This window comes from Candoia aspera, chromosome 1 (genome assembly GCF_035149785.1).
Source record: "Candoia aspera isolate rCanAsp1 chromosome 1, rCanAsp1.hap2, whole genome shotgun sequence".
NCBI lineage: Eukaryota > Metazoa > Chordata > Lepidosauria > Squamata > Boidae > Candoia > Candoia aspera.
The window spans coordinates 159,665,653-159,775,706 of NC_086153.1; the positions used below are offsets into that span (position 1 = coordinate 159,665,653).

General features: G+C 38.7%; 3 protein-coding genes and 1 long non-coding RNA gene across 4 annotated transcripts; 2 read left to right on the forward strand and 2 right to left on the reverse strand.

Annotated features, from left to right (window-relative positions):
• Positions 1 to 1,883: 1,883 nt before the first annotated feature.
• ACTR2 (actin related protein 2) lies at positions 1,884 to 35,886 on the reverse strand. Its single transcript, XM_063316651.1, has 9 exons — positions 35,718 to 35,886; positions 29,874 to 29,984; positions 23,561 to 23,776; positions 13,437 to 13,509; positions 12,208 to 12,344; positions 11,108 to 11,257; positions 5,698 to 5,843; positions 4,758 to 4,890; positions 1,884 to 3,267 (listed from the first exon to the last, which is right to left on the reverse strand). Exons 1-9 carry the CDS (start codon positions 35,763 to 35,765, stop codon positions 3,097 to 3,099), a joined length of 1,185 nt encoding a protein of 394 aa, XP_063172721.1. The 5' UTR covers positions 35,766 to 35,886; the 3' UTR covers positions 1,884 to 3,096.
• A 159-nt stretch (positions 35,887 to 36,045) lies between these two features.
• LOC134489015 (uncharacterized) lies at positions 36,046 to 50,050 on the forward strand. Its single transcript, XR_010067070.1, has 3 exons — positions 36,046 to 36,203; positions 46,324 to 46,412; positions 49,934 to 50,050. It is a non-coding gene; the product is annotated as an uncharacterized LOC134489015 (long non-coding RNA).
• A 4,327-nt stretch (positions 50,051 to 54,377) lies between these two features.
• Positions 54,378 to 69,030, forward strand: RAB1A (RAB1A, member RAS oncogene family). The gene is made up of 6 exons (XM_063316674.1): positions 54,378 to 54,645; positions 64,761 to 64,833; positions 65,675 to 65,770; positions 66,481 to 66,576; positions 66,983 to 67,114; positions 67,557 to 69,030. The coding sequence occupies exons 1-6, from the start codon at positions 54,623 to 54,625 to the stop codon at positions 67,752 to 67,754; spliced, it is 618 nt and encodes a 205-aa protein (XP_063172744.1). The 5' UTR covers positions 54,378 to 54,622; the 3' UTR covers positions 67,755 to 69,030.
• Positions 69,031 to 71,512: 2,482 nt separating this feature from the next.
• Positions 71,513 to 94,637, reverse strand: CEP68 (centrosomal protein 68). The gene is made up of 6 exons (XM_063316662.1): positions 94,501 to 94,637; positions 86,329 to 86,443; positions 82,914 to 84,350; positions 81,316 to 81,438; positions 74,805 to 74,901; positions 71,513 to 73,474 (listed from the first exon to the last, which is right to left on the reverse strand). The coding sequence occupies exons 2-6, from the start codon at positions 86,371 to 86,373 to the stop codon at positions 73,308 to 73,310; spliced, it is 1,869 nt and encodes a 622-aa protein (XP_063172732.1). The 5' UTR covers positions 86,374 to 86,443; positions 94,501 to 94,637; the 3' UTR covers positions 71,513 to 73,307.
• Positions 94,638 to 110,054: the final 15,417 nt, after the last annotated feature.

Consider the following 110,054-nt stretch of genomic DNA (forward strand, 5'->3'; position numbering starts at 1 on the left):
CTTTATTGCAAGAGATCTGCATCTATGTGAAATAATACAGGTAAATAACCTCCATGTGTAAGAGGTAACCTTATTTTACATCTCTAAAAGGCATTTTTCCCTATTGTAAATGCTATTGATTGGAAATTTTTATACTTGTTCAATTCTCTCCACTTAAGGCAAAAGAACTGCCAGGTTTGGAGGTATGTTTATGACAAAGTCTAGGCTCCAATCTGTACCCTAAGTCATTTAAAGCAGTTTCTTATCTTGAAAAGAGTACAAATCAGTGGCTAAATGTCTTAGATTGGAGTCTGGGAAACTGCATGTTAATCTGCGTGCAATTAGCTTCATTCACCTTTAACAGATCCTGGGAAAATCACAGCCAGTTTTCAGCTGATTTTTCACCCCTTTATCCCCTCTTGGAACTCCTTAACTTTGGAATTGTACTTTATTTTCTATGTACTTTGTCTGTGGCCACAACCCAGCATAAAGGCCATTGATTTCTGCAGCCTTCAGTACACAAAAAAATGACACAGTATCATTTTTACAGCTTTCTGAACATAATTTTAGAGATTGATCTGGTTTTTAATTTAAATTTGTTCCTGAAATCTTGGGGTGTAATTTATTTCATTTAAATCTAAAACTCTTTTTTTTCCATTCCTGATAGAAACTTCTATCCACAATAGAGTTTCTATTGCAAATGCAGATTTTTGGAAAGCTCCTTCTGAATTGTCATGGCAGGAAAGCTGTGTTAGTCTGTGGTACAGTCTTTCACTTTAACTCAGCCCAATTTGTTTGCCTCCATTTTAGTAAGATACACTCTTTCCAAAATGGTGAAACTAGTGAGAGTTTGATTTCCTCTGACAAATGCAACTGTCAAATGAGATGAAAGATACTTTAATTGCTTTGGTTGTCATGCAATTAGTATTTTCCAAAGTTGGCTGTCTTTTTTTTTTTTACACCTTTATACACATTTCTATTTATGCTTTTTGAAGGTATGTTTTGCTTTAAAGTTGACTATTGTCTAATTTCAATAGCATGCCCTATTTTCAGAGAGCTTCCTCTAGATTCTTTAAAAACTTTAGATCATATATATTTCAGGCGAAGTACTTAAGATGTACTTTATCCATTTCACTGTGCCACCTTCTAGTGCCATCTTGTTAAAAATTACACTGACCAGTTAACAAACACTTCTGTCTTTGGATTGCAGCAAACAGAAACAAGGAGAAAAGAGTAAAAGCTTGTAAGTTAAGCAAGAATGAAAAACAGAATAAGTGTTATAAATTATAAAATACTCACTATTATGCTGTTTCCTGGATCCCAACCCACTGCGGAGCACATTTGCAGATTTATGTTTGTTTGTAACAAGTATCTTTACAACATTATGTTAAGGCCATGTATGTATGTTAAGCTTATCACTCCTGCATCAAAAAAGGACAGTACTAGCAGAAATAAATATTTGGAGCCATTAATTTTCACGTGACAGCTTCCTTCAATTGTCTATCTGCTATTTATGCTGCCTGAAGCTACTCCAGCCAAATTTTTGAGAGGCTTATATTTTATAGCCATTTTTATTTTATTTTTTATCCCGCTTTTATTATTTTTATAAATACCTCAAGGCGGTGAACATACCTAATCCTCCTTCCTCCTATTTTCCCCTGAACCACCACCCTGCGAGGTGAGTTGGGCCGAGGGAGAGGGACTGGCCCAAGGTCACCCAGCTGGCTTTCAGGCCTAAGGCGGTATTAGAACTCACAGGCTCCTATATGTTGAAAGAACACATAGTGACCAGAAAAGGCTTTGTGAAAAGCAGTGTTCTTGTTTTCTGATAGATCTCATACTAGCGGGCGATAATAGTCACCATATCTTTTTTCAATAGTATGTTTGCCTGTAATGACACAGCATTTCAAATACTTGCTTTATTTTTCTTCTTCCCGGTCAAGATTAAGCTGAATATTTACCAGATAAACAGAAGGCCTACATTCCAAGATTTTTTTTCACTGCTACAAATTCAAGGTTACTTTTTTACAACCTATGGACATTTCCATATATAAATATTTGGATGATTTTAAATAACATTTAACAGTCATATAATTTTTTTGCAATAATTACTTGGCACTGTTTTACTGTGTTCAAAATTTAATACAATTCAATTTTTTTGTCATGTACCAATAATTCAAGTTTACAGACTTTTTTTTTTAAAACATATTACTTATAATAGATAATATCCAGGAAATCCAGTCCCAGATAACATTCTAATGTTGCCCATTTAAAAAAACAACAACCACCCTTTATGCCCAATAGCAAAGAAAGAAGAAATGGTACCAAAACAACTGGGGAGGTACTTGGGGGAGGGGGGGAGAACCTAACTATATGTATTCAAGAGGACAAAAAGATTTCCTACTGCCCAGTCAAAGTAGGAAAATACACTTTTGAGAGAGAAATGTAAGAAGTTTAGATAATTTTTAGCAACAGCCAAGCAAATTACTGGCTGTTTTAGAAAGAGTAATATTGAGTTTTCTCCTTAATCTTTACTGCCTGATTCAACTGTTCATAGCCAGTTATCATGGTATTTAAGCCTTATGTTCTAAAAATATTCTGGGATAATATTTTTAAAAAAAGGTATGCTGGTAGTTTGACCTGATTTCAGAGTTCCTATGCAAGAAATAATGTCACTAAACAGCAAATAGGATGAAGGCAGAAGAATCAAAAATAAATCACTATAATCACATGACAGTCAAGAACTACTGTTCTTTGAGTCTTCTCATGCTAACGAAAGTATTTGATCCATGATGAGCTTATGGACAAAAGCTGATAGCATTACAGCAATAAAGCAAAGGAAAAAAAGCTTATTGGAATTACCCCACTGCCTACTGGGAAGGAAACAATGCATTACACAGGCCGGTCTTGCCCTTGTTTTGTTTGCAGAGAAGTGGTCCAATTAAGTAGTTAAATATAGCCACATTATCAAATATCTAACAAAAAGGAGCGGAACAAAACCTAGCCTTTGAGTCTAAGGATAGTGACAGGCCTTTCCATGTCATGTAGCTGAATGACTTCAAAGATTGGTAATAAAGGAATGACAGCATCAAAGCAGTGATGGGAAAAAGCCTGAGTTTATCGAACAGTCACACCGAGTTTCTCAAGCACACGCACTCCCTTCTCTTGATATTCTTGTCTGGTCATCCAGAAGTTGTCTTTGTCCTTCATGATGTCTGCAAGAACCGCACCACCTAAGAACACCATGTGCTTTCGACGAGGTGGATCTTCAATTCGAATCTTAAATTTCTTACAGGAAAAAAAGGTAAGTAATATTACTGAAGTTTGTGGGGCAACATTGCCAAGCTATAACGATGATGATGAAAGAAAGATAGATACATTTAAATGACTAACTTTTTTGGTAAGTGGGTAATGACTTCACGTATTTAAACATTAATAAAAACATTTATAAAAGACATCTTAATTCAGGGAATTACATGCAAGTACATTGTTAAAGTATGGAACTTTAATTACAGATTAGTGTAAGCGCTATGGGACAAAGTGGAGTTTTAAGCTCCTGTTTCCAGTTTTAGATTAATTCTGATCAATGTGTACTTGATATGCACATTCTCTTAACAACAGGAATATAATGGACCTATTAAGTCCACCATATATTAAACCATGTAAATAAATAAATACTGGAATGTTCTTTTATTAGTATATAAATTACTTGGAGTTTTTAAAATCATTAAGCCACTGTATTTGAGGAATTTTAATTAAAGTTTTCTCTTTAGGTAAAGAGAACTATCTAATGTTGTGCAAGCTGATTTCTACTTATGCAACAGGTTTTTCTATCCTTTGCTCCCTCTGCAGCACCTACAATTTATTCCTGATGATTCCACGACTCTGTGGAAGAGAACTGGGGAGCTGAAACGGCAGAAGACATCCACACCTCTGATGGTTGCTGTTTCACCAGTTTTGGACACCAACTGGATCTCATCCCAAAGATTTAGTACATTAAATATATAGATCAAAAGATACCTATCTCTATCTCTACATCTGTATCTATCTCTATTTATTTTATACACACATACACACACACTTCTTCCCAAGAATCATCCTTTAAATGAGGCCATCTCCCATGTCATGGTTCATGGGTGCAACAGACAACTGGTTCCAACTCTCTCAGTAACTGTGAGAAGGCTGGAACTGTGTGGGGTGCTAATAAAGAAATGAAAGTAGATCCTATAAGGTAGAAGTATACTGCCTATGTTATGGCAAGTAAAATGTTAGATGTTTTTTAATTGTGTAGCATTTAATAAGCTACAGGATATTAGAACAAAGAGCTTCGTCTAAAATGAAAGACACCTATGTTCTGATCAGTCTGTAAAGGCAACATTGTTCCAAAGTCCAAAAGGAAATTATTAATGATAATAAGTTGAAATGTTATTTTAAGACACACAGTTTTGTCCTATGAACTGTTAAAGAGATTCATGAAAATAAATGTCAAATGATGCTATGAAGAGGAGAGCAAGAATAAACCAGTTCCTCCTCATTCTAATAAAATGGTGGCTTTTAAAGATCATACTAAACAGATCTTCAAAATCCAGTATAATCCAAAGTAGCTAACAGTGTATAATACTCTGATGTAGAATTTTAATAATCTCTATTCAAAGCTAACTATTCAACACTCGCAAACTTAATTCAGGCTGTCCACTATATTATTGACCATCTTGCTCCCTCTAGTGACCACCTTGTGTATGTTGTAATCAAGAATTACTTGATGGGTGAGTACTTACTGAAAGCTTTTCCACATCGCCTTTCAGAACTCGCTCCAGATAAAGCTGCTTAAGTTCACGTTCTAGGCGTGAAGGTAAACCAGGGTACATTGTGGAACCTCCAGATAATACAATGTGCTTATAAAACTCAGATCTAGAGATAGAACATACACCCCACAATGTAAACAATCAAGATTTATGTGGAAATTCTAGTATATAAAGGTATATACAGTAAACCTCAATTTAAGGGACCTCAGTTTAGGATACCTCAGATTTAACAGACAAAATGTGCTTTCTCCGCAGGGTTGCCACAGTTGGCACCAACTGGTGTCTATGCCTACTATTCAGCTCTGCTGCTTTAACTTGCTGAAGAAGCTAATCCGGCTCCAGGATTTGCCCAGTTTATAAGGCTGGGTGTTATTCTGGCTCCCTGCTTCCAGTCAGGCACTCTCAGCCTTCACATGGCCTCTTGGCTCCAGCTTGTCTTCAGCACACCAATATGTCACACTTACGGTTGACAGAGTTATTTTCACAAGGCTAGTGCTCAAATGTCTGTGGCTTGTACTGCCTTTTGCTCCTAAGCTACAGTATGAAATCTTTCTTTCTTTTTTGGTTCTCAGCCCATTCACCATTTAACAAACTTTCAGTTTTAGCAGGCAGCCCTCTCCCCCACTGGTTAAATCAAGTATTGCACTTCCATAAAAAGAAAGATAATCTACTAAAACATACGCAAACACTGTAATAGCCATATCCTTCCCACTTCCATTCAGTATCCTCTCTGTAACAATGGCAAATACCACACGTATTACCATTTTCTTATAATCCTTGATTTTTTTTCTTTTCAAAGTATTTCCATATGCAAGTAGAGCTACAATCAGAACATGTCTCTTCTCCCCATAAAGGGTGTGTGTGTTTAAAAACCCTTGATATAGCGTAAGAACCACAGATTTCCAACTCATACCTGGTATCAATATCAGCAGCTTGGATGGTGTTGAACAGCAGCTCAGCAACACCAACTCCTTCCACATTGATTAAGTGAGGCTGGAACAGGGCCTCAGGTGCCTCAAATCGCTCACCTCCAACTTTAATAATTCTGCCATCTGGGAGCTGTAAAATAGGGGCAGTCTGATATAGTCCTGTTACCACTGTACACTCTTTCTCCCAGACTAGGTCAAAAGCTTGCTGGGAAATTTCCACATTCCTCAGTCTAACTACCTGTATAACTTGGATCTTGCTCCCTTTGCTACCATGTTGGTTTTAGTTATGTCAAAGCCCATTTTTTTAAAATATAACTTTAAGAATGTTTAATAACAATTGTAACAAAAAATGCTCCTTCCATTACTGGAGCCTTTTCCTGTTTGCCAATAAAATTTTAAAAACTGAGAAAAATAAAGAATGTTTCAGTCTTCAGCCTTTTCTTTACTGATCTATATACAGTCAGGATCAGAAATATTGGAACAAGGATAACTGTTTTGGCATTTGGCCTCTGTACACCACCACATTGAAGTTGAAAGGAAACACATCCAGATGGGAGCGAAGTCAGGACTTTCAGCTGTAATTCAAGGGGTTTGACAAAAGTGGGGCACTAACCATTCAGGAAGTACAGCCAGTGGCATGCACACACCACCATCATTGGTGGCTCATAAGTAATGGAACAAACCAACATCATTACAAACATAAGGATCACCTTTAATACCTGGATGAAAATCCTTCACAGTCAATGACTGCCTGAAGTCTGGAACCCATGGACATGACCAAATGCTGAGTTTCCTCCCTCAAGATGCTTTGCCAGGCCTTTACTGCAACTGCCTTCAGCTGCTGCTTGTTTGTGGGTCTTTCTGCCTTCAGTCTTGTCTTCAGTAAGTGAACAGCATGCTCTGTTGGGTTGAGATCAGGTGACTGACTTGGCCATTGAAGAACATCCCACTTCTTTGCCTTGAGAAACTCTTGGGTAGCTTTTGCTGTATGTTTTGGGTCATTATCAATCTGCAATATGAAGTGGCATCCTATCAGTTTGGCAGCATGTGGCTGAATCTGAGCAGAAAATATAGCCCTATAGACTTCAGAATTCATCCTGCTGCTTTTATCAGCAGTCAGGTCATCAAGAAACACCAGTGACCCGGTTCCATTGGCAGCCATACATGCTCATGCCATAACACTGCCATGTTTGACAGATGATGTGGTATGTTTTGGATCATCAGCTGTTCCTTTCCTTCTCCATACTTTTCTCTTCCCATCATTCTGGTGCAAGTTAATCTTGGTTTCATCAGTCCAAAGAAACTTATTCCAGAACTGGGCAGGCTTTTTTAGATGTTTGCTGGAAAAGTCTAATCTGGCCTTTCTGTTCTTGAGCATTACTAGTGGTTTGCACCTTGTTGTGAAGCCTCTGTATTTACATTCATAAAGCCGTCTCTTGACTGTAGATGTTGACAGTGACATGCCTACCTCCCCAAGAGCGTTCTTGACCTCACTAGATGTTGTGAAAGGGTTCCTCTTCACCATGAGCAGAATTCTGTGGTCATCCACTTTAATTGTCTTCCGTGGTCTTCCAGGCCTTTTGCTGTTGCTGAGCTTGCCAGTTAATTCCTACTTTTTCAGGATGTTCCAAACTGTTATATTGGCCACTCCCAATGTTTTTGCTATCTCTCTGATGTTTTCTCAGCCTAATGATGGCCTCCTTCACTTGCATGGACACCTCTTTGGACCTCATGTTGAGAGTTCCAGTGAACAGCTACCAAATGCAAATGTGACACTCAGAACCACCTCCAGGCCTTTTATCTGCTTGATTGGTCATGGGGTACCCAGGAAACAGGCCACACCTGGCCATGCAGCTGCTTGTCAGCCATTTGTTCCACTACTTATGAGCCACCAACGATGGGGGGGGGGTGTATGCCACTGGCTGTACTTCCTGAATGGTTAGTGCCCCACTTTTGTCAAACCCCTTGAATTACAGCTGAAAGTCCTGACTTGGCTCCCACTGGGTGTGTGTCCTTTCAACTTCAGTGTGGTGGTATACAGAGGCCAAATGGCAAAACAGTTATCCTTGTTCCAATATTTCTGGTCCTGACTATATTTAAATCTTAGACCAGTTCCATTTTTTTAAATTACATTAACAGATAACCTATGCAAGATGTCTGCACTATCCTCTGCAGTGTTAATTGTCACTGTCAAAATAGTTACCGTTGGTACTATTTCACTTATTCCCACCTTACAAACATACATACACATGGGTGGGTGGGTGGGTGGGTGGGTAGGAGTGGTTTGCCATTGCCTGCTCCTTCCTAGGGCTGAGAGATGACTGGCCCAAGGTCACCCAGCTGGCTTTGTACCTGAGGCAGGACTAGAATTCAGTCTCCCAGTTTCTAGCCTGATGCACCAAACTGGCTCACTCACTCACTCTATCTATCTATCGAAAATGTACAGAAGAGGGTAGGCAAAATGAGCAGGAGGCTCAAAAAAACCTTCTCTACTAGAAAAGGCTATAAAGTTTGGGACTCTTTAGATTAAGAAAAAGGCAAACAAATGGGGACATAACAGAGGGGTGTAAAACCGTACATGGTATAGAGAATATGAACAGGGAGGGAAGCTGCACAGAAGACTTAAACCAGATAAAGGAACCACTTCTTCACATAGCAACAAGTTAACCTGTGGAATTGAATATAAGATGTGATGAAGGCTATTAATTTGGAAGGCTTTAAGTGGATTGGATAAATTCATGGAGGACAGGTCTAGCAAAAATTATTAGTTACTTCTGGATTGGAGACAGCATGCTTCCAAATAGCAGGTGCAGGGGAATAATGGTGGTAGAAGGTACATCTCTAACCTCTTTCTAGAACATCTTAGAAGCACCTGGTCTTGGTCACTCAAGAAACAAAATGCTAGGTTAAGATGGGCCTTGGCCTGACCCAGCAGGACTGTTCTTATGTTCTTACAGAGTAAATCCAGTCCACAAAATCTTGCATTATAACAAAGGAACTGGGGGATGCAACCTCAGAACCACTGACTATAATCTCTGAGAACTACTGGAGTACAGGGGAAGTTCCAGGAGACTGGAGAAGAGCTACTCTTGTTCTCATCTTTAAAAAAGGGCGAAAAAGTGGACCAACAAAACCACAGCCCAGTCAGTTTGACATCAGTACCACGGAAATCTTAGAAAAGATAATCAAGCAGTGGGTTTGCAAGCATTTAGGAAGCATTATTAGAAGCCAGCAAGGGTCTGTTAAAAACTGGTTGTGCCAGGCAAATTATATTGCTTTCCTTGACAAAATGGTTAGTAGACTGAGGGAATGCTGTGAATGTACCATATTTAGATTTCAGTAAGGCATTTCACAAAGTTGACTATAGCCTCCTTATTGATAAAATGGTACAACCAGATAGATTCACAGTTGCTTGAACAACTGTATCTAATATGTGGGCCTTAATGGTACGGTATCAACATGGAGAAAGGCATCTTTCTGGACTGGCTCAATCCCAGTCATGTTGGCCTTCTAGATAGTGTTAAAGATAAGATGCTTCTCTCAAGAATTGGGCTGGGTTGTTAGATGTGCCATGTTGGTTAGCCTATTGTCTATTTGTTATTGATCAGTAAGGTGGAAAGGATAAGTTTAGACTTCTGGCACACTGTATATTGACGGTTGTGTAATTGTTTCTATTTTGGATTGTTGGTTTTTATTTTATTTACTGTTAGCTGCCCAGGGTTACTGCAGTGAGATGGGTGGCTGCATAAACTAACTAAATCAATTCACCTGTCTGTCTATTCTGTGGGGTACCTGAGGGTTCTGTTCTGGGACCAGTGGTCTGCAATATTTTCATAAATGACTTAGAGGAGAGGATAGAAATTTGCAGATGCCACAAGGGGTGGGGATGGCAGGGAACTGCTAACACCACAGAAAACAGACTCAAGGTTCAATAGTATCTTAATAGACTTGAACATTGGGCCATATCCAAGAAAAGCAGCTCAAGGATTCTGCACTTAGGTAAGAAAAACCAGATGTACAGGTACAAGTTAAGCGGTACCTGACTTGGCAATAATACTTGTAAGAAGGATGGGCATCCTGATAGACCACAGATTAAGCATTAGCCAGCACTGAAATCATGGGAAGTGATAGTTCTGCTCTATGCTGCACTGGTCAGACCACACCTGGAATACTGTGTCAAGTTCTGATCACCACAATACAAGGACACTGAAGAACTGGAAAGAGTGCAGAGAGTAATGTGTAAGATGGTAAGGGACCTGGAGGTTAAATCTTATGAAGGACACTTAGAGGGACTGGGTAAGTTTTAGCCGAAAGAGGAGAAAGCCAAGGGGACACATGTTAGCAGTTTTCAAATACTTGAAGGGTTATCGCGAGGAAGAGAGAGTGGATTTATTTTCCATAGCTCCAAAGTGTAGAGCAAGAACCAATGGGTGGAAACTTTACAGAGTGAGATCTAAACTTGAAATAAGGAAGAATTTCCTGACCATGAGAACTATTAAGCAGCAGGACATCCTGCCTCCTGTAGTTGTGGGTACCCCATTGCTAGAAGTTTTCAAACAAAGGTTCAATAGCCATTTGTCTGAGATAAGATGAGGATTTTTGCCCTTGGACTAGAAGACTTCCAATTCCCTTTCAATCCTATAATTCTATTAAAGGACATACTAGTTGCTAGTAATGATGGGCAATTACCACTTTTTAAGTACCTATTGCTTACCTAAAGTAGTAATTACCCTTCATTACTAGCAACTACCTATCATTTTTCAATGAAGTAAACATTTCTATTAAGACTCATAAAATTTAATTGAGTGTGGTCATAGCTGTCACACCATAAAGCAGCCAATCTGATTAATGTTTAAGAACAGAAAGGAAATGAAAGAAACAACACATTCATATTTTTGTATTTGCCATCCATTAAAGCAATCAACCTGAAGAACATTTAAAATAAGACTGGGGGAACAAACATTTTCTGAATACGGGGTGTAGCCTGATACTGATAACACCAATTACCAGTGATAACATTCAACTTACAATATCTACTTTGAGGACAATTCTGAATGGCAGACCTTGTGGCTCAATCATCTGGCCCAATTTTTGGACTTTCTTGCTTCTTCTCCTGCCCCGTTTTTGTCTAATGAAGCATTCTAGAAATCTCAAAAGTTTGGGTGACCTTCTGTACCATTTTGTGTTATTCTGCTTACTCCTAATACAGCATTAATGTCTGAAGTGTTTTAGCAGGGGCAAATACTCTTAAGCACTCTCCAGATGTCTTGGACTACAATTCATGTAATCCCTGACTATGTCAGCTAGGGTTTATTAGAGCTGAAAAATAACAGGCTATCTACTTTTGCATTATAACGGAAAATTGCAAATGCACACTGTTTAAGAGATACTCACCGTGTAGGACTCAACTAACACAGTAGTTTCCAAGGCCAATTTCTGCTCCTGTTCAATATTGTAACCCACATAGCAGAGCTTTTCTTTAATCATGCGAACAGTCTCAAAATCCGCAGAATGATTGAAGGCATAACCTCGTAGTAAAAGCAGCTAGTATTGAAATAAGATAGTTAATGGCAGACCTGAAAACAGCTTTCAGGCTTGTGTAAGACAGATCAGTTGCTACAGGAATCACATTATGGTTAACAAAACGAGGCTTTCAGATTGAGACATTTTATCTTCTATAGCAAAAATGCCAAAGGTATATCATATCTTGATTGACGGCTGCTGCTCACATTTTATTTTGAACTCAAACATATCAGTTGAATTTCTGATCAGACATTAACAGAATAAATGCAAGTTTATCTATAAATACTTCAAAATTGCTTACAGAATATACCCCTGCTCTTGAAGAGAGTCCCTAGATTCTTTCTTGCACAAAACTCTACTATCCACCTCCCAAGGAGGCTAGTTGCGAGGAGCATTTACCACTGCTCATTTGCTTGGCCCAGTTTTAAAACCCAAAATAATCAGGACCTTGCATGTGTCTCTCTGAATGCCCCCCTAAATAAACAAATAAATGTTTTCTGCAACAGACAACTGGACCCTCAAGACAAGGTAAGGAGGCCTTGCTCTATGGCCTCCTAATGGTATCCAAGGCACAGTGTTTACTGATAATGGAAGTAGTTCCTTGAATAGCTTATCAAGATTGAAGCCTCCTTGAGTGGAACTCTTGGAAGTATTCTTTCATTTATTTCTTCATTGCTGCTACACTATTTTGCAAGACAATTTTTCATTTACATAATTGCCTGAATATTGCAGTAAATCAAAGCTGCAGAGGTAGCTTGGAATCAGCAAGCTGTAGACAAGTAAACGCCTTCTGGTATTCTGAAGAAATGTTCAGTGCCCATTCCTTCCTAAGGAATAATATTAAACTTTTGCAAGAAATAGCCCATTGTCTGGCTTTCTGATCTTCCCCATTGTAGGCTTGTGAAAAAATGAGCTCAAGACATACTAAAATTGGCAATATTATCTTTTCATATTTAACATCTCCAACTTACTTTGATGAGATATCTGGTAATATCTCTACCAGCAATATCTAATCTCCTGGTGAGATGAGGAAGAGAAAAACCTTCATAGACTGGACAGATGTGAGTAACACCATCTCCAGAATCCACAACCACGCCAGTTAGTAAACCTGAAGAAAAATAACAAAACAACAACAACACATGAGAATATTTTAATCTGATTGCAGACTTGGTTTGGGAACCCAACACTGCCTTGGCCTTCCAGAAGATCACTTACGTATGCCGAAAGTGACTCCGATAATTTTCTTGGAATTCTTAGTGTTTGATTATATTACCTATAAAATCCTGCTGGAAAAAATCATCTGTTATACTGGATACTTTATTTCACTGGTTCCACTTCTACTGGCATAATCAATTCTAGAAAGTGATGCTGTTCATAGATGTTTTTCATATGGAATGTTAGATTATGTAGTTATAGTTTGTCCTGAAAAGATTTGGGAAGTCATTGTCTCTCTCAGGCTTCAGTGTTAACATCTGCAGTATAATCTAGAGCAAGATGCCAATAGCCCGTTAATGACATGGAGCTATAGTTGTTATTAGATTCAGGTGAAGTGGTGGAAGTGATGAATTAATGTTTGGAATCAGTAATAAACTGGATGAGAGGCAGTAAAATCAAATTCAGTCCAGACAAGAAAAATGTTCTGTCTAAACCAGAAAGGACGTTTTTTTTAAAATGGATTTTTATTTGCCTAAATTTTTCACCATGTAATACCATCTGGTTCTGAGTTTACTACCTTATTGTACTGATGTGTTTTCTCACTCTGCTGCACTTGTTCCTTTCTGTGAACAGGGTACAATGCTAAAATATTTTTTTTCAGATACTTTTGTTTACATATGTGTATCCGCTTAGGATTTTATAAAGCATATCTTAAAACAGGCCAATAATACAACACCCATGATAACCAGATACTCATTAAAAACAATAATAATAAACACCAGAAACAATAAAAACAGCAACTAAAAATAATAATGAAGTCATTAAAAAAAACTCTAAAGATACATTTATGCAAGAATGCATTTTTATTTAACTTGCACTTTCAAAAACTTTAAATTTTACTAGACCAAGCAAAATAATATCCTTAGGCAAAAATACTACCAGAAAGGCTGAGTCTGGCCTAAGGAATTTTTGTAACTAAAGACTGGGTTTGGTTCAAATATATTTCTTTATGATACATATAATCCAAAGTAGTACTTATTCCTACCTTGTGCATATAGAGTGAGGACTGCCTGAATGGCTACGTAAACCCCAGAAAACTGGTATGTTTCAAACATCACCTGAAAGATAAGAATTGCCTTTTGTCTGCAAAACTGAAAATTTCATAGATACAAAACATGGAAGATAATTACAACTATTTCCTGAACGATATGGAACATAAATTGCTGTGTAAATCTCTTTTTTCCTAAGAGCAACGTAAGAAAAAGCATAATACTTGTGTATGAAAAGTACAATATGAATTAATCTAGTTTTGCAAGAAGTGAGTTGAATTTATTACTCAAACAGAAAGGTGAAAACTTTGCTTGATTGATCCAGCCAGTATATGTTTGAAAGTGGATGCTTAGGTACTTAAAGGTTGTGACTTGCTCTATAGGTCTATTGTTGATCTTCCAACCAACTGGAACACAATGAAGAAAGAGAAGGAAGATCTTGTTCAATGTGCAGAGGTCTACTTATGCAATGTGGGGTATCACCTATACAAAAACCAATGAAACACTGAGTAAGCAATTACCCTTCTGTGCAATCTTATAGCATCCAAGTTACATTCTTCACTACCTAATAAACAAAGATGCACATATAGAATTTATTCTTTCACAGTGCATGCAAAGACACACTCATGCTTTTCAGTTATATAAGCAGTTTACAGACTTCATTTGATGTGTTTCAATTTCCTAATTTAGAAGACCTATTCATTTGCAAGTATTCATTACTATAAATTTTGGAATAAATCTACCCATATTTATTTTGAAAGAAATTTTAAATTAAGTCCTATTAGACTTATGGCTAAAGCATGCCTCAGCTTAAAAGAATGCAATGAAAAAATATTTCTTATATTTTAAATAGAATAACAACAGGGGTTGCCATTGCTCATAACCCGTAATATTAACCACTTTGTTCTCTTGATAGATTTTTTTGTAAATCTACCAAGAAAATGATGGATAAATCCCTTATTCACTAATTTGACTGCAAATTTTGGTACCTCCAAAAAGTTTAAATATGAAAGTTACAGACAACCTAATTAAGAAGTTGGCTATTAACTTCTAGTGTAACGGACTACAAATGTTTCAAAGTGTTTGCCTTCTAATTAAGATTAGTAAAATAATCTAATGCAAATATTAAAATTATCCAATTATCCAATGACATAACAAAATGGATACTGTAATATAGAAGGTATTTATCAGTAAGTATGACTTAAAGAAATCTTCTAATTTATTTATTTATTATTCTCATTTATATAGCTGCCCACCCCATATATATGACTCTGGGCAGCTTACCAAGTTAAAACAATAAAAACAACCAAACAATACAACCATTTAAAATAATAAAAGCCCAAGGTCACCCAGCTGGCTTCATGCCTAAGGTGGGACTAGAATTCCCGGTCTCCTGGTTTCTAGCCCAGTGCCTTAACCACTGCACCAAACAACTGGCTCTCACATTACATTTAGTTACATTAAAAAAACTAATTCTTAAGTTTTAGGCTCCTAATATAACTAAACATTAGGAAATAAATTAAGCTTGCAACACACAAAAGTGTTTTTCCTATTAGCCTCTAGTTAAACCAACACCCTGCTGCTGACATCAAGAATTATGCTTGATCTCCTGGAAATGTAATAAGAGGACAGCAAGGGGTTGTGAAGAATGCTACAAAAGTGTATCAAAATTGAACTGGGTGGAAGGAAAGAAAAAGATGGGAATTATTAGTGTATCAGTCCGTGAATGTTACAGATTAAAAACTAATATCTTTATTTCCCCAAATTGGAAGTATTAGCGGTGTTTATGCTGCTGAAATAATTCTTAACACTGTTAACTGTCCTTTCTTCCATGAGATATTTATGTCACAAATAAATGTTATTTTACTTGGAAAAGTAGTAACAAGAAGCAGACTGACTTTGAAAGTCAGTTAGTATGTATCAGAGAGCAAAAAATTTATATATATTGTGTACACACACACACACAGAGTGCTGTGGAAAACTGTCACAACTGCAGATTGCTAGTTGTTTTGACAGATGGTTTTATTGGAAGTTATTTTCAGAATGAATGTTATAAACAGAGACTCCATATATGCTTCTTAGTAGTTCATACAAGATTTTACCATTCTCAGTGGACTAAAAATGGAATACATTTAATTCCATTAAATCATTCTTTTTAAAATAGAGTATATTTTTTTATTATTATCTGCTAGCTTTATGGCCTGCCTTTCCTGCAGGAACTGAAGGCAGCTTACGTGAGGATTGAGACTGAGCAGGGAGAAAGAATGATTAACCTAAAGCCACCCAGTGACTTTCCACACCTGAGAGTGGACTTGAACTGCAATCTCCCTAGTCCTAGTTCAACATCTTGATCCAGGAGTTTGTAAATGTGGTACGGGACCCCCAGAGGAGGGTTCCCAAAATATTTTTACTATTCAGACTTGTGTAGGCAAAGCAAGAGCACTGTCAGAACTCGTTCCTGCTTTGTCTAGGCAAGCCTGTAAGCTAGCTCGAGGGTGGAAGATGGCTAAACTTATGTATATATCCATCCGTCAATTAGGGCCGTTTTAATATTTATCTATCATTTAGTTTTATTCATGGAGGATTGATAAATTCATTTAACGTGTTAAGGGACCACAATACCAAAAAATTTAGGAACCCATGCTGTAGATCTTCGTCCAGGTTTCACTATAGAGAGAATCTTGACACACTATAGAAAGAATCTTAAATTATGTCTAGTTTGTCAGGCACTGCCATTTCAGCTTTGCTCAAGAAAAAAAAAAGAATGGATGTAAGGTGAAATTCCACTTGTTACTTTCATGGTAAGACTCATGCAGACCACCTACTCAAACTAGTAATCTAACTGTACAGTCTTCATCTAGAGAGACAGCCAGTGCGGCACAGTGGTTAACTTGTTGGAGTAGGGCTGCTGGAGGGTCAAAATCTAAGTGAATTCCCATGTAAACCACTTTGAGCTCTTGGAAGATAGGTGGGATGTAAACCTAGCAAATACATAAATAAAATAAAACACAGAGTGGGGGAAAACACTCTGTGTCCTTCAGCAGTGTTTTAAATCTATTTATCTACTGAGAATTCTATTAATATTTCTATTTATCCCCAACCAAAATTTTTAAAAATAAAAGGCTTCAGCTACATTGTGTTGGAAGAAAATCTTACCAGGTCTGTTCCAGAGTTGGGAATGAAAGTACTCAGGCAATTGCTTGAACAGAGATAAATTTTATTGTCCGAGAGCATGAGGCATAGAGCAATCAGCTGTGGAGATGGCCACATTTGTATTTTCCCCACAAGCTCTTTATATAGGAGAGCTTGGCTACTGTTATGCAAAAGTGTTCCCACCCTCCAGAAACTTCTGAGAAGGCACACTTATTCAGTTTCTTGGCAAGGGGTGCTCTCTAGGAATTCTAGGAAAGTGCAGTTTACCGGGTTCAGAGAAGAGGCACTTTGTGGTCAGGCTCTCTGCTGTTTGTGTTTCCTGTTCTAGGTAGATAGTCCAGGTTCCCTGCTGGGCTGTGGCTTTGTTTACTAGCTTGGAATGGTTACCTTGGAAGGAATCTTTTGTTATTTGATTATGGAGAAGAATGTTTACCTGGATGGGCTCTGTTAATTTCTGGAACCTTTTGTCTTACAAGGTTCTGATTAAGTCTGAAGGGAATCTTTTGTCTAAGCTGGGCTTCGTCTTACATTTTAATCTCTTGCATCCTCTTTGTATTGAACCCATTATATTTTGTAACTTTTTAACCTTTTACCTTGCTCAAAGAGGGGAAGCAATGTGGCAGGAAACAGTGTTTGAGAAAGACAGCATGGCGGGGAGGCAGAGATCTTAATTTCTTCCCACATATGCAATACATTATGACACAATTCCAATTTGTGAATGAGGTCAGTAAGCAATTTTGCATGGAGGTTTTGAATTCAGTGCCATAAATATATTATAGTACTCAGCTCTATAACTTCATGGTTTATTAAATTTGTGATCATACATCAAAAGAACAGTATGTATCTAAATCAGATAATAGCAGTAGATTAAAAAGTGGATAAAGACACAAAGAGAATGAAAATGAAATAATAATTAGTAATAGTAGTAAAAGAAGGCCTGCTGAGCTGCATAAGCCAGTGTAAACCCAATGTCTTCTCAAGGTACAACACTTGGCAACTTTCATATACATTTCAGTGGACTAATCATTTCAAAAGAACAGCACAAGTTTTGATTTGGACCAGCCTGAGCAAATACTGATAACAGGGGAGATTAGCACTAAGTGCCAGGTGTGGTATGGCAGCAGCTCAGAAGAACACATGCAATTCATACAGCCTCTCATCTGAAAATATGCAGAAGCATTCTGATAGAGTGCTATGAAATCTTCCTTCCATCACTTTTGAGAGTAGGGCACAAAATCTTGTCAAAGTACATGCCCTTCTGTGTAGATCTAAGGGAGTATTATAACTGTCAATTCTTTGAGGTAGCCAAGGTCAAGGAGCAGCAAAGACTCCAGGAATGTTCTTTATTGTTGTAGGGTAGAATAACAGAATCCTGAAAGCATGTCTCTGCACTTCTTATACCAAGCAAAATCATAGCAGCGTTATTTTGAGTTTCTTTCTCACATTTTCCAATTTTTTCAACACTAAGCAGCCTTTTCTCCTTCTTTAACAGTACATTGTTCTGTTTCTTCTTCCCAAGGCTGGATCTACATTTTTTAATGATAAGGATACTTAGAGATGATATAGGGAGTACCGATAGCATAGGACATTCAGCACTGAAATGATGCTTTAGTCTTAGTTTTCTAAATTGAAATAAGATTGGTTTAACCTTGGCTGTGGCTTTTTCTAAACTCAGAGGAATAATGTGGGGGTTGATATTCCCAGGCTGGGGGGCCTTGCTCATGGTCTCTTATGCCTTGCCTTCCAACTGGATCACTGCAATGTGCTCTTCTTGGAGCTGCCCTTGTAAACAATCCAGACACTTCAGTTGGTCCCAAATGCAGTGGTATGGGTAGTTATGGACACAACCCATTACACCCATGTGACATTGTTACTCCACGAGCTGGGCATCCAATAGGCTTCTGGATGCAGTTCAAGATTCTGGTTATCACCTTTTAACCCTTATGTGGCATAAGACCATATAACCCCATGCATTCCCATAGAGGGGGCAGGCTTCAGATTCCCTCATTTAAGTATTGCCATCTCATAGGACCTAAGAAGCGTGCCTTTTCAATGGCTGCCTGTTCTCTGGAATGACCTTCCCCACAACATACAATGGACCCTAACTCTGTTGGCCTTTAGAAAGGTGGTCAAGAACTGGCATTTCCCCAAGCATTTGGGCCTAGCTGAGTGGAATCCTGTTAGTTGTTTTCATCTATTCTGTTCAGTTTGCTATTTTGCAAATCTGGATTTTTTACAATGATTTTTTTCTCATTTATTGATCATTTTTGTTGTAATGGAAATAATTAAAGAAGCTGGAGTCACATTGGTTGAGTTGGGCAGCCATATAAATCCTTGAAACGAATGAACAAATTCCACCATGAGCCAAATCAGCAGGTATTTGTTTCTTCCAAGAGTAGGTCGATTTATCAGCCAGGATGATCTGGGCTAGCAACTTACCCTCAAACACTCGTTTCAACCAGTATTTCAACCAACAGTCTCATTTGGGACTCTAGTGAGGCACAACCAAGCTCTAACCATAGAGGGTGGGGGGGCGGCATGCAACATGGATCTCAGAAATTTGGGCTGAATTAATTCCAATTAATTCCTTATAGACACAGAGCTGTGTATCACAGAGGAGAAGGGTAATAATCTTTATTATAAATAATTAAACTCCTGCCAGGATACTTACTGCCCTTATGGCTGATGAATTTGTAAGTAGCTTTTTGCATTTGTATTGAGAGGTCATAAAATTGGTCATCACTTTTTGGCCTTTTGGCTAAGTTCAAGCGTAGCTGTCTATCCACCTTGCATTATCCAGCACCCTTAAACTCCTCACTGTGTAGCTTGCTTGTATACCTAACGATTTGTGGAAACAGGATACCATAGGTGGCATTCCATCACCCCAGATTATACAATTCTACTGAGCTGAGACACTCCTATATCTTCAGACTGAAGCACCAGTTTCCTTTGATATCATCAGGCAAGGATAAATTGGACCAGATTCAGCAACCATTGTTTGTGTTTCTTGACCCACTAATAAAAGGGATGCATTCCCAGACTGTTCAAAAGTTTCAGCTAGCACAAAATGTAGTAGCCCACATACTGATACAAGAGTGCATGTGTCAAAATGTTACTCAATGCCTAAGCACCTATTCCAAATTCCTCATTTCATTTAAGCAGCATAGTGTATTGCTCAAAATCCAAGATCAAACAAGTAAAAGTATAATCACCAAATGGGACTTTCTCCTCCCCCAATGCAACAACTTGTGCATTTGAGCTTGAAATCTGCTCTTGACCATCATCCAACCCTCTGGAAAGGGTACAGGGTAGTAATTTCAGGAGGAGGAAGTTAAAAACTTCCTCCTGTTCTGCTCATGAAATAATTTTATCAAAATAATTTTATTTGTTCTGGCTATAAAGCTCTAAGTACTTTCAGAAATACTCCTCTCGTCAACCTTATCACTAAAATTCATTTGCCTAGGAGCTCCAAATTCAGGAACTATAGTCAATGTATAGTTCTTTCTCCTGGAGATGATAAATCCCAAGCATGACTATTTTCTGACACTCTCTAAAATCAAAGTCAAACTGTATTGTCTTCCAACATATCTCTTAGTCTACAACAAGTGTATGGAAACCAGAATCAATAAAGATAACCAAGCTTACTGCAAATTTAATATTTGATTAATTAAAACTACCCATACTATATCATCATATGCCATTTATTTCTGAAGCCAAAAGTATCTTGCTCTTAAACACATTAAGTATTGTGATGTGATCCTGAAGATACATACATAGAATAACATAAGTAAATATGCTTATTTACTATAAAGCGGTTAAGAAAAAAATCTACACCAGTGCAAAGGCAGAGGTCCAAAGAAGAACTAGAGAACTTACGAACACATGGTGGATTAAAAAAAGCCCAAGAAATCCAACAATTTCCAGAGGCATGGGGTTTTTTTAATGCCACAAAGGCCAACTATGGACCAACAAATCATGGTACAAATCCCTTATGTTCAACAGATGGTGTCAAACTTCTAACGGACAAAGAATCTGTTGCACTGCGCTGGAAAGAGCATTACTGCAATCTCCTAAATCGTCACTCTACTGTGGCTGATGAAGTCTTCTTGCAAATCCCACAAAAACAAATAAGAGATGAGCTTGCAGTACCCCCTAGTTTGGAGGAAGTTCGTAAAGCCACTAATCAAATGAAAAATAGCAAAGCTGGCGGACCTGATGGAATTCCTGCTCAGGTTTTTAAAGAAGGCAGGGTTGAACTTGCACAACAACTTCACAAGCTCATCAATAAAATCTGGATGAGAGGGGAGATTCCAGCAGATTTTAGGGATGCCATAATTATAACTCTTTTTGAAAAGGGTGATAGGACAGACTGTGGAAACTATCAAGGCATCTCCCTTCTAGCTATGGCAGGTAAAATCCTCACAAGGATTCTTGCAAAGCATCTCCTATCTATATCAGAAGACATCCTCCCAGAAACTCAAAATGGCTTCCGCCCTTCCAGGGGGACAGTGGATATGATTTTCACTGCGTGACAGCTCCAAGAAAAGTGCCAGGAGCAAAACTGCCCTCTGTACGTGGTGTTTATCGATCTGACTAAGGCTTTTGATACTATAAATCATACTGCTCTTTGGATCATCCTTCTGAAAATCGGATGTCCTGATAAATTTGTGAAAATCTTATGGCTACTCCATGACGACATGATGGCAACAATCCTGAATAATGATGGCTCTCAAAGCGATCCATTTAAAGTGGGATCTGACGTTAAACAGGGATGTGTTATTGCTCCAACTTTATTCGCTATCTTCATCGCTATGATTCTACACCTTGTTGAAGGGAAACTTCCTACCAGTGTAGAAATTATATACTGAACAGATGGAAAGCTTTTTAATCTTAATAGGCTGAAGGCAAAAAATAAGGTAACTACAACCTCTGTTATAGAACTCCAATATGCTGACGATAACGTAGTCTGCACACACTCAGAGGAAGATCTTCAAACTGTCATGAGAACTGATGGTGAGCAGGGGGCTCCCATCCAGGCTGTAAAGCGCATGCGTAGTACTGAGGAATTAGGTGGCCATTCAAAGAGACACAGATCGGGCCCGCCTTAGCCTTTGGGGTTTATATGTCTGGGTTTTTCCCACGCTTCTTCAGTTTGTTAGGATTTCCTGTTTATGTAGCAGTAATAAAACACTAGAGACCTACTCCTTGTCTCAGCGTGGCTCCTGGCTGTTAGGACACAAACTATCCTAAACATCTCTGCAGAAGTGTATGATAAGCTTGGCCTCTCGCTTAACATTAAAAAAACCGAAGCATTTTACCAGCAAGTTCAAACTAATCCCTCTGCAGTGCCATCAATTCAGCTTGAAGGTGTGTCACTGGAAAATGCTGACCACTTTCCTTACCTTGGCAGCCATCTATCTATAAAAGCCAATATCGATGCCGAAATTCAGCATCGTCTGAGCTCTGCGAGTGTAGCTTTCTCCCGAATGAGGCACAGAGTGTTCGAGGATTGGGACATTTGCAGGGAGACCAAAGTGCTTGTTTACAAAGCCATTGTACTACCGACCCTATTGTAAGCCTGTGAAATATGGACTTTCTACAAACGCCACCTCCAACTTCTCCAAAGATTCCATCAACGCTGCCGCTGAAAAACTCTGCAAATTACTTGGGAAGACAGGCAGACTAATGTTAGTGTATTGGAAGAAGCGAAGACCACCTGCATTGAAACAATGATCATCCAACATCAACTTCGCTGGACCAGCCATGTTGTTCAAATGCCTGATCATCATCTTCCAAAGCAACTACTTTACTCCCAACTTAAGAACGGAAAACAGAATATTGGTGGACAGCAAAAGAGATTCAAAGACATCCACAAAGCTACTTTTAAAAAGTTTAAGATTAGCGCTGAGAACTGGGAAGTCCTAACTCATGAGCGTTTAATTGGAGGTCAGCCCTTATTAAAGGCGCTACGGACTTTGAAGAAGCACAAGTACAGGGCGAAAGGGAGAAGCGAGCTAAGAGGAAGGCATGTCAAGCAAATCCTCATCGTGACTGTCTTCCACCTGGAAACTTATGCCCTCACTGTGGGAGGTTGTGCGGATCCAGAATTGGCCTTTACAGCCACTTACAGATCCACCGTTAAAATTTTAATCCTGGAAGACAATCTTACTCAGCTACGAGTAATCGCCAACACACACACACACACACTGCCATAAGCTAGACTTCCAACCAGTTGTTTTTCTACATTCACTGCATTAATAAATATGATCACATTTCACCTGTATAATACAAACTTAGCAGTGAGGGGACATTTCATTTGCTGTTAGGATCTTCTCCTTTAAGTAAGAATTAGTGAGTAAGAATCTCAAGCCCAATTCTCAAATGAGCCAGAAGAATGTTCAACTTCCAGTTTTTGAGTGGAACATCTGATCACAGAGTATTGTTCTAATTTATATGGAAGTAAACCTACTAAATTTGATGTACTTTTCTTTCAAGTTCTCTTTTTAAGAGGGAGGTTTATCACGTAATCTCTATGTCAAACCTTACTTGGTTCTTCCCCCTTTCTCAATTTAATTGTTTACTGTGTAAACAAAGCAGTATAATAAGTACTCAGGATTTCAAAGCACTAACACTATGAATTGGATCATGTCTCTGTTTATCAGAACGTCCATTTACATGTTTTAACAGAATTAAAATATTTGCAAGTATGTAAGATGGGTTTTATTTTAGAAAAAAGTATGCATAACTTCACTGAAAAAGCATTCTATGGAACCTTATTTCTACTGCTTGTTTTCAGTAGTTTCCGAATACAGATCTAATCGGATGAAACGTCAACTTGGTTGTTATTCATCAAAACTAAATAAAAGTTATCCTAAAGAACAATGAGGAAGCTGAGAAGTGCTACTTTCCATTAGGAAAAACTGATTCTAGGTTGGATAGCATGACATTAAAAAAAAAAGGCACCTACCTCCACAATCTTTTCTCTGTTCTTTGTTGGATTCATAGGAGGTTCTGTCAGAAGTATTTTACAGTTTTTTGTATCAATGTTGAGTTTTTCTGGTCCAAAAGTATAGTCCCAAAGATGTTTCATATCATCCCAGTTTCGGACAATGCCATTCTCCATGGGGTAATTAACTTCCAGCATTGATCTTAGCTCACTTGCTTCATCACCAACCATAAGATCCTACAAGTCGCAAATGGATATTAATAAATTGTTATTTTCCAGAAACTTCTATTGATTTTTTTTTTTTTTAAAAGAACCCATAAAAAAGAAATGGCTTTTCTAGTTATCCTTTATGATACAATATTTGAGGGGGAGAAATTGATTTATATACTCAACTGAAAAGCATGGAAAGGCATCAATAGTGGAAAAAATACAACTACCACTCGTTAAATAGTTATGTGCATTTCATGGATTTGGTTCATTTTCATGCAGATAAGTTTATGTCACCTGAGACTGATTTTACATAATGTTAACATTATATACCAACTACCAATGAAGCCTCAGGGATATTAGGGATCCTAGATTTCCTGCCTTCAACATTACTTTATCATAAATATATACATAAGATCTTGAAATTCTACACAAGAAGAATAGGTGAATTTAGCAGAATAAATTTTCCATGCATGTTTCATGTTTCTGTGCACATTACTAAATGGGAATAACGAGTGCTGCATAAGCATAGAGAACAAGTAGCAAAAGCAAATAAGGGACTGCAAATTTCACACTGATTAGGAAAAAAATGGATGTTTTATATTAGACTACAGCAACAAATTGACTTCTGAGAGCCATTTATTCTAAGCTTGGGTTACTGTTCTCCTGCACAAAAATATGAACTTCACTCCTAAGCCTTAGTTTAAACACTTTCAAATGATTCAGGAGTCCTGTCATTATCATAAAAATTATGCAAAATACTTTGTTCTGTAAAATAATGATGAAGCCCCATTGGCTTTTTTTTTTTACAGTACAGGAATACAAGATTATTTTTAAGTCTATCTCCCATCCCATCATTATCCTTATTAATATGATATTAAAAAGAAACATATTTAAAAAGGTACAATGTTAAATTTGGCTTCAGGCTTTGAAGTTAATATTCTCCATAAATGGAGCTGCAAACAGGATTGCTTGCTATTTACTGAATATCTTCTAACAAAAAATAAAGAACTAACCTTCAGTGACTAAACAGCACAATGTCTGAGTCATTGTGGTAATCCTAAAGACTGATGATATACAAAATTGTCTATCAGCTTTTAGCAATGTAGTTTACTTAGGGCTGTTCAAGCCAAATGAACTCTTTATAATAGGACTGTAATAGTTTATTGTAAAAATGTGAATACAGCCCTTTTTAATTCAAGACCACACTATAATAGATTTAAGCTTCATTTTAGTTGTAACTAAACATCCTGTTAAATCCAAGCAAAATTGCTTATGTTCCAAAAATAATCCAGACTGGACTCAAAAATGTTCATCATTACTGCACTAGTTCTATATAACACTGCTTTAAAATATTAATGTTTCACCATATACAACACTCGTTCACTTAACACAAGCTTTTAGTGCATGCTTCAGACATGATTTGCTTAAAACTGAATTTCAGAAGCATGAATAAAACTTTACTGAATTATGCATTCAATTTTAAAAGGTGTAAGTAAGAATCACCCATGTGGGAACATAACAATATAGAACACACTTAGGGTAGGTTCACACACATAAGCCAACTGCTTTTCCCAACCTGTTATAAGAATTTCTGGTCATCTTTGGAAATAGGCCTTTACAGAAAAGTATATGCACATTTTCTTTTGTTTTTACATAGATGTATGTTACTGTAATTTTGGTAGCTAGGTTTTAAGGAACTGCTCTGTCATTGACATTGCACTAATAAATTCATTTATGAATAGATATGCCTATTTCACTAATGTGAAACCCTGATATGATCTAGGCATGAAGATTGCAATAGAAGACTTTATGAAGAAACAAGAAAGGCCAGTTTGTATGTGTGAACTACCCTACTTGTTCTAATGATCCCACAGAATAGGTCTTGCCCATTCAATAAGTAATAGGGGCATTTTCTGTATGTTTCATTTTTGTTGAGTTCAATAAGTGGTTTCTAGCATAGGTACTAAACACATACAGACCTGTAGATGCCTTGCATCTGCAGTTAACTACAAATATCTACAAGAATTTGATGTACTAGCTACCAAATCAAAATGATGAAGAAATATTAAAACAGGAATGTATTCAAAACATAAAAGTAGACAGGACAAGGGGAAAAAAGCACACAAAGAGAGAGAGAAAGAGAGAAAGGCTACAAGTCCCATGAAGCAAAAGAGTGGATGATAGCACAGGGGCGCCTCACTTACCATCTTTTTGTTATTCTACTTCAACAGGTCAAGAAAGATGAAGAAAAGGCAGAAGCAAGAGAATCAGAAGAGGCCCTGGTGAAACCTTTATCCAAATTATTTCAAGTATACATAACAGAAATAAAGCAGAAAAACAGATGCAGAGCTAGGTGGAAATGCTTTGAATATAGCATACTTCAGGGTAAGTGACAGGAAGGGCACTGTTAAAAAAAACCCAAATCAAACAAAACACAAAAATAGCTCCAAGAAAAAGTTATTTCCATGCACACAGTGGCTGCAGATATCCTCTTGTATCAGCAAATTTGCTAAGAATGAGCCTTCCCATACTAATCTCAGTGGAATTCAACCTTAACCAAGTAAATCTATTTATATTCTTCCCCCAGGGACTGACAATAAATTTAGCATATTCAATATCTTGACTGCTCTGCATAAGATTCTAGATGTGAACATATTTTGACAGACAACCAAGTAAGAAACTAGCATTTTCAGCTGCTATTTATCCTCCAATCTAAGAATCCTGCCTCATATCATTGAAGAAAACTGTATACTTTGAATATATTAAGACTGATTTCTATATTTTAACATTTTAAGAAAAAAACCACCATTTCTGCCAGAAAGAAGCCCAGAATATAGGTAATATAGAGCTCTACTTTAGTAAAAGTGGTTTCTTCTAGTTTAGAATAAGCCAGATTTACTAAATAGCTTGCAAATGTTTAGGAATACAGAAAAGGCATAATTTCTTTAAAAGGGTTGAGATCTCTTATCTGGGATGCCTTTCAACAGCCTTGGTAACTCCCTTGAAATTTTTCTATTTTAATGTTTTTTATATATTGTAAAAACCTGATATTCAAAAAATATGACAAGGATAATATCACCATAGTTACAGGCTTCATGAATAAAATGTCACATTGCTCTAAAAACAGATTATACCCTGACTTGGTAAAAAATGTGCCCCAATTTACACTTATATTAGCGGTAACACCAGTGGTTTCTGAATATGCTAACATACTCATAACCCATATTAGTACATGAACTCCTATCCTTCTCCTATCATATCATTGCTCTATTTCATTTCAGTTTTTCAAATAGCTTCTAGCCTCCAAGAATACCAAAGTTTAAAAAGCTATTGCAACAAATTATATGTAAAAACATACGTTTTAATCTTTTTTCTGGCATATGTCTTATAGCTTATATGTTCATTTGACCTGAGGAAAATTTATTTCTATTTTCAACAAAGAAAATAAGTGTAATATAAAAGTAAGTCTAGAATATCCATTCCTTAGAATACGTTTAAACAGATTTAGTATATTTAGTTAAGAATGAATGACATACAATGATTCAAAACAGTATCCTTGTTTATATTTACTAACTTGTGCACAGGCTTTAGGCAGTAATAAACTTTTCTCTTTATAGAGTCTTTGGGCTCAAAACCAATTGCTGCCAAGAAAACTGGGCAGGTTGTACAGGACTGACCCTGTAAAATTAAAATATTTAACTGATCCCAAAGATAGCAAGCAAAGGCAGACAATATTGGCAGACTTTTTTCCATTGTTTTCTTCTTCCATTTTTCAGTCAGAATCATACCTTAACAATTTTGCCTCATCTGCTCTTAAAAATCACTTAAGACTCCTACAGTCTTCCTGATATAAAATTACAAAAACCTTAGTTTTGATGTCTAATCCCGAAAGACATTCTATTGACAACATAATTTACTAACTAAGAACAGCACACATAAACATGCTGAGACTGCTAATAAGTGAAGTGCTTAATTAACCTGAAGTTCCACTAACATACAAACTTGAGCACCTACAAGTGCTATAAAATTTACTTAGATAGCTTTCAGGAGTGAGTGCTTAATTAAAGTGAGATAAATGAGATTTTAATGTCTGCAATATTTGTAATTTTTAACAGCCTTATAAACATGTGTTTTTAATCATTATCTGCCTTAGGACCTCCAAAGTTTTAAGAACAAATTTATTAAGCACAATAATGTATTTATTTAATCCTAAACAATAATATAGGAAAATCTAGTTGAACTGTGTTGCCACAATTCCTTTGCTGACAATCTTTTGCTCAACTATTTTCATCATCTAACTTTGGAAAAGGCTTGTATGAAGCCTCTATCTGTCACTCCTAATGTAATGCTGCACTCTCAGAACTACCACACATAATTGTTAGAAAGTGGTAAGACTTCTTTTAAAAAACATTAATTAATGGCTCTTGCAGTTTGTAAGGTAGTCAAAGCATGGAACATCCTTGCTCCTCTATGTTTGTTGTGTTTTTTATTTCCAAACCCACTTGCCTATTTGAGGGATGAGTAGAAAAGAGAACTGTCCATTACACTGTCTCTAAGAAGCTGAAAGGTAGCCGAAAAAGGAGAATGAACACACATCTAGACACAAAATAGCATACCAGACAGGAAGACTACACAAGGTCCTAGATAGCAAGAGAATGGGACAAATTATTTATGACAAAAAGACTTCTATTTTTTATTCTACTAAAAACAAAGGATTGCAATGGCTACACTGTTAAGAGTATAAAACGGCCAGAAACCAGCCTAATTAATTAAATAGCAAATTTTAAGGTACCATCCCCAACTGCTCAGAATGGGCTTAATATGCTGTTATTAGAATGCAAGAGGAATTCCAGATATGACCCTGCTTATGCACTCAAATGCCCTATTGTCGGAGCTATCTGACTCCATCAGGGACCTATGCACTAGCTGAAAGGCACACTTTAAACCAAGCACTGCAGATTCAATCAGGACCTCTATCCAGATGCAGCAATAAGTTTCATCGTAGCCTCTCTTTAAACAAACAGCTACCTCCTCTTCCCTCCAACTGTACTTTTGTCTTGCTCATAGTTCCCCACAATACCTTAACAGTCCCACTTTTGCAATCCTGAGTACACCATCTTCACGGTGCTTGCTGGGAAGACTTCAAGGTACTCCCCTCACACGTACATCTTGGTAGTAAAATAAAACCATTTTTTTTTAATTTTAGGGAATGACTTTGGGGTGAGTGCATCCAATTCAAATGAGGCAGCCATCAGGAAGCCCTGCTTGAAGAGGAACATATTGCCTACCACAGAATAAATGATTTCTGCTTTGTGGAAGGTCAGAACATGGAACAAAGATAACATACCAAAGTTTCTCCTGGTGTTCACTGAGAAGCAAAAAGAACAGTTTTAGCCCAGAAAGATCAGAGCCTTCACAATATGGAGACAGGTACAGAGCACACAGGTCAAGAGAAACTTGGAGAAGAAAATAAACCATCTGTTGTGTGTTGCTTCAATCTATGGTACAATTCAGCTAATCTCTTGTCCCTGTAGGTCAAGGCTAATAATTGGAGGGTGAGATACTCTCTCACAGACCTCTCTCTCACAGAACAAAACAGAAGAGGTTATAGAACCTAAATTGTACTTATTTATTTAGGCTCACAGCCCATTTCAGTTATGACCAACTTCTCTTGTTCTTATTTACTCAGAGAGGAATGGGAGTTGTTGCTTTTGCCACATTAGATGTCTCTCTAGTTTTCAAAGCAGAATATATTCCATGGACTTCATTCAGAGGGGAACAGGTTGCAGTGGAGCTCAGAATATATCTTGTGAAGAAAAGTGAGGAAGCTAGTATTGGTGAAAGATTCCATGTGGGCACACAAACAAACAACACCACAGGACTTTTTTGTCTTTTTCACTCAAGTGAAATAACAAGTTGCTAGAGGAAAGCAGCCTCTCCTCCAATACACCCCGCCAAAAATGCCACATCCTGTATTTCTTCTACCAATATGCTAGCACTTCTTGCAGACTAGTAACTTTGATGAGCTACTTGATCATCACACAATGTCTCAGAAGCAATTACTCTGAGAAAGGGAGAAATACCCCAAATTACCATGCAAAGAATCAGGTTTCTTAAGTATTACCTTGATTTCAATGTTTCCCACTTTGGCAGTTGAACGAATAATCGGTCTTCCAACCAATGCAGGGAAGATATGTTCTGGAAAATTGGATCCTGCATATCCACATTTCACAAACTATAAAGGAGAAAACCCTTCAGGTTAGTTTGCTGACATACATGTTTCTAATAGTTTCTTAGTGTTATTCTATAATTTTTATCAAAGGCTTAAATAAAGACCACTGGATGTATCATTTTATAACGTTTGAAAACAACTTCTTCTGCACTCATATTGTTTCGTTTCACAGGAAATAGCTGACATTATGAACGTATATACACACACACTCTCTCCCTACAGGCTACGCATGGTCAAGTACACCCAAGCCATTATCTAAACTAAACTATATTTAAATTTCTCTAGATTTTACATTTATGCCAATAACAGACCATATATGTTCATGGAAAGATCAGCAAATTTCTATTATTCTAGCCACTGGCTAGTGACCACACTAAAACTGCAAAGCTTTCCAATATTTAGAAATCAGAATCTAGTGGGGCATCACACTGTTGGTATGCAGATAAGAGCACAAATCTGCAAACCTTGGCTATCACTAAAAAATGTAGATATACAAAGAGGCTTAAAGACAGGCCTCCTTAATTTGCAAAATTTATGCAGATTAACTATCAGATAGTTTATGCAAGTAACACTCCTAGATACAGATGTAGAAAATCATGTCGAAAGTTCAAAAGCTGAATCTGATTTACAGCACTGCACACACTGAGAGGCCCGCTGAGCAAGGTTCCCATATTCCTTACCTGCTGATGCATAATAAGAGTAAGCCTCATAAAGGGCATGCATTTCATAGAAAAATATAATGGCTGGAAGAGATCATGGAAATCACCAAGTTCAACTTACTGTGCAGTGCAGGAATCCACTACTGCAGCAGCCCTCACTGATGGCCATCTAGCCTCTGTTTAAACACTTCCAGAGAAAGAGAGAATCCACCATCTTCCAAAGCATGCTGTTCCACTGTTAAACAGCTCTTACTGTTAGGAAAGTCTTGATGGCCAACAAAAATCTAGTCCCTTGTAATATAAATCCATTGTTTCTTGTCCAGGCTTTCATTCTTGAAAACTCTAAACAATTCTGCCTGTCTTCTACATAACACTCCTTCAGATACTGGAAGACAGCTAACATGTTTCCCTGCAGTTTTCTCTTTTCCATCCTAACCATACCTAACACACATACCTAACACACCTAACACCCTTTGTAAGTTCTTCATAAATTTTTCCTTCCTTGCTACTTTTCACCTTGATTACTCTTCTCTGGACACACTCATTTGTCAGTATCTTTTCTAATGTGTTGTGCCCAGAACTGGATATAATATTCTATGTATCGTCTGACCAATGGAGAACAGAAAGGAATGATGACTTGATCTTGACACTACACTCTCTCCTTGTTTAGCAACTGCAATTCATTCCCTAAATCAGAAGCGAAATGGTCACTAAGCAAACCATGTGACTGAGAGAGAGAGGCTGCCGTCTCATTTAGATAAAGTTCTCTTGTGCAGCAACACCACCGTTACTCTCACTCCCGTGTGTTGTTGTTGTTGTCAGGGTGCAGAAATTTGGTCATAAGTGTGCTACTGGTTGAAAAATGATTTTTTTAAAAATTACTATTACTGTCATATTTGCAAACAGTCGCTAAACAAGGTAGCTGCTAAACAAGTGGCTATAGACTTCTGCGGATGCAACATAGGACTGAATTTTATTTATTTTTGCAGCTGCATCCCACTGCTGACTCATGTTATCTTGTAACCCACCAAGATACCCAGTCCCTTTCTGCATGTACTACTCCCTAGTATAGTTCCCCCCACATCCTGTACTCATGCCTTTGTTTCCTACCCAAATGTAGGACTCTGTATTTGTCCCAACTGAAAGTCTATGCAGAACAAGGCAGAAATAACGTTGGCGAAGAAATGCAAGAGTCATTAGCAGATAAAAGAGACATTAAATAACATCACAGCCTTGGGAAAGGCATGAGCACAAAAAGAGATTCAAACTAACCCTTCCTTGATTCTATGTGGCATACAGGGGGCAGAAAGAAACCCTGGGAGGCTTTCAAGATTCAAGATTTCAAGACTCACACTGATGTTATCTAGTTGGGCAATGAAATGTCTGCAAGCAAACAACCAAGCTCAAAGAGCACCAAGAACTCCACATTTCATGATTCTGTTAATATTCCCTACAATAATAGAGTTCCAATAGTCCTTGTGGTGTCTATATCCTAACCTCGGCCATCTCAAAGGGTTGACAGTCTATAAGCCTAAGGAAATAAAATAAAGCTCATCTTGCTGGTTTCTGTCCATTGGTCCAGCTTGTTAATTGCTCCTGAATTTTGATACTGTTCTCCAAGATGTCTGCTATCCTCCTCCATCTTTGTGTCATCTGCACATTTATTTTTCACCTCTCATCCAAATAATTCATAATGAAATTGAGCAGTATGGAGCCTAAAAGGGAGCCCTTCAGTATGCCACTCAGCACATCACACAAGGCTAATATTTATTTTGGGAGTATGATTATTCAATCAGTTTTGTATCCACTTTAAGGAAAATGCAGTAGATGTCCTGACCTGATCAGGGCCTGAACAGGGAGAAACCAAAGTAAGATGGAGTAGCTGTTAATTCAGAAGCCACTGCTTCCAGGACTATACCATCCAAGACTATACCATATTTGACCCTTGATGGGGTTTTGCTTCTCCAGATACAGCAAGCTGCCAATCTGGAGGTCCTCCTGGACTTGCATCTCCTGCTAGAGGAGAAAGTAGAGGCCATGGCTAGGTGTTCGTTATTCAGCTTTGGCTGATAAGTCAGTTGTGACCTTACCTGAAACAGGATGCACTGAAGACAGTCACTCACACCCTTGTCATATTAGTGGATCTGGGAACCCCTAATCCAGAGTGTCTTGTTGATCTTTATCTTTAATATGCTGGCCTTTACCCAGATGATTACAGCATCCAGCCAATGATCAGACAAAACCAAACTCAAAGATAGTGAGAAACAAAACTGGGCTTAGTGTGATATGGTAGAGCACACTGACAGGTGACACAAGAATAAACTGTTGTTTAAACAAAGGGTAAAACCTAAATAGAATGAAATACAGAATAAAATTCTTCACAAATCTTTTATAACATTTCAGAAAAATCTATCAAGTTTATACTTTCTTTTACATTCAATGTGGTTTTAACAGTGTGTCTCCTTTCTTGGTAAATCATCAGGTAGTAAAGGTGATGCAATTACTCTGTTTAAAAAAATATAGCCAGTGTTAAACACTATAGCTATTAAGGAATATACCCTAGAGCAGCCTTTCTCAACCCTTTGACCCTGGAGGAACCCTTGAGATATTTTTCAGACCTCAGGGAACTCCTGCACATTCAGGCTCAAATATAGACCAGAAGTTGCAAAATTATTATATTTGTTTCATGGGTAGGCCTGTATATATACATTAACAGTGTTTGTAAACTAAAAATAAAGAATGAAACTTACCTCTTTAATGTGAAGTTGCCCAAATTTGAATTTTTTTTTTTAACAAATCATGATCTTCCAGGGAACCCCTAGTGAACCCTGGCTGAAAAACCCTGCCCTGGAGTAATCATTCAGGATTGTTTCTCCTGAGAGAAATTATAGACTGACATTTCTCTAGATAGAAAGCCAAATCCAAAGTCTGCAGAATTACTATTAGTCCTGAGATGATATTACACCTAGTAATATCTCTCTGCTAATGTTAGTAATATTGTACTTCATTACATACATTGTGGACGTACACTTTTAGCTAGTATCCCACAACAGTTACATTCAGACTAGTCATTCATAGATGATTATTTTAATTAAAATGAATATGGATAAAATTTTGAACTGGAAGCTTTCCATAACCTTCCTTACCCAATGAGGGAGAAGGTCTATCTATGTGGTTGCTAAGATTCACCACCAGCCTGATGTAACATAATCAATCAATTAAATCCAAATTAATAAATTCCCATAAGAACATTTTCAATTTGCATTGAAAAAGATTCTATTTCTTAAAGACTTTCTAAACAGTAAAATATGCACAATGAAAAATTAACACAATATACAATAATTACTGGACTATTAGAAGACATTTAATCTTTTTTATACTTCAACTGCAAATCAATTACCGTGTATGTATGTTGCTGCAATATTAAGCAAACCTGACTGATGCAAACATTAAAAACATTTAAAATGAGAAACATTAAATAAATATTAATTCAAATCTGTCAAGTTTGATTAATTTTTTTCAACTGCAACCTATTTATTATTCAAACAAACTTATTAAACAAAATGCATCTAGCTTGGCATAAACATTTGTATCAATTTTGAGTATCCCTATTTCTCATCTGCAAAGCAAAACTATAAACTATTCATTCACTCTGCCACAGCTTATCTCAGTGAAATTACAATCTCCTCAAATCAATAGTATCAGCAATAAATGTATTCAATAGGAAAAAAATGGAAACTGCTTTTTTAAAGACTATGCTGATCTACAAGAGATCATATGCATATTCATTATTCTAAAAGATGGAACTAACCTTTAAAAATGCCAGCCTAACAGGAAGGTTTCAGAAAAGGCAAAGGGACACAAGATCAGATAGCTAACATAAGGTGACTAATAGAGAAAGCAACATATATTGCAATTAGAATTAAAGAATCAATCCTGGATCAAACAAAAACTGTGATTATCAGTAGCAAAAATTCACATATTCTGGACATATGACACAAGTACATGTACCAGAAAAAAGCTACTCTGCTTGGCAAAGAAGGGGAAGATAAGAGATAAAATGGAAAGGTTCTAAGAAATAAATGAAAGGACTGTCCTTGAAAGAGCAACAAGTTATTGCTGAAGGTAGATCAAGATGGCAAGGATTTGTCCAGGGAATGAATCCAACTCAGGGCATCTAACTGACAAAACCCAACTCTTGTGCTGAAGTGGGGATTAACTTCAATATGCTACTTCATTTCTTTATTTATGGAGCATCTGCATATATGTTTAAAGCCCCTTTATTTTTGAGCATACTTTTAACAGGGACTTTGGGTACTTTCCTTGCCTTTGTTCATTGTTTCAAATGAAAAGCCTCGAAAACCACACTCCTGAAACTTCGTTTGAATATCTGACTACAAAATTTGGAGGTGGGGCGAAGAAGCCGTCATGCAACAGACAGACTTTTTTTCCCCCAAGCCAAGTTCTAGCAATGCAGGGCTCTATTGCGACTTCCGGTGCACATAAAACACTACCATTTGAATGAACGAGAAAGACTAACCCATACCTCACAGACAGGAAACTGTTCGGGGTTGAAGATGAGGAAGGAAAGGCGCCACGGCGAAGTTATAGCCAGAGCTAACTGTGGGGAAGGGCTGAATATGTATAAAAATAATAACCGGGATTCCAGGGGCTGACGACAAAATAGTAGAAAAGGAGGGAGAACGAATGAATCCTCCAGCCTTCACGTCCCTTGGCTGGCCAGAAGGAACAGGAGCAAAACCAAACGCGCCCCCGCATCTTCTGGGCGGCAGCACGCGAATGAGAAGCCGGGAGCCCATTGAGGGGAAATAATGGGTTCACACGTCTTTCTTCCCCAGCTGAGAAGCCATTCCTATGGAAAGGACGCGGGTTTTCCTGCCAGCGCCCTAAAAGGGCTGCAGCTTTCTAGAGAGGAAGCCTCACGAGGCGCACCCCAACCTCCCTCCGGCCAGGAGGGCACACCCGTGAGCTACTGCCGCCAGGCCCACGAGGGTCTACCCACCCACCTTCTACCAAAACCGGCCATCCCCGAAAAGCCCATCCGTCCTTTCCTCACCCCGGTGCCGTTGTCGCAGACGACTACTTTCCTGCCGAGCGCGTCCATCTTCCTTCCTCGCCGACCGAGAGAATGACTGAACTGAATGACAGCAGATGCCCCGTCCCCGCCCGCAGCTCCACCAGGCCTTTGCTAGCTCTCGCAGCCCGGAAGGGAAGCAAAAGGAAACAGGCGCCGACCACGCCCGGCCATGACCCGCCTCCGCCATTCGCCCCAGACGCGCCGCGGCCCGCCGTCGCCCGCCCGCCCAATCCTTGCGCCATGACTGACAGGCTCAGGAGCGTCCAATCAGAGCCGCGGTCTTCCCCGGGCGTCCATATTTGTGTCGATCGTTCGCCCGCTGGTGCTCCTTCTGTGGCTCTCGCGGTTGCTTCTGCCTTCTATTTGCGTTGCCATGGCAGCGGCGGGGGAACCTGGGCCTTTTTCTAAAGCAGTTGCTGCTTTAGGGAACTGCAGCGGCTGACGGCTTGCAGAAAGCGATGGCAGGTGATGGCAGAGCTCGGGAGTAAGACTAGTTGCCATTATTATTATTTTTATTATTAGCCTGTTTGGACTATCAATTTCTCTGGCGCTACCCTTGAAAAGTGTCTGGAAGTTGCTGTAACTTTTCCTCACCTCTTAAGAAACGTCCTTGAGCTGGCAGAAAGCTATACCAGAATAACATTTTGCTCTCCCGTTGGCAGTCCTTATCCTGACATAGCCAGGGGGCCAGCAAATGGTACTGTCTTTGTCTACAAGTACAGGGCATGTTAAGAATAGAGATTGGTGTATTGCCTCTCTTTGTTTCTCTCCTCTCCCACCAAATATAACTGTACTAGCTAATTGGAAAACATCTGCTAAGTCTCTGTCCTTAAGTAAGAGGGGACTATGGTTGGGAGAGGAGGTGAGTTTTGACAGATCACTAGGCCAGTGTGTCCAAATCTGGTTTGGTGCAAGTGTTTTATGTTCAAAGGGGTGTTGGCTGATGGTAAGGCTTTGTTTGGACAGGAAAATAGATTTGGTTAGTGCTTAAACCCATATCTAAAAGAAGCCTGACAATTAGCTGATAGACTGTATTTGACCACACAACACAAAACATTTTTGCCAAACTAGAACTGATGATGAGCAACTTTTCCATATGGGTTAGATGTAGCAGATGTCTGCTAAACTCATATTTAAAAATTTCACTTTACATTATCCACCACAAATCAGCAGTACATCAGGGTAATCAAGATCTCTGAGGGAGGTCTTCAGAGCTTTCCTAAAGGCCAATAGGTTCGGAGCAATCCTGATCTTGGAGGGAATGTTGTTCCACAGGGCAGGCACGGTGACAGAGAAGGCACACTTGCTAGGTCCCGCCGGATGACACTATTTAATAGGGGGTCCCAGAGCATGCCAACTGTCTGATATTGTGGGGAAGGCAGAGACCATTGGAGATAGATGGTCCCTCAAATGGTTTGGCCCTGTGCTATGAAAGGCTTTGTAAGTGAAAACCAGCATCTTAAGTTGTACCTGAGAGCCTACTGGGGCAGAAGTGGTGTTACCTGGGCATGGCATGCTGTGCCTATAACTACCTCCATTGCTGCATTCTGCACCACCTGTAGCTTCTAAGTGGTCTTCAAGGGCAGCCCCATGTGGAGTGGATTGCAGTATACCAAATGGGAAATTACCAAGACTGTTTTCTAGTGTGCATCAGCAGTAATGCCTTTATCTCTCTTTCCATGCAGGGCTGTAATCTGTGTTGAATGATCCTGAGTATTATTTTGCCAGCATGGGAAATTAAGGATATTATGCAATTGTTTGCCTCTTCTAATAAGTCTCCTTTCTTTCGTATTGGTATGTAAACTGACATCTTTCAATCTGTTGGCCACTGTGTCATTCTCCAGATTTGCTGGCACAATTTGGTTAGAGCCTTTACAGATACTTCTTCTGTTGTTTGCCATATTTTGGTAGATATTTATTCAGTTCCTGTAGCCTTCTGACTGGAGTGCTGATTGAACTTCATATTCTAGGACTATCTTCATTTGATCTCTTTTGAATCAGTTATTATTTTCCATTGGCATCCTTGAGCATACCAGTCAAGGTTTAAACTACTTTCAGAGTTCAAAGATCTTTTGGAAAACTTTCTTTGTTCTTCTGTCTGTTTCCATCTTCAGTGTCTTTATAGATATCGTTGTAATACTGCTTTTTGTTTTTCTAACAGTTCTCTGAAATTCTTTTTTGAGTTCCTTCCTGTGATCTTTGTCTCTCTTGGCTTTGGCTTCTCCTCTCTTCTTGGCAATTTTTACTGTCTGTTCTGACATCCAGTTTATTTTTTTCTATTTCTTTGCCTTCGGTAGTTTGATAGATAGATAGATAGATATAATTTTTATTAAAGTTTTTTACAAGAATAAAAGATAAACATGAAAAAAATATATGAAGAGAGTTTAGAAAAAGAAAAAAGTGAAAGGAGCAGTATATAGAAAAAGATATTTAAAGAAGTGACTTCCTATCATCTTTACAGCAGTTATAAACTTATTGTCTCTCCTCCCTCTCTAAGATTACATTACACAATTCCCTTCTTCCCGTATTCAACCCTTTTTAATCAGCAAATCCAAAAATCACCAAGTCGTTTTTTCCCATTTTAAGCAAAAAATCCATAAAGGGTTTCCAGTCTTTTATTAAAATACTTGTTGTTTTATCCCTGATCAAACAGGTCAGTTTTTCTATTTCTGCAAATACCTTCACAATCCACTCCTCCGTTATGGATATTTCAGTATTTTTCCATCTTTGTGCACATAATAGCCTCACTACAGTTACCATATTCAAAACCAGTCTTCTATAAGTCTTTTCTATTTGGCTATCCATAAGTCCCAATTAAAAATACTCTGGTTTCATCTGAACATTAATTTTTAAAATTCTTTGTATCATCATATGTATTTGTATCCTTTTTTTTTTTTTTGCTTTTTCGCAACTCCACCATGCATGGTAAAAAGTCCTTTCATGCTTTTCACATTTCCAACATTGATTAGAAGTACCTTTGTACATCCTAGATAATTTCTCTGGTGACATATTCCAGTGGTACATCATTTTATAGAAGTTCTCTCTTAAATTATAACATTACATGAATTTCAGTTCTTTTAACCACATTCTCTCCCATTGGTCCATCTGTATATTATATTACATTCTTAGCCCATTTTATCATGCACTCTTTAACTTGTTCTTCTTCCATTTCAAATCTCAACAAAAATTTATCCATTTTAGGAATCACGTGTTCATCATTTGTACATAATTCAATTTCAAATCCTGTCTTCTGTCAAATTCTATTACAGTTACCTTTTTATCTATATTAAATTTCTCTTAATTGTGCATATGAAAACCATCTACATATTACTAAAACTCTCATGTCTGCTTGATACTGTAACCTTTAACTGGGCAGAATGGTGCATCATAGGGCAACAATTTTTGAATCAAGGTACCTCAAATGGGCTTATTTACAGAATGCATCCAAAATCCAGGACCCATGACTCCCATAGAATAGAAATTTGGCAAATTTTATAAAACATTTTATGATATAAAAATTATCATAAAACATTTTATGACATAATACAAAATGTCATAAAATATTTCCTGTGGTCAACTCCTGATGTCTGACTGCTATACAGTTCAACAATGGCTACTTTCAAGGCAGATAATCTCTGAATGTCTCCCTGAATTTTTAAGAACTTTTCCAGTACATTAGAAGCTCTGCCATCATTACTTAGAATTAATATACTATGATAGAAACTGTATGATGTATAGTTTCAGGATATATAAGTGCTCAAATAGCAGTATTCATTCTAATCAAGGGGCCAGGTTACCTGAGGGACTGCCTCCTCCCCATTACATCAACCCTTCCAACCCAATCATGCACAGAGGGCATGTTGTGGACCCCGTCTATAAGAGAATTCCATTTGGTGTGGTCCAGGAAGCGGGCCTTCTCTGCAATAGCTCCCACCCTGGGGAACAAGCTGCCCCTGGCGGTGAGGTTGGCCCCATCACTCCTAGCCTTCTGGGGGAACCTGAAGACTTGGCTCTGCCATCTCGTTTGGGGCGGAGAAGGGAGTAGCTCTGCGTGGGGATGGCTGGCACCTTAGAGCGCTCCTCACACACATGGACTGAACTTAGATACTGCCACTTGGATTTTATTCTTATTTTTATATCTATTTATTAATTGGTATTTATATTTTTATATATTGTATTTGTATTTCATATTTACTGTTTTAATTGATTACCTTTGTTGTAAACCACCCAGTCCCTCTGGTGGGAGGAGATGGGTGGTGACAGATTTGATAAATAAATAAAATATAAATAAATAATCTATAAAATACCATTGTCAATTATTTTTGTAGGAATATTTAGAAATGGGTAAATCATATTTTATTAAAATAAAATTTTATGTGGCATGCTGCATTTTCTGATTTTTTGACATTGCTCAGACAATGTTGTGAGAGATTGTTAACTACTATATATTAATGGAAGCATGGATTTATAGATATTCAAGATATATGATGACTTAAACTATATGTTATATAGCACCTCTTACAAATCATCTGGAAAAAAACTGTAGAAGTGTTTCAGAAATGGCAGAAGAAAACAGTCTAGGCCATTTCAAACATTAAATTTCCTACAAAAATTGGGTAAAAGCCAGTGCCATGTAAGTAACCATCCACTTCATCCTATGAAGTTGTGCCTTCCCCAGATCCTGCTTTGGGTGGTCCCCTAACCATTTGGAGAAAATCTGGAGAAAGCATGGTGGGGGGAAGTGTAGTGCAGAAGGGGAATTATCTTTTTTTTCCATTGATGAAAGTCATCATATGAGTGCAGGATGTTATGAAGTATTACCTAAAAGTACTGATTGCATTTCCTTGTAGCAAGCTTTGTGCACAAACTTTTTTCACAGTTTACATGTGCTGAAAGTTGCATCAAAATAGATCTGTGAATTCCTAAATTAGCAATGCATATGAGTAGGGATATTGCCCCCAGTACATATTTAGGCAAAATACCCCATGTAAAATAACTTATTGCTTAAATATATCCTCTTGAAGGGTGACCTTTATGTCCATATAAATAATGCTTGGTGCCTAGCAACATCATAATCTTTAGCTAAATAACCTTTTAACTTCCCTTTCGGTACCCAGGAGACCAATTTTAAGGATGTATTGAGGAGTTTGAAGTGACATTAGCAATATATTTTACTAGATCTTTTATATAAAGGCCAGAAGAAATTCTGAATTGACTTGTGGCTAATATAATATTGGGGTTTAAATCTGAAAAAGATTGCAAAAGTTTCAATATTTTGCATAAAAGATAGAGATAATGCTCTCTGAGTTTCTCATTTGACCTATAGGGGTACTGTAGCTTAATAAACCGCACCATCAAAAATGGCTAAAATGAGGTGCTGTATCTTAGCATTGAAATAATTCAAAATCTGTGTATAACTGTTCCTTATTACAGTGATGAACAAGATTGATTACAATACCTATTAGTAAATTGTATTTATACTGGAAGATGCACTGTAGTGTAATCTTAAGAACTGTCCAGTACTCTCTTCTAATGTTTTTCTGCTTCAGAGGAGATCAGTTAATTGCCCGCACACTCAAAATATTCCAGGGAAAAATACAGGTTTATACAAGTCAGAGATTTAGGGGTGAAATTAGACTATAGCTGCCCATCTGGAATAGTCCAGAGTAACTTTTTAAGGAACATCTTGGGTCTTCCTTTCCTGCACCTTGCCACATATGTTAGAATGGAGACAGGACTATCCTCAATGTCTGGTAAAGCCCACATGCTATTACTAAAACGGTGTAAAAAACTTGCCACACACCCAGACTACCAATTGCAATTGGCACTGGGAAGGAAAACAGTGGGCAAATATCTCATTGTGCAAATATTTTCCTTGCCCTCACTAGAGGAATTTAAATTCTGGGTTAGAGAAAAGATTCATGACTGGCTTTCAGAGTGGGCTGCTGGTCAGATGCTGGCTTAGTCCGATGATCAAGGCTCTCCCTTGGTAATCCTCAGTTCAAGAAAAATATATTGTTTTTGCAGTACTTATCAGCACACCATTATAGAAGGCATTCACCAGCTTATGCTTCCAAACTATGCTCTGAGCATAACTTGACAGGAGATTCCACAAAACCCCCCAGGAACAGATACTGTAGGCATCAAACGTTATATCTTACATTTCCCTTTTAAGATGGGGAAAAAGTACTGGATTAAATTATGGACAACATGGACTCTGAAGCACCATGTGTAAATCTTTTGTTGGCAGACGCTAACACCCTTGTGTTAATTATCAAATGGATATTTTTATGTTGTTGTGTTTTAAAATTAGAAAGAGCTATGTTCCTCTTAGATCTTCCAGACACCTGGCTAGGTTGTACTTTTAGGCTCAGATTTATTCAATTTTTAGTTGTATTAGTATTGTAATGCCAGACAGAAAATTAAAATTAATTAAAAGTAAATAAAATCATAATAATTAGGTTTAATGCTTTATGTATTATGCCAGTTTTATAATCTGCTGCAACAATAAACTGATTTACTACAAAGAGAAAACATATACTGAATCTGGAATTTTAAATTAAATGTAAAACTATCACTTTCCCAGATGATTTGTTTCCTATACACTGTAATGGTAAGGGATTCAGACAATCACTAGATGGCAGAAAGAGAGATGGAAAATTGATTTTTGCAGCTCAGATATAGTTGCCGTACTATTGCCATATTCCCACATGATACATGACTTGGATTTATAGTTATAAATCCAAAGCATGGTTTAAGTATCCAACTACGTTCTTGAGTTACTTGTCTGCTTTTGTTTTCATCATTTCAGGATTTTTCTTTCTATATTAATTACCATTTCAATTGAGCAATTATCTTAACTGGTCATGAAATAATACATTATGACTTTGACATATTGCATTAACCCATAATGCAGTTTGCTTCTTTGTTGTGTAGTGTTATACTGTATATTAAATCAATAATTTTTACTTATTCAAGTAACCTTGGGTAATAATTTCTTAGTATAAAGTGGAACTCAGCCACTGTAATTTGAAAACTAGTATTTTAGAATGGTTTCAGATCTTATTTTTGGGCCTCAAACAGTTATTAAGACATTTTTTCAGAAAATCAGCATGGATCTCAGCTATTATCTTAACCAAGTAATCAAGTTTATTGTCAAGAAATGGTTTGGGATAATAGATGGTTTGAACTAAATGTACTTGATTAATTAAGGTGCTCTGGTGAGGTGGGCTCTCATTGGCACCTAACTTGCCCTTATTTTATATATATTAACATCCATATATCGATGGCCCAAGAAGTGATTGTTTCTCAGAAAGACATTTGCAACACATACTTTATTTAATAACCTTTAGAATGTTACAGTTGGAGAGTCTTAAAGAGTTTAAGAAAAATAATACTGCAAGTCTCATACGTAAACATACATTATAATATTAAGCATGCATTGGTAATGTGGAGTTGATCTCAATAGGTGGCAGCACCCGGTTAGTATCTGGGTGGGAAACTTCCAGGGAATTAGATAGCTTTAGGCTAAAAACTGGCACAGAAAAAGGCAGTGGCAAACCACTTTCATAGCATGGCCAAGAAAACTGCATGAATATGTTTATGAAATCACCAGAAGTCAAGCTTGCTTGAGGAATATTTTAACTTTTAAAATCTAGATGACTAAAGCTGAAACCATGTTCAGGAATTCTGGGAGTTTTTTCTTGAAATTAGAGCCTGTACTTTTTATGCAGTATCTGGTTCCTTCTGAGAAGTATCCTTACAAATACTTCTAAGGAATTCAAATGTTTCTTAAATATTAAGTTTTTTAATTAGAACAGCTTTTTCTTTTTATTGCAAAAGATCAGGAATAACAACTAACTGCAGAAGAGGGAGAAACAGAGATTTGCAGCTCAGTCTTTTTCATATGTACTGAAATGCAAGTCCCACTTAACTCACTGGAACATAATCCTGTATGACAAAGGACTGCAGTCTTATTCACTCTTCCTTTTCCTTATGGTTACTAGCCTATTTATTTTGCCATTCCTTCTAAGCTGTGATAGAAAATGCAGAAACAGCCTTCACAAGCAATCCTATGAATGTTTTCTCAAAAGTAAATTTTACTGTGACTTCTTCGCAAATGCAACATTGCATTCTTATAAGCAAATAAATTTTCTCAGTTTAACTAATTCTAATTAAACTAAAAAAATCAACTAATTCTGCAAACATGAGTTAAGAATTTCCATTGTTTGAGTCATTTGTGATAAGGAGACTGACAAACCAGTCCTAGATAGAGGTCACTTTAAATTGTTCCTTTAGGCCTTTTGCATTTTGACATGTAAATCTAGCCTTTTTTTTTTTTTATGAAAAACCAAAGTGCCTGAAAAGAGTTTCCGGTATTGTGGATAAAATCACTACATGTTTTAGGTCTTCACATTCCTGATGCTTCATGAGTATTGGCACAAGGGTTCCCTCCATTTTTCTAAGTCTCATTGTGCCAATAATATCAGCATGATCCAAACAGAATAGTTCACCATTGCGCTTGTTTTTTGTTGATGAAGAAGAAGGCTATTTTTAAAAAGTCAGGTATTGTGCAGTTTCTATTTGGATGTTTTCTGAGTAAAATAGAAGAATCACCCAATTATTTTATTGTCCTAGCAGTAGCAAGTCAGGTTGTGGTTTATTTAAAGACTTAACTGCTCTCATGAACTCATGTAACCCTTGTCTGAATTATAAAAGATTTTTTATGTAAATGAAAGCCACTAAAGAAGTCATCTAAAAAGTCTAACTTTATTGGACAGCGTTATGATTAATGAAAAATACTTTTACATATATTTATTGTTATAGTGTATTATTCCATGTTTTTGAATTATTTATTTATTTACTTATTAAAATACTTACAGCATTCAGATCACTTAATGAGAAGTATAATCTCATTGTTTGAGATTGACTTTTTATGTTAATTCTATAACTGTAATACAGTTCATACCCTAATATAGTTCTAGCTATATATTAGAGTATATTCCCACTTTTCCTCTTTTGCTGTTTTCTAAATGGGCTAATACCTCTTCTTCAAACCTTTTCATGCAATATTTTATTAAATTTTTAATTGTTATAGTTTCAAATATATGGGCTATTATTTCTGTCTAACTGGCATATAGTATATACATGAGCTCTTAATTGATCAGGAAACCCATTCTGCACCAAGGCTAGTCAAGTCAAGTCAAGTATGTATGTATTCAGTCAGTGACCAGCAAATTTAAAAAACCAGTAACAGAGTAAAACAAATTAATACAGCAGTATACTAAACGACAAATCATAGGCTCCCCTGGCCACGGCTGCCACTTGCTCTTTGAGCAGGAGTCGTGAGTCCAGGAGAGTTCTGCGCTGGATCTGTCTGGGGCAGTGCCACCCCATCCAGAGTCAAAGATGGTAAATTCCCAGATGCCAGGGAGCCACTAACCCACAACCGCTCCGTCTTACCAGGGTTCAGCTGAAGCCTGTTGTTCCCCATCCAGACCCCTACAGCCCCCAGGCACCGAGAGAGGTGGCCACGGCATCACTTAAGTCACCTGGGATGGAGATATACAATTGAGTATCATCAGCATATTGATGATACCTCACCCTGTGGCGATGGAGGATCTCAGTCTACCAGTGGTCTCATGTAGAAGTTAAAAAGGAGCAGAGAGAGTACTGTGCCCTGCGGTACCCCACACAGGAGAGGCCGCGAACCAGATCTCTCACTCCCTATTTAGAAAACTTATATCCCACCTCTTTCTTCAATGGCTCTGTGAGGCTTACAAAACTACAGTTAAAAACCTAAGCATAAAAATACCATTAAAAATAAATACTGACTGCTAAGATTGTTCATTCTTTTACTGATATCTTTTTATAGACAGATTTTAAATTTATACGCTTTCAGAGATCATCAGATGCATCTCCCTGAGACAATATTAGTATTGTTGTTAAATAAATAAATCCTTTTATTTCTGTCTTTTGATTAGGTTTGATTGCTATTTATGGAATATTTATGAAAACATAACAGTTGGTAAGAATGAGCAGCATACACCAGAAAACCATTAAGCTTTATACACATATACACATATATTATACACACAGAGAGAGAGATTGTTAAAATTGTTGTAAGATACTCAAGATAGTATTCATTGGGCAAATATAAAGAGAACCCAATCATGAAAGCAATTAGTGTCTGAGCAAAAAGGGAACATTTTTGTTTGGTGCTGAAAGGACAGCACCAATCATATCTTCCTCACAGGTTGGAGGGGAGAGGGAAATAGAAGTTGGCACAAGTCCTCTGCATTATTGTTTACATTACAATCATAAATACACACTAGATTTGGATTAAATACTGAATACTGTTCTCAACCATTGATACATTAGGATTTATTAACTGAAAAGCTGAATCTTTGGACAGTTTTTCACCGTTTGAAAATGAGATAAATGCAGGAAAACTATTGTTGGAAGTGGAGGAACTCTCAGTTTTACTATTTTTCCCATCCTACATTTCCAGTTTTATACTGAAAGCAAAGATTAGCAAGAGAGAATAACTCTTAATATTTTACTATTGTTGCTTAAAAATATCTAGGGGCTTTAACCTCAGGAGCTCCTTCTGAGTATCCAGGAAGAGTGGGAGATTCTTCATTGCCAGGATGTGGGTTGTATGCTGATAAACAGGTATGCAAACATATCTGATGAAATGAATAAAGGAACAGAATAATAGAAACGTAACTTAATTTTTGAAAACGAGAGAAAGGTGTTCTAAATTTCAAAATTACAGAAATCAGTCATAGAACACACAATTACAAGGCAGTTCCAAAGTATTTAGGACTGGTGGGGAAAAAAAGGTTATTTATAATTTGCAGCCTTTGCCTAGAGGAATGTATTATCAATTTAATATTAACATTGTATAAATGTTAATTTACCAAAGGCCCCCTATAAAATGCCAACTCAATCAAACCTAACAAATATCAGCTAGTAATAGAAACAGAAATCAGTAAGGACTTTCCTAAATAGTAACTTGAAAAACAGCAGAATTTCTAATCTGTCAGGAATTGATGCCATTTCTATACTGCCAACGGAGGGTTATATGAAATAATTGCACATAAATATCTTTAGCATCAGTAATACTATACAGTAATAAATATCAGGTTCATACAAAAACAGCTGTTTGGGAAAAATGAGTATTTGAAATTTACATAAATAAAGCATACTTTTAATTAGGTTGGTATATAGTAATGAGTCAAGGTTAAAGAGTATTCCATGTGGGAAGGCCTGTGACAACCCCATTTTTAAAAGCCACGTCCTCAGAAAGATACATTAATCAACAGAGTCCATGTGTTCTTTACCTTTAAGTTGGCGGAAATTACAGTGTTTGAAACAACAAATTCTAATGAAGTGCAGGAGGGGTGGAATTATCTCTTCGCATTTCTAAATAATATCCTCAGTGGCACAAGAACAAAAGATTAATTACAAATCATACATCCTTGCTCAGGATTATATTATTATTATTACATTTGAAACAGTAAAGGGATAAAAGAACTATAGCAACAGGTCAAACCAATCAGTTCAAACATTTGTAGCAAATTGCACCATAGACTTAACTAACAGTGCACAAGAATATGAAGAGTATACACCAGCACCTCATCTTAGCATAAAGTAATTTGCATTTTTAAAAGCACCCCAAAATCTCCACAAAGGATAGAAGAGACTGCAGTGATGAACACAAAAAACTCAGGAATATTTTGAGAACAAAATATTACAGTATGTTTATGTCTTGCTAAGTGTAGGTATACTTCTATCTAAGTCTGTGTATAATCTTCTGTCCTGTCTGTCGATTGTGAAGCTTTCAGGTGCCTTTGAAAATTACGACTTTCTGCATTTATCAAAGCATTCTGAATATCAAAATTAGCAGGAGCCCTTCAGTAATTCTCTGCTCACTTATTGCTATTATCTGGGGGCCTGGATGGGGAACAACAGGCTTCTGCTGAACCCTGACAAGAGACTACCATTTGGTACATGATTCACTTTGTTTCCCTCTGCAAGAGTGCTCAGTAGCCCTACCTTCCTTTTGATCTTGGGAAGAATAACATCTATTTTATAAAATATCTTCTCTTCAGAAATTATGCCTTCCACCTTCAGTTAGCCCCATTTCTGTCCCTTAGTGACGACAACGTTAATACTTATCCTACTTTCATGTATATTGTCCTGCTATTCATTCAGACAAAGATCTTAAGAGTTTTATAGTAAAAAGTCATTTAGTTCAGTTCAGTTCAGTTCAGTTCAGTTCAGTTTAGTTTAGTTTAGTTTAGTTTAGTTTAGTTTAGTTTAGTTTAGTTTAGTTTAGTTTAGTTTGGTAAAAAGTGTGCAAAGTTTAAAAGGATAAAGAAAGGCATCATTAGTCCAGTTCCCCTTTATGGAAGAATGTCCCTAAACTATAGATAGGTAAATATTAAATTGTTAATATTTTCATGCTTTCCCATTTTTATTCACTTCTCCACTCTGCTCCTTGCACTGCCCAATCTCAAGTCACCATATCGTAAGTTACTGTGCTGCATTTAGATTTCCAGTATGGCCTGCCAAATCCTTAGCACCATGCATGTTTGCATATATGGCAACTGCGGTTTGGTTAAACATAGGTGCAGATCCAAGTTTAACTGGATTAATGTAGCCAATTTTCCTCTTCTGTATTAAGATCATGGAATGTTGGTTTAAATTTAAATTTCTAGTTAATGTTCACTTGATACAAATGTAAAACGCACCCTAAAATGGCACATCTCATCTGTAGGTGCAGCATCAATTTTTAATACATGTTAAGTTCCATAACTGTGCAGTAACAATACACTTTATCCAATTAAAGCAATTGATTTAAACTTTGGAATACTTATAGAAAGAACATGTAGAGAATATCTCATTGTCTGTTATACTGTAGTGCATATTAACTAGGGTATATTTCATTCTTTGTGGGGTAATTTTCACAGAAAGGACACATGCAATCAGTAAAAGAATTGACTTCTGATATTAATGCTAATAATCATATCACACTGGAACCAATTAATTGCAGTGGCAGGCAAAGCTTCTTGAAGTTCAAAATACGGTGAGTTGTAGAAATCATGTGCTATCAAAATCACTCCTGTCGAATCATTCCATTACAAATGTGCCCTTCACATCTTTCTTTAAGTAATTGTAAAATATCCTTATTTAGTTATGTCAGATTCTACCAAGAAGAAAAGCTTCTAAACATGATACTATTATTTTACCTCCTTTAGGAATGGTAACCCAGAGGTTAAACATACTCTATAACAGTGTTTGAAGTCCACACATCTTAACGTTCCCAAGGATGAGAAACACTGCTCTATAATATATTTTCTTGACAGCTCCCTTTCTTTCCTGGCAAAGTTTAGGGATCACAGATCCAAACTGCATAACTTGGAAGCATTTCCCTCTTATCTAACAGCAATCACTTTTATAGCGTGATGGGCACTGTATAAATTTAATAATAAATAAATAAAGCCACCTGTTCCCCAAGTTGGGTTCATTGGAACAGAAGTAAAAATGGCCACCAAACTACATGTCTCTCTTCCTTTGGAATGGCACCCCCAATGATTATGGTCAAGGCTGTCTTCTCACATGGTGCAGGGAAGGATGGCATTTGAGAAATGGAAATGGGGGCTGGATATGAGATATGGGATATTACCTGCTGATAAGTATCTTCTAGATCAGTGTTTCTCAACCTTGACAACTTTAAAATGTGTGGACTTCAACTCCCAAAATTCCCCTCCCAGCCTAGAGAATTCTGGGAGTTGAAGTCTACATATCTTAAAGTTGTCAGGGTTAAGAAACACTGTTCCAGATTAAAGATAATTAAACTGTTGCCTGGAGAGATTCCATGTAGAAAACAACAAAATTCTGCCTCTGAAGAGTGTGAGATAAGAATACCCTGACATTTTAAGATATAATTATAGCTTGCCATCTCCCTGGAAATATGGACTGTTGATAATTTTGCATGGCTGTTGTTATTTGGACACTGCTTTTGTTCTGTAATGCAAATATGATGCTATTATTTTTGGGGCAACAGCTATTTCTTCAACCAGTTTTAAAATACTTTCAGAAATTTAGCTTGAGATGTTCCTGCATATTATAATTACCTTTATAATGGCCTATATTCATTTGCATTTGTTTATTCTGACATTTTTCAGGAGCAGAGTACAGTTGTTCCTGCTTTTGTTAAGTCTGTGTGTTCATGCTACCTATGCACTGGAAATCAGTGAGATGTAAAATTTAGAACCTGGAATTTGAGCTCCATAATATTAGTACTAGAACTGCCAGTTGTTAACAGCTTAAAAAGAGTGCTGTTTTCTTGGTAGCTAACAAGTTCTCTGCTATGTCAATATTAAATGACTGTGGCATCTATCTATATGCTACTAAAATGCTTGTATCTGTTTGATACTTTGCAACCTTCAACTGGGCAAACTGCTGCATCACAGGGCAAAGCTTTTTCAACAGAGGTACCTCCAATGGGCTAACTTACAGAATGCCAGGACCCATTACTCCCCTGAGAATGAAATTTGGGAAAGTTGTTGCTGTTTCAGCACCACTGCGCTACCACAGTCAGCTGCAGTCACGTGATCCTCATTGACAGCTTCCCACAGGTCAATGAGGAAGCCCTCACTCCCTCCCGCACCTAGCAGCAGACACTTACCTGGCTGCTGGCTTTGGACTTGCAGCTTCCTGTCTGGGAAGGAAGCTTGCAGGGAGAAAGTCAAAGTGGAACCTGGCAGGAAGGTCACAATTTATTTATTTATTATTCACATTTCTATCACCGCCCATTTCCCCCTAAAAGGGGGACTCTGGGCAGTTTACAATAAAATTCACCTTAAAACCTCAACGTCATAAAATCACCAAGACAACACCTACAATACTAAAATAATAAATAAATATAAATATAAATATGGAATCCAAGTGGGAGATTTCCATTCAGTAGGGAGAACTCTACATCACCAGCCACCCCCAGGAAGAGCTATCGCCCTTCCCATCCCAGGCAAGGCGGCAGAACCAGGTCTTCAAACCCTTCTGGAAGGTTGGGAGCGAAGGGGCCTGCCTCACCTCAGGGGGCAGAATGTTCCACAGGGTGGGCACCACTGCAGAGAAGGCCTGCCTCCTGGACCCTGCCAGATGTAATTCTTTTACAGACAGGGTCTGCAACATGCCCTCTCTGCATAATTGGGTGGGGCGGGTCGATGTTATAGGGATGAGACGGTCCCTCAGGTAACCTGGCCCCATGCCATGTAGGGCTTTAAAGGTGATAACCAACACCTTGAATTTGATCCGGAAGCAAACTGGAACCCAATGCAGCTCACGCAGTAAAGTTGTTACGTGTGCTGATCTTGGAGCACTCATCACTGTTCGCACAGCCGCATTTGCTCAGGTAAGTCCCCCCCACCCACGTATTCTCCAACAGTCCCTCTGTGCTGGCTCTGTGGTGGCCACTTGTTCCCTTCCCCACCTGGCAGTCTGAAAGGATGACCCAACAGTTCACAGGTTGTCTAGTTCTTATTATGATGGCTGTTCTATATGAGCTGCAAATTATGCCTGTGTATAACTAGGTCACCTCTCAGCTCATCTTAATGAATTGAGTAAAACCAATCTCATTAATATACTTTCAGGAATATTATCTTTAATGTTTGCTTTTGAAAGTATTGCAGTAGCATGTTTGGGTTTGGATGTGGTAAGAGTGTGGGTGTCTTTCTGTCTGCCCAGATCACTCCACTGCAGGATGAAGGCCTCTTCACTGAAGGTTATGAACTATAATCTATCATGCTGATCCAATGCAGGCTGGTGGATAGGCAGGCTGGGAGAGAATGACTGGCCCAAAGTTGCTCAGCCAGTATCCATGTCTAAGGGAGGACTAGAACCTGGGTCTCCCTGCTCCTAATCCACCACCTTAACCACTACATCATGCTGACTCTCATACACACACACACACAAATACATATACAAACACATTGTCAGATCCCCCCGATAAAGGTTTCACAGAAACCCTTATCGGAGCATCTACCATCATTTCCTTCTCCAAGGAATGGAATCCATGTCGCCAGATGGGAGGGGGTGTGAAGTTGGAGTGTGAAGTGGTTTATTATGGCTATGGAGGACATCAGGGACACGGGGTTGAGATATGCCAGGTATACCATCTGGATGGGAGGGGGATGACATGGTTTCATGGGAAAGGGGACTAACTAAGAGAATGTAGTTTTTAAGTTAGGTTTGAGCGGGAAATCTTTATTCGCAGCTTGCCTTCTGTACTGTTCATTACGCTTCATTAAAACAGTTAAAGGAATCCCAGTCTCCTGACTGTGATTGTGTGAATGCTCGAATGATCAGGTGCTGACACACATGCGCACACGCACACACATATAGAGAGAGCCAGTTTGGTCTAGTGGTTAAGGTACCAGGCTAGGAACCAGGAGACTGAGGGTTCTAGTCCCAATTTAGGCATGAAAGCCGGTTGGGTGACCTTGAGCCATTCACTCTCTCTCTCAGCCCAACCCACCTCACAGGGTGGTTATTGTGGGGAAAGGAGGAGGAGGAGGAAGGAGTATTAGGTATGTTTGCCACCTTGAGTTATTTATAAAAATAATAAAGGTGGGATAGAAAATAAAACAAAAATAAAAATACACACACATGCACACATGTAATAATTTAAATTTAAATTCAACCTTAAAAAAATAGGAACGAATGCATTAGATGCAGGGAAGTGATGGTGGGCTGTGTGTGTGTGTGTGTATGTGTTTTAAAGCTAACAATGACTAATTCACTTAATGTTACTTTGGACAAACTGCTATACCATACGATTAAAAAAAAACTTTGGACAAAAGTTGCATTCTTTTGCATATTTACTTAAAGGCAGGTTCCATTAAATTTAGACATACAGTTGAATGAATATACATATGCAATTAATTGTACAGCTCATTAAAAACAAATGGAACAAACTAGTCATACTTCCAGCTAATATGCATCCTAATGTCAATTCTCAACATACTTTAATTGGATCAAGGACACTTATTTTAATGCACTTTCTACTAATATACTGTCTGCACTATTCATATCTATTCATACCTGTGCTAAACTCAAAGCAGCAGCGTCTGAGGTAAACATACATTAAACTTGTAGCTAAAGCTAATATTAAACTAGTATTACTTTATATAACATACTTTGCCATAAACATTGTAAACTGAACACCTATGTTTTCCTGTTCAGTGGGTGGCTTACACATTTAGAGTGTATCCTTAAATGTCCTTAATATCATCCAAATTTTTCACAAAACTGGCACTTCCCCACACTTGCTTGTTTTGGAACTGTTACAAGAAAGTAATACTCAAGGAATGTTTTCATTTTATCCTCTGCTGTGTTCTGTCAAATACAAAGATGTACCATTTGTATCTCCTGCCAACCTAGCAGTTCGAAAACATGCAAATGTGAGTAGATTAATAGGTACCGCTTTGGCGGGCAGGTAACAGCGGTCTGTGTAGTCATGCCGGCCACATGACCATGGAAGTGTCTATGGACAAACGCCCGCTCTTCGGCTTTGAAACGGAGATGAGCACCGCCCCCTAGAGTCGGACACGACTGGACTTAATGCCTAGGGAAACTTTTACCTTTACCTTACCATTTGTATATACTTATTAAAAGCACATTTGTTTCAACATGGTGCTTGGAAATGTTTCAGCAAAAAGGGATTATAGAATACTACATTATCTATTGTAAATCATTCCGTAATCACCCATTAATAATACACAGAACGGTGCAGAATAATCTAGCTAATGGTACTTCAGCAAGTTATATATTTAAGGCATTTAGGAAATGCTTGTGGGTAGACATTTTGTAGCTGCAACTTTTTGACATGTTAGTATGGCGTTGGATAAAGAACTGAATCCGAACGTCAACTATTAGAGGCAAACAGCAGGGTAGTATTAATCTGTAAGGGTTTATTTTGCGTCAAAGTTTCAGTTTTATAAACTATTCTAAATTGCGAAATAATCATAATAAGGCCTCTAACCGCATGCAGAGTGCTTATCACTCCCCATCAGGCACAGACTTACATAAACAATCTGGCGGCAGCATTCACAAAATGTTTCGTAGATTAATACTTTCTCTTTACACCGACGGTGGACCCGAAACTCGGTCTACGGGTCATGGTTTTATCTGCGTTCTAATCGCTACGTTTCAGTTCAAATTCCAATTCTACGCAGTCGCTCCGCCCATAAAACAGCTGGCGCCGCTTTTCCCTCCCTCCCCTGGTGCCCCGCCTTCTCCCCATCCTCGTCCGGAGAAATCAACGGCTCGCCCAAGCTGCCACGTTTCCCTGCTGACGTTGCCCGGCCGGCTGAACCTGTCAGCCAATCGGTTACCTAAATATCAAAGTTGAGTCAACCGGGAAACAGGAAAGAAAGAGCTCTGATTGCGCACGCGTCAATCTGCCTGTAGGTTTGCTGGGAAACCGAGTTTTTTGCTACTCAGCTCGAAAGCAACCCGAAAGCTGTCGCGGGACTTAGGAACTCAATTCCCCAGGATTCCTTGCCAAGGTTCCCACCGCCTTCCCACCATCATGTAAGCCCCAGCCCTCCACTAGAGGCTTCTCTGTTTCCTGGTTCGGAGGTGGCAGCCATTTTGAGTTTTAGGTGCCAGAGCGGGGACGGCTGCTGTCGCCGTTTGTGTAGGGAGTTGTCGTCCCTGGTGGAAGGAGACACCGTTGTTGCCAGTGTTGTCACCTTTGGGTGTTTGGTTGGATAGGAAGTCCGACCGTCCAGGAGCCGCCGCTGGTGGGTCTGACCGCCGCCTGCTCCGCGGAGAGAGCTCATTCTCTACAGGCCGTGGGGGGCCCTGCTGACATGTCCAGTATGAATCCCGAATAGTGAGTAGTAGCTTTCTTGTGTGCGTAGGGACAGAAGGGCGTGAGAAGGTTATGGAGGGAGCGGGAGACGGGGACGATGGCGGGATGAGGTAAGTGGTAATGGAGTGAAGGGCTTGAGTGGAGCAATTGCTCCCTGCCAAACGGAAAACAGGGACTCAGAAGCGGCTTTGGGGCCACAGACCTAGGGAACAGGGGAGACTGCTATGGCTCTTGACGGATCTGAAATGGTTGTTTGCGCCCGCAGCAAGTAAACAGAATGGTGACTTTGGATTTAGTATGTTTGCAAAGAGCATTCTGAGATTTTTTTTTCCCCCTCTGAAAGATAGGGTTTGGCCTGAAACTTCTGGGAATACTTTTGTAAGATGTAAATAAGCATCTAAGAGTAACTCAGAGTAGTGTGTGTCCCAGACTTCTGATAACTAAACAAGTTGATTCATTATTTGGTATATTCTATAGCACAGGTGGGAAACCCGTAGATCATATTCTGTCCTTAGTTGCTCTGAGTGGCTGTAGGTCCCCTACTCTTCCCCACCATCCAGGTAGGCAATCAGGGATCAAGATCACAGCTTCCTGTTGTTAAAGCTTATAGTGGGGAAATGGTGTGTGATTCAAGACATTGGAGGTAACTTTTAAAAGAAGTGGGCTGTATCTTTATTTTAAGTGAAGAGGGGAAGTGTTATTTCACCAAGGAATTTGGAGTAATGCACATAGTTCCCTTCATTTAATTCTCACAACTGTCTGTGAGGATGGATAGACTGGAAGATGATCCAAGGTCGTTTACTAAATGACAGATATGACAGTTTGAACACCATAATCCAGCAACTGGATCTTAAGTGATGCTTAGTATGCATACAAATGCTCTCCACTGGCTATAGAGTTCCTTAGATGTCTTTCTGTAATGGTTGTTCTGTTCTCTTTACACCAGCACCCTTATAGTCTTTTTTCTAGTATGCCTAGGTGGGCAGCCTTTTGGTGACTAAAAGCTATATTTAATATTTAGGAGAGGCAGAAGGTGACAAACTGGGTGGGTGACAATGGGCTTTGGAGAAATTTGAGTTTTCTTTGGATTTAAACTGTGATATGACTCTGTAGAGCTTACACTATAGTTTTCATCTGTTCCCCATCTCGAAAGACCAGCAAATTGTACCACTGGGGTTCAACAATCTGGGCCAGAGGTGATTACAAGAATTAAAAGGGGGATCCAAGACTGTCAGTTGCCTGCCCCTGTATATTACATTCTGTCTTTACCTTTATCTTTGGTTTATAAACATACTTCCCTTTTCATTTGTATCATCCATTTCTGCTCTTGCTCATTTCTTTTTTATTTGTCTTAAAGGCCACTCTGTTTCTGGAGACTTCAACCCTTTTTCTTCTTCAACATGTATGTAATTTGTTTCTCTCCACCCCTGCTTTATCTTTACTTGTTCTTTTCAACTTGGCAGCATTGGTACACCAAGGCATCACTCTTTAAAGAATTTATATTGAAGGATAATTTGGCTGCAAAAGTTTGGAAAATAACTCATGTGAATATATTGTTGGTAGACTTAGTCTGTTCTTTTAAGGCAGCTACAGTTGCATTGTTGAGGCCTTTTTAATAGACAGATGTATATAAAAGGGTACTATCTGCAAAGTGCAAAAAGAATAACTCTGAGGAAATGGCCCCCTAGTGAAAGAAGAACTGAAAACTTGAACCAGGAATGACTTGCCCAAAAACCTATACTGTAATTTGTTCTGAACAGTTATTTGTGGAGTTTGTTGTCAGAGTTTACTGAGAAACTGAACAAAATTGAAGAGAACCTCTAATGTTGTCTGCAGAAGTTGGGTTACAAATAGCAATTGTCACAGAATGGAGGTGAGAAGATTTTAAGAAATGTCATAAAAAGTTAACATTTCATTCTTTTATACTGAGAACTGATTGCTTATATAGTAGGTTGCCTTTGCAAAGACGTTTGTGCCCCCCAAACCTGCTAATGCAAAATACATGAGCTTATTTCTCATTTAAGTCTGTGGTGTGTGAACTTCAGTAGTGTTACTTTGTAACTGATAAAGTGATCTTTATCATTTGATCACTTTGTAGCTGATTCACACTTTCTGACCAGTTGCTATTGACTGATTATTGTGGATGTCCACTTTAGCTGAGGGTCATGTGTTTGCCACATGATTCTTACAGAATGCTTTCTGGGCTTATGTTGATTTTGCAATGTTACTGCATTGCAGTGAAACACTTCTAAAAAGTGGAAACTGAAATGTGGAGGCACCACCAAATGAGTACTGTTGATTTTTTTGTTATTAAAGACTTTTGATTTCTCAGTAACTTTTCTCATCATCCACCCTGAGTTCTATAGCTTAAAAGCCGAGTACCCTCAAATCTTGTTCTACTGTTTCCAGGCAACAAAATTAGCAGTGACACACTTGAACAGCAAGTCTAATTTTATCATGAGTTAAACTTGTATGTGGTGAGAGCTAGGGCCTGAAGAGTAAGCTTGTATTTGTTTTTGGCATCCTAAAACAAATACTAAATGAATGCTTGATACCGCATCTGTGTTTTGGCTTAACATGTTAAAACTGTAGCTTACTTAGTTATGTAGAATACATTTGGGAACAATTTTCTGGAAGTTCCCAAATGAAATACAGCAACATCAAGGGTAATATGGGGATGACTTTTTAATAGGACCCTAATCCATGATAAATGTAGGAAGCATTTTCTTATCTACTTGACTGAAATCAGATGGTATTGATGTGACTGTGATATGTTCTTGAAGGATAGACCAAGAGGTGATGCTGGTGGTGCTTGTGCTGCCTCACTCGCTTTTGGGGGTCTCAGGATTCCATCTTGCCCTCAATACTTTGAATATCTATTTGAAACTCTTGGGAAATATCATTTAGAGATTTGGACTAGAATTTGCTTCCTAGTGCCAAAAAGGCTGTTAAAATCATGAACATGAGAGGTTGAGGTGAATAAGCTGAAATACATTATTTTATTTAAATGAAATAAGTACTATAGGTAGGAGAAGCTGATTTGAGGGAGATGTGCAATATGTCTGGATTGGATTGCATTCCTTTTGAAATACTATGTTTGATAAGCCTGGATTCAGTGCTGTTGACAGAAGCACACCTGGCATTAGAGATGAAGCAGCATGCATATACTGTATAAAAGTGCACTTTTCTTTTAATTAACTGCATATCCAGCTTGTTTTTTTTATCACTGTTCTGATTTAAGATGTTTAATCTGGTGTGACTAGACTAAATTCAGGGTGTCATCCTTTTCATTTCAACATTTTACACATTTTGTAACTTATTTGCAAACAGCTTCAGGAGGCCTTTTCCTCTGAGAAAATGTTATTAAAATATTGAAATAAAACAGAGCACATAGCAAGCAACCAAACCAAGGTTCCAAAGTATTTTCAAATCTTACTGATAAGCCTGCAGAAACTATTAAAGGGTTTAATGCTTTAGTTACTAATAGAACAGAAAAGTACTAGAATGTAGTTGCAATTTATAAAATCAACCTGTAGTTTACACCTACTGCAATTTCCATTGGTTTCCTTTATGAGTAGTGCTAGCCGTACTAATTATAAAACTAATCATTTTATTTTGCAGTAATGAAGTAAAATCTAAGATGTGTATCTGTTTTGGATAGGTAAAGTACTGACAAGTAGCTAATTCAAATAGAGAATTCTGTTAATAAGGATGCATTTGGGCCATGATATCTGCCTTACCTTGACTAGTTTTGGAAACTAAGCAGAGTTAGCTCCTCTGATTAATACCTGGATTGGCAACTTACAGAGAATACCAAGGACATAGGCTAGACTGGAAAGTTGAAAAAACATCCTGGAAGAAGGCAGTAGCAAATTACTGCTGTACTGCTGCCAAAAAAAAAAAAATACAGTAGTGGAAGTTTATAAACCCTTTAGAAGTATTCATAATCCTGAAGAACTGTGACCTACAATGTAGTTGGAGCTTCATCTCATCTCCTATTAATAGATAAAGAGATTTTGATTAAACAAAACACAAAACAGTGTACTGTGTCATGTCTTTATTGAATACTGAACCACCATTCTCCGAATAGGTTACATTGAATCTGATGCTCCAAACAAGATGATAACCAGATGTGAGTTTGAGGGGTCCTCCCCTTTGAAAAAACCAGAAAAGTTGATGTCACCATTGATTCTGCTTTACAGGACACAGTTAATGGAAGTGAATCTTGCCATAATCAGATGAGATCCTTTGAACTTTGAAAAAGGATTGTTAATGCTCAGGAGGCTGGAGAGGACTATGAAACCATTCCCAAACAGTTTGGTCTCCGTCAGGCCATGGTCAGACACATAGTATACAAATGGAGAAATCCATTAACATTGTTATCCTCTTCCCAGATGTAGCTCTCCAATAAAAATCACTCCCAAGAACAAGGTATACAATACTCTGTGAGGTTGCAAGGAACCTCAGTATAATGGTAAAGGGCTTGCAGGCCATGTTGCATTGACTGATGAGTCCTCCCAAGGAAAACACCAAATAAGAGTGGTGCGCATGAGGGGATAGAAAGGAAGAGGTCTCTGCTCTCCAGAAAGCACATTGCCACCTGCTTAAAGTTTGCCAAAGACCACATATGTGTTCCAGCAGACTACTGGAACAACGTTGGGTAGACAGGCAAGACAAAAGTGGAACTTTAAGGTATTGATGAGAAACCAAAACACTGTGATCCAACAAAAGAATCTTATCCCACCAGTGAAGCATGGCAATGAAAGTAGCATGATTTGAGGCAGCTTTGTGGCCTCAGGAACCAGATGGCTTGCAAATGTTCAGGGAACAATGGATTCTGGTTTGGACCAATAAATTCTTTTTTTTAAAAAATAATTTTATTAAAAGTTTTAGATGCAACATTAAAAGATAATACAAACTGAAAAAGAAAAAAAGTAAAAGTAAAAATCTCCCAAGAAAACAACTTCCCACCCTCATCACAAGTATAAACAATTGCACAATCTCTCTACCTCTTCTTAATTAACAAATACGAAACTCTTCACCCCTAAGTCATCTCTTAACAATAGGCAAATCAAATAATAAATTTGATTAATTCAAACAATAAAAGACAAATGAATAATAATAAATCAAATAATAAATAAATAATAGCCCCAAAATATCTGAGTTAAAGCAGTTCTGTAAAGAATAGGCAAAATACCTTCAAGCAAGATTGATCAACAGGTACAGAAGATATTTGGGTGAGATCTTTGCTGATAAAGGGGATGCCACAGTTAAGTTAAATCTTCACATACTTTCTGATAAGTATTATCTCTTCCGGTGAGGCATGGTGGACTGAACACATCCCTGGATAATGGAGATGACATTACAGCTGAAATTTGCAGCTGGATGCAGGATCCAGACTGGTGAAATATCTCCGGAGCAAAGAGAGATCTCGAGATCACCCTCACATGCTCCGCACAGCTAGTTCTCCAAGTAAACCACAGGAACGGATGTTTTTGTGGTCGGCTGGTGAGTGGAGCAGCTGGGAGTTGAGGGCTTCCATTGGAGCTCATAGCTGTAATGTAGCCTTTTTGGATGTGAAGTTCTGCTGATCCTCATTTCTTAATCACTTTGGACTTTAATTTTTTTGCTACTTTTTAAATATTAGGAACCTCCAAAATGGCAAGTTTTATGATTTTCACTGGGTGAGCTTCATTATTGATTGTATTTGAATGATGAGGTTTGAGGGATTTGTGTAAGGATAGAAAATGAGATTTGATTAAGGCTAATCGAATTGTGTTTCTGTCTTTGTAACTTCTGTTGGATTTTTACATATTGTATTTGAATTTAGGATTCCAAGTGGGTTTATTAGATTAAATTATATGTTGTTATTTCTGGTAACCCTTAATGGACTTCTGCTGATTAGAGTGGAGGATGAAACCTTAAAGATTTGTTTATTGAGAATGTGATGATATGCAGTATGGACAGGTTTGTTGTATTGTAAGAGAAGGTAATAAGTTGCTAAAGTTGTTGTTTATACTTGTTGGGTAGGAAGGGGAAATTACTTTTTCTCTTTTTTCCTCTTCCTTTTTTTCCTGTACTTTTTAACTTTTACCGTTCTTCCTACTTTCTCCAACAAAAACAGTGCTTGTTGGTTCAATATATACAATTTTAAAAAATGACACAGTACACTGTTTTTAAGTTTGTTTAATGAGAATCTCTTTAGTAATAGGATTTAGATGATACTCAGATCCACTGTGGGCCACAATACTGCAGGATTACAGATAGTTCTAAAGGGTTCACAAATGTTACCTCACCACTGAACATGGATGTTACCAGGAGTCCAGCTCAGCACAAAGGAACTGATTACCTTGATTGGTTACCTCCTAATGTCTCTGAACTTTGTTAGTGCTAGCAGGTTATCCCATGCATGCTATTAGTGTCTGTTAACGAATGGTGCCATATGCTCTTTCAGGCACACCCAAAATTTGGATGGAGCTAACATTTGATACAAGTCACAGCAAAGGAAGAGAAAGAATATAAGAGAAAAGATGGGGTACCAAAGAAACAGTGTTATTCTGTGTGCTTTGGCACAAAAATAAGTGATGATTTCAGTATTAAATTTAGCTTTTTGTCTTCCAGTCTCTTCTAATAGAAATAATTTCACTGAATACTTTGAAACATTTCTAATTCTTTTACTATCTAAACCACATGAAATTGCACCTGAGATAATTAGAGATAATTTGATCTTTTCATTATATCTGCAAAATCAAATTTGCTTAAACATTGACAGAACTGTACATGCTGTCCTAAATTCCTTGGCGAAAGGGTGAGATACAAATATAGCAATGAATGGCTGCTTTGATTGAACACACTGTTGAATAAGTAATTTAAAACTACTGAAAGTTCTTTTTTGTTGAATAATTTTCTGAAGAGATATTTGTCTTATATAATAATTGTATATTACATGTTTTTACCAAGACATGGCACAAATCAGAAGAACACAGTAATTGCAGAATACCATCAAATAAAATTAGTTCACTAATTAACAGCCAAACCAGTAGACATGAACAGTAAAACAAATCAAATGTAATAGCCATGCATATTTAAAGCAACACTTTGCAATGGTGACTGAGGATGTGTACATCCATAATTTTTTTTTTAAAAAAATGGTATGAACCTAGGAACTTTCAAGATTATTGCCTGATTATCCAACTGTATTCTCATTAATCTATTACTCAAATAAAAAGACTTTTAAACCCCCTTTAAAGTTCATCAGAGTTTTACAGGGATGAAGGGAAGGAAGGAGCTGATTCCAGAGTCATGGGGCCAGGTTCCTGAAGCCTGGGACCTGGGGACCACAACCCTGAAGTGAGAAAGAAGCCCCTGCTTAGAGGAATATAAGGAACTAGAAGGATTGTGGGGAGGAATAAGGGCAGACAGATGTTGTGGCCAGGGGGAATAACTAGCTGGCTCTAAGCAAAAATACCAGTAATTTAACTGGGCTGTGACCTGAATAAGGAGGCAGTGAAAAGCCCTCTGCTATATGAAGAGAACAAGAATAGCATGGAGATGCTTTTCAAGATGTTCTGGACCTATCTTGGACTGAGATAGAACTCCTGCCAGAAAATTATTGCAGTAATCGAGGCATGAAACAACCAAGGCATGCACCAATAAAACCATAGGCTCCTCTGTGGAAATCCCCATCAGAAACCCAACTTAAAATGTGAGGTTTTTATTTACTCCACTCCTGTAAATGTTCCTTTTCCATGAGTGGGTTATTCTGTTAGATATTGATATGCAAGCTGTCAAAATATTAAACTTGTAAAGCTAACCAGGCTGCAAGATGGAGTGCTAGACAACTCAGTTGTTCTAAGGAAGTCTTGGTGCTGATTTTTTGAAACTCAAAGATTTAAACAATTCCTAACAACATACCCTTTAGCACTAGTAATGATGAAATAATTTTGTGTTGTTTTAAATTTGCATTGCTAATCTTTCTCAGCTTCTGTGTATTTCACTTTTTTGTATTTATCATGGGAATTTGTTTTTATTTTAAGATTGTTTGCAGCCCAGAGTCACTTGCTGAGATGGGCAGCCATACAAATAACATAACATTAAATTAAATTAAATTGAATTGATAATCACAAGTGATCTGAGGGTTTCATTTACTTAAATGAAACGACTTAAACATGTCTTCCAGCACAATCAACAAAAAGGGTATAGAATTCCATGTGAATCTTTTCACTGTTCTCCCTCTTATTCTTGAACTTCAGTCTCAGACCAATCCTACTGAGAAGAGCTTTAAACCATGAGTTTAGAAAAAAGTTTTCCATAAAGCTGTCCATGATTTATTTTCAGTGTTTTACATGTATAGTAACCTGAATTGTTGAGTATGCTTGCTTTTTTTTTAACACAGTGCAAGGCAGGTATTAAAACATAGGTACATGAAAGAGTTAGCGTAACTGATACTTTTCTTTCCGCAATGTTTAGGTCTGTCACTCATAGCTCCTTACTGTAATTGTTACCAAAACACATGGGAAGTTGTCTACTTCAGTTGTCTTTGTATGACATCAGTGGTCTATCTATGGGGATAGATAGGAAAACATGTGAGTAAACAGCAGAATATTGGACCAGCTGTATAGTGCCTAAAGAATTGGGAAAAGTCTTGGTAGTATTGATGATTCATAATTTGAAACTTTTAAAATTCTATTTGGATTGAGAAAATCTTACGAAAGAATTTCACTCACTTGCTTCAGGTACTCCAGAATTGATTTCCTATGAGGACATATAGATATGACTGGGATAAAATTAATTATCTGCCCAGAGTCCCCCATGAGGCGGAGATGGGTGGTGAATAAATTTACAAATAAATAAATAATGTGGAGTTCTGTAGATTTGAAATCTTAGAATTAAACACTAGTAATAAAACTGCTTAAATCTGAAACAAAATATAAAATTGTTTCTGAAAATTATTATTTCATTAAATTTTATGTCAGAGCCTCCCTTGTAGGGAAATGCAAAGAGAAGGTAGCTCAATTTAAAGTCTTTCCACTGTTTGTGACTTTTCTAATTTTAGCTGTCAGGGCACCCAGAGAAGGATCTTGGAGGATAATCTTGGTGTTAGGCTAATTCCATGCTTGGTTTACCACAAAGACTTAAATCAGTGCTTCCCAAACCTGGGTAAATTGCCCAAAATTGGGTAAAAGTGGTTTTTCTTTGGGTAAGGACACATTAACCCATTAAAGTGTTTTACCTACCTTACCTTTTCTGATAAGCGGTTTTGGGTAATGAAGGAAAACATTTGGGAAGCACGGACCTAAATGCTACTTAAGAATTCTGTTTGGAAACAAATGAAAGCCAGTGGAAGTTACGTAATGCGGGCAAGATGTTCTATCCATCTGGTCAGTCAGCATCTGGGAGCTTTATCTCGGACCAACTTGAGTTCTAAACTGACTCCAAAGAAACTCCATGCATACTGTACTGTGTTGCCAAGCTGTTTATGACATTAGAAGTACTGCTAGCACCAGTTTTAGGAGAGAGGTAAATAAGGGACAAGAGTAGATCTGATAGTAACTCTAGGCTGATCGTTTGATTCTTTGCTGCTGAGTGTACTGTTTACAGAGTACCACAGATGAGCTGTCTATCAAGAGTAGTTCCATCTTCTCTGGAATGAATTTCAAGTTACTGATCTTCATCCAGTCCGTTACTAATTGTAGACATTTCTGCTGCTTTGTCAGCATATTAAAGAATTGTCTTCTCCAAATCCCTTATTCAAGTCAGAAAACAAAACAGAGTCCTGCAAGTGCTGGAGGAGTAGTGATTTCTTAGTAATATCCCTTTCTGTGGGATCGGAATTCTCCATAAAGTACCAATTACCATATTGACCAATTGATCTAGAAAGGTAATAAAACTGAAGATCTGTAACAGTTCTTCTGTCATTTTCTTATTTTCATCACAATTTAGTTTCCAGATAGCCACAAAATTTAGATTTATATTTGGATTTCAGGATAAAACCCATTTATATAAAACCTAGTATATTTTGACAGGAGGAAAATTGTCAATTTTAAATAGAATAAAACAAAATTAATACGTTGTATGAATAAATAGCTTTAATCCATCCTAAAATTGTAGGCATAATTGTGGTTTTCTCTTTGCAGTGATTATTTATTCAAGCTGCTCCTTATTGGAGATTCTGGTGTTGGAAAATCTTGCCTGCTGCTTAGGTTTGCAGTAAGTTATCATGCCTTTTCAACTTCGGGTTAATGATTAAAAATGGTATTAGTATCTAGGTGTTTTAGCCTCCATAATATTTATACTTGCTAAGTATTTGTAAAAGAAAACATCAATTTCCAAGAAAAGTTAGGGGAAATGCTAATCTTGTGGATGCATTCATAAGACATGCAGTTAATCCTTCACAGACTAAAAGCCCAATTTTGCAATGTTCCTTAATGGTTAAAATGCCTAGAGTTCTTACGTTGGATATATGGCTGAACTTGGGGCTATTGAATTTTGCTTGCCATGTGTGAGGCCAGTTTGTATGCTCAGGAGAACTAACAATCATCAAGAGATAAATCCTGCATATGATGCTCTGTCCTTCACTATAGTGTGTAGTGAATTATTGAAATATTCCATGTCTTTCCAGGTCTACATGGTAAGTGCAAACCATACAGAGATCTGATCCTGTAGTTGGTAATGTTTTGTGATATACTAAACATTTAGATGGCTTGATTGTATTAATCATTTGCTTATGTTACTCTCCCAACAAGCCAGAGAAAGCAGCCCTAATTTGTTCTTTCACTGGCTCCAAAACTGGCTTGTGCAGTGTGTTAAATTAATGTCAGTCAGTAGTTTGATAATGTTCACTGGCTCCTCCCATCATTATCTGAGCAGTCTGAACTAGAAACTACACATTTTTTGCTAAGCCAAAATTCTAGCAAATTTGTCCCTCGTGGCTTCAGTTGGTATTTTAATCAAACCTTTGTTTATATTGGGAGAGGTTTCTCCTTTCTGTGGTGGTCATGCTTTAGAATACAGTATTACTAATGATTCTAAAATTGTTTCCTCCTCCTAGGATGATACATATACAGAAAGCTATATCAGCACAATTGGTGTGGACTTCAAAATCAGAACTATAGAGTTAGATGGCAAAACCATCAAGCTTCAGATAGTAAGTATTATCTATTGGTAAATCTCAGCAGGCTGCACTATTTAGGGCATTCCTGTAAGTTTCATAGGCTAGTTATGCCATAAGCAAACCTACATTGTGGCCAGTTCCAAACTGTCAAGTAGCAGCAAAACTGGACTGAAGAGTAGTTTTATACGTACAGCAGTACATGACAAGTGTTGCTCTGTGTTTTGTACTTGAAGGTACTTCGTGGCAAATTTACCGAAAGGTTTCTATTGATTGAGGGTATATCTAGGATAAGCCTTCCATGAACAAAAGGACTCCATTTGTTGACACATGAAGCCTGGATCCAACAGAGCCTCCTCCTCAGAGGGAATAAGGAAGGGACTTTCAAAACCTTCAGAAATGAGAATCTTTTGGAATGCTTACCCTGAGACATCAGAATTAGGTTTTTATTTAAAGGTTTAAAAGAGATGGCAAGAAAGGACCTTTTACAGGTGCCTCCTGGTAATCCTTATAGCAGCAGTGAGCCTAGTGTTAAGTCCCCAACAGTATTTTATAGTTGATTTCGGTGAAATATGGATTCTGCTTCATTGTTTAGAGTATTTTATTTCATCTGATCTTTCTGTGATAGGTATTTCAGAATAGTCAGTTGACTAGTAGTATTATCAAGGTCTTCTAATCTGTCCAGTCATCAGACCAGAATGGATGCAGTCTTTTAAGTAATTTTCCACATTTTCTTGTTTTCGTAGTGGGATACAGCAGGGCAAGAGAGATTTCGAACAATTACTTCTAGTTACTACAGAGGAGCTCATGGCATCATAGTTGTGTATGATGTTACAGATCAGGTAAGTATTTGTTGGTTGGGCATGTGAAGAAATAGCGTGAGCATGTCATAGGGAAATGTAACTTTGTATATAACAGTAATTAGGTGAAGAGATGATTGAATTCAGTGGTGACTGTTCCTCCTCTCACTTTGAAGTCTTGCTGCACTTTAAATCATCGTCCCACCCCCATCTCAGATGCTTCAACCAGTTATTTTCAATATCGTGGTGTATCTTCGTATAAAAGAAAAGTCTTGAGGCAGAGATCGTTTTTCCTTAATTCAAGCCAGAAATTCCCAATTTGTAAAGCACAGAAGAGAGGTGGGCACTATTGGAATTGTGTTTAAAATGCAATGGGATTTGTCTTAGAATCCAAATGCACTATAGCAAATGGCTGATCTTAGATTTAATGCATTCTTTTATCTTTTAGGAGTCTTTCAATAATGTAAAACAGTGGCTTCAAGAAATAGATCGCTATGCCAGTGAAAATGTTAACAAGTTGTTGGTAGGAAACAAGTGTGATCTGACTACAAAGAAAGTAGTAGACTATACAACAGCAAAGGTATGCCTATCTTTTAAATAGCTTTAATCTTCAGAAACAGAAGAATATTGTTGACTCCGCTATGATAGAAACAAGCTAGAAGGTGTATAATGCTGAGAACCAGTGAGATGTAGTGGTTAGGACATCTGATTAGGCCTGGGAAGCCCACATTCAAGTCTGTTTTTGCCAGTGGGGCTGAAGTTGGACCAGTCACTATCTTTCAGCCCAGCCTACTTCACAAGGTTGCTGTGAGCATAAACGTGGAAGATGAGGACTATATATGCCACCTTGAATTTCTGGAGGAAAGGCTGGGTGAAAACCAAACTAATAATAGTTAAAGCTAACTGAGGATACGTAAAAGTGCTTCTGATGCTTCCTGTTCATAATTGGCTAAATATAGAGCAGCTACATTCTTTTCCAGATTCTGGATAATAGAACTAATAGTGATGTGTTTACTCCACAGGAATTTGCAGATTCCCTTGGGATTCCATTTTTGGAAACCAGTGCAAAAAATGCAACAAATGTAGAACAGTCTTTCATGACCATGGCTGCTGAGATCAAAAAACGAATGGGTCCTGGAGCTACAGCAGGTGGTGCAGAGAAATCCAATGTTAAAATTCAGAGCACTCCAGTCAAGCAGTCCAGTGGAGGTTGTTGCTAAAACTTTCCTTCCCAGCTCTTTCTCAACAATGAATCGGAAATCTGAACCCAACTGAAAAATGCCTGAATTGTACTGTATGTAGCTGCACTACAACAGAATCTTATCGTCTCCACAAAGGTCAGAGATTGTAAATGGTCAATACTGACTTTTTTATTCTCCTGACTCAATAAAGCTAACTTCATTTTCAGAAATGTGTTAAACCTTTTGTGTGCTGGTTTATAAATGTGTGTAATCTTTGTTACTTTTTCTTATACCAGATCATTTCCTGTGGTTGGCTAAACTTTGAACATTATTTTGTTCTGATTGTATTGGCACGTTTAGATGTCAGGTTTAGTCTTCTGAAGATGAAGTTTAGTCTTTTTTGTACTCAACAGCACAATTGTGGCTGTCATTTTTCCATGCATAAAGTTCAGTAAGGCATTCTGTGTAAGATCTAATTTGCTAGTTCCATGTAGAGCTCTAAGAAAATGGAAAGAATACACACTGCCCGGGATTCTGAGATCAGCCCTAAATTGCGATGTGCAGCCAAAGCAGGTTTGGACTCTTGAACAGCACCTCCCTTGGCAACCCCCCTTTGAAACAGCAGGGCATTTCACAAAGGGGAGGGGGGTTGCCATTCTAAAGGAAGTTGCAGTCCCCTAACAGTTCTTTGGATCACAGATGCTGATTTTATTTCATACTCTGCATATAATTTGTGGCTGCAGACTCTTGTAATTTGTTGCACAAAATGTAACAAACTGAAGAAATGTTTAATAAATATTGTACTTATTGGAAGTAATCTCAACTGTATGGTGATAAGTATTGTCTTAATTCTTATGAATAAGGGGGAAAGCTTGCATTGTGCCCCCTGTGAACTTTTTGTGTGCGGTATTGGCACTTTAAAACCACTTCCTTACAGACTATACCTGCCCAGCCCAGCAAATGACTAGCAAATATGGCCTACATGACTAAAGTGTCATGGTGTTTCTGGCATGTGCGCTATACTTGGAACACAACTTACAGCATTGTTTATAGAATCATAATCACTCTAAATGTACATCTCTCTTTCCCTTTGCATCCTAATTGTGTTTGAATCTATTTCTGAATGGTTCCATTTAGAAATTGTCTCTCTTGCTCTGTCATAGAAAAGGAAACAGTATTTTTCCTAACATATGAATGACTTCAAGCTAACAAGGTGATGTTAACTCTAATGGTATGTTATGTCTTTTCTAAATAATGTTACTTCCATTCTCTCACAATCAATACTGTTAACTTTAATAAAATTTCGTGCAATTTATTGGTTGGCTTGGTTATGCACAAAGGCACAAGAAAGCTGCACTGGTAGGCATGGTAATAAGGCAGCTGACCAAAAGACAAATATACATTTGTGCAGGGAGGAAACATTTAAATACATATGTGAATCTGATCAAAAATTGTGGCTTGGATATTGCTTCAGTGACCACACGTAGAACTTTTGTATAAAGAAACTAATCCATTAGTGCCTGATATCTGGGTTTTAACGTTACCAACTTGATAAAAGAATCTTATTCGCAAAATAATTTAAAACTGTCATTGACGCTTTTTTGTAAGGAAACATTCAGATGTGATTGAGAGGCAAATGTTTAGCAAATCTCTAAGAAAATTTCATCCCCATTATGGGATAGACATTAGTGATTTGCAACTGGAACACATAATACCTTAACTCTTCATAGTACTGTTAGAAGATTGAAATTACTGAATATTTGAATTTGCTCTTTAACTTCAACAATAAAATGTACTTCAGAATGAGAAATGTTTAGTCAGTTGATTCATAATGTGCTTTTAGTTTTGTAGTATAATCAGTTCAAAAAGAAATGTTATATAGAAGAAAATCTGCTACAATACTTAAGTGAGAATTTGGGGTCATTCTGAAAGTACTGAAGCTCCTTGGGCAATAATAAACTCTAAAATGTTATCAACCAAGAACACTTATTTTAAAAATAAAGTGCACTGTTCTGAAGTTCAGAAGATGCTTTAGAATACTAATTTATTTTTATTTTATTTATCCAATTTGTCCCTGCCCATCTCCTCCCATTGGGGGACACTAATGAATACATATCTCAATATTCTTCTTTAATAGACTACATCCATGCTTCTTTTTAGACAGTAGCTTGTTAATATATTATGTTCTGAACAGAATGACTCCTTATAATTCTTTCTTCCAACTTATGGTGTCAGTTCTAGTTCTGTGTTGTTGTTAAATCTGGGAAGCAGCCTACAAAAGGCAACAGATTTGGAAAAAGGGTAAATCTGATTTGTAAATTTTATTATTTGTTTATTTTTTATCCCTTTATTATTTTTACAAATAACTCAAGGCAGGGAACATACCTAATGCTCCTTCCTCCTCCTATTTTCCCCACAACAGCAACCCTGTGAGGTGAGTTGGGCTGAGAGAGAGGGACTGGCGCAAGGTCACCCAGCCGGCTTTCATGCCTCAGGCGGGCCTAGAACTCTCTGTCTCCTGGTTCCTAGCCCGGAGCCTTAACCACTGGACCAAACTGGCTCTGAAAATATATGAGTTTTAAGTTTTCATGTTTTGTGGACTAAGTTCTCATGACCTCTTAGCCCTAATGCAAGCAAACTATGACTTCAATGCTTGAGGTCACACCCAAGTTCCATTGGTTTGGTCTTAAGAGTCACTTCTGACTATCATGGCTACAAACTGCCATTTAGAGGAGGGAAACAAATATAAATCCAAAAACAGACATATCAGAATATTTTTAAAATGTCTAAAATCCAGCCTTGCTTGCATGTGTCATGTGCTTTCATCACCTTGTGTTTTTCAGTCCTACCTCCTTTGGCTACCACTACCGTGGAATTGTAAAAAGTCAGTATAAAGTAGATATGGAATCAGTCTCAGCTTCCGAACAGTCCTTACATATAGAAATGTTGCAGATTAGTAGAAGAACTGTGCCTTATATACTCCAATTTGACTGTATCATTGTCACTAGCAGTTTCCAAAATACATTAATTCGAAGTAGGAAACTTCGTGGAAAAACCAATTGATGCTGCAGTATCTGCATCATACAGATACTACTTAATTTCTACCCTGACAGTACAGCTCATATCTGAGAAGAAGCAACTTAGTTGCTTAGTGTGTGACAAAACTCATAGGCTATTTGCACACCATGCTAGGCTAAAATGTGAGTCAGTGTGCTATGCAAACTCAGGCTACTGGATTAATTCAGTAAACCATTGCTCAGGTTTACCTGGGTGAACAAAGCTAAGAGATCTGCTACTAGATTTCTCCCACCCCAGAAAAAAAACTGAATTCCTTCCTACTGTTTCCAGCAGGAAGGAAAGTTGAACAGCCAGAAAGGAGACATTATCTTTAGTCTATCAAGTGTTCTTGATACGGCCTGGAAGTTGCAACTTCAAAAGCTGGGTTTCTGTGATTAATATGGTAAGCATTCTGTTACTAGCCAATCATGAAGAATAGGAGGAGGAGGAATTTTATATCTGAATGCACAGAATTGCTTTTTTTAAGCACTAATATGGATTCAGGATTATGGGCAAACAGGAGCTACTATCCTTGTTACAAAGCTAATGAATGCAGCAAAAGAAGGTGTATGCAAGTCTACTTATACTATAATATTAAACAGAGGTTTTCTGTTACAAGCTGAGCCTCTTGTATTCTATAATGAAAATACAGAACCTTCCTTCATCCAGGTACTTAGAATTAAAGTATGTATCAATGACACAGAAAAGTTGTATTACAATCTAGTGTTAAGTAAAGGTGAACAGTGCCTGAAGCCCTCAAAGTTTTAAGGTACAACATAGATTTGTAACTTCTTTAGCATGAATCTTTCACAATTAATTAAATAACACATTCGCCAAATCATTACAGCTTTAACAGACTACTACTCACACTGTAACTGAAATCACTTACCTCCGGTGCATGTTTTAAAATAATAAAGTTGTTTTATTTGAAATGTAGCTTCCATATCAGCAAAACAAATGTAGCTTCCATATCAGCAAAACTATTGAGGAGCAAATTAACAAGCACTGAAGACTTACAGTTATTCACTGAAAAAATACAAAACAAACAGTAGGGTTGTACATGTTTTGATTACTATTTAGAAGCACTTTGGACCTCCCATAAAAAAGTATCTCTCTGCTGTTCTTTATAGCAGCCTGTATATTTTTTCAGGCTGCAACACAAACCTGAAAATGAAACGCTGCTGCTTTAGGAAGTCCATTCATAATCTGACTCTCAAAGCAACTGCAACTTTTTTTTTTTTGAGGCTCAACAGGAATCTGTGTCTCACACAGACACTTCTGAATCATTTCTGAAACATGCACAGCCCTGGCAAGTAGATATCCAAATCAGAAACTCATCATTAAGCCACCTGTCACTCCAACAGCAGAAGTTTCCCTTCCACACGGTTCTTCAACATTTTGGTGCCAGATACAAAGCCCACCGCTGTACCTTCTGAACTTGGAAACCAAGCTTGATGTCACTATAGCACATCAAAAGTTTGAAGAAAAAGTTCTTGTTTAATCTTTTTAGGGAGCCTCATCACACTCCTTACGAATGTAGTTAGTTCATTCTTCCACATCAGTTCGAAACTTTATCTGCAATAAAATCATCAATAGCTATTTCTATTCTTCTCACATTTTGCGTAGAAAATACTCAGTTGTAAGTAGCCTCCCACCTAGGCACTGATTGGATCCAATCAGCTTGAGCATCACATGACTGTAGGCTAAACAATGAGAATGGCCCCAACACTACAGCCCAGGTGAAAAAGCTGGAATGCCACATTCAGAATCTGCACTGAAGTTGATCCATCTGCATAGTCCCACTACCTACCTTCAAGCTGTGCACTGCTGCTCTTGTACATCTACTTGAGAAACACACTATCTTATCTGAAATGGGGTACGTTATTCAAATTAGGCATAATTACTGCATAGAAATAAAAGCACACGCTAAATTTTTAAAGAACTTAAAATGCTGATGCAGCATTGTGTTATTTCAAGTAATACTTTGAATACATAATCTTACATTTACTTTTGAAAAGGCCTGCTTATCTCATGTTGCATTGTATAAACCCAGAAGCTGAGAAACAAACCATCCAAACAGCAGGGCAGGATAAAAGAATAATAAAATAAATGAATACAGAGAAATCCTGTGATGCTTTCATTCATTATTCTTAAATCACTTTATTCTTCATTTTCTGTCAAATGTTGAGTATTCTTTCTAATGCCAAAACTTGCCAGAAACAGATGTGGCTGCCTAGTTCACTCTCACCAGACTTCAGCTTTGCCGGCATAACTGGCATTCTTGACCACCATGGCCAAAACCACACTGGCTGTGGAGTTTGGAGAGTTGTTTCATCATTTCTGGAGGCACAAGATTCAGGAAGGCAACCCTAAATCTTTTCTCTGATTCACCCAGTTAAATGGAGGTGAAGACAGAGAATCGCAATGCAGAAACTACCACATGGCCTTAGTAAGATTTCCAGATGTATACTTCAACAAAAAATGCATTCTTTGTTGAGCATATCTACTCTTCCCAGCATCCTTTCTCTCTTTTGCTTACTCAGATGTTTCTTTGTGGACAGCAGTTTCTTGAGCATCACAATGCTTCCTCAAGCCAGCATCAAGGGCATGTATTGCTGCTAAAATAGATTCATACAACCGTTCAGCATGGCTTTTAAGCACATCCGAATGTTTTGCAATCAAGCCAAGAGTTTTCTGTAAAACTATTAAGCAGAGATTAGGGTACAAATTGTAACATGCAACAGTCAAGTAGCAGGATATAAGCACACTTTTCTAAAAGCCTATACTAGGATTACAAGAGCAGGTGCTACAGGATCTCGCTTCTTTGTTTAGCCATGCGCTGATTAGAAATGGCAAATACTCTGCCCCTTTCCTATACTCTACAATGGCACAGGCCTGGTCTGAACATTAAGCCATAATGTGTTTTCTTTCAACTTTGCATGATATGTGAACATACCCAGCTTACTCTCCCTTAAAGATTGCTAAGACAACACTACAGAGAGGAGGCAGGAAAGGATCTTAAGCTCCTTGAAGAGAAAATGGATATCAAAATAACTAAATAAAAGTGTGCTACAATGTACAGGTTAAACTGTAATGGCTGCACATACTTTTACGTTCTGCAGTTCAACCCTTCACAAGTAATAAATTAAATTTTGAAAGCACTAAGTTTGCCCAAAGCACCCAATCTTGAATTTGTTGGCCTTTCAAAGAAAGCATACATGCGTTTCAATGATTTCAAATATGTGCCCGAGGCTATAATCCTATAGCCAATTACAAGGGATTGTATCCTTAATTAGGTTTACTTCTGTGTAGACTTGCTTTGGGTCATGCCACAAATCTACTTATTGAAATTAAGTTACACTAATTTCAGACTGAAATCCTGTATCTAATTACCCAGAAGTAAGTTCTACTGACAAACATCCCAGGACTTAAATCCAAGTTACCACATGTAGGATTATACTATCCTTAGCTGGATCATGCTCAGTATCTCTAAAACAAGAGAGCTAGAAATCCCAGTGTTCAAAAAAAATGTAACAACTTTCCTTAAGTGAAGCAGAAACCCTTTTACAGGTGGTCCTCATTTAACAACCATTGTTCAGCAGCCGTTCAAACTTACGATGGCGCTGAATGAATGATACTACCGGTCCTCGAAGTTCTGGCCATCACAGCATCCCCACAGTCACATGATTGCAACCTGATGCTTGGCGCCCGGCTCACAATTACGACATTGTGGCATCCTAGTCACATGGTCGCCATTTGCGACCTCCTTTGCCAGCTTCCTACAAGCAAAGTCAATGGGGAAGCCAGCAGGAGGTCACAAATGACCATGTGACATCCTCACTTAATGATCCGTGGTGATTAGCTTAACTATGGCAACCAGAAATGCTGGAATTTCTGTCGCTAAGCGGCATGGCCATGTGATGTCATACTTTACAACCGTGTCACTTAGCAACCGAAATTCTGGTCCCAACTACCATCATTAAGTGAGGACTACCTGTATTTTCAAAGTCCTATATGTAATTGACTCCTTACCTGGTGAATTTGATGACATGCATTTAAGAAGTTTTTCACCATCATGCAACACACCTTCAGTCAGTGCTTGATGCCCAGCTAAATCTTTTTTGAATTCCTGTCAAGAAAATTGTTTGATGCTGTGAAATGTATTGCACAAAGCAGGAAAAAAACATAATAATATGGTTTCTTGCCTAGATCAGGTCCTAATCACAACAATTGACTTCTTAAACAGAATTTATGTGGTAATCGACTTTTTCTTTAAAGAATAACAAATTATCTACTCAAATAAGAGGATGCTTAAGTTCAATAGAGTGAGTGAAATCCACTGGCAGCTGTAAGAGCAATAGATTAAGTTGGTCATACAGCCCTCACAATCTTCTCTGGAGTGTAAGAAAATTCTCTAAAGCAGATTTGGGGAATGACACCTGGACAGAGCAAAGAAAAGAAGTGTCACTGCATAAGTAGACTTCTTAAGTAATTTATATAATAGTGGATGTTAGCCAAATATATTTGTAAGTTATAACACAGGGTTAATAAAAATGTGCTAAACATTAAATTTTGATATAATTCAAATTTTTAATGAGATTGGGCCCCATAAAATCCTACTTTTGCTTGCAAGCAAATTTTTTTTAAATCAATGAACCACCTCACTAAATCTGTAGGACTGCACTACACAAGTTTAATATTTTTCCCCCATTCTAGTAGTTAACAGCCAGAGCAATAATCATAAGCGACTTAGTTCAGCATAGTTATCTTCAGTAAAGTACGAAGAGCAGCTAAGTCAAGAACTGCAACACAGATTTCTTTACTGTTTTGGGGTACAGTACTCCATGAATGTACTCTTTATTTTGGGAGAACTTGAAGACTTCAGGCAAAACATGAGTAGCTCACTTGAACTGGAACACTGGCTTGGCTCACAGAAAGGAAGAGAGAAAGAATGGGAAAATAATGAATCAGCCTGCGTGTATCTATACCTCAGTTTCTGTTTCTACCTAAGGAGGATGAGCATATGTCAAGAGTATGTACTTTGGAGTCTTTAAGTAAAATGAAAAAAAAAATGCCAAATTCATGCTTTTAGCAATCTTGTTGCTCATTAAGTAGCTGAAGTTCCATGAAGGAGATCACTTACTCCAACTTTTTCCCCATGTGAGTCGCCAAGAGTTGTTTTGATTGCGGCAGTATAGACAAATGTGTAATATATAATGAAAGAAAAGAAAACCTCTTCAAAATTATAGCCAGAGAGCAGTAGTTTTGTCCAGTTATAGACTAAAGCTAAGTGGTTTCATGTGATAGAATGAAGTACTTTTGCAGATATTTTTTATATTTTAATCTGCCCAATAACAAGTGTTCTCTAGGTAGACAGCATATCTAGAATTAGAATCAGCATCCAGAATAAAGCATATAACAGATCAATAAAATATTATCACCACTGGCAGTAAGATTCCACACAGGAATTCCATTTTGGGGTGGGGGGGGGGTACCTTCGAGTCAGTGTTGACTTGCGGCAACTGCCTGCACTAGTCCCTGCCATTTTGTTGGCAAGATTTTGGAAGTGGTTTGCCCTGGCCTGCTTCCTAGGGCTGAGAGAGAGTGACTGACCCAAGGTCACCCAGCTGGCTTTGTGCCTAAGGTGGGTCTCCCCAATTCTAGCCAGGTGACTTAACCACTACAGCAAACTGGCTCTTAGGAATTCCATAAAGGGCATTAACATTCCCTTTATCTGGAGTCTAAATCCCAAAATGCCTAAAAGAGAAAAGGACTATCTGCTTGGCATTAAAAACCAATTAATATTAATGTCAGGCAAAGCTCCTTGGAGACGACAAGGCCCAACAGCTTTCAAAAGCCTGTCTCTTGTGGCCTCCAAGGCTGGAGGAAACAGCCTTAATGGAGAGCCTTCCCAAACAGGGGCACATTTCCTTCATGCTGGTACCATATGTCAGTTTGGGGCAAGAGGGAAAGCATGCACATGATTGGAGCAAAATTTGTTTTCTTAAAACTCATTTTTTTTTCCTCCATAAATTGATGCCCACCTTCTCCCAATCCCATTTTATTCAGATTGAAGCCCTTATGTTTAATTTCAATTTACAAAAAATTAGCAGCAGTTGAGTGGCTGGAACTGTGCAAAAAGCCTTGGTGGGAGGAAGACCACAAGTTACCCACCCACGATTTACATATTCTACATTTATGCATACTTTATGAATTTTAATCTCAAGGTTTATCATGTCTAATTTGCTTAAAATTGCTTAGATTTGTAATTTACTTGTAATACACATCATTCCTGATTGGCAGACATTCTCCTGCCCTTTGGAACATTCTCCGCCCAGAGTAGAGACAGGCCCCATCGCTCCTGGACTTCTGCAAAAAATTTAAAAACCTGGTTTTGTCATAATGCCCTGGGGCGGGAAGGAGAACAGCTCCTCTTGGAGATGGCCAGCTCCCTAGAATGGCCCTGTTTTTGCTTACGGATTGGGACAGGACTCTGCCCTCTGGATTCTATTACATTTTAGTATATTTATATTTTATATTTTATACTCTATTTATATTATATTATTGTATAGTATTTATTATATTGTGGTTAATTTTTTTTTACTGTAAACCACCCATAGTCCCTCCTTGAGGGGGAGATTTGTTGTTGTTTATTCGTTTAGTCGCTTCCGACTCTTCGTGACTCCATGGACCAGCCCACGCCAGAGCTCCCTGTCAGTCAACACCCCCAGCTCCCCAGGGATGAGTCCATCACCTCTAGAATATCATCCATCTATCTTGCCCTTGGTCAGCCCCTCTTCCTTTTGCCTTCCACTCTCCCTAGCATCAGCATCTTCTCCAGGGTGTCCTGTCTTCTCATTATGTGGCCAAAGTATTTCAGTTTGGCCTTTAATATCATTCCCTCAAGTGAGCAGTCTGGCTTTATTTCCTGGAGTATGGACTGGTTGGATCTTCTTGCGGTCCAAGGCACTCTCAGAATTTTCCTCCAACACCACAGTTCAAAAGCATCGATCTTCCTTCTCTCAGCCTTCCTTATGGTCCAGCTCTCGCAGCCATATGTTACTACGGGGAACACCATTGCTTTAACTATGCGGACCTTTGTTGTCAGTGTGATGTCTCTGCTCTTAACTATTTTATTGAGATTTGTCATTGCTCTTCTCCCAAGGATTAAGCGTCTTCTGATTTCCTGACTGCAGTCAGCATCTGCAGTAATCTTTGCACCTAGAAATACAAAGTCTTTCACTGCTTCTACATTTTCTCCCTCTATTTGCCAGTTATCAATCAAGCTGGTTGCCATAATCTTGGTTTTTTTGAGGTTTAGCTGCAAGCCAGCTTTTGCACTTTCTTCTTTCACCTTCATCATAAGGCTCCTCAGTTCCTCTTCGCTTTCAGCCATTAAAGTGGTATCATCTGCATATCTGAGATTGTTAATGTTTCCTCCAGCGATTTTAACTCCAGCCTTGGATTCCTCAAGCCCAGCATGTCGCATGATGTGTTCTGCATACAAGTTGAATAGGTAGGGTGAGAGTATACAACCCTGCCGTACTCCTTGTTGAGGTTTTTCCTATTAGATTAAGCTGCAATTGTGCCTAGTCATTTTGGCCGGGTGAAAAAGGTTGCAAGTGATTGTCTCCTCTCACGTGCTTCATGCAAATCACCTGGGGGGGGAGGAAACCTGCCCGGACTTGTTCTCACCCCCTCTTTTTTCTCTGCCGGCAATGTAGGCAAGCAAGGCTTGCTCCAAAGGGAGCTAAGTCCTTTAAATATGTTTTGTTTTTGTTTTGCTTTCTGTAAATAAATTATTTTTATAGAAATGCTTGGTGTGTGACTTTTTTGACCTCTCCTGGGCTAAAGGCTTTCCCAGCATCTGCCAACACTCCTTTCCCAACCTTAAACCAGTCCGTTGATCCGTGGTCTGTTCTTACCGTTGCTACTTGGTCATTATACAAATCCCTCAAGAGGCATACAAGATGACTTGGTATCCCCATACCACTAAGAACTTGCCACAGTTTGTTATTGTCCACACAGTCAAAGGTTTTAGAATAGTCAATAAAACAGAAATAGATGTTTTTCTGAAACTCCCTGGCTTTTTCCATTATCCAGTGGATATTGGCAATTTGGTCCCTAATTCCTCTGCCTTTTCTAAACCCAGCTTGTGCATCTGGCAATTCTCGCTCCATGAATTGCTGAAGTCTACCTTGCAGGATCTTGAGCATTACCTTACTGGCATGTGAGATGAGTGCCACTGTTCGATAGTTTGAACATGCTTTAGTGTTTCCCTTTTTTGGTATGGGGATATAAGTTGATTTTTTTCCAATCAGATGGCCATTCTTGTGTTTTCCAAATTTGCTGGCATATAGCATGCATTACCTTGACAGCATCATCTTGCAAGATTTTGAACAGTTCAGCTAGGATGCCGTTGTCTCCTGCTGCCTTGTTATTAGCAATGCTTCTTAAGGCCCATTCAACCTCACTCTTCAGGATGCCTGGCTCTAGCTCACTGACCACACCGTCAAAGCTATCCCCGATATTGTTATCCTTCCTATACAGGTCTTCTGTATGTTCTTGCCACCTTTTCTTGATCTCTTCTTCTGTTAGGTCCTTGCCATCTTTGTTTTTGATCATACCCATTTTTGCCTGGAATTTACCTCCGATGTTTCTAATTTTCTGGAAGAGGTCTCTTGTCCTTCCTATTCCATTGTCTTCTTCCACTTCCGCGCATTGCTTGTTTAAAAATAATTCCTTATCTCTTCTGGCTAACCTCTGGAATTTTGCATTGAATTGGGCATATCTCCCCCTATCACTGTTGCCTTTTGCTTTCCTTCTTTCTTGGGCTACTTCTAGTGTCTCAGCAGACAGCCATTTTGCCTTCTTGGTTTTCTCTTTCTTTGGGATGTATTTTGTTGCCGCCCCCAGAGAATGTTGCGAACTTCTGTCCATAGTTCTTCCAGGACCCTATCTACTACGTCCAGTCCCTTAAATCTATTCTTCATCTCCACTGCATATTCCTTAGGAATATTAGTGAGCTCATATCTAGCTGATCTGTGGGTCTTCCCTAATCTCTTCAGTCTGATCCTAAATTGTGCAAGAAGAAGTTCGTGATCTGAACTACAGTCAGCTCCAGGTCTTGTTTTTACCGACTGTACAGATGTCCGCCACCTTTGGCTGCAAAGGATGTAGTCAATCTGATTTCGGTGTTGTCCATCTGATGAAGTCCATGTATAAAGCCGTCTCTTAGGTTGTTGGAAGAGAGTGTTTGTTATGCAGAGTGAGTTGTCTTGGCAAAATTCTATCAGCCTATGTCCTGCTTCGTTTTGTTCTCCCAGGCCATGCTTACCTGTAATTCCAGGTGTCATTTGACTACCCACCTTAGCATTTCAGTCTCCTGTGATGAAAATAACATCTCTTTTAGGCGTGTTGTCCAGTAGGTGCTGCAGATCCTCATAGAACTGCTCTACTTCAGCTTCTTCAGCATCTGTGGTTGGGGCGTATATTTGGATCACTGTGATGTTAGATGGCTTGCCCTGAATTCGAATTGAGATCATTCTATCATTTTTTGGATTGTATCCAAGCACTGCTTTAGCCACTTTACTATTAATTATGAAGGTTACTCCATTTCTTCTGTGGTCCTCTTGTCCACAGTAGTAGATCTGGTGGTCATTTGATATGAAGTGGCCCATTCCAGGCCATTTCAGTTCACTGACGCCCAAAAGGTCTATCTATCTTTAATCTTGACATCTCACCAATAACCACATCCACTTTGCCCTGGCTCATAGATCTTACATTCCAGGTTCCAATGGTGTGTTGATCCTTAGAACATCGGATTCGCCGTTCACCACCAGCACCGTCGGCCGCTAGCCGTCCTTTTGGCTTTGAGCTAGCTGCGTCATCACGTCTTGGGCTAGTTGAACTCATCCTCTGTTCCTCCCCAGTAGCATTTTGACCATCTTCCGACCTGGGGGTCTCATCTTCCGATGGTATACCGACATATCTCTGGTTGTACTGATCCATTTAGTTTTCACGGCAAGAATACTGGGGTGGGTTGTCATTACCTTCCCCAGGGATCGCATTTAGTCTGACCTGTCTGTCTTGACCTTCCCGTCTTGGGTGGCCCTTCACGGTTTAGCTCATGGCATCATTGAGGTGCTCAAGCTCCAGCACCACGACAAGGTAACGATAAATTTCACAAACAAACAAACAAGTATCTTTAATGGCATGAAACCCAGATCAGTGTTTACCTATGTGGACTAGGAACTTAATAGAAGATGTTTAACTGAGCCAACAGTTATCAAATAGTTTTGGGAGAGTTCATACCATTTTTACAGCCATCTCTAACTGCCACTTTTAACCATCAGTTCTGCCAGCGGAAAGAAATACATGTAATGACTTAATGTACCTTTCCAATGTCTTTCACAAAAGGCTGCAAGAAAGGGTTAGCAATCGTGGGCCTGCATATTATCCAAGCTGCACAGACATGCTGTTACAAATGTAATAACAAAACAAACCCCACCATTGAAATTCATGTAGGGGAGAATGCAGTTACCAGGTAGTTTTGAAGTGATGCTTTAACACTTTCAATGTCTGGCTTGGGAGGAATCCAGTGGTCTATAACCTCTGCCACTTTATGCAACCAATGAATGAGCTCTTCCAGCTGACTGCAAAACATCTATATAGATAATTCAGAAAAGAAGTATTCATTAAGCTACATTCAAATTTGGAACCACTGGATTTGATCAACTTAAACTGCAAGATAGCCACAGATTGTTGTGCAGAATCCTTGGTACTCTCTGAGCTTGGCTGTTTGCTTGCAGACGTTTTGTAACAAAACATCTGCAAGCAAACCGCCAAGCTCAGAGAGCACCAAGGACTCTACAGTTCAACCCTGAGCTACAGAGATGCTCTTCAATCGACAGATTGTTGTATCAGTTGCAAGGAGACAGGAATATTTACCAAGGATATTACAATGTTTGCAAGACTCTTGAGAGAGCCAGTTTATTTCTGCAAGATACTTATTTAGATACTTCAAAACAATGAAACCCAAACATCTCTGAAATTTAAAACAAAAACAAAAAAACACCACAGAACAGGACTGTTTCAGATTTCTGTGAAGAACCTTTCTCACTGAAAGAGCACATGGGAAATGATGGGGCAACTTTAGCAGATTCCTAATTGTAGCTGAAAACACATGTTGGAAATTGAAGTTGGCTGCCCTCCATATTCAAAGTTCAGAAATGAAGCCTACTGACAGGATCACATGGCAGAAAGTGAAAATGGTCATTGACAAGAGCCTTCTAGAGAACCACAAGATTCTTCAGGGCAGGGAAACAGAGAGCCTTTTTGCAAATGTATCACCAGCACTGGGCAACTCATTCAAAGGGTCACTTTGTAACGTGTCTTGGTGCAAGCAAAGCACTTCTCCTTTCAAGGGCTGAAGGGGCTTGGAAGGTCAGCGCAAGCCACTTCAAGAGCTTTCTTGGAACTCTGCATGTTTATCGACAATATTCTGCGATACTGCCACCAAAATAAAGTGGATGTACATATACAACTATGCAGAAATGAGGCTTCAGAGAGTAGCTTTTCATGAATTCCTACACAGCCCTATTTATTATATAGTCATATTACTTTGTTATAAGCTAAGCATATAGGAGATTCCATAGTCCATCAAGGGACAAAGTCCTCAAATCAAAAAAAAAAAAAAGGATTTGGACAGAATAGCACAGACTTTGATAATAAGTAATGACCTCCTTGCTGGAATTTATGTATTTATATCCCTGGGCACTCAGAAGGTACTGTAACACTGAACGGTTTCCCCATGTAAATCAAATGTAAGCTGTATTGAATAGAATCATTCACTGGGAAAGCAGCCCTAACAAAGGGTCTTATTCCTGTGCAAAAGAATGTATCAGACTCAAAGGAGGAAAAGATATGTTGCCCAGAAGACAAGGTGAGATGTTAATTTACAGTAGTGTGAAAAAGTTTGTTAAGCCTTCAGAACTCTCTATAATCCTGCAATTTGGTGATCTACAGTGTGATCTGAGCTTCACCTAAGACAGTGAATGCCAATGAAAATGTAGCTACTTTCAAGTGTGTTCAATTTAAACACGATGAGGTAATATTCAGATTTAGATTTTAAAAAATTACCTTAATGCACTGTGCAAGAGAGCAATGGTCCTTCTTTTGCTCGACGCAAAGCAACTCTGGGCATCTCATTTCTAGAAAATCAGTGCTAGCAGTTCCTCTTGGCTCACTTTCATGGTCCTTGCTGTTTCGATCCCTTAGACTGTCTATTTCATCAGGTCCTTGGAAACTACACGTATGGAAAGAGTCACAATACAATTCCCACTGGCTGTCATTATCATCTCTCTCTCCCTGAACCTCTGGCAGAAGCTGCTCCCCATTCACACCGAAGCAAGGGAAGTCATCTTGTACCTGGCCATGTTCAGGTTTCTTTATGGTCAGTGTAAGATCAGTTAGCTGCTGCGCCAACGTCTCTAACTCCTTGAGTCTTGGTGGCAAGGAGAGGTATTCATCATCACTGGCACGTTCTTTCTGTACAGGCAGTACACTTGTAGAGCACAAGAAGTTTCCACAAGCAGCTTTTCTCCTCAGAAGACAATCGTCTCTCTTTTTGTTGCAGCCCTGCTCAATTACAAAAGTGGAATTAGGTGGCGCAGGGCACCCCAGAGACAAACTAGGTGACATCACTCCAGAAACCCCAGTTCCACCAGCAGAAGGGCCTCCATCCACCAGGAACGCCTTTCCAACTGGGGATCTTCCGCAGTGAGAAACTGGAGCTGAGCATTCCAGCTTTTTCAAGAAAGGGCTTGAAAGCCTCTGTGCAGCGGGGCTCTCCATGGTTTGGCGTTCTTGGTCCCACATACTCATAGACTTCAAGGTACTCTCAGGGGAAATGGAAAGGCTGTCGAGATCAATCCCAGAATCATGGACAGTGGAATCTTTGAAATTTTTTGCAAGCTTGTATTTTGGCCTTAAAGGGTAGGTATAATCAAGCAAGTCCTCATATTCTTTATTAGGATTCCAAAGGGGGGACTGACGGTCTGGTGATGGTGGCAGAGAATCGGGTATTGCACATGCCCAGTAATCAGCCTGAAAGGAGGACATTTTTCTCATTTGCTCCACTACAGAACAGCTTCTTGGGGGTATTAGTTTCTGCATGCCCAGCTGGGGAGTTTCTTCATGGCCAGCCAGATTGTGTTGATACCACGGAACAGACATTTCATAGGATGGACAAGACCCAGTAGCTGAAACACTTTTTGATCTTTTCAGTTCCTGAGGTTCAAAACCAGTGTCCTCCAGAGGTTGTAAGGAACCGATACTTCTAGGCAATACAGGCATTTTGGCACTGAAACGCGGGCTTCTTTTACCTGATAGATGCCTTGGAGTGGACGAACAAGGGACAACTAGTGTTTGTCTCCTACAGTCAGTATCAAGATTGCTGATAGATCTGGCAGCAGGACTAAGAAATGTAGCATCTGGAGCTTTCGTTGGCAGAACCCTTGGAAACCCCAGCATACTGTGAAGCGGCTTCGTTCCATCAGGGCACTTCACCGTATCCCTCTGGACAGTTCATTTCATAAAGGAGAAAGCAGAAAAGAAAGTCCATTCATATTCCTGTACATTTAATTCAGAGTAGCAAGCTGCCTTTAGCGTGGCTCAAGAGAATTAAGCCGATGTTCATGTAGACTTAAGCAATGAGCTATGGCTTTCCCATACACAGAAATCAGTAGATGGATTTTTATTTTACTTATTTATTAAATGTATATGCTACCCAAATCCCAGCAATTCATAAGATATGTTTCATATAAAATCTGTACCACTGCATTATTTTATCATTCCATATGATTTAAACACGGCACCAATCTGCATACTGTATACTGTATGACATAAAGTTAAGATAAGCAAATAAGCTCACTCAAATCCTGCATCACAGGAGTCATGCAACAAGGGACGAAGAACAAAGCATGATGTGCTTTACTCTGCTAATGGCTTCGCTCTCTGGTACCTTCCAGGTAGATGAAGCCTAGGTCCCACACTTTCACATCATGCGAAGCTCAGCTAATCAAAGCTTGTCAGCCATTCTGCTCTCAGAGCCGTTCAGTGTGTTCTGGGAACAGGACAGCTGTCTCCCAGGCGCCTTACAGCTTAGCTTGTACAAAACAGCCATAGCTGTGAACAACTATTCACACTTGCTTTGGGAAGAACAGGCCTACAATAGTCTTGTGATCAAGAACTCTGGAGAAGGAGTAATAATAATGTCCCTTATTAATAAGGAGTAATAATAATATCCCTTATTAAAACAGAAAATTGTATGTCTTCCTTTTAAGTATGTATTGGTATAAAATGCTCAGAAATTAGGAGGTTTTTATTATAGCTGTATGAAACAGAAAACCAAAGGAAGAAAAAAAAATGTTGGAGAAGCGAACTGGATGGCAGCAGGAGGGAAGTAGAGGCAACCTGCTTTGTAATACAGGCAGTCCTCACTTAACAATAGGGACTGAAAAACTGGTTAAGCGGCATGGTCATTAAGTGAGTCACCACATGACTAGACCCAATTTTACGACCATTTTTACGACAGTCATTAAGTGAATCTCCATGGCCAGTAAATAAATTACGAGTCATTAAGCAAATCACTGCAGTTGTTAAGCAAATCCACAAATCGCAATCACATGACCACAGGGATGCTGCAACTGGTCGTAAATGCAAGCCGGCTGCAACCACGTGACTGTGGGGGTGGTGTGACGTTTTGCGACAGTTGTAAGTGTGAATACAGGCCATAAAGCACTTTTTCCAAGGCCGCCGTATCTTCAGGCCATCATTAAACGAGCGGTCATTAAACAAGGACTACCTGTAATTACGCTATCATCATACATAATATCATATAAGCAGAGTTTCAATTTTCCACAGGGAGGAGATATAAAATATACATGGGCGTAACTATTGCTCCAATATATAATCCAGTACGTATTTAATCCTGGAGTTTAGTCTTTGCCAAGACTTCACATGACTTTATCTTTCCAGCATTCTCCTTTTGCTACCAGAGACTACACGAGTCGCAGAACATTAATGACCAGCGTCTCCGACAGCAGTGTCTATGGTGGAAAGCGACATTCTTCCTAAGGTATTCATAATATCAGTACTGTAACACCAAAGAGCTGGGCCAATGCAGAATGAGCAATACAATGCACTGGCATCATTTTTCACCTGGCTGCAGAGTAAAATGTAAGAAAGATACTGTAGCCTTGTTTACAAGATGAAACAGATGTATTTCCAGACTTTTACTTGCAGATCTGTACAGGTTAGGAGTCGCCGAGATCTTATCAACGAATGAGCAACATGCTAGGAATACGTGTTTATTATGTAAAACACCCGAGGCAAATCAAACGTATACCGATGCTGCTAAGTGTTTAAAGGATACGCATCCCTTTTAGGAACTTCTATACATTACGCCAATAGCATTGACATTTAATTCTAAAAAATGCAAGTTATTTTGGCAGTAACACGATTAGCAGGATTAAGGGGAAAAGGGTATTCTCACCTGTTGCTCTTCAGAGTACAAACCACTTCTGCTAAAATGCCGCATGTCACTGCCATTAAGGATTCTGCCACCTAGTGGCTTCCTCTCCAGGTACTTTGCTTTTGTTTTGTACAATCTGTTAAAAAGCATCAAAAATATTTATTATGTCTTTGATTCCTCTCACAAACACCAGAAATTGTGCGGCCAGTTTCCTCTATAGCCATGAGACTTTTGCTCTCCATTCTTTTAATTCTCTTCATCTTCCACATCCAAGAGCTACTGAGCCTTGCTGACTAACTCAAGACAATCCATGTCTAGCCCTGCGTGATTCTTCCATCACACCTGACCTTCACACAGCATCTAAAGGAGATGTTTTTTTTTAACTCTGAAGTCATCTATAAAACAGATTTGTTTTGCTTCAGTGCCTCAATCCCAAATCTGAAACAATGACATAAAAACAGAAATAATTATTTCCTGCATACCTAAGCACTAAGCTTGCACTGCTATGCCCTCTTTCCTATGAGCTGATTTCAGTGGTTTTCATGTGATTTCACTGTAGATCTAAAACTGGACGCATGTTCACTTGGGATGAAGATCTGGGCAGACAGGCCATCAGGGAGGGAAAAGGAGCGCCTTTTCTTTTCTTTTTTTGCGTGAATGGATTATTTTAGAGCTCCTTTCACCAATTTTTGCCTAATATAACAGAGACCTGGCTTAACACATACAGCCCCTTGAAATAGAGACCAATTCAAATGAGCTTTGTGTTGCTCCCATGAGAATTTTATAAGGCATCCACTGAGCCCATCTCGTGAGAATCACAGCGTGGCTGGCCATATATGTAACTATTCTATATACAAATGCATGGTTGAGTACAAAGGTTGATCACAGGTTATTCCTTAAAAAATTATGCTAACACCAGTTCCAAACTAACTAGTGTGCTCTCAGAGCTGATGTGCATTGCACAGTGCCAAAACCACACCAGCAGCCTTCAAATCTCTTTCCCACTTCCTCTTACAAGTTGTAGGAACACCCTCGACTTTGCACTCCCTATCTGCCATCTCCTGTTATATTGTCAGCAGACAGGAAACACTTGCTTCCACTTTCTTTCAAACAGTGACCTCTGGCAAAACAGGCAGCCAAAGGAAAAGGAAGGATGCAGAGAAGGGGAGACAACAATAGAAGATATTCAAAAAGAAACAATGGAATTGACACCTTGCCACCCCTGCATCACCTTTTCTGGTTCAAATTAAAGAACTCACTTCTGCAGGCTGTACTTCTAATTCAATTTTCCTTTTTAAGAAATGAACAGTTGGGACTACTAGCCTGGAGCTTAAGGATGAGCAAGATACTGCCCAATCATGGACTCATTTCTAGGGAGAGTTCTGTGTGGGGTCCCCACTCATCAGAGAATAAGAGAGTTGTCCCCAGTGTGATCACACGCAGAGACTGGAAACTAAAGCCCTGGGTTTCATCACAGGTAAATATCTTTCAATTTATCTTTTCATGCACATCCCCTGAAAGAGCAAGTGTATCAGGAAGTGTTAAATACAGGATAACTCCTCATGTAAACAGCCTCTGAATTGAGGATTTACATTTCGTTCTAAGCTGTATTCATATCCTGCCTTTCTACAATCAAAGCTGCAGTATTAATGCCCACCAAGTTCCTCCTCAAATATTACAGTCTGACTACAGTACTTACAGCAACAATGATCTCCATTACTACCAGATAATACATCTAAGCTGGGCAGCAACAAATCTGTTCTCAAACCAGCCCTGCATATAAAGCTACCCGGCCCTCAAAGGCATCTCTGCTTCCTGCAGGATTAGGCAGACATCTGAACTAGAGATCCCACAACCCTTTGCCGTTAGCCACGCTGGGTCTTGGAAGGCATCAGAATGCCCCACCCTGTGCCAAGCTGCTGCAGGCACCTGGACGCCATCTAATCCAAGACTCCACCAACTCGTACAAAGAACCTCTCAGCACATGCTCACAATTATTATGCACCTCAAGGTCAAGTTTTATCTTCCCTGATATGAGCAGTAGCAATGAGCCTTTCTGAACAACCCCCTTCTGTATTTCCCCACTCCTGTGAGCAAGATCAGTGGTAAGAAACAGCTGAAATGCTAACCAATGATCTCTGTGTACAGCTCAGTTCCCACTTGGCAAGAGTTGGCAAAAGAGCCCTCTGGAGAGCGCCACCAGGCAGTGCTAGCTTGTTCCAAAAGAAGGAACTTCTTGTAGTGTGGCAGGAGGAAGCCCTCCAGATTCTAGACCCTTCCATCTCTGCTTCTTCTTGCTACAAATGCAAAGTATGGAATTGAACGCTTTCTAGGCATTCAAGTTGGCTTTTGCTTTACATCAGCACACACTTAAAACAGACAGCTTTAAAGGGGGATTCACAAATTCACGGAGGAAAAGACAGTCACAGTGGTTCTATTTAACCTTCAATAAAAGGCAATATACTGTATATCTCAGTAGCAGTTGCAGAATAGAAGGTGTAAGACAGCAGATGTCCACCCTGTAGGTCTTCCAGGGGCTTCTACCTAAACACTATGGGAGATTACAGTATGATGGATGAGGTGATCTTTGACCTGGCTCAGCAGACCAGTTCTCTGATTATCAGCATTAGCTGCTTACACTGATAGCTGTAATATACAGAACACCTGAGCCATGTCCCCATAAATGAAACATCAGAGTCTAGCTACCACAGTTATGATATTACGGTAAGCTTTCTTGGAATCTTTTTGGTAGATATGTTTAACACCAAAACCACCAGAAAAAGCATCTGATGAAGGCCACCATTCTATTTTTATTCTACTGTATCTCCAGTCCACAGCTATGACACAAACAGCCTCATGATAGAATCCATGTCAAGTAACTGGAGACAGTAAACAAGATAACTAGGAGCAAGCCAGCACTGAGAATCCAAAGAATGCAGGGCAAGATGATTTTTGACACTCCATTAGAGATTTTGGCAAGGAGGGCAAAATATGTTCATAGGAAGGTTCACATGCTCTCTTGCTACTCTGTGCTGGCAGGCACTGAAAATGACAGAGGACATGCCAAGGCTGGGAGAACTGCTTGGCTAGCTTGGGATGGCAATCCATTCCTGACTTCTCCCCAGATGCCAAGGGCAAAGTCGGTAAGAATGCTTCCTTTGCTCCTCATGACATCACTGACTACATGATGTAATAATATAATCATGAAGATAATATGAATTTCCAAGTGGCTGTTTAGAAACAAATGGCACACTGCAATCCTAGTACTACCAAACATGAAAGAAGCAAATGAAATACTTCAAGCATTTTGCACTGCTTGCACAATAAGCCTAATGTTCAGCTCAAAGAGATGGCAGTCCCAAAAGGAATCAGAAAGTTGCAGCTCCCACTGATGGCATTCATCTCAAAATGCAAAAAAGTAAAGTAAGCATGGAAGGATCTTTATCACAAGCAGGAAACATTAATTACGTATGAACTGGCCCCTAGGCTATGTTCAATGCTCCTTTCCAGATGATTTTAGTATACATTAATTGAGCATCTGTTATTCCGCCGTTGTGGGATATCAAGGTAGTCCAAGGATAGGAATTAGGATCAGAAAGAATTATTAATTTTTTAACCATTCAACAAAAAACTCTGACTGGGATTTCTCATCACTGGAACACAGGATATCACTGGTAATAAGCAGAGTGTGTATTTTTCTCCTGTATTTTTAAAACTACAACAGTCTTCTCTTAATTAAATAAGTTCATCACCCACCACATCATACCATTAGGGCCAACACTACAACTAGGATGTTAAAGGAAAAACTTTTTCTTTAAAATTTTCATCTGCACAGACCTTTACAAATGTGTGCAGATTATAATTTAAAACTGCTCTGGGAACCTATACAAAACTCAGTTGCCCATTCATTCTGAATCAACCCACCATTATAAATTGCCCTTTCAATCCAGCATTCACAAATCAACTACTGATGATTATGTAATATTTTAACAAATTCAGAAATACAATCCAAACTTGGTATATACATTCAGTATGGCACAGTTGGTATTCAGAAGCTCACCAAGCCCATATATGTCGATTGCACAATTTTTAAGATAGGGTAAAACATCTGAAACTGAGATGATATAGTTGTTCTTTTGGTAAGACTGAAATCTTTAGTAAGAGTAGAAACTAGGAAATACCGTCTCCTCTTAAACTATTAACACATTAAATTATTAAGCTTCCTTGCTGCTAAGGAGTATGCTAGCACTTTTATATCAGATTTAAATGTTTTGATATACTGGGTTTTTCTTTAAAAAAAAAGCAGTTTCAAAGATTCCTGCAATAAGCCTCCAAACAATTCTAGCGTACACTTTTTTTTTGGTAACTCTTAGCTGCTATCCAGCATTAAGTGATAGCTTGTGGCTTCCAGAGCACTAGCATACAAATAGATAGCTCAACAGATAAATAAATAAATTCATAGCACCTACTTTATTTTCTATCCCCCCTTTATTATTTTTATAAATAACTCAAGGCAGCGAACATACCTAACACTCCTTCCTCCTCCTGTTTTCCCCACAACAACAACCCGGTGAGGTGAGCTGGGCTGAGAGTGAGTGGCCCAAAGCCATCCAGCCGGCTTTCACGCCTAAGGCAGGATGAGAACTCACAATCTCCCAGTTTACTGAAGTTACACCTATCAGCATTTCCCTCTAATATTTCTATCGTGACCTTAAAGACATTTGGAAATTATATATTTCAAAATTACATGCCCTTAAGTTCTATTTTGTTTGTTATTGAGTGCCAAAAAGATTGAAATATCAATACCAATTGTTAATCAGTATGTTACGAATGGAATGTCCCAACATAAAGACTTTCCTTTGTTGTTGTTTATTCGTTCAGTCGCTTCCGACTCTTCATGACTCCATGGACCAGCCCACGCCAGAGCTTCCTGTCGGTCATCAACACCCCCAGCTCCCCCAGGGACGAGTCCGTCACCTCTAGAATATCATCCATCCATCTTGCCCTTGGTCGGCCCCTCTTCCTTTTGCCTTCCACTCTCCCTAGCATCAGCATCTTCTCCAGGGTGTCCTGTCTTCTCATTATGTGGCCAAAGTATTTCAGTTTTGCCTTTAATATCATTCCCTCAAGTGAGCAGACTGGCTTTATTTGCTGGAGTATGGACTGGTTTGATCTTCTTGCAGTCCAAGGAACTCTCAGAATTTTCCTCCAACACCACAGTTCCAAAGCATCGCTCTTCCTTCGCTCAGCCTTCCTTATGGTCCAGCTCTCGCAGCCATATGTTACTACTGGGAATACATTGCTTTAACTATCCGGACCTTTGTTGTCAATGTGATGTCTCTGCTCTTAACTATTTTATTGAGATTATCATTGCTCTTCTCCCAAGGATTAAATGTCTTCTGATTTCCTGACTGCAGTCAGCATCTGCAGTAATCTTTGCACCTAGAAATACAAAGTCTTTTACTGCCTCTATGTTTTCTCCCTCTATTTGCCAGTTATCAATCAAGCTGGTTGCCATAATCTTGGGTTTTTTTAGGTTTAGCTGCAGGCCAGCTTTTGCATTTTCTTCTTTCACCTTCATCATAAGGCTCCTCAGTTCCTTTTCGCTTTCAGCCATCCAAGTGGTATCATCTGCATATCTGAGATTATTAATGTTTCTTCCAGCGATTTTAACTCCAGCCTTGGATTCCTCAAGCCCAGCACATCGCATGATGTGTTCTGCATACAAGCTGAATAGGTAGGGTGAGAGTATACAACCCTGCCGTACTCCTTTCCCAACCTTAAACCAGTCCGTTGTTCCGTGGTCTGTTCTTACCGTTGCTACTTGGTCATTATACAAATCCCTCAAGAGGCATACAAGATGACTTGGTATCCCCATACCACTAAGAACTTGCCACAATTTGTTATAGTCCACACAGTCAAAGGCTTTAGAATAGTCAATAAAACAGAAATAGATGTTTTTCTGAAACTCCCTGGCTTTTTCCATTATCCAGTGGATATTGGCAATTTGGTCCCTAGTTCCTCTGCCTTTTCTAAACCCAGCTTGTACATCTGGCAATTCTCGCTCCATGAATTGCTGAAGTCTCCCTTGCAGGATCTTGAGCATTACCTTACTGGCATGTGAAATGAGTGCCACTGTTAAATAGTTTGAACATTCTTTAGTGTTTCCCTTTTTTAGTATGGGGATATAAGTTGATTTTTTTCCAATCAGATGGCCATTCTTGTGTTTTCCAAATTTGCTGGCATATAGCATGTATTACCTTTACAGCATCATCTCGCAAGATTTTGAACAATTCAGCTGGGATACTGTCGTCTCCTGCTGCCTTATTAGCAATGCTTCTCAAGGCCCATTCAACCTCACTCTTCAGGATGTCTGGCTCTAGCTCACTGACCACACTGTCAAAGCTATCCCTGATATTGTTATCCTTCCTATACAGGTCTTCCGTATATTCTTGCCATCTTTCCTTGATCTCTTCTTCTTCTGTTAGGACCTTGCCATCTTTGTTTTTGATCATACCCATTTTTGCCTGGAATTTACCTCCGATGTTTCTAATTTTCTGGAAGAGGTCTCTTGTCCTTCCTATTCCATTGTCTTCTCCCACTTCCGCGCATTGCTTGTTTAAAAGACTTTCCTACCAAGTATTTTTCTTTATTTCTCCTGATTATATGGGTGCTCTATATAGGTTTTCATGACAAAAAGAAGTGTCTTGCAATTGAAAAAATATTGCCAAGAAAGGTAATTTCCCAGTTTATCCTACAGTCGTGGTATTTCATAGTAGAACAGGTTCAATCCCACTCACCTCTTCTGAGATCACCCATATATCTACTTGATTTTCTATCTGATTTACCAATTTTAGCAATTCTACAATGAAGTTTGATAGTGGGGGAAGAGAATTTTATACATGCAACCTAAGACTGTGCTCTGCAGTCTGCATTCTTTCAGCACCAGTTAATTCTGATTCAATTTAAGGACAATAGATCTATTCCTACTTTTCTTGGTTAATCAACCAACTCACTAACATGGAGACAGTTTTCACTAACAAATGCATTCTACATGGCTTGAAAAGCGGAAGACCACCTTTTGTTCGTTTGCCGATCCCTCAGCCAGCTTTGGGGGGGGGGGGGTTTCTTATACAGTAGTATAATTTGCATGTCTATAGACTTCTCCCACACTCCAATCAAAAGTAGCCTAACACTGCATAATCAAATCACATTTTCCAGTTTTACTGCAGATTTTTAGCCATCATGAACAGTTCTTGCAAACTTTTAAGTCTGCATATTATTTTGTAAATCTTCCTCTGGCCTTCGTAAGGTCTTGGCTTAATACAGTGTTGGATTTTGTTTCACTATTAACTCTCGCGCGCGATGAACAGAGCAGCTTTTGTTTTGTTTTTTTTAAAGACTGGCTACACAAATCGTGCCCCATTCAACATGCGATTCGTTGCGGGGGAAGAGAAGAAAATAAACGCTTTTGCTTTACAAGGCGTGTCCTGCTTTTTGCCAACAGAAACTAGCTGCCAGTCTTTCCCACGCAACTAACCAAGCCCCTGGATTCGTAGCGTTCCAGGAATTTCTGGAGACTTTTGACTGCCGTCGGAGGAATTCGGTCTCAGTGAAGACATTAAACTCCACAGATGGTCAACGGCATCACTTGAAGCCATGAGAAAGACCACTCGCACTTGCAAAACGAAGCGAAGATAGAATCGGCCGAGAAAGGAGAACGTAATACGCGAGTGTGAGTCGTACACGCATGCAGAACGCTTTATCAAAAGCAAAAGGATGCAAGCCGGGCGAAAACAGGATTTAATTGACTACACGATCCCAATGCTCCTTTTCAGGTTTTGCGCATCCAGCGAAACAGTTACCCCTACTTTCCACCCTCCTGCTAAACTTGCAACAGTTTGAGATGCCCAACCGAAGCAGGAAGGCAGGGCTACAAAACAAAGGCACTCTCCAGTTACTATCAACTTACAGAGTTGCCACCAACCATTTCCCGCTCGAAATAAGACTGGAGGCATCTGTAAAACAGAAAACACACTCACACACACCCAGCACACAGAAGGTCCATACGCTGGGGCGCTGGGCCCCATTCTGTTCTCGCAAGGCAGACGCACCATTTCACGCAGCCACAATATCAAGTTCAGGCTCGCCCCGACTCGGAAAGCTCAGAAGGAGAAAAAGCACCATCTTTACCTATGAGACCAAGAAACTGCAACCGTAGGTCGCTTCTTGGTCCTCCACCTAGGACAGCCTCCGCCGACGGGCGATCCCGGCCGTGCAACAATAAAAAGCTTCTCCTCCCAGGCAAGCTGTGCGCACGCGCATTCCCATCCTCCAACGGCGCTGCTTCCTTTTCCAATCAGCTTCCTCGGCGCTGAAATTGGATACGCTGAGAGCAGCCGTGATCCACCGTCTCGGCCAATCCTGAGTCGGCTCGCTTGGTTAGACGGGGTGGGTTGCTGTCACTCAGATTGCTATCTCAGGTCTGTCTGCGTGGGGATTTTGGTCTGGGCGATTTCTCAGGGGAGTGGTCCTTCACGCCCCGAAAAGGAAGGAGCGACCCCTCTTTGCTGACCAAAGAAAGAAGGGGGGCGCGGGAGAGGGAGGACATGCATGCTCAAGCTGCGCCCCTCCCGCCCTACCGTCTCGGCCTTGCATAACGAAGAGAGGGGGCGGAGAGACTGAGGAGTGAGGACAGTGAGAAGGCCGAGATGGCCGAAGACCGGCGGAGCGGGGAATGAGTGGCGGGCGCGTCCCGGGGATGTTCAGTGGCTCCAGCGCACGCGCCCGTCAGCCCTCCGGCGCGGTAGCCAAGCGTCCTCGGCCTGGCAGTCGGTCATTTCGCGTACAGAATAAGAGAAAAGGGCGCAACAAGGGGTAAAAGTTAAAAGCGTTGAGGTCCAGGTTAGGCCCGGGAGCGCCCACGCTCTGGTGTTCCTGGCCGGCCCTTAAATCCAGTGACCTTAGTTCCAGGAGTGGTGGGTACCAAAGACTAAGACCAAGTCTCCCTATCTTTCGAATGGGCTTCCTAGGGAAAGATCTGTGGTGCCCTCTCCTCCTAACTTTAAATCCAAGTTGGCATCTTTTACATTTTGTGGTGCTGTGTTTGAATGGCCCTTTTAACTCTTGTTAACTCCTCAAGTTGCGGGTTTTCCTCCTGTATTGTTTTAATAAGTTATACAGGAGAGTTCCTTTGTTGGTGGTTCTCAGGAGAGTTTATCAAGGAAGTGTTTAATAAACATTTAAAATATCAGAACACCCATTCTCTGGACTTCTTACATCAACTTTGGGGAAAAACTAACCAGGCTAATTACTACTTCTTTGGCTTTATATATTCCCATCCAAATTTCCCAGTGTCTAAAAGCTTAATAAAATCAGCTGTTCTGCACAGCTTACAACTCCAGTTGGTGCTGCTGAGTGTCATCAAAGATAGAAAAATCCCAAACTGGCAACAATTATTTTATATTTTTTATTTTATTTTATTTCTATAGCTGCCCATCTCAGCCAAATGACTCTGGGTGGTAATCAATCATAAAAACAGTTAAAACAATTACAGTACAATACAAAAATAGGTATATATGGCAGCCAAGAGAAATTGTCACCAAAGTTAACGGTATCAATTATGAGATCTAGTTTGGTGTAGCAATTAAGGCAGAAACCAGGAGATTGTGAATTTGGAGGCATGAAAGCTGGAGGCAGTACAGGTAGTCCTCACTTAACCATTTGTTTAGTGACAGTTCGGACTTACAACAGTGCTGGAAAAAATGACTTACGGACGGTCCTCACCTTATGACCATTGCAGCGTCCCCAAGGTCACATGATCACAATTTGGGCATTTGGCGACCGGTTCGCATTTATGACCATCACAGCTTCCTGTGGTCATGTGATCGCCATTTTCTACCATCCTGGCTGGCTTCTAGCAAGCAAAATCAGTGGGGAACAGCATGATTCACTTAACAACCACATGGTTCGCTTAACACCTGTGGTGATTCACTTCACCACCACCGCAAAAAAGGTGGTAAAATTGGGTCAGATTTACTTAATGACTGCTTTGCTTAGCAACCAAAATTCTGGGCCCAACTGTGGTCGTTAAGCAAGGAATACCTGTACACTCTTTCTCAGCCCAACCCACTTCATAGGGTGGTTATTGTGGGGAAAATAAGAGGAAGGAACATTATGTATGCCGCCTTGAGTTGTAAATAAAGGTGGGATACAAATAACTAAATAATGAATGTAAAGCATGCTAAAAGGGGGTTTAAGCGCACTGGATTTAAATTGCAGTACAGTGTCAAGTACAGTACATACAATAATTGTATTAGGTAGTGATAGGGGCTCTTCAAAAGTTTGCTGGGGAGAAGAACCAGCAAATAAATGTTTGTAAAACGTTCTGTTTTTGGAAATATAATTCCAAGTTATATATAAAGTCAAAACTGTTTCTAATATAAACATGAGAAATCAACTGGGCAGCTTTTATTTAAAGTTATTGTTGCTATTTTATTTGAGGTAAACAAAAAGCCAAACTGAAAGCTTGCAGCAATAATAGGAATTGGTTAAACATAGAATAAAGTGGCTTTAGTGATTATCCACAAATTACTGAATTTATTTATTTATTTTAAAAGACTTATATAACCACCTGTATTGTAAGGTGCACAAAACAGTAAAAACAAAAAAAAAATCCCAAACGATCAAAATAATAAAAAAATCAATTTAAACTCTGCAAAGCTCTATAAAAAGTCATTACCAATATTGGTTGTTTAAGGAGGCACTGGAAAGCTTTCGGCTGAGGAGGGGTCATAACACCGTGGAGGAAGTTTTGAATTAAACATTAAAAAAAAACCTCTAGGTGCAGAATCTTTCAGAATGAATATTGGAATGTATTTAGATGAGCTGGATTCTGCTAATCAATAAAATGGCTGCTAATTTGGAAACAGAGAACATTGTAACATTATGCCCCAAAGTCACATTAATTCTAAGCCTTTGAAAAAGAACATTTCTTTGTGTTAAGATATCTGTCACCTATGTGGTTACAGGAAAAAAAGCAGTGATGTATCACAGCTGGGTTTGCCCATCTAAGTCTATTTGTGTGCCATCTCTAGTTGTAAGTCCCCTATTTGACTGCTGTCCAGCAGATCTGCTTCAGAAGGCAAGTAAAGAAAGTGCAAAAGCTGGGTTGCAGCTAAACCTCAAAAAAACCAAGATTATGGCAACCAGCTTGATTGATAACTGGCAAATAGAGGGAGAAAATGTAGAAGCAGTGGAAGACTTTGTATTTCTAGGTGCAAAGATTACTGCAGATGCTGACTGCAGTCAGGAAATCAGAAGACGTTTAATCCTTGGGAGAAGAGCAATGACAAATCTCAATAAAATAGTTAAGAGCAGAGACCTCACACTGACGACAAAGGTCCGCATAGTTAAAGCAATGGTGTTCCCCATAGTAACATATGGCTGCGAGAGCTGGACCATAAGGAAGGCTGAGCGAAGGAAGAGCGATGCTTTGGAACTGTGGTGTTGGAGGAAAATTCTGAGAGTGCCTTGGACTGCAAGAAGTTCAAACCAGTCCATACTCCAGCAAATAAAGCCAGACTGCTCACTTGAGGGAATGATATTAAAGGCAAAACTGAAGTACTTTGGCCACACAATGAGAAGACAGGACACCCTGGAGAAGATGCTGATGCTAGGGAGAGTGGAAGGCAAAGGAAGAGGGGCTGACCAAGGGCAAGATGGATGGATGATATTCTAGAGGTGACGAACTCGACCTTGGGGGAGCTGGGGGTGTTGACGACCGACAGGAAGCTCTGGCATGGGCTGGTCCATGAAGTCATGAAGAGTCGGAAGCGACTGAACGAATAAACTAAAATAGTATATGTAGCATGAGGGGCAGTTGAGCAAGAAGTTGAGCAAAAAGCATCACTGCTTTTTTTCCTGTAACCACACAGGTGACAGATATCTTAACACAAAGAAATGTTCTTTTTCAAAGGCTTTAAAAAAGTGGGAGCTACAGTAAGTGTGGTGATGGTGCAATTAATATGCAAAAGGACCGGAATTTTGCACCACCCACCTGGGAAGATCGGTATTTGAGAGAATTTGGGAGCTGTTTGTTTTTTGTTTTGTTTTGTTTTTTTAACATGTATTAAATTAATCCTATGACTTTTGTACCTTTTTTGTTTATTGCTGAAAATTGTCAGGAAATAGCACCTCTAGGATTTGGTAGTTGGCCAGAAACTGCCATTTGACTGCAGATTTCAAAAGGCTCTGGGAATTGCGGAAGGGGAAATTGGGAACTCTGCACAAGAGCTGGCCACCCTTGCTGCAAAGATTCATTTTCAAACATTCCATCCCCTTTTTTAGATGTTTATCACACCTTTATTTTTTAATAAATAATTCAAGGCAGTGAACATACCTAGTACTCCTTTTTTTTCTGAACAGTTGGCCGTGATTAATGTAGTCAGCTGTTACTGTGTTTGCTAATATGGAACAAAATATACAAACTCTCCAGTTCAGCTCTTTCAAAAGTTTTTAATTTAAAACCTTGTTTAAAATAATACCCAGCTTTGTTTATACAAAAAGTGTCATTTAGTTTCACTGTATGTCACTTCTTCACCTGCCAATGAACCAGTGTCTTTTCTCTTAAGGGTGAAGACAGATCTAGATAGCAGCTAAATGTTACATTTTTAAAATTGGAGAATCAACCATAGCTGGTTTGTTTCTCTGTACCTGCAATCTTACATTCCATCCTGGGTGCAGCCAATACTCATATCTTTATCAGGTACAGCCTACATAATCCAAATATCTGGAGCTCTCACTTTTCATTATAAAATTGTATTGTCCCTTCACACATAGCATCTGTGCAATTCCTGGACTGGCTGTACAATGATGCAATTGCATGCTTTCACTCCCATTAAGTAGCAGACTTAACATCTGGTTCTTCAGTACAATAGGAATCTCTGCAAGCACAATTCGAAGCAAAACAATTGTCATTTAAGGACCGGTTATTTCCCTTTGGTGGGAACTCCCTAGTCATCCACTGCTTGGCTTTCTCCATTCTGTGTATCTTTTAAGTCACCATAGTGTTGTGGCATCCTGACACTGGACTTCTAGAATCAGAGGGATAGCTTTGCTCGTCACTTTCCCAGAAACCCATGTTTCTCTTTTCATATCACGATGGAAAAATGCAGGAATGAAAGTAGGACGGAAACTGAGATGGGCGCTCAATGTTGAGTTTTGCATTGTCCCTGTTGATCTGCTGGAGGTCCATTTATCTGAAGTTCCAGGCATTAATAGTGTAGACAATGGCCATTCTGAAGTGATTCAGAGGGTCTGGGGAGTGAAAAATGATGGTGAAGCCAGTAATGTCAACGAAGTTGTTATGTTAGCAGTGGTATACAGAATGCTGATAGTTGGTGATTTTATTGCTATTAATGTCTTGATACTAAGTTATAAGGCTACCCATTACTTTGCCAGATAGCGATTCCCAAACATGCATCTTTGTTTAATGTTAAAAGAAGCGCAACACAGGAGAGGGGTGTTTAATACTTAACTTGCCAAGGTCTCCCTTAAATCCTTACTAGCCATCCTGACATTTTTTTTTTCTCCACCTGGTTCCAAGACCACATATAAACCCCCCCTGGAATAAAACACTGGAGGGAGAAAACTGCTGCAGAGCAGGATTAGGAAATGGGTGAAGGTGGAAGTGACCTTTCTGCTCATAGATTCTTCACTGATGCCACAAACCCTGAGTTTGCCCTCATGGAAGACAGAAGTAGTGAAATTGTACTTTCTCTGTCCAACCACAAGGTGGAAAACGTACTCCAAGTTGTTCAGCTGCGTGAATGTTCATAAATGGTAAACTGAGGCTGCTTCCTCCTTAGTGGTTTAAATTTCATTGTGTGGCAATGGAAAGCCTTTCTTCATTACTATTACATTGGCACAGCAATGATTGGATTATTTTATTTTCTATCCCGCCTTTATTATTTTTTATAATACTGTAAGATACTATAAATCGCTAGCAAGGAAATAGCCCAAGTGTCTGTAGCACTGATGTGAATTATTTTTGTAATCAAGCTCTCTGTTTTTCCTATAGCCACAAAATACAGTCCTATTTTTTAAAATCAGTTTTAAGTCCTGCTGGGCTTATCAAGGCTTGCTCCCAGATAAGAATGCAGTCTTAAAAGTACTAGACATTTATACATGGCAAAGATTGTTTTCAGTTAAAGGTGACAATGAAATCTTCTGAGCTCCAGCCAGAGAAATTAACTCTGAAGGTTCATACAGCTCACTTCCCTCAAAGAGGGAGGCAATACCTGGAATTCTTCCCTGGTACAGGTTAAACTGCAAAGCTATGAAGGATTTCACAGCCACCTCCCTGTATTATTTCATCATACTCTCTCATCACCTTCCCCAGCATCCCAAACCCACATCCTTTCTTATGTTCACTGTGAAGCTCAAAAAGTTGCCAGCTGGTTCAAAACTAGAGTCACAATTTTGAGATAGGCAATTATATACATTGATGTAATAAATAAACTACATTTTAGCCTTGTGTGTTGTGTGATGCCAACCCATCTAGTTGGTTCATGGTTGAGTGTGCTACACCGATCCAGAAAATTGAGTTAACAAAGCATGATTCAGTTAACCATGAATAAGTGGGTTGTGCAATCCTCAAGGACCTGGGTAGAAGCTTCATTTTTAAATCTTCACTTCCCTTGAAGATCTGTGTTCCTTTAAAATCAGGCTCGGGTTCTGAACATTCTATTCCGTTCGTTCAGACGTAGAATTCAGTTGAATTCCATTCCTTCTGTGGGTAGGCAATCTTTTTGCTCTTTCCCATACAGTTCATTTTATACTATTTTCATAGGTATGTTTGGGTTGGCTCCTTAGTGGAAAGTAGCAGCCCGTTTTGCTTCCCTGCTAAAGGTATGTACAGTATAGCAGCCTACCCCAAGGGTGATCTGCTTGAATTACCCTTCCCATAATGCCAGTAAGCAAACTCCAGGTTAGAGCCGGTTTGGTGTAGTGGTTAAGGCACTGAGCTAGAAACCGGGAGGCTGTGAGTCACTCTTTCTCAGCCCTAGGAAGGAGGCAAGGGCAAAGCACTTCCGAAATCTTCCCAGCTGCAGGGACATGTCCGGGCAGTCACCAGGAGCCAATGCTGACTCAAAGGCACACACACACACACAAACTCCAGGTTGGGGAAGTCTGCTCTGCAGTTGTTATAGGGTTATTCTAACTTGGCTATAGTAATTCCTAATAGGATAAATTACCGAGGTTTGTATTTGCATCTTTTCTGTAGCTGGTCACAACAGTCTCTACGACCTGGATATTCATAGTTCCAAGAAAGGTACATTTTAAAAATACTATTAAACTTCCAGAAGACTGAGAACATCTCAGCAACATGCCCGGAGGGCCATTCCAGCAGCATATATATATATCTCCCTGTACTGATGTGTGGGATAAAGAATGCAGCTGTTCATCATCTGAATCACATACTTAAAGTCTGCTTCCTCTTGCCATGGAATGGTGGTCTAAATGGAGGATGTGGAGGACTGAAGAGCATGAGGCTTTTGTTCCTGTTCTGCCCACCAAATAATTTTAGGCCGCCAGTAAGTTCTGTGATTACAGGAAGGGTATATTTGAATGCATTATACATGATATATTTGTGCAATATTCATGCAACTGAGTTGTGATTAATATTCATATAACTCAGTTGTTGCAGAACCTGCCTGTGTGAAGTCATCTGTCATTGAGCAAAAACTTTTTGGATGTGAGAGTTTAGCATTAGTGGCAGGCAAAAAAGGAACAGGAGCTGGGAATATGTATTTTTTCTAGCAGCATTGCAGGAAATATTCCCTTACTTAATAGTGAAGACACCAACAAGTATTGAAAGAGCAATGGCCATTGAATCTTTCCTGCAGTAACAGGTACCAACACTCACAATTAAGTGGGTTTTTATTAGCATTTGCACACCACAGTTTATTGGTTGTGGTGTTAAAATGTTGTTGACTACTGTAAGTGTATCTCTATATATATTGCTATAGTAATGAACAGGAAAACAGGAAAGAGCCTTCAAAAAGCCCCTTAAGCATGTGTAGTAATCTATTTTCTTCAGCTATGTTTGTAATAAGAGAGATGTAAGATAGCTTTCACTATCTCAAAATGGGGAAATTTTATGCTTTTGAAGAAATGAAGAGTATATGAATGGAAGGCCCCTAAACGTTTCCATTTACAGGTGTCACTTTAATCATTTCCTGTTTATAAGAATTTTATTAAGTTTCAAGCAAAGATAAACACTACAGAAAAACAAAAAACTACAAAGAAAGAAAAAAGAAAAAACTAAAAAAGTGTAGAAACACAAGAGAAATTTTTTCAAAATTACAAAAAGAGGTGACTTCTGACTTTTAACAGCAAGGATGTACAACAAATTTTTCATAATCCCTTACTCTATATTAAACCAAAATCACATTATTTCTATAAATTATTCCATTGGCACATTATAAAAATCACTAAATACAGTTGCTCCCTCCCCTTATATTAAAAGAAAATATATATATATATATATAAACCTCCTAATCAACTTCCCTCCCCCAAGATAACATTTATTCAACTATTTCCTTCCTACTACTTTTCTATACATTCCTGTCTACTATAATAAAGATCAAACTAAAAAACACATGAATTGTCTACCATTGTACTTGATAATACAACAATTTTAATAATCTTAATTGTATTAACCCCAAAACCAGACATTATTTTTTTAGTATACCTTAATAATCTTAATCCAAATTGTTAAAGATAAATGAAATCAGCCAAACCCTAAAGGCAATCCAGATAAATATTCTTAAACCCTTATCCCACTTCAAAATAGACCAGAGCATTTACAAATCCCCACAATGCGCACAGAGCTTTTTTCTTTAAAAACATCGAACAGCCCAACTGCCCCCCTCAAAAACTACGACTTCTCTTCAGGAGACCTCCCATACATAATAACCCCTTCTTTTCCATGGCGTTCCACCAGAAGATCAATTTCACTTATGGCTTGCAACTCAATCTCTCCCTTTAATTTCTTCCACTCAACTATCCAATCTTCAGCCAGCATTTCAACAGAAGTCCCGATCTCACTCTTAGAAGAGACATTTCTGTCGCTGTTAAATTCCTCAGTTTCATCCACGACATCCCCAACCAGATGACACATTTTAGACCTCATATTTTCCACAATGTCCTGAATGCCTTGCATAAAAACTTGGTAGGAGTCAGAAAGAATCTGTTTAAAATCTTGTTGGAAGTCAGGGAATGTCTGTTTAAAATTCTCCATGTCTCAAACAGTAGATTATGGCACCCGCTAGGAGCTTAACCAGTGAAAGTTGAAAATATGAAAGAATTCCAGAATGTGTTTACAGAAGCAAAAGTGAGATATGCAGACAGTTCCCCAGGGAAAGTAGAAGCAGAAAACAAAGTTCAAAAAAGCTGATTCAATGTGTAGGAAACTGCTAAAATCTTCAAATTTAGTACAAAAATAATAAAAGACAATTATTTACTCTCAATCCTCCTTAATATTTGGATGGAAAACAAAGTCCAAAACTTAAAAAGAATTTTTAAAAAAATTGATCCCAAAAATAACGATAAGCACCAAGAGAATCCACTTCTCCTTGCTGTAGAAAGCCTCTCTTTGGGTACGTGTGCTTAAAAGAAATATAAATCGGGTGATTTAGAAATGGGGTGGCTGGTCTTAGTGTCCCTTTAAGGCTACAGCAGGACTTGGAAATGGTGATGTCCCAGTCTCCTGGCTAGCTCTTACCAGTTGAGCACGAACACTGTTTGTGATCTTCTGACTGCAAGCAGCCGTCCGGAGGACATATGGGGTGATTCCAGTGTTTTCCTTTTTCCAGAAAAACACTCCTGGGCTTCAGGAATAACCTGCTTGAGCCTGAAAAAACTGCTGCGTTGTCAGTTCTGCCCACTGAGCTCGCAGGCACAGCTGTTCAGTCCACCATGTCCCCACCAGAAGTCCCGCTTTAACCATTTCCCAGGCTGCAAATTTGCATATCTTAGTTGGAACAAAAGAAAATGAAGTTTAACAAGCAAAAGAAGTTTATGCTTTTTATGCATTGGCTCTAGTAGCCTGTAAGCCAACTGAATCAAGGTAGGACATTATTTTTAAATACAGCTGAGTATTAAATCTCAAGACATAGGCATCTGCAGGGGGGTAAGTGTTGAAACATGTGTTCTACCCCTTACATACTTGTGTGCAAAGTCACAACTACAAAAAGGTAGAGCTTCAATTATGACATGACATACATTTTGTCATTTTGATGTCATCATGATTAGGGATTGATACCTCTGCCTCAAGGAATTATACTGTAGTACTTCAGTTTTTTAGTTTGGGAATCCATCCAAAAACAGAGTTAGTTGACTTTGCCTACCATCAGGCACCCTTCCTCTACCATACAAGTCCCCCAAGGCATCAGCTGCAATTGTCTCTATAACTCCCTGCCTCACAGTCAGCCTTCTTGGATTTAGTGGCATTTAATTCCCACCTGACACCAACAGATTGCCAAGTGGCTTGCAAGTTGTCAGGAAATGCAACTTTTGGCAGCATTAAGGTGAATGCTCCTTGTGATACAGCCCCAAAAACAGATTACTGCCCCATCTGCTACTTACCTTCCTGCAGTTGGCTTGACTGCCTCAAGATTGCCTTACCAGTCACCCCTCTATGGAAGAGATAAATCTGAGGTTCTGTAGTGATAAAAGCCTTGACATGAAGAGAATTCAACCTCTTTCCTGGGCCTGTTTTTGTCCTTATAATGCAGACCCTCCCCTTTCTGAAATACCCTGTAAAGAGATGGATTTGCTGTGTTGCATCTAGAGTAGCCCTTAGCAACACCCAGAAATGGGTAGACAAATATCTATTGCCGTAGCTCTGATTATGAAAATGTCAGAATATACTATCTTGTTCTAAGAATAATGTTGTATGATAGAATGCATATTCTTTTTCCAATAATGACAAATGTATATTCAGTCTAAATAATTTTTATTTCAGATTCAGAAAAACAGTGAATAAGAAACATAAGATTGGGGATAAGAGAGTTCATTGAATGTTGAGTTACAAAATAATTGGACATAATTCTCTGGACTGCTTTCCCCCAAAACAGCTAGGGAGGGTTGGGGGTTTTTTAGAAGTGAAATAACAGTATCAGCTCTATAGTCACACATCTATTCTGACCCTCTTAATATACATACACACATTTGATCCTTGATAGTGATGAGGACCTTACTGAGATGCATGAACAAAATTAGGAGCATGCAAAACGTTTTGACTTCCAGTCAAAATTCTCATCTCAAGAGTGAAATGAGCTGTTTTTATTATTTTCAATACAAATTATTTCTAAAACGATTGAACTATCTGAATCTTTCACACTCAAAATGGGATGCTCCAAAGTCGAAATGATTTGAATTTGAAATATTTTGCATGCCCCTAAACAAAATATATAGTAAGAACATTTCATTCATAGAGACAGAAAATAATACTTAGAAAATGGAGTGGTTATCCTTTGCTGACATAAGTTTTTGGTCTACAATGCTGATTTCTTCTTTGAGATCTAACATTTATATTCCTATAAAATATATTGGAACAGACAATGTGTGGCACAATATAATCTATGTTCACCAAAACATTTGTGCTGGTTAATGACCATAATAAAGACTGCTCCTGAACCAAAACATGAGATTGGTATGTAACATGCGTGTTATAGAATGAGTCGTACAGCAATAGAGGGTTCCTGACTTGACCTGTGCTAAAACACAATCTAAAGTCCAATGCAGAGTATGTATGATTTGGATCAAGTCTACAGCAGGGGAAACAGTAAGACTTCCCACAATGCTCTTGAACTGGATTGAGCCCACCTGAGGCTGCTGTTTATTGAAAGGAGAAAAGAAGATAAAAGAAGTCCAATCGCACCATTATTAATCAGATCATTGCATCTGTAGCTTGGCCCTTTTTCTCAGGAATTCTGACCCAGGGCTAAACCAGGGAGGATCTTGAGAAGAAATGCAAGAGGTGATCAGCACTGTGAGTACAGCACAGGTATAGCAGCACTTTAGGGACAATGCAGTAAGGCAGGTGGTGTCATCGCTCTTATCTAAAATCATAGCCTATAGTTTTTCTTATCCTACACAGATTCCAGATTGTTCACAATCTCCATTTTTATATTATCCAGCCATCCATTTTCATTACAGCAGAAGCAGGTCCACATTCTACTTGACTGACTAGAAACTTCAGTACAGAAAGACATGAGTGGCACTGCAGGATAGTATAATGTGCCCCTAGCATTTAAATCAAAGCGTATCATAAAACAGACAGTTTAAAGATACATATTAATGAAAGGTAGCCAGAAGAGTTCACTGGAAGTGTAAATGCAGAACCATATTTCTCCTCATAACAGACAGCTTAGTTGCTCTAAATGATTTCATTTTCAAAGGATTTCATTAATGGGGGAGTGTTGAATATTAAGGCAAGCTAGAGGCACATTAGCCCATTTGATGCAATAGCCATTCCACCTGGTTTTAAGAACTTTATTTGGATCTCACTAGAACCTGATACTCAAAAGAGAACAAATGAGAAAAATAGAAAACAGTGTCTAAGGTGTTGTAAACAAAAATCCTATTGGACAATTCCTCATCTGAGGTAACCTCCCCCAGCATTAGATTGAGTAATAAGAGCACTTCTCCACCTAATTTTGGCACCACTCCCACACGAATGCCATCCTCTTTGTTTTCACAGTGACATCTTCCTTGGACAACTTGGCCAATGTTCTTTTGGCTGAGCTGCCCAAAATCTCAAACCACCAGCCTTGTTTTGCATGGGGCCCAGAGGTAGGTAGCTTAAGCCCACCACACAGAGTTCTCCTCCCTCCTCGCTCCCAAACAACTACAGGAGAAGGCAAAGGTGGGGAGTGGGAACCTGATCCTGGACCAGTAGCTGGTTTTTATGGAGGGAGACAGACAGACAGACAGACAGATAGCATGCTCAATAGTCAGGAAGGGAAAGCACTGATGGGTCAGCTTAAGTTCTTGGAATGTCTGCATGAGGACAACTGCAGGGCATTCACAAATTGCTTCTAAGGATGCAGAGAGTTTGAGAGGTAAAAAGGCTGGTGGTGTGCAAGGGCCCTAAATCGGTTATGGAAGAGACATCAAGTCCATATTAGGGCAATACCTTTTTTGGCCAACCTAAAAAAATGGAATAGGAAGAGAGAGAAAGATGAAAAAAGCAAGCTGATATTGAGCATACATTTAATTATAGTGTTAAGATGGAATTTGGGAGGAGGATGAAAACTTTTGCAAACTAATGCAAAATTAGGGCCTGAATATTACCATTATAGTTTCTGAATGCACAATGCATTCTGTGCCTAGAATGGCAGAATAAAATAAAAAATTTAAAAAGCTGCTCTTCCATTTCAAAAACATATAATCATTCCCCAGCTTTGTTTCAGCTGTTCATAATAACGTGAAACACATATCAGCACACAGATTATAGATCTATGAATTTCCATCTCAATTCTGCTCATAGCATGGTTCTTCTGCAATTTTCAGCAGCCTAATTTCAGAGCTCCTAACATGCTACACAACAGACTTTTTCTTTTAAGCTAGATAGAAATCAATCCTCTGCTTTATTTATAAGATTTGATTCCCTTCCTCATTTCCCTTTTTTTTTATACTACAGAAGTTTTCATATACAAAAAACATGTCTAAAGTATAAACCTGTACCAAAATATTTACTTATTTAGAAATTGTCCCAATTTAGGTATTTTATGACATGTGAAAAGTTTTTGTTAACGATTATCAATAATAGTTTTTGTGCATCAAAACAGAAAAGTGTGGGTGATGAAATAATCCATTTTGCAACCTATGGAAACATATCTGAGGAATAAATCTTTCTAAAATTCTTCTAAACAAACACTGGGAAACACACACTTATTCATAATTCTAGGTTGCCTTCTATCTTTTATTTACTTTTCTGTGGATCAGCAAGGATTTTCTGAGTTGAGCAGATCAAAAGATTAGTAAAATAGAATGCTTCCACTGCAGTTCAAACTTACAACCTCATACTAAATGAAAGCAGTAGTCGTTTTTTAGCTGGCACACCATGTACAGATTGCTTTTACAGAGTGTTCAAAATGATATGCAAATTATAGCTAAAATCCAAATGAGAGGCTAACTAGTTCCAATGCACTTCAAAGAGGTTTTGTTTCTAAAACAACATGTTCCCATTGTTACTTTCACGGCTCAGCGCTTTTGAAGGAAAAAGTAGTTTCAAAGAACTTTATGACTGTACGTGATATGGCATGTGCAACTCCTGTTTAGAATACCAAGAGGGATAAGAAAGAGAGAAAAGCATAAAAAGTCCAAATGCTTACACATCTAAAACAGCTCTTTGAATTCTGATCTACATGGATTAAGTAATATTTCCTTTTATAACTAAACTTAAGAAATTTGAATTGCAATATGATCCCAACTTACTAAGCACTGCTGTGCATCTTTTTAAGTTCTATTATTTATGTGCAGTATTACTGATTTTGAATATTAATAGGGGGAACCATTTTAGAAACCTATTCTCCAGTGCAAGTTTCTTTCTGCAGTGTTTTCCAGGTCCATGCAACCAACAGGATGTCTATTATAGGGCAGGATTTGTTATTTGCCAGATGATAGACTGACACTTTTTTAAAATTATCAGCTCAGCATTTACTGAATGGAGAGAGAGCAGAATTAACATTCTTTCATTTGGTGTGGCCATCCATAAATTAACTGACCAGTCCCTTGATAGATGCATCATTATTTAATGAATCTAGATATAAAACTAGATAGGAAACTAATGTATCTAGATATGAAACTAATGTTTCACTCCTGTGATTTAAACTCATCTGATTGGAATGAGAAAAATGAAAAGAATGAAAAAAGGGAGAAAAGTGAAATATCACACACTGCAGTGAACACCTTGTTGAAGAACTGCAATGTTGTGAATACTGCAAGTGCATGGTGCTGATATGATACATTTATGAAGGAACAGTTTAAATACTCAAGATTGCTGGCCTCCTTTGAAGTAATCTTTATGCCACTGAAATCAATAGGGGAGGGATCAAAACTCAATAGTATAGCATATTCTTTGCATGCTCAAAACCCTAGGGGTAAATTTCTGATGTCTCTAATTTAAAAGGTACTTGTAAGTTTAAAAACAAGTCCTGGAGATTAGCTGCCAAAGTAGTAATAACACTGTATAGTAAACAGTACAGAATCTAACCTGGTCTATGACAGTTTCCTATATTCTTAATGGGCATTACTGTGTTTCAAGGTTGCATATGGCATCTGAAGAGAGCTTGTATCATCCATATGCAAAACAAAACCAGTTATGTTTACTTGCTGGCAGAGTACAAAAGGACGCATTTCACAATGTGCACAGGACTGGGACAGGAAGGATATGATAACCTTGGATTTGCTCCAGGGATTGTCCAACAGCTAAAGAAAAATAATCAGTAATGAAAACACCTGTTCTACTCAGTTGCCTGCTCTTTGCCATCTTGATCTTCCTCAAGACAAAAAGAAAAAAAAAGACAAACCCCTTTATTTGTATAATCAGTAAAGGATTTGATACAGGAAAAAGCAGTATTATTTCATAAAACAAAGCAGGAATAGAATATTGGCCCATCTTCGGTAATTATGCTAGTACCGACCCAAGATCTCAGCTGAGGAAAGTAGTGAGA

Excerpts from the sequence above, each read along its gene's own strand:
- RAB1A (XM_063316674.1), top strand. The coding sequence starts at position 54,623 with ATGTCCAGTATGAATCCCGAATA. Across the intron at positions 54,646-64,760 it reads TCCAGTATGAATCCCGAATA|TGATTATTTATTCAAGCTGC; the intron begins GTGAGTAGTAGC and ends TTCTCTTTGCAG. Across the intron at positions 65,771-66,480 it reads AAACCATCAAGCTTCAGATA|TGGGATACAGCAGGGCAAGA; the intron begins GTAAGTATTATC and ends TTGTTTTCGTAG.
- CEP68 (XM_063316662.1), bottom strand. The coding sequence starts at position 86,373 with ATGCGGCATTTTAGCAGAAGTGGTTTGTACTCTGAAGAGCAACAG. Across the intron at positions 81,439-82,913 it reads CTCTTGCACAGTGCATTAAG|ATGTTTTGCAGTCAGCTGGA; the intron begins GTAATTTTTTAA and ends TTATCTATATAG. Across the intron at positions 74,902-81,315 it reads CATCACTTCAAAACTACCTG|GAATTCAAAAAAGATTTAGC; the intron begins GTAACTGCATTC and ends TTTTCTTGACAG.
- ACTR2 (XM_063316651.1), bottom strand. The coding sequence starts at position 35,765 with ATGGACGCGCTCGGCAGGAAAGTAGTCGTCTGCGACAACGGCACCGGG. Across the intron at positions 13,510-23,560 it reads ACAGAGAAAAGATTGTGGAG|GTGATGTTTGAAACATACCA; the intron begins GTAGGTGCCTTT and ends CTTATCTTTCAG. Across the intron at positions 3,268-4,757 it reads GCGATGTGGAAAAGCTTTCA|AAATTTAAGATTCGAATTGA; the intron begins GTAAGTACTCAC and ends TTTTCCTGTAAG.